At 43.6% G+C, this 144,179-nt stretch overlaps 6 protein-coding genes across 10 annotated transcripts; 3 read left to right on the plus strand and 3 right to left on the minus strand.

Annotated features, from left to right (window-relative positions):
* Positions 1-1,120: 1,120 nt before the first annotated feature.
* Positions 1,121-31,370, minus strand: dcaf11 (ddb1 and cul4 associated factor 11). 2 transcript variants are annotated; one of them, XM_083632273.1, is made up of 15 exons: positions 31,189-31,370; positions 30,357-30,591; positions 27,926-28,053; positions 24,662-24,780; positions 24,351-24,415; positions 24,000-24,100; positions 21,007-21,153; positions 19,222-19,276; positions 18,795-18,863; positions 18,362-18,419; positions 8,122-8,307; positions 7,113-7,266; positions 5,880-6,032; positions 3,235-3,341; positions 1,121-2,172 (listed from the first exon to the last, which is right to left on the minus strand). In XM_083632273.1, exons 2-15 carry the CDS (start codon positions 30,566-30,568, stop codon positions 2,044-2,046), a joined length of 1,683 nt encoding a protein of 560 aa, XP_083488399.1. In that variant the 5' UTR covers positions 30,569-30,591; positions 31,189-31,370; the 3' UTR covers positions 1,121-2,043. The 2 variants fall into 2 exon arrangements, with proteins under 2 accessions (XP_083488399.1, XP_083488398.1); XM_083632272.1 differs by having other exon boundaries at positions 31,075-31,370.
* Positions 31,371-37,595: 6,225 nt separating this feature from the next.
* On the minus strand, positions 37,596-40,429 carry thtpa (thiamine triphosphatase). Its single transcript, XM_083654941.1, has 4 exons — positions 40,357-40,429; positions 38,830-38,899; positions 38,074-38,553; positions 37,596-37,824 (listed from the first exon to the last, which is right to left on the minus strand). Exons 2-4 carry the CDS (start codon positions 38,897-38,899, stop codon positions 37,724-37,726), a joined length of 651 nt encoding a protein of 216 aa, XP_083511067.1. The 5' UTR covers positions 40,357-40,429; the 3' UTR covers positions 37,596-37,723.
* Positions 40,430-41,224: 795 nt separating this feature from the next.
* Positions 41,225-54,231, plus strand: zfhx2 (zinc finger homeobox 2). The gene is made up of 5 exons (XM_083659880.1): positions 41,225-41,307; positions 43,502-43,660; positions 45,899-45,956; positions 46,484-50,625; positions 51,129-54,231. Exons 1-5 carry the CDS (start codon positions 41,302-41,304, stop codon positions 51,564-51,566), a joined length of 4,803 nt encoding a protein of 1,600 aa, XP_083516006.1. The 5' UTR covers positions 41,225-41,301; the 3' UTR covers positions 51,567-54,231.
* Positions 54,232-54,645: 414 nt separating this feature from the next.
* On the plus strand, positions 54,646-97,825 carry pabpn1 (poly(A) binding protein, nuclear 1). Of its 3 annotated transcripts, none has more exons than XM_083657587.1 (7): positions 54,646-55,087; positions 72,431-72,539; positions 77,732-77,799; positions 78,326-78,432; positions 84,485-84,572; positions 87,571-87,725; positions 97,181-97,822. In XM_083657587.1, the coding sequence occupies exons 1-7, from the start codon at positions 54,953-54,955 to the stop codon at positions 97,368-97,370; spliced, it is 852 nt and encodes a 283-aa protein (XP_083513713.1). In that variant the 5' UTR covers positions 54,646-54,952; the 3' UTR covers positions 97,371-97,822. The 3 variants fall into 3 exon arrangements, with proteins under 3 accessions (XP_083513713.1, XP_083513714.1, XP_083513715.1); XM_083657588.1 differs by lacking the exon at positions 97,181-97,822 and adding an exon at positions 96,142-96,194; XM_083657589.1 differs by lacking the exon at positions 54,646-55,087 and adding an exon at positions 55,393-55,517 and having other exon boundaries at positions 97,181-97,825.
* A 1,599-nt stretch (positions 97,826-99,424) lies between these two features.
* ngdn (neuroguidin, EIF4E binding protein) lies at positions 99,425-107,492 on the minus strand. 2 transcript variants are annotated; one of them, XM_083659901.1, is made up of 11 exons: positions 107,455-107,492; positions 107,098-107,157; positions 106,851-106,922; positions 105,056-105,193; positions 104,797-104,881; positions 104,545-104,597; positions 102,156-102,273; positions 101,773-101,947; positions 101,260-101,413; positions 100,175-100,238; positions 99,425-99,712 (listed from the first exon to the last, which is right to left on the minus strand). In XM_083659901.1, exons 1-11 carry the CDS (start codon positions 107,473-107,475, stop codon positions 99,693-99,695), a joined length of 960 nt encoding a protein of 319 aa, XP_083516027.1. In that variant the 5' UTR covers positions 107,476-107,492; the 3' UTR covers positions 99,425-99,692. The 2 variants fall into 2 exon arrangements, with proteins under 2 accessions (XP_083516027.1, XP_083516028.1); XM_083659902.1 differs by lacking the exon at positions 106,851-106,922 and having other exon boundaries at positions 107,455-107,476.
* A 1,203-nt stretch (positions 107,493-108,695) lies between these two features.
* Positions 108,696-112,875, plus strand: cebp1 (CCAAT/enhancer binding protein (C/EBP) 1). The gene is made up of 3 exons (XM_083657107.1): positions 108,696-108,759; positions 109,748-110,044; positions 111,217-112,875. The coding sequence occupies exons 1-3, from the start codon at positions 108,742-108,744 to the stop codon at positions 111,535-111,537; spliced, it is 636 nt and encodes a 211-aa protein (XP_083513233.1). The 5' UTR covers positions 108,696-108,741; the 3' UTR covers positions 111,538-112,875.
* The last annotated feature ends 31,304 nt before the right edge of the window (positions 112,876-144,179 follow it).

Genomic DNA, 144,179 nt, shown 5'->3' on the forward strand with positions numbered 1-144,179 from the left:
TTGGGACAAGGAAACTTCATGAAAGGTTGGAAATCACTTTAAAATGCTAATCTTCAGTAAGTTTCATGTGATGTTTTATTCAATTACGCATAGTTATAGGAGATAAGTGCAAAAAGACACTTGTATGTATTTCACTATTTATCCTGTGAAATTATTATAATGTATCAGTGTTAATTTTGACGTCTTTTTTTTATTTGTTTTAGTCATAGACTTTTGACTAAAATACCATTTAGTTTTAGTCATATTTCAGTCATCTAGTTTTAGTTGACTAAATAGCTCTAACAGGCTTAGTTAAAGTGTAATGCATTTTGTTTCTCTAGAATTTCCAAACTCATTGGAAAGATCTATTAATCTTGTTATTATGGAATGGTATTAAGGTTGGAACGTGCAATACAGACAGATTTAACTGTTTAACTTGTTCTCTTCTGATTGGATCTCTTCCCAATTGGTCCCTCCCTAACTTTTTTTTTTCTAATATTTTTTTCCCAGATTTTTTTTATCCCCCACTAGTGCTAATTTTAATTTATTTATCGTGGTTGCTGCTCCACCCTCTGCCGATCTGGGGAGAGCCAAAACTGGCTCCATGCTTCCACCAAGACATGGGCAGTAGCCAGCTGGGGGAAGCTTCACCGGTACGACATAGCACGTGGGAGGATCACGCTATTCCAACAAGTTCCCCTCCCTCCGAACAGGCGCCCCCGAACGACCAGAGGCACCACTTCAGCGAGGGATTCCTATATGAAGGAAACCCCCAGGGGGCACGGGGAGAACATGCAAATTCCACACAGAAAGGCACTTTTGACAAGCCCACCCGGGCGGTGGGCACTCGAGGACATGCGGACGGGCACGCACTCCTTCAGCGCTCACAGCGTCCCAGGTGGGAATCGAACCCAGGACCTTCTAGCTGTGAGGCGACAGCGCTACCACTGCACCACCACTGCGCCACCGTGCCCCCTAACATTTTCATATCGTTTTTATTCAGTGACGAAAATGTCAATAGATTTCCTCGTAGGTTTTGTCATTTAACAAGACTTTATTTAAATTTGGAAAGTCACCCTTACCACCTGGTATTTTTGTATGTGCAGTTGTGGCAAAAATACTCAATGAAATGAAATTTAAAGAAAGGTTTTAATATTACTGTAAAACAACAGTCTGAGAGAGTGAAACATGGGCTTTGATATAAACATACTCGAAAATTGCATACACAGATCAGTGTGTAAGTGTGTATCCACACACACATATTCCCAAATTCTTCACCAAGTCTTGACCTCAACACATCATCGACGCACATTCAATCTTCTGAAAAGATCACGTTTATGTCGGCCAGCACAACTTTATTTTCCTCTTCAAACCCAAGACCTGTATTCACAAAGTTGGAGTACTGAACTAGGATCACTGATAAGACCTCGGACCATGTTATTTGCGATAATAGGAAAGGTCAAAACTGATTCCACATCAGCACACGGACTACTTTGTGAAAACACTCCCTGAACATGTATACCATTAAAATACTGTACATTATTTATACAGAATCATCATCATAATATTCAGAGCTTATTCCTGCAATATCTAACGTTGATTTAAGGTATAACTAACTTACCATTAATTGGGCAAAACTGCTTTTTCCTCAAAGCAACATAAGAACTATCAGTGAGTATAAAGTTGTATTTGATAGCTCATAAGTAAGTGCTTAGGGTTTTGAGCTTCAGTACATCTGGCTTGAAGCGTTCCAGGCCAAATTGAGCCGCTTTGGCCGATTCTTTTCACACAGGAAAGTGAGGCGGATAAAAAACAAAAAAACACAGGCCATCCTCTTAGGTGATTCACCACATATCTGCCCTAATGGCACTTTTGACAATACAAGGTTATAATGCCTTCCAAATTAACACTTCACAACCACACTATAATTATAATTATTAATATCCAGCATTGAAGTCAAAAGATATTAAAGTCTCTCTCACTCTTCGTGAGCTTATAGTCTCCCTCCGGTAGGACCAGCCTCTTCCTGTCTGTGGGGATGTCACGTCCTCTGACATCGGTTCCTCAGGTCTCTCCTCTCTTCTCGCCATTTTGTTCTCCCGTCGCAGCGCTCCGGTCGTCAGCCTTTCTCACTCTGTCTTCCTCTAGAGGATGGATTTGTCTGTGCTCCCACATGCGCACCGCTCCGTCCCACTGCGGAGAAATGAATTGTGGAGGAGGTGGTGGTGAGAGAAGGAGGTGAAAATGGTGATTTTACCCTATTAGTTTGAATGTCAGTGCTTTCTACTGGGTTCACACCATGGGGCCGATTTAAAATTCAAAGACTTCGACATGACTTTAGATCAGTGGTTCTCAACTGGTCTAGCCTCACGACCCACATTTTTCCTTAGTCATTAGTCACGACCCAAATTTGTGAAATAGTTTAGGCCTGAATGCTTTTTAAACCAGTTCAAACTGGTGATGCTCACAGCAGTTAGCATGACATATTTGGTACCAATGGATGTCTTAGGCCTTCTAGTTTCAGAGGATAGCATATCTGGCTTTAAAAATTAGCCTTCTACAGCCTCTGAAAGACAGCAATGTTGGCCATGGACGCCGGCATCCTCAAGGAGTAGAATAACTTTTTTTCATGCACACATCCACGACCCACCCAAAACGGCCCTGCGACCCACTTTTGGGTCCCGACCCACCAGTTGAGAACCACTGCTTTAGATAACTCAGTTGGAGTGCCACCATGACTTTAAACTCAGTTCATGTTGTTTTTCAGCTCAGAAAAGTTCTAATTTAAAATAATAAATGGTAACATTTGACTACTGCTGCTGTGGAGAATAACAGCTGTAATTCACCATATAATGCAATGCAATCAACGAGTGAAACCACTTGCAAAATACCTCCTGGTATAGGCCATTTCAATTTGACAACATAAATATTGAAAATGGACACTAGTTTATTCCCTGCTGCAGTGTTGCTAATACAATAGATGACAGGAAATAATAGGGTCCAAACTGTTCCCTAGCAACAGAATTCCAGTGAAACATCTTCTTGTAAAATGACCTTATGACATTGCCTGACTTTCCCTGTCTGGAATAAATTCTCAAAATTCCATGATATTCCATAAATTCCTAGCCTGGAAACCTGACGAAACTGCAATGCAATGCAATGTTAATTGGCCAGGCCATGCCAGGCTAAGAAATTCCATGACCAGTGGGAAACCTGTTTGTACATCCCTTGAAAAGATCTTCAGAAAACACTCACAGAGCTGCTGATGATGTTGTCCTCGTACGGGTGCCAACTGACATCCCTGACACACGCGTCATGGCCCGACAGTCTGGTTACCACAGCGCCTGTTAGCACATCATAAACTGGACGGATGGACACACACACACACACACACACACACACACACACACACACACACACACACACACACACACACACACACACACACACACACACACACACACACACATCAACCAATTAAGCTACTTTTAGGAACTATAGGGCCTAGGCTCGCCCACTGCGCGCATGCAGCTCGACTGCTGCGTGGCCTCGCCTGCTCTATTGGCATGCGCAGCGCACAATTGTTCAACTTCGCATCACTGATGAAATCACTGTCACTGATTATCACAATGCCTATTTATGACATCACTGATGACAGACAAACATTGTCCACTTGCGCCCTTTTATATAAGTAGGGATGTCGCGCGCTCGATTCCTAGGTTTGCCCGCTATGCGGGCTCGCTAGCTCGGCCACTGTGCGCCCTCACCCGTCCTGCACCTCGCCAAGCTGGCCCTGCAGCTCGCATTCACAGCTCGGCCGCTGCCTGCTGTGTCTAATCTAATGCTGTGTCACTAATGATGTCAGATTTATGACATCACTGATGATGTCACAGTGGGATTCATGACATCACTGGGGTTTATGACATCACGGATGATGTCACAGTGGGATTTATGACATCACAGTGGGACAATCACAGTGGGACCAATGAGTGGGACAGAGAAACAGACAGAGCCCCAGCTCCCATTTATATACTGATGATGATGATAGGTAGATAGATAGATACACCGTACATCTGGTCTCTTTGTGTGTGTCTCTCTCGACACAGAAAAATTACTGTTATTTGCCGTGTACATTAGGTGCACAAAGAATTTGACTGGGTTAATTGGTGCTAACAAATTATAAGACAGTCACACAATAAGAGGATTGTGCAGAGAAGACATACTGTATGAGAATTGACTAAACATGAACACGCTTGGCACTTTTGACTGGGTTGAACAGAATCAGAACAAGCCAAGACGACGCTGAGGGCTTTGGCATAGTGCCAAAGATCTACTGATACTAAAGATCAAAAGATGGAAAAGCTGCTTGTTTACATCTGCTTCCACATACTGTAAGCAAGACACACACAGACACTAGGGATGCACCATGATATCTGCACCTCATCACTATTGGCTGATCAAGTATAAATGTATACATTTTGAAAAGCATTGTATTTACAGTATGTGTGCATCTGCCAGTGGACCATCACAATGAGAGTAGGCATAATAATATGTTAATTCTACTACAGGAGAGAATTGATGTTCTCTGAAAGTAGGTGTGTGTGTGTGGGGGGGGGGGAGAGATCGGCCAAAAGAGTTGGAAAATATCGGCATATCAGATGTAATAAAAAAATCCAATATTGTGGACACAACGGCTCCCAACCCTTTTTGTCTTATGTACCCCTTGAGCTGTTTTGCCATGCCAATAGTACCCCCTCACTCATGTCTGTTGATGATTCGCCTACATTTTTCCTATGAACTCATATAAAAGCAGCTACGGGGAACTTTCAACTGGTTATGAAACAGTCTAATTGTAATACTGATGCCTGACATTTTAGCATTTTACCCGAAGAAAGCTGGCGTCGAACAGTGGAGAGAAAAGTGAAAACCCTGAAACAGACCTGGGGCACCATCCAGAAGTTTGCCCAAAACAGACAGGAGTAGAGATCCTTTGTTGCTGCCCTACATGCCAGTAGGCATAAAGGGCAGTAAGTAAGTAACATTTTACCTACATCAGCAAATAAGACCTTTGGCGAGGAAATCGGCGATTTCTATTGTTATAGAATCAGCGTGACGTCACTTGCCACCCAGAAATGTGGAACCCCGCGGAAGTTAATAGTATGAGTTGTGCCAAACAAACGTTAATATCTCAAAAACTATACATCACATTGCTTATATTTTGACATTCTGAGTGAGAGCAGAAGTAGCTCAAGAGTTTGATGTATAATATATGCATGCCGTGTTAAAGTTGTGTGAACTGTCGCAGTTTTTAAAATGTAAACAGAGTTAACTGGCTAGAGTCAGACACTCATGCCTCGCGCCACTTGGGCTCCATATGGTTCCATTGCCACCCAGTGATGCGGTTTGTTTACCAAAATGCTGCTCGGCTGATCCCTCGTATTCTAAATGCCTGTGTGCTGACTGGGCAGCGCATCCGTCATGTGTAACGTCCGTGTAAACTGGTTGTAATTTTTGTGAATGAAGCAGTGATGTCAGTAAAAAAAACAGCGGGGGAGGCTTGCTGACTAAGAGAAGCCCTGCCCGGCATGCCGCAGCTCAGACAGCCTGGTGGAGACATTGGGAGTGTTCAGGAAATGCATTTTTGTTATGGGCGAACACTACCGCTTCTGTCCACAGGCGCCGCTACAATAAACCCTAACAAAACCTAACCCAAGTGAAAGTTCCCTGTAGCTGCTTTAAACTTTTACTTTAATATGCAGACATACAAGTAAATCCATACAAAATATATTTATAACTGAACTCCCGGTGTTTGGGATTGGCCTCTTTTTTACTTTTGTTACCAGTACCCCTGGTTGTGAATCACTTCCTTAACAGACAAGCATGCACATGATGAGACTCACCGATGATCTTGCCGGTGGAGCAGCCGGAGTAGATGAACCTCTGGCCGGTGCTGAACTCTGGCGAGAAGCGGCAGCGGATGAGCGTGTGCAGGACACCGTGACCACGGTAGGTCATGACCGAGGTGTCGCCTGTCAGCTTGTGTCTCTTCAGGGCTGCGAGGGGGCAAAGGGTTCCAGGGTCGGGCATGTAAATGGCACATCACTGTAAGCAGAGATCATCTGCACGGGCATCTGTTGTTTAATGCATCTTCCTTTCTTTTTATTAGTCCCCAATCCCCATACATGTTTTTGCTTGAATGCTTTCCTCAGTATACAAGTACTCAGGCATGATGGAGTACCGGTAAGTCTGCTTTCTGTAATAACAACAATGACCTTTTCTAAGTTATGTAGTGGTAACTGGTAAGCCAAAAAAAGGTGGGTACTCTATCATCATACACCCTACACCAATTTGATACTAGCATTTACTATGACGTATACTACAAATTTACATCCTAAACATTTTTGATCAGCCTAAAACAGGTAAACTCTATTCCACAAATAACCAGGTGGGTAAATTGGGTTTAGGTTTTGCCCTCCACTAAATCTCTGCTAGGTCTCCCATTATTAGTCCTATCCTTAACCTCTCCTCTACTCCTTCACTCATCATACTTGTGATGATAACTCCACCCCCTCCTAGCTTTTAACACTGTTACATCCTCCACTTATCCCCACCACACAGATCACAGTTCTGCTGAGATCCACTGAGAGCTAGTTCTACCCAGAGCCATATAATAGAAGAGTTGCGACATCTCCGTGCACTCCAATGGACCACTTTTTTACCTCACAAAAGTTCCCGGAAGTAAGGTTCTGGATTAAGCAGCGCTGTCGAGTTGCAGCAAATTGGACCGTTTGTGATGTACTTTGAAAGGGCCAGACATTTAAAGAATCAAATTGTACATTATCTGCTTTATTTTATGCATTCAAACGTAGGGCGAGCCTCCTTCCTGGCTATTCATTGGCTACGTCAGGCATTTTGGACCTCCGCTGGCGCCACTCTCTTACTAGATTGCTCTGGTTCTACCTTTCTGTCTTTGCTCCTCCCTCCACTCTTTTCAATTCTATTCTCCTCCTCCTTTTGTCCTTAATGTGCCCGCTCCTCCTCTCACCCTCCATCTCCCTTGCTCCTCTCCTCCCCTCTGATTCATTTACCTCATCCATCCCTCTCTTCCCTCACTCTGTGCATCTTCTCCTCACCTCTTTGGGGAACCTGCTGCCAACGGTAATCCCAGTTTTGTTGGGTGACGGCCAGGCGCGAGGCAGCCAGCCCTTCCTTGGGTGAGAACTTCCTCACATCCCAGAGCTTGATGGACTGGTCCTTCGAGTTGCTGATCAGATAGCGGGCATCGCCCTGACAGAGTCACACCATGAGAGAGGAGACCAGATTTACACAGGAAGACAAAAACACAAAATTGTTATGAATATAACTAATATGTACAATTCGTAACAGGCAAATTGCAGCAGGGTGGTGCAGTGAGTAGGGAGACCCGGAGAACAGAAGAGCCAAGGTCCAAGCATCTGTGTCGGCAAACAGCCGCCCTGCTGAAGTGTCCTTGTGCAAGACACTGAACCTCTACCAGGGCTGCTGTTCTGTAAGCCTAACCTCTGACCTCCCAGTTTTCAGGAGGGGGATGAGACAAAAGAGGTCAATAAAGTATTATATAATTATTTGTAATAGTAGTAGCAGTAGTAATATGTTATGTTCATCACAGCCACATAATGCTGTGTGAAGTGTGAATCTCACTGTAATCAACATACATAAGTGATGGATTTTAGTATGTGTTCTACAAAGGTTGGATGATTTTTATTTTTTATTATTTTTTTATATATTCGAAAATTTAGAGTGCTCAATAATCATATTACTTACACACAGTGTAATTAGGATTTTGGTATATCCCTCTAAAACAGATATGCAATGCAGCACCAGAGAGGTCAGAACACAAGTTCAGCGACTTCAGAGCGCTTAGAGTAGGCAGGGGGTCAGTGTCTTGCATCAGGCCATTCTAATGTGACATTTTGTTTGGACCCTAGATAAGGGACATATTAATCTGCTTTATTATTACTACTCTTTGGTTTCAAAGGAAAGTTTTTGTCTAAAAATATCCCATAATTGGTCAAACCCTGCTACCTGTCACTGGAGAACTTTCCAGTGACCATTGAGAGATTCATAAACTACCGATGGCGGTTTCCTCTTGCACCCCCCCACCTTGCTGTGGATGAAGGTGACGCCGTCTCGGTGGCCGGCCAGCTGTCCGACAGGCTGCGGTCTGTCCTCCCGCAGCGTCCGTCTGTCCCACACCTTGCACAGCGCGTCGTCACTGCCAGAGAAGAGCAGCTGGGAGGAGCTGTCGGCGAACGCCACCGCGTTCACATCATCCTCGTGGGCATCAATCTGAAGAGGAGAGCCGGAGGAGAGACACAGTGAGTGTGTGTGTAGGTCAATGTATGCATGAGTGAGTGAATGGGTATGAGTGTGTGAATATGTGCAATATGCTTGTGTGAAAATGTGTTTTTCTGTGTGTATTTGTGCATGCTTGTGTGTATGGGATAGATATACTCTATATACTAGTGAGGGAAGGTAGTGAGATAGCCTTGCAAGGCAGCTGGATTTGTGAGATCCACTATTGTGCAAGAAAGCCATCTTGCCGTGCTCCAAGCTATTGGTTTAACTCTGTCCAAGCAGTGGGCCGGACCAATCAGCATCCAGCTACGGGCGGGACTTTAGGTGTGATGACAGTGAGAAGCGAGCCTGTGATAAGACGGTGATAGACATATGGTTTATCCAATCACCTGCCAGGTATTTGTTTAAACGCACCTGCCCTTCTCTAAACAGTTTTCCAAGGACGAGTTCCAGATGGTTCTGTTTAACAAACCATCTGGCGTCAGGTTAGGCGTAAGATAAGAGATAGTTGAGAAAAGTGTGGGACATGAGTAGGGATTGAAACCAATTCCTGATATTTTCCCTGCTTTTTTAATGGAAAGAAATGTATGGAATCAGATTCAGTATTTAACTGTCTCACTCTCCATTTCCCCTGGCCTGCTGTGTGTGAGAGTGACTGTGAAGCATAGTGAAGCTCAGACAGCAGTGTGTTCAGTTCAGTTGCCTTGTAGCTGAAGTTCATAGCAGCAAAGCGAGCATGGCGACGAAAAAAAAAAAAAAAAAGATCCAGAACAAGATTCAAAATGTTGTTTGTGGTCCTTCTTTGAACATGTGGATTAAAGAGCTGTCTTCGTGTTTAGCGATTGAAAGGCTTACATACAGTATAATCAAACAGAAAAGTCATATTTTTCATAAAATATGGGATTCGTTTATTGCGTTCTTGGAGTCAAATCCTGAAAACCTATCTTTGTAACGATGACATTTACTAAGTGAGACTGCACACTTTCTTTTGGTTTTTGTTTTGTTTTGTGTGTGTGTGTGTGTGTGTTTTCTTTCTTTATTTGTACACTCAAAATGGTCTACAGACATATAGGTATAAGCAATCATACATGTGAATGTATGTGAATGTATGTGGTTACATATACAAATAGTTTATGTTCTACATCTATGTTTTCAGTTTGGAAATTGACACTATTGTTTTTATATGTAATGACGGCTCAGAGTTCAGAGGGCGGCGGGTGGGAAGGAAGGAATGTTGTTATATGTGATGTAACCATTTCATCTTTCTAAGATGATGTACCAAGTTTGCAATTTAAAATCAATAAAAATATGTGAAAAGATTCCAAATGTGGCTGAACATCGATTTAGAGTCTGGTTTGTCCTCTTTTTGTTTTTACGCTGCTCCGAGCTTCAGCAGCAAGACATGTGCCCCCATTCTGTAGAGAGCGGATCTGAGCACACACTCTCCTTACTGCGTCACGTCTCCAGCCCAGTCACACCAAGCGTACAGTACAGCCGTGTGATGTGTGTACAGATTTAGAGGCTGGATTTTGGAGTTAAGGGTATTGCGAGTAACACAGTAACACAATAACATAAGAGGCGCTGCCTAATGTCCCATCATGATACATTAAACATAACAATTATGCTAATAAGGTAATTAATTAATATAATTAATGTATGAATTAGCAATGTCGAAATACTTGTCTTCACGAGTGGTACAGTATTAATATGAAAGCATTAACATGTGACTTCACTGTGCAGGTTAAGATGCTAACATCCTAACATGTTACTGTGCAGGTTAAGATGTTAACATCCTAACATGTTAAACAGATAACATGCTATAGAGTCAAAGCCCATGGCATATGCACCGAGGGTTGCGCCGCGGCTGGCAAGCCTGCCGGCACAGCTGGCGTGCAGCTCCCCGGAAATGTGACTCAACGCAGCGGACACGAACAGCGCAAGTACAGTATAATATAATGTTGATGGGGAGATAACAGGACTAAGCTAAAGCTACTGTATTACCAAGTACTGTATATGCACTAGATTCTCTTCTTGGGCTAACTTCTACTCATTGAAAGCATACAATTTACTAATTTTGCTGAGGATGCCCCTACCATCCCCTCATGTTTTCCACATTACTGTGCAAGTTAAGATGTTAACACTCTAACATCCTAACATGTTACTGTGCAGGTTAAGAGGTTAACATCCTAACATGTCACTGTGCAGGTTAAGAGGTTAACATCCTAACATGTTGCTGTGCAGGTTAAGAGGTTAACATCCTAACATGTTACTGTGCAGGTTAAGAGGTTAACATCCTAACATCCTAACATGTTACTGTGCAGGTTAAGATGTTAACATCCTAACATGTTACTGTGCAGGTTAAGAGGTTAACATCCTAACATGTCACTGTGCAGGTTAAGAGGTTAACATCCTAACATCCTAACATGTTACTGTGCAGGTTAAGAGGTTAACATCCTAACATGTCACTGTGCAGGTTAAGAGGTTAACATCCTAACATGTTGCTGTGCAGGTTAAGAGGTTAACATCCTAACATGTCACTGTGCAGGTTAAGAGGTTAACATCCTAACATGTTGCTGTGCAGGTTAAGAGGTTAACATCCTAACATGTTACTGTGCAGGTTAAGAGGTTAACATCCTAACATCCTAACATGTTACTGTGCAGGTTAAGATGTTAACATCCTAACATGTTACTGTGCAGGTTAAGAGGTTAACATCCTAACATGTCACTGTGCAGGTTAAGAGGTTAACATCCTAACATGTTGCTGTGCAGGTTAAGATGTTAACATCCTAACATGTTACTGTGCAGGTTAAGATGTTAACATCCTAACATGTTGCTGTGCAGGTTAAGAGGTTAACATCCTAACATGTTGCTGTGCAGGTTAAGAGGTCAACATCCTAACATGTTACTGTGCAGGTTAAGAGGTTAACATCCTAACATCCTAACATGTTGCTGTGCAGGTTAAGATGTTAACATCCTAACATGTTGCTGTGCAGGTTAAGATGTTAACATCCTAACATGTTGCTGTGCAGGTTAACATCCTAACATGTTGCTGTGCAGGTTAACATCCTAACATGTTACTGTGCAGGTTAACATCCTAACATGTTGCTGTGCAGGTTAACATCCTAACATGTTGCTGTGCAGGTTAACATCCTAACATGTTGCTGTGCAGGTTAACATCCTAACATGTTACTGTGCAGGTTAACATCCTAACATGTTGCTGTGCAGGTTAACATCCTAACATGTTGCTGTGCAGGTTAAGAGGTCAACATCCTAACATGTTACTGTGCAGGTTAAGAGGTTAACATCCTAACATCCTAACATGTTGCTGTGCAGGTTAAGATGTTAACATCCTAACATGTTGCTGTGCAGGTTAAGATGTTAACATCCTAACATGTTGCTGTGCAGGTTAAGAGGTCAACATCCTAACATGTTGCTGTGCAGGTTAAGAGGTTAACATCCTAACATGTTGCTGTGCAGGTTAAGAGGTTAACATCCTAACATCCTAACATGTTGCTGTGCAGGTTAAGATGTTAACATCCTAACATCCTAACATGTTGCTGTGCAGGTTAAGATGTTAACATCCTAACATGTTGCTGTGCAGGTTAAGATGTTAACATCCTAACATCCTAACATGTTGCTGTGCAGGTTAAGATGTTAACATCCTAACATCCTAACATGTTGCTGTGCAGGTTAAGATGTTAACACTCTAACATCCTAACATGTTGCTGTGCAGGTTAAGATGTTAACATCCTAACATGTTGCTGTGCAGGTTAAGATGTTAACATCCTAACATGTTGCTGTGCAGGTTAAGAGGTTAACATCCTAACATGTTGCTGTGCAGGTTAAGAGGTTAACATCCTAACATCCTAACATGTTACTGTGCAGGTTAAGATGTTAACATCCTAACATCCTAACATGTTGCTGTGCAGGTTAAGAGGTTAACATCCTAACATGTTGCTGTGCAGGTTAAGAGGTCAACATCCTAACATGTTGCTGTGCAGGTTAAGAGGTTAACATCCTAACATCCTAACATGTTGCTGTGCAGGTTAAGAGGTTAACATCCTAACATGTTGCTGTGCAGGTTAAGAGGTCAACATCCTAACATGTTGCTGTGCAGGTTAAGAGGTTAACATCCTAACATGTTGCTGTGCAGGTTAAGATGTTAACATCCTAACATGTTGCTGTGCAGGTTAAGATGTTAACATCCTAACATGTTGCTGTGCAGGTTAAGAGGTCAACATCCTAACATGTTACTGTGCAGGTTAAGAGGTTAACATCCTAACATCCTAACATGTTGCTGTGCAGGTTAAGAGGTTAACATCCTAACATCCTAACATGTTGCTGTGCAGGTTAAGAGGTTAACATCCTAACATGTTACTGTGCAGGTTAAGAGGTTAACATCCTAACATCCTAACATGTTGCTGTGCAGGTTAAGATGTTGCTGTGCAGGTTAAGAGGTTAACATCCTAACATGTTGCTGTGCAGGTTAAGATGTTAACATCCTAACATGTTGCTGTGCAGGTTAAGATGTTAACATCCTAACATGTTACTGTGCAGGTTAAGATGTTAACATCCTAACATGTTGCTGTGCAGGTTAAGATGTTAACATCCTAACATGTTACTGTGCAGGTTAAGATGTTAACATCCTAAACTGTGCAGGTTAAGATGTTAACATCCTAACATGTTGCTGTGCAGGTTAAGATGTTAACATCCTAACATGTTACTGTGCAGGTTAACATCCTAACATCCTAACATGTTGCTGTGCAGGTTAAGAGGTTAACATCCTAACATGTTACTGTGCAGGTTAAGATGTTAACATCCTAACATGTTGCTGTGCAGGTTAAGATGTTAACATCCTAACATGTTACTGTGCAGCTTAAGATGTTAACATCCTAACATGTTACTGTGCAGGTTAAGAGGTTAACATCCTAACATGTTACTGTGCAGGTTAAGAGGTTAACATCCTAACATCCTAACATGTTGCTGTGCAGGTTAAGATGTTAACATCCTAACATCCTAACATGTTGCTGTGCAGGTTAAGAGGTTAACATCCTAACATGTTACTGTGCAGGTTAAGAGGTTAACATCCTAACATGTTGCTGTGCAGGTTAAGAGGTTAACATCCTAACATGTTACTGTGCAGGTTAAGAGGTTAACATCCTAACATGTTACTGTGCAGGTTAGCATCCTAACATGTTACTGTGCAGGTTAAGATGTTAACATTCTAACATCCTAACATGTTGCTGTGCAGGTTAACATCCTAACATGTTGCTGTGCAGGTTCAGAGGTTAACATCGTAACATGTTACTGTGCAGGTTAACATCCTAACATGTTACTGTGCAGGTTAAGATGTTAACATTCTAACATGTTACTGTGCAGGTTAGGAGGTTAACATCCTAACATGTTACTGTGCAGGTTAAGAGGTTAGCTCAGCTTTCAACACCATCTCCCCCCACAAACTATTCTTTAAACTGCAAGACATGAACCTACACCCGGCCATAAACTACTGGATCCTAGACTTCCTCAGCAACAGAATCCAAACAGTCAAAATACACAACCGGATGTCCCACCCCCTGACCCTCAGCACCGGCGCCCCCCAGGGGTTCTAGGGGAAGAACCTTTCCTCCTGATTCTTCTCCCTCTTCACTAATCAACTCACCTCCCTGGACAACTCAGTAAAAATTTACAAATACGCAGACGACACCACCATCCTCGGCCTCATCACAAATAACAATGAATTAGCATACAGACGAGAAGTAGAGAGAGTTGCAACATGGTGCTCCATCAACAACCTCCTGCTCAACACTTCCAAAACCACCGAAATAGCCATAGACTTTAGGACTGCAAAAATGACACCCAAACTCCCACTGACAATATCTGACCAACCCATAACCCTCACAGACTCTTTCAAATTTCTCGGAACACACATCAGCAATAACCTCAAATGGGACCACAACATCACCACCATCACCAAGAAAGCACATCAACGACTCTACTTCCTCAGGCAACTAAAAAGATATAGGATTAAACAACGCCTACTGCTCCGCTTCTACTCCGCCATCATACAAAGCATCATCACCTCATCCATAATTGTCTGGTACGGTTCAGCTGATCAAATATCCAAATCCAAATTACAGCGCATTATTAACACGTTCACTGCCGTTGACGAGATATCTCGTCTTAAAAAAAAAAAAAAAAAATTTGACGGTGGGACGTCGATCAACCCCTTTTACATCTCATATTAAAATATGGGAGGTATTGAATGTGTATAATCTATTTTACCGACCCACTAAGTGGCGACAGTGCTCTCCAGACGAGAGAAAGCCAAGCAAAAACAGCCGCATGAGGAAGCCATTCTCATGAAAATGGATTGGCGAAAACGCTTTCGCTTTCGCGCAGGGAGCTGGCGGTGGGGGATTGCAAATTTGCATAATAGATTACGGGTGGAACACACTTTGAAACATGCAGCATAAATTAGACCAGAATCGCAAAAGCTTCATCAAAGCTCTCAACCGAAACCCCAAGAAACGAGCGAGCCCATCCAGACTCGCCCAAAGAGCAGCCGCCAGCAGCCAGGCAGCACAGACAGGCAGAGCCTCGCTTGTGACAAACGCTGCAAAGCCACCAGAGACACACCCACGGAGGGAGGAGTTTGAAGGAGAGGGGGGTTTCCTGCTGCTATGGAGGAAATTACTGTTCAAAACTATTGTTTAGATGTCTGACGTCTTACGCCAAAAATAAATGGTTAAAGTGACTGTTCTATCGAATTTCACAAAAAGCCGTTTATCTCAGCTTAAATTTTCAGACGCTGAAACCATGCTGTATTCTACTGCTAATGCCTACATAACTACTAACTCTACAAACTAACTCTTTTAGACAGAGAAAGCACACATTCTATTAGTTCTTTTGAGATAATTTGTGTTCACAAAATCTTAGCAGAAAAGAATCCTCGGCTCTTGAAAGATGAGCCAGAATCCTCAAAAAAAGCCCTTGGCAGAACCTACCTACAGTATTGAAAAAACGGCTGGCAGTGAATGTGTTAATAAAGCAGCAAAAATCATTGGTTGTGACCTCCCCACCCTGGACTCCATATACACCTCCCGAACCATCACCCGTGCCTGTAAGATCATTAAGGACCCCTCCCACCCAGCCCACCCCCTGTTCCAGCCCCTCCCCTCAAGGAGACGATACAGATCAATTCCCACCAAAACCACCCGCTTCAAAAACAGTTTCTTTCCCACAGCCATACGGACTCTGAACTCCCTCAGCACCCCTCTCCCTCTCCCCCCTCCCCCTAACTATACGTCTGTTGGTCTTGTATCTTGTATCCTGTATTTATGTATTTATTGTTGGAAGTGGGAACGGTGTAACTGTCTAATTGTCTAAATGTATTAATGTCCTGTTTCCATGTTCTGCCAGAGCTATAACATCATGTACTGAAACTAAATACCACCAACCTGGTTGCGTGGCAATAAAAGTATCTGTATCTGTTAACATCCTAACATGTTACTGTGCAGGTTAAGAGGTTAACATCCTAACATGTTACTGTGCAGGTTAAGAGGTTAACATCCTAACATGTTACTGTGCAGGTTAACATCCTAACATGTTACTGTGCAGGTTAACACCCTAACATGTTACTGTGCAGGTTAAGAGGTTAACATCCTAACATGTTGCTGTGCAGGTTAAGAGGTTAACATCCTAACATGTTACTGTGCAGGTTAAGAGGTTAACATCCTAACATGTTACTGTGCAGGTTAAGAGGTTAACATCCTAACATGTTACTGTGCAGGTTAAGATGTTAACATCCTAACATGTTACTGTGCAGGTTAAGAGGTTAACATCCTAACATGTTACTGTGCAGGTTAAGATGTTAAGGAGTTAGATTAGTTTGAAGAAAATCTGTTTCCCCCCATTGATATACAAATGTATACAGCAAGGAGCTAAACCTGATGACCTGAAACATGACATTCGCCTTTTTCACAGCAGCCAGTTTGTGTCTTAAAGGCAGGAAGTGACACAGGTGCAACCAAAACATTAACGAGGGACCCGGCACAGGAAAACCTAAATGGATTGGAAGTTGGAAACCCCCATCTGATACGAATTTAGCTTTTGTGACCAACCTCCCACTCTCCTGGCCCTGTCTTGCAGGGGCCTGGTGTTGGGGTCGTTAGGCTGATTGAATGCACCTGTGCCGGTGCCCAGTGTACTCCTTGGGCTTAGAAGACTTTCAGACCATTCGGTCTCTCTCCCTTCTCACCGATGCATCTTCTGTTCAGTTCGTTTATGTAGTTTGTGTTGTCTAGTTATTTTCCCTTAGTTTTCGTTTATACGTTATTGCTTTAACTTTTACTTTGGTGTATGACTCCCCTCATTTTTCTCTTCCTTGAGCCGGATTGTAACAAAGGGGAGTCATACCTAATATGACATAGCGGCCAGTCTACTATGCTTTTTGTCATTGTTTTATCTGCAGACTAAGCAGCCATAGGTGTTAGGTAATAGATTCTATAAACCAGTGGTTTTTAAAGTGGGTTCTCTGGGGACCCCCAGGGGTCCTTCAGTTAGGTTCTATAGACCAGCGGTTTTTAAAGTGGGTTCTGGGGACCCCCAGGGGTCCTTCAGTGGCTCCCCAGCAAAAAGGGTAGCATAATAATATATTTTCACTAGAATTCCAACCATAAGTAACAGAATGTAAGACTATTTTGGTCATGGGTTTCATACACTTTCTGTAATAAAACATCTAAAGCCTTAAACGCACTGGGAGCGAAACTTGACGTGCGTCAATTTCTGCCCCTATAGCGCACTGTAAGCCTCAAATCTGAAATGTATACACCACAGAATGACAGAACCATCAGTATTTTGGGGGAAAGGCCACTAATTTATATGTAGGCAGGCAAAAAAAGGTTGTTATACCGTCGTTTTGAGCCCCTGTCATTCAGAGGCTGTTGGATCATCCTACCTATCTGCTGTGCAGAGGGGCAGAAAAAAAGGCAGCGCTGCAGGAGAAAATTATGCAATCATTCTGTCCAAACTTTCAATAATCTAATCTCATCATGACATCCAGGGATAGTTCAGACAGTCTTGCTATAGTGTTTACATGCTTGCTGTATTTAAACTGCCGTGAGATTTGTTTGAGGAGCATAGCGAGACAGACGTGGATGAAAGTGGGCAGAAGGGGGGGGGGGGACGAGCTCAGAGCGCTTTGGTCACTGCTGGAACCTCATTTGATGCTCCAAAATCGAAACAGGTTCGGAGTACGGGCGTCAAGGCAGTTTGACGCGCGTCAGAACGCTGTTGGTGCGCGTTCGGCGGTTTAAAACAATGGGTGGACTTCAAAACGCGAGCGTCTGACGCTCCCAGTGCATTTGGGGCTTAAGTGTGACGACCCTCCCACTCTCCTGGGCCTGTCTTGCAGGAGCCTGGTGTTGGGGTTAAGGCTGATTGGCTGCACCTGTCCCCGGTGCACTCATTGGGCTTAAGAAGACCATTAAAGACTCTCTCCCTCCTCACCGATGCACCTTTTGAGTCATTTTAGGTTTTTCTCATAGACATCGCATACATTTCTAACTCCAGACATGAGGGAATGAAAGAATGGCAAAAACAAAACAAAAAAGGGCAAAAGAAAGAAGTTAGAAAAAAAAAGAAGTAGAGAGCACAGACAGACACGAAACTAAGGGGATGAGAGATAAGGGATGGACAGAACAAGAAAAAGAGTAAGACCGTGATGAAGCAGATGGTAGAGGTCAGTGAGTGACTTTGACACAGAGGGGGTTCAGGGAGGAGGGAGGAGGTGGGGCACACACACCCTCCGCCACAGGGTGGAGCTGGACTCTCTGCTACTACATTACAGTGGACAGGGCGGTGTGAAAGCTAATGTGAGCCCACATGCATTCGGGTCCGCCCAAATCCGGCTGACCTTGAGCTGCAGAGAGGCAGAGGTGAATGTGACTCGGAATCGGGCTGATACAGGCAATTAAGCACGTGAGCAGGTCCGAAAACAAAAATGGCAATTATGTACACAAAATGTGTATGTCCCGAACACACTAACCTTCAGCGTCCTTTTATTCTGCTCGCGATCAAAGACATAGAGGCAGCCGTCGTTCGCGCTGAAAGGAGATGGAGAGAGAGAGAGAGAGAAAAAATTCTCATCCGAGGTTTCAATGTGACTTTGACAGTGCTGGATAGTACACATATCAAGAGGATACTGTTAAGAATGGGATATTATTTGAATATAAACTGCTTTGTCAGTAATGTCTCAAGCAGGGGGGTTCAGTGTACTTTACATTCAACGAGGTGGATTTTCTTCACAATTCAATAATTCAAAAACTTTGCCCACAGCAAGGCCGTCACATCCAACTTTCATCCAGAACAAATGGTTGTCATTAGGGGAAGATTAGCCGTTCACATTTACATGTCGGGGAGCATCTCAGTCCTGGTTTCCACTCTGTCAGTCATGTCTTTCAAACATAAGAGAGACTCACCCTCCCAGGATCTCCTTGCCATCTGTAGATGCAGCCAGCGAGAACACGCAGAACCTCCTCTCGTCTGGACTACAAAACACAACAACGCACACACAACCAGGTCAACAAGTTACCTGAATCACAACTACACCATCTACACCCCATAGCAACACAGCTTCCAGCTTTCATGAGGACTCACATTGCCTCTAAAACAATGCTATTGTTAGGACTGTTATGAGTTCAATGATGTCTTTTGTTGAAATGGTCCATAATGAGCCTTCCAATTAAGAAAACTGCACACACAGTGAGCGGATGGATGGTTGAGGTGACAGCGCTCTGACAGCGTCATTCATCCAGGTGGTAATGAAGGGGGAGGAGGCCTGGCTGGTGGGGAATGATAGATGACTTGCTCCGTAATGCTATAAGTTACTATGAGGGAAACACTAACTTGAGGTCCAGGGCGGTGTGGCTTTCACTGTCTCCATCTACGCTGCACACATGAACTGTAAGGAGGACACAGAGACACAGAACATATGAATAAAACAACATATCACTGTGTACGTGGCAGAACCAGCTATCTAGTGAGAGTCGTGCTGCTGAAAATAGCACAAATCTAATTCCCAATACTTCCTGAAGCAATGTTCAATAAGCTAATCTGCTAGGCAACAAATACAACTCCAGACGGTTTTGGATAATATTGCCCAACAGCAAAGCTTAGATCCAAAAATGTAAGGATTCACTAGGGGCTTGAAATAGTCCCAGATTGCTTAATGTCCCGACATAGTTAAGATGCATGACATAAAGTTTTGCTCTGGATGTATTTTAGGGTGAATTACCCAATTAGCAGGGTAACTAGAAAAACGACTATAAGAAATTATTGACATTTAAGATTATTTAGGCCGTCTTCACACCAAGCATGTTTGGAGTGGTTACTCCTATATTTTGGTTCATTTGGCCAGCTGAAAACCTTACTCAGGTGGCACCAAATAGCTGCACCGAGACGTCTGAGAATGGCACATTTAGCTATTGCTCCAAGCACGCTTAATTAATATGCAGAGCAGAGAGGGTCAATTACAGCAAAGAGTTGAGCCAAGTCCATGCTTAGCTTAAATGACAAGGACTAGAGTCGGATTTATTTGGACTCCCCTCTGCTGAAATCTTTAAGCTGGCAGGATGACAAGATACCAAAACCTGGTCCACCAGACAAGCTATTTGTGATTCCATGCATTTACTCCCTCCCCCTCCAGAGTTTTCTCCCATTTTCACCCCAATTCACCTATTTCACTTCCCACCCAATTAGATTACATTTTGTGTCTAAAATGCAGGAAGTAACACAGGTGCAAACAAAAGACTAATGAGGGTCTCCAACTTCCAATCAATTTAGGTGTTCCAGTGCCGGGGCTCTAAGTAATGTCTTGCTTGCACCTATTACTTCCTGCCTTTTAGACACAAAATGGGTGAATTGGATGGGAAGTGAAATAGGCTAATAGACCCTTTTCACGGGGGCATTTTGTTTCCAACTTCCATGAGTGTAAGTTGGAAACCCTCATTAGTTTTTCTTGCACCTGTGTTTACCCTGCCTTTTTGATACAAAATGGGCCCCGTGAAAAGGGTCTATTGTACTTGGCCAATTCCGCCTGCTGTCCCGGTTGTTGCTCCACCCCTCTGCCGATCTGGAGAGGGCTGTAAACTAGCATGTTTCCTCCGATACATGTACTGCCACCAGCCGCTTCATTCCACCTGACAGCAAGGAGTTTCACGGGCAGGACATAGCACGTGGGACGATCACGCTATTACCCCCTGTTCCCTTCCCCCACGAACAGGCACCCCGACCTACCAGAGGAGGCGCTGTGCTAGTGCAGCGACCTGGACTCATACCCCACCGGCTTCCCTCCCTCAGACACGGCCAATTTTGTCTGTAGGAACATCTGACCAAGCCGGAAGTACCGCTGCCGGGAATTGAAACCAGATCTCCATGGTGGTAGGTGAGTGCTTTTACCTCTACACTACCCAGAAGCCCTCACCTTTTTGGAGGGAGTATGAACCTAATTCAACCAAATACAAAAGTGCAGGTGTTTGAGAGTAATTGCAACCTTAGTGAAATTTAAACTTCGATAGTAGCTCTTAGGCGATGTGTAGCTGTCCGAGCCACGACACCTGTGAGCAGCGCAACATCGTATTGATTTTCATTGTTGACTTGTTGCATTGTATCTTACTGGTCACCGAGCCTTACTGTAGTCAGACCAGCTGGAGTACAGCACATGGTTTGTGTCGGGGGTGAAGCACACATCCAGCACGCTCCAGCCCACGTCCCGGGCCTTCACTGTTCGCCGCAAAGTAAAGCGCCCCCTGGTGGTGTCATACAGCCGGATGTTCTGGTCTGCAGTGAACAAAAAAGAAAATTTACATTATTCCGTTAAATGCTCGCCAAAGAAAGGAATTTCCTAGCCTGTGGTACATTCAACACACCATGACATTGGCAATTTTCAGAGGCGCACTTGAATGCATCACAATGTGATCGTTGAATGACAGTTATTTGTCCAGTTAATTTCTCTGTGTATAATCACCAATACACTTCTTCATGTCTGCTTTTCAAATAGTTGATGCGAGTTGAAGTGTTAAAATTCTTGCTTGTAATAAGTTACCTCCCCTTGAAATGTCACTGGAATCTGCATATCGCGGATCTTTCTCTGAAGCCATTTTCAGACAGTGAACTCCTGAAGAGATCCAGACATTACTCGGATGGGATGTACAGGTATGAACACAATTTTCCATTGTGAGCGCGCAGCCGCACAAACAGATCTTAACCACCCAAGACCCTAGTACTATGTCTGTGTGGCTCGCATAGAGGCTCATGTTTGAAAGTTTACTTTACAGTTACAGTTAAACTGTACTACATTTTAATGCCCAGAGCATGGCTTTGAGATGACTTCTGTTATATTTGTTAAATGGCACTTTTAAAAACCAATAATGTTCCTGTGCAATTTAATTTCATGAATGGATAGTTAACGTGGCAGGATTATTTGGAAGAGAAAAAAACAATTGGTGAGTAAACATGTAAAAGGTGAACGGCTTCTTTTCCAGCCCGGTCTTCCCGTTTGAATTGTGAAAATGCAACAAGAAGATGATAGTGTTGCATTAGGCTAATATATATTTAATTTGAGAGATAACTTTTGTGGGGAGAAATAAATTGAATGAAAAGAAGGGCTCGCGACACCGATTTTCTTCTGCTCCCATGGACAACATTTAATAGACAGACAGTTTCGATCCGATTCGGATCTCAGATTCAGACAACTTTATTTATCCCAGAAGGGCAATTCAGGATCTTCGTCAGGTCATGTGAAGTACCGGTACATACATTTCAGCAAGTGTTTATATAGGTGCCGGTACATACATAGGTGCATAACTCCGCCTAGTGGCTTGGAGGTGGACCCAGGCTCGCTTTATCAAAGAGGAAGTGTTACCAAAGAAAAAATAAACAAACATATGTACATATATCAGAAGACACAGCATTAGAGTAGAGTACACCGAGAGGAAAGACATATCAGGTATTTCTGTCCCTTGCTCAGTAAAATAAAATAGTAAATGTTCTCTGCAACAGGCACTTTTACAACACTATTTTAAAGCATAATAAAACATGTATAAAGCAATGAATTTAGAATGGACTTAAGAATTTTTAATTCTTTTTAAGGGTCTTAATTTTGCCTAAATTGGTTGATCAACTTTTAATACTTTTCAAGACCCCGCGGATACCCTGTATTAATATCCTACCTGAATAAGCTCAAATGATGTTACAGGATTATCAGTCCAAGTTTGAGGCACTTTATCCTGGCCAAGCAGCCGCGTGTGGCCGCAACCCTTATGGAGCGCACGGGCACGTGCCGCCAGAGCAGCAGCAGCGAAGCCCCCAAGCCGAGAGAGGGGCTCTGTTATGGGGATGAGAAGTATCTCACAAACGTAAACATTATTCTTTTCAGAAATCACTTCGATTTGCATAGTTTAGATGAGTTTGCAGCCTAGGAATAGCTAGAAAACATTCTATTTACGTCAGAGGAAGCCAGGATTAAACAAAACGATATCAGAAATACACAGCCCATCTGCCTGTGTCTTTTCCGGGTATAGAGTCCTGCCTGGTGGGAACTTCAGATGGAGGTAGGGGGAGGATCTTCGAGGTTTGAGCGACAGTTTGAGGGCGAATGGTGTTACGAGAATTACTCACAAGATTGGTTGGATGCTTTTCCATTGGTTCAATTTTGTAAACCCCACACAGAGATGTGAAGGGTGACCAGTGGCATTGATTTATGACCCCAAAAAAGTGAAAAAATTTACATTCGAGGTCCCGCCCCGACAGCGACGATATGGATGTTTTTTGTGTGTGGCTTTTTTGCAAGGTATTTGAAAACCCAGTGGATCCATTTCCTCTTACAGCATTATTTGGTGTGCCAGTGTATGAACGCGCTAAAAAAGCGATGTTTATTGAACAAGCTCATATTTTGGTCAACAGGTGAACTGTGCGCAGCCTTTTGGAAATACATGAACGTGAGCATCATTAACACCTGCGGGAGTGAACGGCGCTCTTATCATTCTTGCTCTCTTACCTCTATAATTGCCCATTGTGTTTACATGCGTGTCGTAATTTAATTTACTGATGCATGTAGAGCAAATGGATCAGAGAGGTCATGCAGCACCTCAAGCTAGGATTCAGTATTTTATTAGAGGGACTGCTATGGGATTTTTTTGTGACCACCATCCATCTGTGTGTGCCTTGACCAAGGCACTGGCAATCGAACTGGAGTTGGTCCCCAGGCACTGCACTGTGGCTGCCCACTGCTCCTAGTTCTAGGAAGATTCCTAGTAGAGGATGGGTCAAATGCAGAAGATGAATTTCCCCACGGGGATAATAATGGATAACTTAACCGTAACTTAAGAAAATAAACCAATTCTGGACAATTTTAGTATATAGTATATGAAAATACTTTTTATGATTTGTTTTGTTTAACACAATGCAGTGTGAGTCAATTGAGTCAAAATGGGTCAATTTAGTATACTTTGCGTCTCTGTGACTGATCACTTGCCTAACCCTGGCTGAATTGTCCTGATGTGGTAAAACCCGAAGCATTTGGGAACAAACATTTGGGAACAAACAGTTTAAAGGAAACACTAAGAATCATTTGCAACTACAATTCAGTCCATCAAGGTTCTAATTTTTTACTCTGGATTATTTACCTTGGCAGGCAGAGAGAAACATGCTGCCATCTTCACTGTACACCCCACAGAAGGCTTTCTGCTGGTACGTGTCCTTGTGGGATACGTAGTTTGGCAGGAAACTGTGAAGGAACACAAGTGCTGAATTCCTTGTAATCAGCAAGTCTTCATAGAAACTGTAGAAATCTGTCCCATTCAACAACAATCAACCCTCAATTAAGACTTTTTTAATATACGTGTTGCCTCCCCACAACACGATAGAACTGATTATTTGTAGGACCAAGTTGTGCTCACTTCCTTCTATGTGTCACCTGAGCCTCATAGAAATTCAATGAGACATGGTATGTGGATGTACTGTTTAAACATACTTACTGTGTGCGAATGCGACTGCACTCTCCATGGGAAAAACTAGAACCTCTACACCTGCCTTGTTCCCTCTAAGAGGCACAGAGCAAGAACATTGGTCAATATTCACCATTTACAGAGCATACAAATTAATACCGTAACGTGAAACATTTTGACATACTGTTGAAAACATTGGTAGCAAGTGGTGCTAAAATTTCCTTGTAAAACTGCACAATGGAAACTATTTTTTGTTGGAAGTTGGCCAATGCTGATGATCCATTTTAGTCTCTGATATCACTGTTTCATTGCAGCCTTAGTTTTGATCTCTGTGGTCTGACCTCTGTGAGCATGTGGGTGAAGCCATGTCGGCCTTTCAGGCTGGAGGAGGCAGTGGCCAGCAGGATCTGAGTTCGAATCTCACTGCGGTCCACATCCTGTGTGTCAGGCTGGGTGTCAACTGGCAAGACAACACAACAAAAAAAGTGTTAGAATTCATTATTATTTGACGTCGGACGGCCTTTCAAAACCTATTACATCGATTCTGATACACATTTGCTTTCCTTTTCAGTATCTTAGTATCTTTTATTGAGACAGAGGAGTAAAGGAGACACAGGAGAGAAGGTTCTGGCAGGATTCGATCCTTGGCAAGCAGCAGCAGTATGTATGAGTCCGGAGACGTGAGTCTTAACTAGGGCTGTCACCTTTTCTTCAAAATTCGAAAGTAACTTCAAACGTGTGGGGGGGGGGGGGGGGCATTTGAGCTGTTAATTACCTGTAAAAAAAGAAAGAAAAGCGAGAAAAAAAAAGAAAAAAAAAGGGCCAACTCCACTCAACCGTGACGCATGGGGGATGCGCGGGCGGCAATAAACAAGCTTATGCCCAGTTCTGGGAAGCAGTAGAGAGGAGGATGAGGGGAGGAGGAGCATAAGTCGGTTGTGTTGTTGTGAAAATGTTAAGAGAAAGAAGAAACATCACATTCTTTCCTGTGTTTCTATCTAATGTTAGGTTACAAAACAGTCCAGGCCACACCAATCTAATGTTATCCGTCAGTAATTCTGTCAGTTTTCTGCCAGCTAGTTAAATTCAACACATATGTTGTGGGTCAGGATCTGAATCAATAACATTATTTGTTTTGCACCTTTCAATATTGTTAGTGATAGCCTACTGCTTGTCGCCTACATCTATGCTGTAGTAGTATCAAAGCAGAGCTCAGCGGTCCTGTTGTAAATGTTCATTGCATATGGTATCGCAGCGACTTCATAAATTATAAATGAATCGTCCACATGGGGGGTGGGGTAGGGAGGAATTAACTTTGAATATTGAATATAATCGAACGGATTGCATGTCAATTAAAGATTGTTCAAACTTTATTTTTGAAAAAAGTGACAGCCCTAGTCTTAACCACACTAAACACCAAATTTTATGGTTGAATTAACTGTCCCAAGTCTTATATTGTCTCACTACAACTACAAATTAATTAATATTCTGCAACAATTTTAAGGTCGCATACGCATCACCCGCAGCTCGCCCGCTGTGTGGCCTCGCCTGCTCTATTGGCATGCGCACAATTGCTCAACTTCACATCACTGATGACATCACAATTGCTCAAGTGACCATCACTGATCACATCATGGAGTGCTCGAGTGACGTCACTCAGCGCACAATTGCTCAACTTCAGCCAGAAGTCATTGTCTGTTGTTTGGTCCCAAATTGTGAGATTCTGTTTTATATAAGATGATTCACTCGAGCACTCGATAATGAGCACTCGATGAGGTATCTCGAAACAGAGGTCGTTGTCTAATTCTTCTTCTTCTTTGGTGTTTTACGGCAGTTGGCATCCTTTATGTTGCATTACCGCCTCCCCATACCCCACTGGCTTCCCAACCGCTGACACGGCCAATTGTGTCTGTACAACATCTGGCCAAGCCGGAAGTACCGCTGGCAGGAATTGAACCCTGGTCTCTGCGGTGTTAGGTGAGTGCTTTTACCTCTACACTACCCAGACACCATCCCCTCTGTCGTTGTCTAATGGTTGGCCCTGTCTCTTTTATATAAGATGATTTGGTGAATAATGATGTCACAATGCCTATGACATCATCAGTGATGTTACTCGCTTATATAAGATGAATTTGGTCGATCGTGGAACCAGAGGATGGCTTCCGCCCCTGGGCTTAAATCTCTATTAAAGTAGGACCCCTTCACGAAGGTGAAGGCACGTTGCTCAGGAGGGATGAGAAGCGGAGGAACATGAGACGAGGCGCAACAACCAAGATTGAGGTGTGAGAAACACCGGAAACTTGAAAGAAGAACCAGGTCTAGAGTGAGACCATCCAACTGTGAGAGGCAGCAAATGTACCGCAAGGCATCCACAGTCTGCCGGAAAGCCATTAGAAGAAGAAGAAAATGCCTATTGCATCATCAGTGATGTCACAAGATGATTTTGGTCAATAATGATGTAACTGATGATGTCACAATGCCTATGACATCATCAGTGATGTCACTCACTGATCAACTGATCACATCATCCAATGTGGGACAAAGATTTATACAAACAGAGCCCACTTACTCCCTTATATATACATACACACATATATCAAGTCTCTCTCTTTTAGATTTTACATACTATGAAAAACAGCGTGGCTGTGTTTTGTTACCAGGCGAGTTCTTTCAATATGAAAGGAAATATCTAGCAAAGCAAACTAAACTGACTGTAAAAAAGCATTCACCCTGTTTCAGGTGCAGTGTTGGCTGGAGTTGAATAGCAGAAAAGCCAAACAGCAAAACTATGTCCCAAAACACCAATTAATAGAGAAAGACAGTGTTTCTGCTCCAGTGTACCTTCATAAAGGCTCAACCTCAAAGTAAATCCCTATTCCCTACTACTATATGGGACATGGTTAGAGAAAATTTGTACTTTCAGCATTTATTTAAAAGATGCATGCAGCATAAGTCAAGTCAAGTCAAGTCAAGTTTATTTATATAGCCCTAATTCACAAGCATGTCTCAGAGGGCTTCATAGAGAATATGTCTAGCTAATTCTAGCTGACACAACAGTAGCAAATTACAGAATAAAGATAACACATTGAACAATTGATAGAGAAATATAGAAAATATAGGATAGAGCAGAGGAGAGAGCAGGAGAAGGGAGGAGAGCAGGGGGAATGTGAGAGAGTGATGTGGTGGGGAGGGAATGGGAAATGTTGGAGAGTATAGGAGGTGGGGAAGGAGCAAGAGGAGAGAGCAGGAGAGGGGAAGGGGGGGGGTGTTGGGGAGAAGAGAGCAAGGGGGAGGGAGGAGGTGGGGAGAGAATGGGAAATGTGGGAGAGGAGAGAGCATATGGAAGAGTATGGGAGTATAGAGAGAGTATGGGAGACTATATGGAGAGAACAGGGAAAGGAGGGCTAGCTGACACAACAGTAACAAATTACAGTAGTAATAATAACACATCGAACAATTATATGATAGAGAAATATAGACACACATTTTGCAAACGGACATATGTCGATTTCTTAGCAACCAAACTACTGTATGCTTAATTTAGCATAGCATTTTCTCTCTCTCTGTCTTTGTCTGGATAGTGAGAAGTGTTAATAACAGGTTACCAGGGGGATTATAGCGGTCACCCAGGCGACCCTCCCAGGCTCCATCGCTGTCCTCATCAGAGTCTGAGTATGACTGGACCAGCTGCAGCCCCGTTGCCCCGCTGCCATGGACCAGCCGCACCTGGCCCCTGCACACACAGCACACAGACCAACTCATCAACCAAACAGCCTCATATCACACAACAAATTAATCAAACAACTAATTCAAGATTTCAAGATTCAAGATTTGTATTGTCTCTCCGTAGTACAAGTACGCATGTGTGAAATTCTTATGCTGTGGGCTCCATTAGTTAGAGACAAGGTGCAGTAGGTAGATAGGTACAAAATCACAGCAAACAGCAAATAGAGCACACAATCACAACAACAACAATAGGGCAATATAGTTAAATAGGGCAAACAATGTAAACAGTGTATGTAAGGCAGTTGAGGCAAACAGTAAATTAAGAAGGGTAATAAAGAAGTAATAAGGTATTAAAATAGAATAAGATGGAATAAATATAAAAAGTGTCCACTTGTCAGTGGAAGTGTGCAAATGACAATAATCCAGGTGTTTGTGTTATTTATTGAGGAGTCTTGTAGCCTGTGGAAAGAAACTATCCCACAGATGGTTTGTGTGTGCTTTCAGGACCCTGTATCTTCTCCCTGAGGGCAACAGGGAGAACAGGCTGTTGTGCGGGTGGTTCGTGTCTTTGATGATCTTCCGGGACTTCCTCCTGAGGCACCGCTGGTTGTACAATTCCTGCAGTTTTGGCAGCTCACATCCGGTCACGTGGCCCAGCACGTGACCGGATGTGAGCTGCCAAAACTCACCCTGCGCACCTCACCCTTCTCAACACCTTGTGGTCTATGATGGTACACTTCCCGTACCAGGTAGTGAAACAGCCGGTTTCAGATTAATCAACCACTCAACAGGGATAAGTTAAACACAAACATATAATTGGGCACAATGCACAACCACACTTTTCAACAGAGCAGCTCCACTGCAACAGGAGGGGTCAGTGACTTGCTCCAAGGTACTTCAATGCTAACTCAAGTCAGAGGGGAGAGTGCTACTAATTAATTTCCCTTCTTCCAAATCCTGTTACTTCCTGGTTCGTATTGGTTCCTGGAATATTTAGACATTCCCCAGCTACTTTCATTATTATATAAAAATCTAAATAAAGCCCCTACGAGGAACTTTTAAATGGTTATGAAAGCGTCTACATTTAATAATGATGCCTCTATATTACCTACATCAGCAAAAGAGATCATGAGCAAGAAGATTGACCATTTCTATATTGTTTTTCTAAAAGCTTGTGCGTGACCGTCACACAGAGGGACAGTGGGAGGAGGCTCTGTGTTCAGGCTAGGCAAGGCGACGTTTCACCGAGACCGGCCTCAGTTTTCCTACGGCTCGGTTGGCCCGCTGGTGACAGCAGGAGTAGACTCCATGTTCAGGAAATGCAGTATTCATTCCGGGGGAATCAGAATCCAGGAGGTCCCTTCTTTGGTATCAGTCCCCAGGTTTTGATGCAGACTACCATGGAATAAAAACTAAAGCACTCCGCTTCAAGTGATTTTTTTTTTATCTTCGAGCACAAGGCAAACAAACAGACCAACATGTATTGTTGACTATTGATTCATCTTTTCTTTTGCCCTGCTCCACAGGGAGGTCAGAGGTCAGATTCATTCAGCTACAGAGCAGCAGCCCTGGAGAAGGTAGGGATTCAGTGTCCTGCTCGAGGACACTTCAGTAGGGCTGATGCTTGCCATCATCGGGGCCTAAACCTGGGTCATGGTAATAAGAAATACTCAGCACCAAACAAAAAGCTGGCCACAGGAAAGCAACAAACACCGCAAATCAGTTTTTTTCTGAATGGCCACAGGCTGAGCCATCGACAACAGTTTGTCTCTATGTCTGCCCCACAAAAGTAGACCAATCACAGCTCACGCTGCTACGTGCATGGCTTCATCTGCCTGATGCATCACCGGGCATCAAATAGTACTGAAGTCAAAGGAACCACAAGCGATTCTCAACCTACCAGAATATATGTGCAAATAACCATGCTAAATTTACAAAAACATGTCAATATCTTCGTGTAATGTACTGTAGATGCAAAGGAATGTGTAATTGGCTTGCCACAACACTCATCCCAGAAAAATCGCCACCCACGATGTCTCTCCCCTCCACAGCCCTGGCCGGGAGGGTCAGCGAGGTCCGCTGGGCAAGGGGCGCGCTGTCCCCGGTAAGAGAGCTGATCCACTGGCTACTGCTACTGATATTGTGAATAGCGATTCCTCCAACACACGCAAACAACGAGCCAACCACATATTCCCCTGGCCTGCATCCACAATGCACCCAATAACCGTGTGGAAGCCATGCCGTGATGATTAGACTCTGTCTTGCTTAAAAGTGCTACAGTGTATAAAACTATAAGTCTGCCCAACTCACCTCCTCAGAAGGTAAGCCAGCACTTCGGCTAAATCAACGTCCTCCTCTGATGCTGACTGCCTGTCCCCCTGCTGCCTGTCAGCCGTCCTGCGGCCTCGGCTGCTCCCACTGGTGCTGCTCTGGTTGGGTTCTGCTGGTTCTGACTGGTCTGCTGGGTTGCCACTGGAGGAGCCCCTTCCACCAGACATCCCAGAACTGGACTGAGAGCCCATAGACTGAAGAAACCGAAGAGAGCCTGGCAAGGAGAGCGATTGAAAATGCTATATGTAATTCAATAGGATGTACAGTAGTTTCAGCAAATTATAATATGTTTTGGATTTGCCTGAGAGCAGCCAGGCACACCCAAATGTAGTTTCCTTTCATTCAAGTCAAGTTCATTTATTTATATAGCCCTTCATCCCAAGCATGTCTCAAAGGACCTACAGACCTACCTAATCATCAGTCAACCACATAACCAAATGATGTAACACAGTATGTAACAAAATATTACACACGGAGTGTTATGTGAGAGCGAGAGAGAGAATAGCGAACGTTACCAAATAGCATAGCAAATAGTAAAACAAGACAAGAGTTAGAAGTAACGCTAGTTAAAGGCTGATATTGATAAACAGGAAACAGATCAACTGTACAAACTAAGTTGACATCAAAACCGTTTGATTATTTAACGTTACGCAAACCATGAGATTTCTACTTCTACCTGCTAGCAAACTAAAGTTACCTGTCTCCATGAACAACTCGGCCAGCGTATTGCTGTAACGTTAGCTCTTGAATAAGATGCACTGGCTCATCATTCGATTTAGCTGAAATGCTAACGTTAGCAAATTAGCATTACCGTTTGATTATCAAACGGTCTTCTTGACAGCTCGTCGGTCCAGCGCTTTGTCGGTGTAGCACAAACTTAATAATTTCCCCGGTGTATTGCTACCGTTCGGTTTGATATACAGCGTTTATCGTATGAAAAACGTGCGTCTTTTGCAGCACAGTCTTTCAACAAACGGCTAGCAGACTTGCCAGTCCGTGAATCGCCATGTTGTTTACAAAATGTAAAGCCCCTGAAAGAGCCCCTGCCCTTTCGCTGTCACGTGACCTGCACCGCTGCCTCGACACTAGTCTGGGCACCTTCCACCCCGCTTTTTGTCATGGGGGCGTAAACCCCGGACCCAGAATTAACACCGGATGGCAATGCGCCTAACAACGTCTTTGTTGCCGTTAGCTTGACGCGGTGATGTTACCTAAACTAGAGTCTGATCAAAACAAAGCTAGCGTTACATAAAACAAAACGTTTATGCAATATGGCATCTCCGCCACCACCGCCTGACACACCGGTCAAAACGGTGAAAGAGGATTCTGATACTTGGGTCAAATTGTCAAGTTAACGTGTAAGTTGACGAGCTAGAAACGCTGCCATCCGGTCTAGGGCGGGCTCTAGGCCGGAGCCAGTAGGGTGACAAAATCAATTGTGGGCGGGAGCCAGGCTCTTTCTCGCCGAGAAGAGCCTGGTGACGCGAGGTTACTCGACACCACTGCTCGACACTCAAACAATAAGGCAGTGCGCCAAAAAACGTATTTGTTGCCGTTAGCTTGACGTCTCTTGCCTCGATTAATTGTCTGATGCAAAGCTTTTGTATTGGCTTAAAAGATGTGAGATTGTGAATCCGCAATGTTTCTAAAATAACTTCTTCAAAAACTTCGTTCGGTACGTCCATCTTTTGTTTTGTTGTTTGCCGTTCTGATACTTGGGTCAAATTGTCAAGTTAACGTGAAAGTTGACGAGCTAGAAACGCTGCCCATCCGGTCTAGGGCGGGCTCTAGGCCGGAACCAGGTAGGGTGACAAAATCAATTGTGAGCGGAAGCCAGGCTCTTTCTCGCCGAGAAGAGCCTGGTGACGCGAGGTTACTCAAACAACCTTCTTGTTTTGCTGCTGTGAGCCTGTAACACAACCTACATCATAGTGACAACAGTGAAATTACAATCGCATTTCTAAATATCACGGTATGGCGTGTTTATGTAAAGTGAATGGAAAATGTGTGTTGTGGAAATGCTTTTTACTGTACTTTCCCTCGGGTAGTATCATAGGATCATAACGTTTTACTCACTCTACTTCCCAGTCTAGGCCTATGATGTCAAATTTACCCTTACTGGATGATGTTTTTCCTTTCTCTTGTTGAATTTGTATACTTTTTTTCCCATATTTTATTTTTATTTTAGATTTTTCATAACAATAACAAGATTGAATTTGTATACTTGACTGTCTGTTGACTGATTATTGGTCCACAGAGGGCATGAAAAAGGTATCTCTCTCTCTGCTTGCCAAACGAGCCAAAATCATATGGGTGCAGACCGTGCAGATACCGATGTTCCACCACTGGGTGCCGTGGGTATTTTATCCAATAGGAGGAAGGGGTGGGGGGTGGGTGGCTGTTGCAGTGTATCTGGCACAAGTGCCTCTCTGATTGGGTTTTAGAAGCCTAATTTGATGTTGGGGAAAATGAGCAGTAGCATCACTTTTAAGACCAAGAAATCACAAACTCAGAGCTGTTAGTGCTAAAACAGTAAAATCACATCACTGTCTGCATATCTTGCATTGCTGAAATATGTTTGATTTTGCAGTAAGCATGTAATATGCTATTTTAATCTTCATACAGTTGTACGTTGTACAGTTGTGTGCTGCTATAAGGAAAGCGTTGGATGTAGGCTACTGCAGTACATCCAACGCGTTCCTTATAGCAGCTTTGTTCCATCTAAAAAACAATTATGGTTTTCCTGGTAGGCTATACGAGGGATCAGCCGAGCAGCATTTTGGTAAACAAACCGCGTCACTGGGTGGAAACGGCAATGGGACCCTATGAAGCATGAGCTTGAGTGTCTGACTCTAGCCAGCTGACTGTTTACATTTTAAAAACTGTGACAGTTCACACAACTTTAACACAACATGCATATATTATACATCAAACTCTTGAGCTAATTCTGCTCTCACTCAGAATGTAAAAATATAAGTGATGTGATATATAGTTTTTGAGATATTAACATTTGTTTGGCACAACTCATACTAGTTAACTGCCGTGGGGTTCCGCATTTCTGGGTGGTTGTGATGTGACGTCACGCTGATTCGTCCTATACAATTTGGTGGCAATGTCATTACTTTTTTTTTTTTACAGTATCAACATATAGGCTATCTGCCCACCAAGGCAATAGTATAGTGGTTCTCAAACGTTTTCACACCAAGGACCCCTGTTATAAAGGCTTCGCGTCAATGCCTATAGCCAGAGCAGATTCTGGGCTTCTGGGTCCAGCTAGGTCCCTGGAAACTATATCTGGATGACATTCTGGTGATGGCATCACCACCAGTGATGTCATACTTCCAAACAGGGCCGTAGCTGGGGGGGGGGGGGGGGGGGAGTGTGGACGATTCCAAGGGCCCTTGACTGACAGGGGCCCCAAAATTTTTTTTTTTTTACAGTGCACCTGAACGCAACATACAAGATACCAGCTGAATAAGTGTCCAAATATTCATGTCATTCTGGCCAATACTCTACTTCTGTTATAACATTTCAGTCTGGAATATGGAATATCAATAATCTTTATGACTAAAAGGCTAAAAGTAATCTCATGTGTAAGAAATGACTGTTCTACATTGAAGTAAAAAATTTAAATAATTAACTTGTTGGTTTTGGATTTATTTAGCTTCAAGAGTGCATTTTTGTTCATGTGACCCTCAACACAGGCTTTGAGAATCCCGGGCAACTTACTGATACTTATGCTTAAATTAACCTACTCATATTCTGGTTTATTTCTAGAAAAACATTTTGGCTAGTGGAAATTCTAATTGGCTGGTAACTTCTAGCAGCCATATTGGCAGGTGGCCAAAAAAGCAAATGTCAAGCCCTGCAGGGAGATTGTCACACTCATCGATACATATTTGAGGTTTGTTTATTAATTGGAAAAAGGACCACTGGAACAAACGCCGCGAACATGATCCGGCTACTTTTTCAATCTGACTGGCTACTCAAAAGTTTGGGGAACTCTTTGATTTAAAATGAGATATTCCTCTAAATTGGGCTTCAAATTGGGACCCAAATTGGGACCCAAAATTTTGCGGCGGCATCCGTGGGCCCGATGTGATATCCTTTCATGGGGCCCGAAATCCCTGGCTACGGCCCTGCTTCCAAAGTCATCAAGGATATAAATGAGCACAGAACAGAGTTATAGGTTCTGGTCTATGGCTTCGATATACAGGATTAGGGAAGAGGACAACCAGTATGAATGGAACAGGAATCCAATGCGGGCTTCAGCCCAAGACAACTTAGGAGGTGCTGGTCAAGGAGAGAGAGGGGCCTCCATCACACTCTTGCCAGTGTGCCTGCGAAATTGCGAGCTTCAAGAACTGAGCCAGGCTCAAATTAAGGATAGAACAGATGAGTTCGCTGAACTCACAAACCCCTGAGAGGGAAAGCCTGATCGCCACAGGTGGAGAGGGATTCTACGCTGTGGGATCCGCTGATGGTGGGATCCAAGAAAGCTTGATCACCACAGGTGGAGAAAGGCTCTATTCTGTGGGATCCGCTGATGGTTCCCTGGTTGCCTTTCGACCAACCAGGTCCTGCCGAGCCTCTCACCTTGAATGTGAACAAGAGTCTGGGTCTTTCAAACCTGGAATGAACTCTAGAACAACACCTAAACTGACAAATTAGACCACGGACCCTCATTTGATAAGATTTTGTCCTAGGGTCCCCCATCTGATAAGATTTTAGCTTTTCTGACCAACCTCCCACTCTCCTGGACCTGTCTTGCAGGAGCCTGGTGTTGGGGTTGTTAGGCTGATTGGGTGCACCTGGGCCCGGTGCACTCATTTGGCATAAGAAGACCTTCAGACCAGTGACTCTCCCTCCTCACGATGCACCTTTTGTTCTGTTTGTTTGTTTAATGAGTTTGTGTTGTCTAGTTCTTTTCCCTTAGTTTTTAGTTAATAGATTTTTGGTAACTTTTACTTTGGTGTATTACTCATTTCTTACTTCCTTGAGCCAGGTTGTATAACATATGGGAGGAGTCAGTCATACACCAATGTAAAAAGTTAAAACAGCAGTTCGAACTTCATGGTGAAACCATGCTCTCTTTGAACTCCAACTGATCCTTCAGACTTTAAAGGGATAGTTCGGTTTGTTTGAAGTTGGGTCCTATCAGCTAGTCACATACACTAACGTAATTAGGTACAGTGTTCTGGACGCTGAGCGCAGTGTCTAACGAGATCCGGCACCCAGAGGAGCAGCCTCGCGCAGCCTCACCAGCTTTTTCTCTCTCAGTACTGGGGGTCAACAACTAAAACGTAATTTAGCCACCTAAAACACCTAAAACAACGCCCACCTAAACAAATCGATATCTGTGTACATGCACGCTCTATTTTGACAATTTTCAGCGCTTTACTTTTCCGCAAAACAGCAGTTTCATTCGGCACTGCTTTTTCTCCCAGCCGTACAACCACCGTATTCCTCCGCTAAAGCCAGCACAGAGCACAGAGCCGCGGTTTACAAAACAGGAAGAAGAGAGATAAAACACTGACTTACTTTAGAGACAACAAGTCACCTGGCCTCTCTGGTCTGGGTCGTTTTCCACAATTTATCCTGGGAATGGTGAATAAGGTTTGCAGCCAGGGCACCCAGGCATTTAGACAGCAGGCGCATCTCTCTGCCTGTTCACTCTCTGCAAAAGTTCCTCTTCTGTATTCTCTCTGGTTCATAATTGTATCCTCTTGTCACCAAGGTGAATGGCATATCATCCTCGCTATCAAAATCACTCATATTTTCGTCCGTGTATTCTATTTGTTGTGTCTTCAAACCGGGAGAAATAAAATAGCCTACCCCCAAATAACTGCGGAGTAATCCAGTGCTGCGGCTCTGACCTGGCTTTTAGCGGAGGAACACGGTAGTTGTACGGTTTGGAGAAAAAGCAGTGCCAAATGAAACTGCTGTTTTGCGGAAAAGTAAAGCGCTGAAAATTGTCAAAATAGAGCGTGCATGTACACGGATATCGATTTGTTTAGGTGGGCGTTGTTTTAGGTGGCTAAATTACAGTTATAGTTTTAGTTGTTGACCCCCAGTACTGAGAGAGAAAAAGCTGGTGAGGCTGCGCGAGGCTGCTCCTCTGGGTGCCGGATCTCATTAGACACTGCGCTCAGCGTCCAGAACACTGTACCTAATTACGTTAGTGTATGTGACTAGCTGATAGGACCCAACTTCAAACAAACCGAACTATCCCTTTAAGCTAGACACTCCATTGAAACTTTAAACTATAGTCACCACCACTTTTAGGACTATCACCTCAATTCAGCTTCAGTTCATCTTTTGTACTCTTCAACCTTTATAATGGGACTTTTTACTGAATTCACACATTTAAAAACTGTTCACACAACTTTAACACTACATACAGTGAACTCCTCTTGTAGTGATCAATTTGGGATGGGTCAGCTCAAATTGATCACTATATGCGGATGATCATTATAGTAGCTGATTTTTTTCTCTTTATTTCTCATGCAGATTAGCATCTAATTGACATTTGTATATGTATTACTTGAATACAGTACATATAAAATCATGAAATGGACAGCCTCACTATTTACTGAATGTTATTGACTTATACATATACCATAGTAAGTTAGCCTAGGCCTAAGCATGTATCGCTGCTGTATCTCGTTGGCTCGTTTGTGGCAGTTTATAAGTAAAGAAAAAATAGAATTACTGTAGTTTAAAAAAAAATCCATTGTTCTCAGGTGTGACAAGGCCCAAATGTATCACTGTAAGCGGAGGATTGATCACTATAAGCGCCGGATTCCACTGTATTATACCTCAGACCCTTTAGCTACTTCTGCGATCATTCACAATGTCAAAATATAAGCGATGTGATGTATAGTTTAGTTTTTGATCAATTAAAGTTTGTTTGGCACAGCTTTTCAGCTTTATTTCATAATAGTTTCTGCTGCAGTGGCACCCGGCCGGAAGTACTTTGTTGCCAATTGTGATCATGTCACGCTGATTTGTCCTATTTGTTTGCTGTGCAACATTCGCATATTGAACAGTCTGTTTCCAGAGCTGTGCTGATTTCAGTGCAATAACTACTGTATTTCTAAATTGATTGGTGTGATGGAGATCCAACCGTTCACAGCATGCACATTTGAAGCCTGTTAAACGTTTATTTTGTTTCAATATTAAGCATCTTCACAAGTACAGCCATGCATGTTTGTTGAACTAAAAAATATTTTCCATTTTAATTAATCAACATGTATTAGGCTATTCCAATAAATAACACTTCTAATTTTACACATGTTAATACGTACATGCCATACAATAATGAGATATCATACATATAATATCCTCTACAAAACATGAGCACTGAGGAGTTTTGCATAGTGCTCTGGACGATACCTTTGAAGGTAAATACTCATTTTCCCTTGAACTCGCTGATCCCCATTCAGACCTGTGAAGAAGCGAGTAAAACATACAAACATACAAAAGAGGATTAGGGAATTATTATGCCAATAGTGTGATAACACTGCTAGGCAAGTCATGTTAAAATGTACAAACACACATATTCATAAAATTTCTAATAACATTTTTCTCTGTAACCGAAGAGTCAAGCAAGTCACAGAGTAGCAGAATATCCATATGAGCCCAGGAGTAACACTGCATTGTATTTCATGTATTAGCCAGGTTGTGTGCTGCTCACCCAGCTTTCGAGCTGTTCTTTCAATCCTCTCCAGGGCAGACTGCACCTCTTCTCCCTCAGGCACCAGGACTTCTATCTCCCCTATATGATATCCAAAGTCAGCTTGGTCCAGGTCTATCTGCACTCCCTCCTCCTCCAGAGTGAAGGAACAACGCTGTGTTGTAAACGCTGCGAAGCACATCAGATTCAGCCTGCTCAGCCAAGACTCATCCTCCTGTGAAGAGCTCTTCGCTTCTTCACAATTGTACTTTACGACTTCTTTCACTCTCTGTTGGATCTCAGATAGATTGGTTATCTCCTTGTAGCGAGTGCACAGCGCTTCCCGTTCGGGTTGCTCTCCACTGGTCTCCTCTGTCATTGTTGGACACTTGAGCTCCCAGCATTCTTTGCGTTTACGCAGCCACATGTCGCTCAAAGTGAGCTGGAAGTCGGGGGTGTCGAAGTACTGGTCGTGAAACTGGCGCTCACCGACACTCACCGCTGGGCAGAAGGAGATGGAGAGAGATAGAGAGATGATGAAAATAGAGCCACATTTGCATCAACATATTCCCTTCAATCCCAGCTAATGAGGCTGATACAGAGAATGAGTTTTTGCTTTATTATGAACAAGATGGCCAGTGTCCGTTTCAGTGTATAACCACAGCTATTAGTGTCACTACATGTTGGAACAGCCTTTCAGTGACCATTTGGAAGCAGAGGCGGATCACAGCATCAGCTAAATGCATCAATTCTAAGACACTGTATGAACACACATACCTCCAATCTCCTCCAGTTTTTTCTGAGTGTTAGCATCACATACAAATTTCCTCTCCACCTCCACACTCATCTGAAATGACAGTTTGACCAAAAACATTTACCATAATAGTAAGTTCACCCAAAAATGAAAACTCAGGTCATTATCTACTCACCCCTATGCCGATGGAAGGACAGGTGATGTTTTTTTAGTCCACAAAACATTTGTGGAGTCTCACAGCAAAACACTGTTGCAGAAATCTCCTAAACAATTTAAGTGAATGTGGTCCAACTTTCAAATGTAAAAAAAGAAAAGTTAATTGTAGCAGGCTACAGTTTCCGCACGCCACATTGCAGCACCTAGCTAAAGTGAAAGTTTTAGCTAAAAAACAGGGTGTGCCAAGTTGACTAGGAAAGACATAATTTACAGTGTAAATTATGTCTTTCCTAGTCAACTTGGCATCTCAGGGCTTGTGGAGATGTGGATTACGCCAGGTGAGCAGTATTCGGCCATTTTTTCTGTTTGAAAGTTGGTCACCATCCACTTGAATTGCTTAGGAGATTTCTGTAATGGTGTTTTGCTGTGAAACTCGCATGAGGCTGAGTAGATAATGACTGAATTTTCACCAACCACACCAAGAAAAGTTCCTAGTATGTGAAAACATACCTTGGCAAATAAAATAATTCTGACTCAGATTTTTTTTTTTTACATTTATGCTTGTCTGCCATAACCCAGTAACCAACTCAAGGTCATTTTCTAACCCCACCCCCTTTAATTAGCCTAACTAAACTCACCTAACCTTAATTAATTAATGAATCTAGAGTAACTATTTTCATCTTTTAAATCACTTCCCACATGTGATGCCTTTACAGTCTAATTAGAAAGGAAAAATGAATTATACTTTAATATAGGGATCAGCCGAGCAGCATTTTGGTAAACAAACCGCGTCACTGGGTGGCAACGGTGAGCGTCTGACTCTAGCCGGCTGACCGTGTTTACAATTTAAAAACTGCGACAGTTCACACAACTTTAACACGACATGCATATATTATAGCGTTACATCAAACTCGAGCTAATCCTGCTCTCACTCAAAAAGTCAAAATATAAGCGATGTGATGTATCGTTTTTGAGATATTAACGTTTGTTTGGCACAACTCATACTAGTTAACTGCTGCGGGGTTACGCATATTTGGGTGGCAGTGACGTCACGCTGATTCGGCCTACTTTAGTACCCTGACCCTTTACCATATTGCTTTTATTGTTTTTTTTGTATTCTTACCTTTTATCTTACAGTGTCTTGCTTTTACTTGGTTTGTGATGCTAGTTATTTGGTTGTCACATTGTAGCTACTGTTCTTTTAAAAACGGTTAAAAAATACGTTTATTGTTATTACTAGCGTTAGGCTACTTAATAGGTGTACAGGCATGGTGTGCCGTTGGTAGCTACCATAGCTAGTTGCTGCACCTGCCCGAGTCGAGTAGGCAGCCCAGGCATGGCTGAGAGGTAGAGGCAATATCACAATCAGATCACAATGCAGCACCCACACACACCTTTTAAGTCACGACCAGACGTCCAAATTCATTGACATCAAAGATTGAGTGAGCGATCCAAGCAAGTCCTACACGTCAGCAAAGTTTATTTTGCACAGGCGCAATTAGAGACACCTATGGAGGGTATTCACGCGCATCATTTCCTGTCCCAGTAACGCAGGGGCACACAGACGGTGCAGTTTATCCTCTCTGCTGCATAAATATTTATTCCACACGCTACAGTGTTGATGTGCACCACACCTATAATCAAATATCAAATATGATATCACATGACTCATATGGATAATGTTTACTAAAGCATTTTTGGCCAGATATCGATTGGTTGGTCTTAATTGACCCACTGTGAGATCTTCAGAGATCATCAAGTTGGCAGGTTGGCAGCATGGGTCGTAAATTGTATTCACCTACCTTTTGAGGAAATTGAGGAAGTGTTTTACATTGAAATGGATTGCCGCAATGCAAATATCCGCATACTTTTTTGCAAATCGTCTTTTAATATATAGGCTATATATGTGTATGTATATGTGTGTGTGTGTGTGTGTGTGTGTGTGTGTGTGTGTGTGTGTGTGTGTGTGTGTGTGTGTGTGTGTGTGTGTGTGTGTATATATATATATATATATATATATATATATATATATATATATATATATTATGTTGTCTTGCCCATTTCCCAATAAGTAAGCGGTGTTAAAAAACGCATAAATAATCACTAATATATTTGTTGGTTACATAAGGGATTTGATAGCCGTGTCTGTCCCTTCTGAATGTCACCAATCAGCCTTGGGGGGAGCTGTGGTGTGTTTACTAGAGGGAAGAGGGGAAGGAGAGAGGGATAGGGCGAATGAAGGGAGGGGGAGAACAGGAGAGAGGGAGGGCAGGCAGCAAGAAAACTTTTCACTTCTGAGGAGCCACAGAGGAAGCGTGCTGTGTGCTGGAGCGGCGACCATGCAGGTAAACGCATTAGCTAATTGCTCCCAACTTAATTAAACGTCATTCGCGATCGCTTAATTATGCCGATGTGAGCAGGGAGAGTGGCCTGCGATTGATATAGGATCGAGCAAACGACGGATTATGCCTCATACTAATCCGATCCTTTATAGAAATCCAACATTAAATCCCAAACTTTTTCCTGCCTCGGTCTCCTTTTCGCCTCTTCTCTCCACACCACCCCCATCGCCGACCGCCATGCACGTAGTCCGTTTCAAGTAGCTTAGCGTTTAATTCTTTCGCCAATTATGGCGTGAAGCTGTTCAAAATGATAGTTTATATGGCCATGTGTTGCACCGCAAGTGTTTAAGATATGTATTTGAGCACTAAAACGCGTCAAAAGGGGGTCCGTCGCACGGAAAGGGAGGAGGGGTGCGAGTGTTTTTTAACACATCTGTAAACGGAGCCCACATTCATTAATTAAATGGCTTTAGTCCGGGCTAGGCCTCAATTTGCGCTGTTGAGCAGCAGGCGGCGGGCGGTGTAACACTAGATGCCCGATTGGCAGCCCACAATCAGAGGGGTAAGGAAATAACTCGAGGCCGAGGTTTTTGATGAGCGTACTAAAGCCTAGTGAGTATATTTTCTATCGGGGGGGAACTCAGTCGGTGTATTGAAGCTGCAGATACACCTGGAGCAGGCAGAGTTTTCGGGGAGTGGAGACTGTTGGGGGAGCGATGTTAATTATCTCTGCTTGCTAACAGGCTAGCTAGCGAAGTGCCACGACTGTTATTAACGTTAGCTCACCCTTTTGTGTATTAATTTAATGGCCATCCAGCTTTAGCAAAAAGCCAACAACAACATTGCTGACGTCTGCCATGTCTTTTGCAGTTTTAGAGAGCTGTCTGGCTATCATGCAGGATTATTTTCAGTAAATTAACAGCTAACCAGCATTTCCAGACACACCACTGTAATGCGACGGTAAGGGGGCTTCACAACCTAGCTCGCTAGCTAATTGATTCATCACTCGTCGGCATAGCTAATTAGACTGCTCATTAATTAGCCAACTACATGGCAAAGACACACCAATGTAGTTATATCGTGTCTGTTAACTATGAATTTCGCGATGAGGAGCTTTTGTACATGACATCCAATGCAGATGTAGACTCCAACGTTAGTCGAAATATCTGCTCAGATACCCTGCTAGCTTGCTAATTGGCATGACGAGGAAGTGAGCTGTATTGGTATTCATCATCATGGGCATATTTTCGCGACGAGTAATCCAGGTTTCATGAAGAGCTTTGCACAAATACAGCACAAATACTTATGGTACAATTAACTTAGCTATGTGATGCAATCCTTGCTAGTAGTCGGTGTGATTTTGATTGGGAAACTGCATGGAGGGAACTGTAATTTGATAGTTGATGTCGTGCTAATGCAGCATGGTGACCTCAGATAATCTTTTATATAATGGCCACAGTTTGCTTGTCCGGGGCAATTATCAGGGAGCCACTTTGACATAATTACTACACGTAGAGACAGTATTCCCGTTGTGGTTACAGTCAGACATTATTTGATTGTTTCGAGTGTTAATCTAGTAGGTTATATTCAGCATTCAGGACATTGCATTTACTCGCGTAATATCAGATCAGTTTGTTGAAAGTTTGTTTGAATAGAAAGGTTGGCATGAGATAACAAAAAATTTAAACTCTTATTATGTAGAACCTATTTGGAGCATAAGCTGAATACTTCTTAAAATTACTGTACACGAGTGTCATTGAAATAACTACAATATGGTGTAATTTGATCCATCGCTACAGACAAAACATTGGGGAAACTCCCTATAAAATGTGGTTATGGTTGAAAAGAATTTTCAAAGGCTTAATGAGTACCGATCTAGGATCAGATTTTCTGTGCTAGAAAGGATAAACATCCCTATTGAAGTGGCTATGGTACCTGGCTTCTCTTTGTGGGCCCACATTGTTAAACATGGAAAAGCGTGAGGTGTGCTGGTCACCTGGCTGAGATGTGTACAGTATCTTACAGTATTTTATCTTTGAGGTTTCCAGCTTGGCTCTTGACCTTTGTTGAATGCAATCCTTTGCCGTCCTTTTCTCCCATCTTTCCTGTCTTTCTACACTGATAAATTGTACCTGTCCCACAAATATTCTCAGTAAGGTAGGGCTCTCTAACAGCCATTTGTACTTGTTAATGTTAGGAGGAGTCTGGAGAGACTGTGTGCAGTGACAGCAACAGGGTGGCAGAGTGGCTGTGCCCCCTGTGCCAACAAGGGCAAGCAGACAGATCCTCCCTGTCTCGACATCTCACTGAACAACACAACGTACTTCCATCCTGTGTCGACAAACTGCTGGACATTGTAAGTATAGCTGGGCACTGTAGGCAATCTGGCCAAAATATATTTCAATATTATTATTATTTTTCCTTCCCTGATTGTTCTCTGAGGAATAAATCTGTCCAAATCTGCCCCCCCCCCCCCAGACACACATAGAATGCACACAAAATGTTATATTTTAAGGTACGATAATACGATAATAGTAGAGATGCATCGATCGATCGGCACGTGACCGATCGATTTTCAGCTGATCGGCCGTGACCGGTGACCTGCGCCGGTCAGCCTACATCGCCGATTCTGTGTGCCGGTTGGCTCCCCCCCTTTTTCATGTGATGTGCATGCACCTCAAAGCACAGAGACAGGCAGCCACCACACCACACACGCCAGCATACCTTCCTCTTTGTGGAATTTCTTCACCTTCAGTGAAGAAGACAAAGCTCGCAGTTTGTCACACATGCAAGTTGAAAATAAGCCGTGGAGACAGAGGTGCGGCCCAGTCCCGCTCTGGAGTCCAGTCTGAGCGGCTCGCTTCATCTCACTGGCCCCTCTCTCTCTGCTCTCTCTCTCCCCGGGAAGCGGAGCTGCAGCAACCCGCCACCGTGCACAGCCGGCTTGGCGAGGTGAACGTGAGCATTGTGTCCAGTATGATAACCATTCCCCGACCTGCCTTCTCCCATTCCACATCAGCACTGCTGCCTCAGCCTGTCAGTCATGTTGTAACGTGGATACAGGAGAGACTATTTGTTTCGTATTGCAAATAGAATGACAGACATAATAATAAAAATGCATCGGACTCAAGTGTGCAAGGTTTTCTGTGCGTGACAATCTTTTTTCGGATGGCAATTTAAAAAAAAACGCATACGAATTTTCGGACTGTGTGTAAACTCCGCCTGATATTCAGACTGAAGATCGTTACTGTAACTCATAAACTAATTTCCCCTTCTACTCAAGAGGACTGGTCTGGAGCCAGGCTATAAACTCCTTGTCCATGGATCACATTTTGATGTTCTGTTGCACCCGTTTTCTTTTGGAAAAGTAAATGCATGATAGCTGTGGGATATAGGCTATTGGATTTTATTAAATTTTGTATTCATTGTATTTGCACAAAGAAGCTCTGTCCAGTAACCTGGAACACTTAATTTGAGATGTGTTTGAGTGAGATGGTCCTACTTCATGCAAATGACAAGAATTGTTATATGAATCTTAATTTTCAAACAAAGTTAAAAAAAAATGTGTGTAAGCTGTCAATTATTGTTCTTAGAAAGAGAATCGGCAAAAATCGGTATCGGCAAGTCGGACTATTCAAAAATCCGAAATCGGAACCGGCCAACAAAATTGCAATCAGTGCACCCCTAGATAATAGATTCACATCAAGGCCTTCACTGGGCAGTCTTATGCAAAACAAAACAAACCTATGTTTATGTAAATCCAAATGTAATTTTTTTTTATCTCTTCTGTGCTCAGCTGTTCAGTGTCTTATTCCAGCTCTCGCTTGTTTCCAATAACGGTACAATATTTATCCAAACATAAATTATGTGATAAACATGACCTACTTTGGATGTTTTTATCCAAAGCAGGGCATCATAAATGAATACTCCTTGAATGGGATGGGTGGAGAAGTTACCATAGACTGCCAGTGACAACAACTCAAACCTACTTCAATCATCTAAATTGATTGTGTTAACCCAATGTGAATGAAGAGGAAAACTGTTATGTACTGATGCATTACCTGTTGATGTATTTAGAGTAGTTTTGACTGCAAATTAGATGGTGCATGGTTTCTTTGACTGTGTTTGCATGTGTTTTGCAAATCCACTTTGGCCAATGGTACAGATACTAAAGTAATCTAGATGCAGTGTTTGGATGAAACAGCTATTTCTGTGCGTTGTGAGTTAAGTACGCTTATTTGCTTACTAGATTTCTATAGAACTTATTTGTTATTTGTTAATATATTTGGAGTTCATAGGTCTGCAACAATTTATTACATGAAGTTCATGTGTTTATGGATGGAATTTTACAGGTTGATAAAATGATGGCACACAACTTTATTCCTGCCTAAGTGGCAACTTAGAGGTTAGTCGGGCTTGCTACAGTATGTGTAATATAACTACACATTAATGAGCCACACCCAGTTTGGCACCATGATGTCCTAGTGCTAGATGGCATTCACCTCATGTGAAAGGAGGAGTTGCACATTACATTTTGCCTTGTGACTTTTGCTGACTAAATGTGTTGAGTTTTTGGTTCTTCTTTCTTTAACAGGCTGCTCCAAAACAGTGTGCCAGTGGGGAAGAGGACAAAGGTGCTCAGGAAGCCTCAGGTGAGTGTGACGGGTTCTACTGGACAGAAGTGTAACGTTCTTTTTATTTGTTCTGGTAATAAACACTCTTCATATGTGTAATTGCTATCTTGATACATAAATTGTTGACTCAAATTTCATGGGGAATTGGGTCAAAAAAGGCCATGCAAAATGTATGAAATATGAAACATTTGTTTTTCACAAACACAAGCAAAGTGATTTTTTTTTAAACATTGCAGCAATTAAATTGTGTGTGTGCGGAGGGGGAGATCAAATTCATTAAAGGCAAAATTGGTTGTTTTGAAGGCAAAATATGAACTTCCCAGGGAAGTTTTGAAGATGAATCATAGAAATTGGAGAGGAACATTGCCTGTGATGTGGGTTGGGTGAGTGCAGATACTTAGAATAAATAGGCTGGCATGCATGAGTACAAATTACGTATATGCAAACGTGCTGTTTCAGTTCAAGCGGGTGCCCCATTTACTAGAACATAATAGTTGAACTTAATAAATATATGTATATATATATTTTTTTTTTCATTCTATCAGATCCTGCCTCTGTACAACAACTGAAGTATGGTGAAGACTCCAGTTCAGAACCCTGCCAATCCAAGGAGAGTTCATACGTTGCCCAGCTGCCTGGAGACAAAGTGATGGATTTAGAGAAGACGATGGACCAGGAGGGATATAAAGCTCAGCTACATTCAGAACGGGAGCAACCCACGGGAGCAAAACGGCAAAATACAGAAATGCCAGACAGTAATGAAAAGTCAACAGGTAAAAATGGTGGGGCAGCTGAAAATAATACCCGGTTATTCAGATGCAATGCCTGCCTGGAAACCTTTCCCACCAAGACGGCTTTGAGCGTTCATTACACCTCCACGTCCCACATTCAGAGGATGACAACAGGCTCAGCAAAAAGGGGTGGGGAACATGAGCCCCAAACTCCCCTTGTTCCTGTCCTGTCTCGGCCATATGTATCAAACAAACCCTATCAGTGTGCTGTGTGTCGAGTCTCTTACAATCATGCCATCACCCTTGAGAGCCATATGAAATCTGTCTTACACCAGACCCGCAGCAGAAATGCTGGAAATGCTGCCAACAGTGCAATGGTCACTGGTAGTTTGGGAGGTAGCAGCAGCAGTGTTCCAAACACAGTAGTGAGCACCCCTGGCTGTGGAGCCACCCACTTAGTCACCACTACCAACTGCGCTGCTCCTGGGACCTTGATGGTGACTGCAAAAGATGGGGAGCACATCCAAACTTCGGCAGCAGCTGCCTCCCTCCTCTCCTCCCCTGTGGCCTCCGCTCAGGCAGTCTCTGCTTTTCTCACCCTCCTCACATCTAGCCCCAGTTCCGTCTCGCACTCGCTCCTCCCCTCCCTGTTTGCAGCCAGCGCGGCTTCCAGTGCGGCCGTGCCTCAGCTTGTGCCTCAGCCTCAGATGCTCATGCCCTTGATCCTGAATGGGCCTCAAACCCAACAGCACCCAGAGAACCAGCAAGGCCAGCTCCTGACCCAGTGTGTGCCACTAGGTCTCACTGCAGCCCAGCAAGCCCTCCTAGCCCAAAGACTCAGCAGCTTACAGCTTGCGGGAATCCAGACAAACGCACAACCCTGTCGGGAAGAGCAAAAACAGGGTATTAAGTGTGAGGGAGAACAAGTGAGGCAGGCGGGCAATGAGACACTTGAAGAGAAGGGCTCAGTCCAGATCAAGGACAGAGACAGTTGGTCTATGGAAAGCATTAAAAGAGAGGGAGACAAGGAAGAAGACAGTAAAGACTTAAAACAGGGTCTTAAAACGGAAAGCAAAACGAAGGTTGATAAGGATGAAGACAAGGCACATAGAAATAGCACAACAGATGGAGACAGCTCGATTGATCAGTTGGACCTGGAAGGTGATAAAGCAGCTAGCTTAAATCTCTCCCCGATGGTCACAGAGAAAAGCTTCCGCAATAACAACCTCTCGCCTTCTGCATCTGTGCCCAGCAACTCGAGCCTCAGTCCGGTAAATTTAAACCTTACACTTAGCCCTGATTCTACTCCTCAGAAGTCACAAACAGGCACAAGCCCTTGCGGCTCTCTCGGCACCCCAAAAAACAGCTCCTATACAAATGCCTTAATTTGCCCCGACCAAACTCGCCCCTATTGTAATATGATGGGACGCATTATTTGTCCAGACCTTCCGCTACTGTCAGAGTTCCAGTCGGAGGTTCTCTGGGCGTTCCTTGAGTCACGTAGTGAGGCTGATGCTGCAAGTCCTCCCCATGAGGACTGTGAGGCACTGGGCAGAGAGGTAGGGCTCTCCGAGGATGAGGTACGCAGGTGGCTGAGCCAAGCCCGTCATGCCAAAGGAAGGCAGAGGGCCGCAGGGCTAGAGCACATGCGTGCCTTGGCAGGACTGACGAGGCATGTCCAAGGTTCTGATTATGACTTTGACGAGGAGGAAAGCTCACTGGTAATAGCAGAGGATGATGTCGAAGCTTCGGGTAGTCAGGCGATGGATTTGTCTAGTCCAAGAGGGAAACGAAGACAGAAAGAACTGGCAAGGGGGGGCCTGGGAGACTCCTGTCTGACTTCCGACTCTGAAAATGAAGTCTACACCTCTGTTGTCATGTCTGATGAGGAAAGTCAGAATGGGTCCATGAGGGAGGGGCCCGACAGCCCCGTGAAAGAGGAAGCACCGCGGGAGGCGCTTGGTGATAAGGGCTTGGGTGGAGGAAAGGTGCTTCGCTCAACCACTGTGTTCCTCTCTGACGCAGAAGATGAGTACGAAGAGGAGGAGGGTGGAGCAGGTCAGCGGGCCAAGAGGAAAAAAAGAAAGGTTGAGTTTGATCGTGACGAGGTGGAAGTCAAGAAGGAGAGACAGGACCCGGATGTGGATTTAGAGTTGGAGGCACAAGGGGATCCTCCGAACACTCACACCCACTCCATGGAGCTTCCAAGTGGCATCTTCCACTCCCTCCCTCTGTCTTTGTCCCTTGCTCCCTTTTCTACTCAGTTCCTCAGCCCCTATGTCCTCTCTCTTCCTACTTCGGTGGTTGATGGGAGTAAAATACCCATCTTTTCCAACCCACCGAATATCACACGCTTCTCTGAATCTCTTCTGTCACAGTCTCTCTCCTCCCACAGTCAAACTCACTACCTATCCAACGGCGGTGACTGTGAGTCGGCGCTGGATCTCAGCATGGGGAAAAACAGCAATTCAAAATATGTTTCTTCCTCATCATTATCTCTGGCTGATAAAGCACAGAAGGGACGGTTGCTGGACGGGCTCGGCCTGAGGCCCACATCCAAAGGTCTGGTAGTCGTCCAGGTTAAGCCTGAATCCATGCCTCCCAACAGCAGCACAAGTCTAGTCAACTGCAATAACATGGCAAAGTCTAGTATTTACATGAGGGCGGCAGAGAAGATGAACGCCACAGTATTGGAGAGGGAGCGGGAAAAAGAGAGAGAGAAGGAGAGGGAGCAGCAGAGGAAGAACAAAGGCAAACGGTATCGGGACATGCGGCGTTCAAGGACCATCATCCAAGCCGAGCAACTTGACATACTTTATGGCTGCTATTTCAAAGACGCAAATCCTGGGAAACATGAGTTTGAACAGATTGCTGAATGGGTCCATCTTCCAAAGAAGGTTGTCCAGATTTGGTTTCAGAACATGAGGGCAAGGGAACGGAAGGGTGAAGTCCGATTCATCAGTGATGGGACGTTGGCGGCGGTTGGAAAACCTCTCATCAAATTCACCTGGCCTCTCTCTAAACCCATATTCTCAAACAAGTCTGTTGCAAATGATACTGGGTGCATTACAACTGCCCCGATTGTCCGAACCCTCATGAAGACAGACGGTGTGAAGGAGTTGGGCAAACCAATCTTGGTTAAAAAACCAAACCTAGTTCCTATCAAGCCCAAGGAGATTGTTTCTTCCACTGTAGTGTCTCCTGTGAGCAGCAGTGCTTCTGCAGTGCCAAAGGCCAAACTAGCAACCACCAGCAACGTCACTATGGTCAAAGTTGCACCCAAAGTCACCACCCCCATTCTTTTAACACCACCCAAGGACCCTATCCCCATTGCCCCACGCCCAGCCCAGAAGCGAAAGTTTGACGAGGAGAGTGACGAAGACAAGACTGATGACGATGAGAGAGACAATGAAAATGAGATGGGACCGGGGCACAGACCAGGAGCCATTAATCGCATGGTGCCCAAACTGCCCACAACGCCCATCAACAACAAGCCTCCTGCCATGACAGCGGTGCCACAAAAACAAAACGGGCTTAACTACTGGACCCCTAAAGGCCCCTTTAAGATCAACACGCTATCGAGAGAACAGCTGGCTCTTCCCACGCACACACCACCTCGTCCCATCCCCCCTCCTCCCACCCCCAGCATTGCGCCAGTTAGCCCGAACACCCCCAGCTCTGCCAAAGTGGCCAGCCCAACCACCCCGGCTGTGGCTAAATCAAGCCCGACAGAGAGCAGCTTCCTGCCCCACTCGTCTAGCCGGAGGCCACGCACACACCTGTCCTGCCTGCAGCTGTCCATCCTGCAGTCCTGTTACGAGACCTGTGCCCACCCCAACGCCATGGAGTGCGAGGCCATCGGCTCAGAGCTCAGCCTGCCCCTCAAGGTGGTGCAGATCTGGTTCCAAAACACCAGGGCCAAGGAGAAACGCTGGAGACTGCAGCAAGAGAAAATGGTAAGCTGACAAGACGACCTACACTCAATACTAAATTAGTGTACAAAATCACAATGTACAGCAAGAACGTCGTCCAAATCTTTTTCCTCCAAGAATAAAATGTATCTGAACACAACCTTATATTTATTAATTTAGCTACCGGGGGATCTACAAGGCCTTAATATTTTACTGTTAAGCACTGATAAAGTATTTATTGATTATTCAGAGTACTGATATTGGCTGGCTTGAAGTACTCCATAGCTTTAGGGAACTTGTTCTTACATTTTATAGTCTTAATTAGATTGAACCAACTCAAATTACGATTCAATAATGGATAATAATTTATTAATTGTTTTCATAATGTGGATGTTACGAAAACATTTGAGATTGTAAGAGTGGTTAAGGACTATACAAATAAACTTTGTATATATTTGTTTTCTACATTTTGTCTGGCCCAATGTAAACCTACAAGAAAATTCAACTTTAAAACAACTGACATTAAACCTTCTCTCCCCCATTCCCAGTCTCCTGTGTCGGGTGGGAAGATGGACATGAGCTCGGCAAGCTACCTGCAGTACAATGCTCTGAGAGCCAATCGTCCCATCCTGCCCAAACCTGTCCAGCTGACGGTGATCGAGCCCGCGGCTCCCCCCGTCGCGGGCCAGCCGGTGCCAAAGGAGACCCTGACGGGCCGCTGCGAGGCCTGCAACATCTCCTTTGAATCCCGGGCTGCGGCCAGAACCCACGTCTTCTCCACACGTCACCTGGCAACCCTGAGAACCACTAACTTTGGCCAACCAGCAACACTCGTCAACAAGAACGGAACCGGTAGTAGTGGATCTGTCAGTGTTGTGGTGGGCTCGCAGGTCTCTCTCTCAGCTCCGGTCACAAGTTCTGGTGGCAGTTCTGGGGGGGAGATGGCTGTTGAGTCTCCTCCACCCATGACCACCAGCAACAGCTAAAGACTTGTAAGAGGATTGATCTGAAAACTGACTTTTCCTGGACCCATTTGGGCTCCTCAGATTTTAATAAACACAAATTTGAGCACTAATACTCAAAAGCTAATGTTGGTTAGTTTTTGACATTGGCTCTTCCCACACCCTCTATTCCTTTGCTCAACCCTCACTGACTGGAAACCCGTTACACATTTAATCTATAGAGTTCACCTGGAATCTGATACAACAGACTATTGCCGCACTGCTTCACACTTCATCAGCAGCTATCTGATGAGTGCTAAACATGTCCCAAGACCCCCCACACCCCTCCCCCAAACATTTTTGGTCCTAGGCCTGTGGTTATATATTCCCTTACTTACATGATCCTCCTATAATTTGTAAAGTCAGTCCACTTGCCATGCTTGTACTATCCTACTACCCCGAAGACTGATTGAGCGTTTGTGGCCGTTTGACTTTGGGCCGGCAAACACTTTTTGGGACAATAACATTAAATATTCACATCAATATCTCCCAGTTTGCTCCTTTGGAATTGTTTATTATCCCTACCTTCACTTCTAGGGCAAAGATGGCTTGGATTTAATAAGAATGGATTGAACCAGTGGGAGAGGCAAAACCGCTATTATCATGTTTTTATTTGCTACAGGTTTGTGGTCTGAAAGAGCATTGTGTGTCTACTCACTTGGGATATTAGAGGTACTTTAGCAAGAATAGGGGACAGTTTACCCATCTACATATACTGTATGTTCACCGTTTTCATGACAATCCAAATAGACAGGGCAAAATGAGAGGATGAGGAAGGTAGACTCTTGGCATACCGCACTTTGACGCGATTGATACGATTTTACATTGTATGAAATGTTTTTTTTTTAAAGCATTCTAATGCAGTGTCTTTTTATAAAAAGATACATTAATGCATGTTGGATGCTTTAAATCACATTAATTAAATTGGTGATTTTTGCTAGTCTAATAAAACATGCTTTAGGTGTGACCATACTGTTGTGCAAGAAGCAGACCTGGGTGTAACTGAAGAAAGATTCTGTTCCAAATTGCTATATACCCATTTTGTGGGGAGGAAAAACATTAGCTGGACTTAATAATTCAATTTTTAGAATATAGAGAATCCTGTGTATAAAAGCATCATTCTGTAAGCCAAGGACTTAAGTTACCAACTTTTGTACTTATTGTTGTGCACCCAGTCTCTTTGAAAGAGAAAGATTCTCTCTTCCCCGAAATTATATCTCACTTTGGAATGCGACTCTTCAAATCTGTCTGGAAAATAAATGTTTTCTACTACTGGAGGTGTGCCAGAAACATGACAGCCTTAAAAGGAGGGAACACCACCAGGTAGATAAATTCAAGCCCAAGTGTTCCTCATGTAATGTTAGCAAATTCATTTAATTTTACCCACGTCTGGCAAGGGGGTCATCCAAGTCCCGACTGTTTTTGTTAATTTACTCTTTTCTTTGTTGTGAATACTGTGTGAAGCAGAAAATTAAGTACTCATTTTTATTGATTTTAATGTCTATACAAATGAGTTGATACAAGAAAGTAATATAAACTGGCATAACTTTCTTTGGTCAAAGCCAAACATCTGGAGATATTACGAGAACAGGGCTTGAAATGGTCCGTTTCCCCCACTTTTTCTTTTTTAAGTTTTGAAACATAGTTGCTAATTCTGGTAATGTACGTACTGGGAAATTAGATCCAACCATGTCTGGAAACCAAGACATGGGAGAGATGGGTTTTTTCCAGTAGCCTTATGGGACTATTGGGCACTCAAGTCGAGGAAGCAGATTGGGAAGCATAAAATGTGTAGACTGAGAGCTAATAAGATGGTGCTGTTTTGAAGGACACATGACATACTAAAGATGTTTTCCTTCAAGTTAAGTTGTATATTATTGTTATTAATGCTACTATCAATAGTTTTAACAAAATGCAAAACTAAAACATGAACTTTTGTAAAGAAATATATTAAGAAAAAAATGATATTCCAAAGTAATCCTCCCTTTGCTTTCTGTCATTCAAAAAACCAAAAAGCAATCTTGAGGTCGACAGAGAGCGGGAGAGGTGTTCCTAAATGCAAACTGTAAAGGACGTCCCATGGCTTGACACTTGCACCAGTCCACAATTTTTGCACAAGCTACAGGCGTTTCAGATTAACACAACGGAAGAGTCACTTGATGTGGTTTTAAAAGCTAAGGATGGTAACAAAAACGTCCTTTCATAAGTAATAATTTTTATTGCAGTTAGAAGCTGTATCTTGTGTGTAAAGCAAGGACTAGAGTGCTTGAGCGTCAAGACTGGGATTATACACACACACACAGACACGGTGTTGCACTGTCTAAATTAGATAGGTTTTTATGGAGATCTGCTTTTTATTCTCTTACGTTTCATTGTCACTTTGATTATCACTATTGTTGTAACTGTACTACTACTTATCCTATTATCATTACTACTCATCACTGTTTTGATTATTATTGATCCATAATGGTTTTTGATGCCACCTCTGCTCAAAAAGAGTATGGTATTGCTATGAATATTGAACAGGTGGCAGTGTTGAATTGTTAGAATTTTGATTAAGCTTAATTTTTTCCTCCTCACTTGTACCTGCCTTTTTGTGTTTGGTCTCCATTATGCTTTCTTTGATATACAGAAAAAGAAATAAAATCAGTTGAACAACAAAGCTTATTTGTGTAATTAAGATGTCATTACAATATTTGTTCATTATTCTTGGTCTCACTTGAGGTTTCTATTCTCGACCTGGCCATACAATGCTTTTCTGTTTTCAAATAAAGTTCACCAAGGTCGCACTGGGCATTGGGCAAGACAATTTATATGACGTCTGTAATGTGCTTGAATTAATTTGCTGAACAAATGGGTTAGCGACTAACATAAGTGATTGGCAGAAGTGTAATCGAATTGAAGGCACATATGCGAGTCTGGAACCCGAATGTCATGCGCCATTGTCCAATGGGAACCCAGGAGACACAAATGGGGGTTGTCTAGAATCTTCCACTGACAAATAGGATCGGGAGTTTACGCCCGCAGTGATACATGACTCCGCCCCTGGCTTCCATTTCTGAACTGAAGGGACGCCGTTCTCGCCTTTTATACACAAATTCAAGTAAATAAACTAGGTCCTCCGCCGTAAACCAGGACCATTAACCCGGGACGGCGAGTGAAACTGTAGTCCTTGTGTGCGGGGGAATGCTGTTTGAGTAGCACCTGGGGAGGAAGCTGGCATTTTATTTCACATTTTAACTTTCCTAAGCGGCGTTTTCCGCCGTTTTTTTCTTTCGCCCCACTCACTACCCCTTCCCCCTTGCGTGAGTAGGGGCCTGCAACGTCGGTTCAGCCACGAGGCGCGTCGGTAACACAGAGGGAACAGGGCGATGGCGGAGTTCGGTAACGGACTGGCGGAGGAATCCCTACTAGACTCAGATCCCGGCCATCCCGAGCTAGAAGACCCGGGTGTCGGTGACGAGGAACCAGGATTAGAAGAGGGAGAGGCCGCAATTGAAGACCCGGTAAGTGAAGGGCATTGTTTCAGTTGTGAGAACCGAACGAAAACCTATCACCCTATACGTTACGCTTGGTCGAGCAGCGTTACACGTTCTTGGTGTGCAAAACCCCTGTTTTTGTATTATGCTCGTTTTCTTTTACAAATTCTGTGTCAGTGTCACATGCCGTTATCGCCATGTCGATATTAACCGCCATTGTGGTTCACGCAGTGCAGTAGAAATGGGTGGTGACATGCGTGCTACCGGTAGCCATCTTGGTGCAACAGTGGTGCCAGTTTCTCTGCACCAGAGAGCAGTTCGACCTGGTGGGGGGAAATCCTCGTCGCAAAAATGCGAGACGGAGATGTAGGAGACAGTAAGGGGCGAGGGTAGGACAGGCCGCCGCCATTAGCCGCCGCAGTGCGAGTCTACCTGCTGAGAAGGCGAGCTGCTAACGGTAAACACGCCTTTATTTTCTTCACCATCGACATATGCTGACAGCTGCTGCATTTCAAGCGCCGGTGTGTGCACATAATTGATCAAGCAGCAACGTTAGCACGCTAGCTTAGCTAACGCACTAACGTTAGCATGAAGCGTTGCTGCTAACATGACCCGCAGACCTACTGACCGCGGTTTAAATCGCCACAAGATGAAATGCGGCATTTGTTCTTTTACAGTGGCCAACCACTATTAGCTTGCTAGCTGGATGTTAACCAATATGTTCCATTGGTGATCAAATGGTTCTGACTGGCACGTTGATTAGCAAGTTAGCTGACTTTAACAAAGCCAGGGTGGAGATGGCATTCGTGCACCTGACTGACCATCCTTATGTATTGGACGACGTGCCACAGCAGCTGGGATCAAATATCGTCGGGACATCGGATGCGCTTCTTCTGGTTAGATAGTCGTCGAAGGCGCAGATGGCGTTAGTTGGACTAGCGTTATTTCCCATTTTCATCCCCTTTACATTCGTGCACGGTGCATGCCCCAGTTTTGATTTGGCAGCCTGTCCAGGTGGGTTTTAAGGCTGTAGCACAGTCAATCAGTGAGAGCGGCATATAACGCAGAAGCAGGGGGTTGCGGTATTTGAGGGGCTGGGTTTGCATCCTTCAGTGTTTTGCTGGAGCAAGGAGAATGAGAGAAGGGAGGGGAGTGAAAGAGCTTTTACAGAATATGCGACAAAATGTTAGCCACAATGTGTCAGAGCTGGTCAGCTGCAACATGCTATATACTGATATTAATGGATTGATATCTTCCTCCCTCTTCTTGAAATGCACTAATGAGATCAGTAACTTAGCTGAAGGCATGTTTGAAATATCAGATATAGCGCTTGTCTATATAGGAAGTCTGAGATATGATGGGGCCACATTGGTGTTATCATGTGCTGTGTGTCACTTAATCCAGTGGCCTGGGAGGACTTTTACGTGCCTGGATGGGGTGGTGAAGAGCCGGGGGGCAGCTGTTCCATTACCTGACTTTTGTGAATTGAACATGGTCTCTGACAGCCCACTGCACCCAGCCGTGTGCTGGGATGGGCTTCTCAAAACAAATCCTGTCAGTGTCGGCAGCCCTGGATGGAGCTGGAGTGACTCCCACTGTGCTGCAGTGCACCACTGTCAGACAGGAGACGCGCTCCACTGTGGAACACTCGGCCATCACTGTGTTCTCCAGAGGAATTTTTAGCTTTTGGCAGCAGCGGTTTGAGGATTTAAGTTTTTGTTCCAACCTCAGCCCAATCAGATTCTGTTGCGAGACCCTGTTCCGAAATTGCTTTTATTTTAATGTTTATCCTGTCATACAGTGGCTTTAGTTTTTTGTAGGGATGCATGATATGGATTTTTTTCAGCCGATAGGACAACTGATCAATATCTGCTTTACAATAACAGTTTTTAACCTGTAGTTCATGCACACCTGGGGGTAAGAGGCAGATGTAGTGAGCAAAGATGTCTGATTTAATATTCCATAGCTCTGACTAGGGGTGGGCATTTTAAGTAATCTCAAATTTGAGTACTCTCCTTCTATTATGAACGAGTTCTGGGGGGGGGGGGGGGGGGGGGGTCCGTGTGGAAACGCAAGTGGAACCAAAGTTTGGCTATGTTAAGCAGTTAATTTTGGTAATGACAGCAGGGGTAATCTGCTGTGTCGGGCTGTTAACACATAATGTTAGCGTTTTGGCATGGAGAAGGCACTGCCTGGAATTTGTGAGGAGAGATAAATGGACGGACCTTGAATAAGGTGATCTGACGTTAGCTTAGCAGCTGTTAGCAGCTGTTAGTTGGCTGGTTAGCACTTTGTTTGAGCAGACAATAGTGTTATCGCCATGAAGTTTGAATGAGTTATCAGGCGTGTGTTATGGAGGAGCATGCGTCTGTCTTGTGTGTTAACAGATGCCATCATGGCCAGAGATTTCCAAGCTTGCCATGAAAATGGTGGCTGGAGATAATACTTCCATGAAAACAAGACAGCAGGGGTAATCTGCTGTGTATGGGGCTGTTCACACAACGTTTGCATTTTTGCATGGAAAAAGCACTACCTGTAGCACTTTGTGTGAGGAGAGGGACAATTAGGTTACGTTAGCTGCAGCTGTTGTCCCTACCTCAGATCTCCGGTGGTTGGATGGCGTTGGTTAGCGCTTCGTCCGAGCAGACTTGTGAAACAAGCGAAGAAGGTTAATTTCCAATAGGCCTACATGTCCGGTATAATCCATTCGGCTTTATGATCACTGTTACACTAACGTAAATCCACGGATTACAAGGTCCGGTGTTCTGCCAAAAAGTGAAAACTGACCAGTGACCATACGTTAGCTGCAGCTAACATGAAGCAATAAAGTAATTCTTCTCCACATTTCTTGTGGATAATGTTATGGGACGACGACAGTGTAGTCAGTAAACTAGTGCTACGTTTTCAATGAGTTTTATCAGGGGTGCGTTGTGGAGAAGCGTGCATCTGTCTCGTGTCGTTAACGGGAGCGCATCTCCACCAGTCAATTTTCGTGATGAGCTGGGAAACCTCCTGTTAAAACTTTCAAAATAACATTACTTAAACAAAAGTAAATAGCTTATTGATGCACATTGGATGAGAAAAAGGTATTTCAACGAACAAAGCATCAAACCTTGTATCAAAATACTCGTGATGTTAAGATTACGAGTGAAACGGTGGCTGTAAGCATTACACAAAATTTATATAGAGCTGCACCGATTGCCATTTTCTTGGCCGGTTCCGATTTCCGATTTTTGAATAGTCTGACTTGCCGATTTCTAAGAACAATAATTGACGGGTTATGTTTTGACGTTATTATTATTATTTTTTTAACTTTGCTTTAATAGAAAATTAAGATTCATGTCACATTTCTTATCATTTGCATGAGGTAGGACGATCTCACTCAAAAATATCTCAAAATAAAAGTGTTCCAGGTTACTGGACAGAGCTTTTCTTTTTTGTGTAAATACAATGAATATAAAACAATTATTTCCAGTATATCCCACAGCTATCATGCATTTACTTTTCCAAAAGAAAAAAGGTGGAACAGAACAGGGGCTCCAGATGGAAAGTAGCCTATGGCTAAATCTGTTACAAAGCATCTCTTCCCCTATGGGGTTTAATGTTTTTTTGTATATGTCCCTGCTAAATAAACTACCGTAATAAAATAAAATAAGTAAACATCAAAATGTTATCCATGGACAAGGAGTTTATAGCCTATAGGTCTGGAGCCCAGACCTTCCAATCCATGCCCACTCTACAGTTGTGGATTTGGTTGTTCTTGAATAGATGAGGAAATGAGTTTGAGTTGACTCAGTTTGAATATCGTAGTTTACACACAGGGCTCTATTTTCCCACAGGCCTTAGGCGCAGAAACTGGCCTTAAACGCAAAAAAACGTGCCTTGCGCCTGCCTCGGGAGGATAGCAACATGGCTTTACACCCCGAAATGTGCTTTACGCGAAATAGGTGTGGCGCAGTGGCAGAATAGGCCAGAATGGGCGTTTCAGCCTTAAATACCGGCCTAATGATATCTTCCCTCCTGGCGTTAATTTAATTTAGCGCTTTGCGCTTTTGAAAACCAGGCCTATTCAGTGGGCCGGTTGCGCGGAGCGCTCCTCTGCCTCTCCTCTGTCCCCTTTCTCTCTGTGTCACTCCCTCTCTCTTGCTCATCAGTCTGACAGGCACAATACGACTGCTTGAAAAAAAGTTTGCCGGTTCTCTCTCAGAAAAAATAAGTTGTTAAACCGTACCAGGGCTCGACGTTAACTTTTAAAAGTGGTTGCCGGAGGGGCAACCTGGCAAGAGCTTTTGGTTGCCCGAATAAAAATATGGTTGCCCAATTTTAGTCGCTTTATATTTTGAGTAATTAAGATACTATGCAGTCATAAGCCGGCTTAATAATGACGATGTGACAGAAAAGTAAGTATAATAATCTATAGTATAGTATAATAGGCCTATTCAGTGTGCGCACCGGGTGTAGTAGTAGTAATAATGATAATAATAATAATAATAAATTTGTGTCATTTCGTTTTCTAAACAAATCTTATTTTTTGTTTTTATAATGCATTTGCACTGAAAGGATTTAACTAATATTTGTGAACTTTCATTTTCATATATTTTTCAACAGTTATTGTTCATATTGTGCTTAATTTATTAATTAAAAGCGTTATTGATAATTAAGTAGCCTACCCTCCTCCAGGCCCGGCTCCAGACCCAAGTTACAGAGGGGGCCTGCCCCTAGCTTGGGGGGGCCAAGCTACCCAAGGGGGGTCCGGGGGGATTCTCCCCCGGAAGAAGATTTTGTACATTTTAAAGTAAAATTCGTCAACCTGGTGCATTTGAGAGCAAAATGAAGAGGCTAAATCTGTGAAGAACTACACACATCTCTAATGTGTTGTGACTTTACAAATAATTAGGCCTAAACAATTAATATTAAGTGTATTTACACATTGTGCACAAATTGCATTCATTGTGACAAATTTACAATAGTTAATATCCAGCCAGAATCATTGCAAATGGATGTTCAAAGTAACAGTTAGCAATAGCATTGAGTTAATCAATGCCTAATGACAGCCAGATTCCATGTTAAACTTTAAAACAGAAAAACGTTTTTAGCAACAAAAAAAAAAAAAAAAAAAAAATTGAATGGGGGGGCCAGTTTGTTAAATGGGGGGGCCCGGCCCGGTCAGGCCCTGCCCGGTCAGGCCCGGCCCGGTCAGGCCCGCCCCTAACGCCGGGCCTGCCCTCCTCATGTTCATTCAGGGATACTTTGATGACAGTGGTTTGGGGCCCCCACTCTGATGTTGCATAGGGCCCCAAAAGGCCCAGAAGCGGCCCTGCAATCCCCCTCTCTCTCACCCCGTATGAGAGGCTGACAGGCCAGGGATGCAAATCATTTCTCAGCACATATACGCGGTGGTAAAACGTTTTTGAAGGATGTCCTGGTCGAGGTGTATGTTGTAGGCTACATGCTTTGCAGTATAGCGTTATGCTGGAATTATGCTTGAAGTTTGGGCTGTCGCACGGAAATGAGAGACACTGAATCTTGACGAGGAAACGTGTGGAGCGTTTATACACTGTGTGTGGGTTTCTGCTCGCGGAAGTGAGCTGGAGTCTTGAAAACTCCACTTTGTCCGCCCAGCCGCGTCCACGTAGTTACACAATTCGGGGTGTGCACAGCCAGGCGAAAACCGTCTGCACAGCAGCCTTGTGGAGGGGCGCGTCTGCTGATTTAACTAACTTTTCCGTGTGGACACTCGCCGATGCGGGAAGCATATGAGACCTAAGCGCTTGTTGTAGGCTACATGCTTTGCAGTATAGCATTCGTTTTCCGTCCCGTTCAAAGACGCACGGGTATTTCACCTCAATGACAATTTCCTCGTCCTTTGTTTCTGTGCGGGGCTGCGGGCGGACGAGGTTCTTCTTGCGTCTTGCAGCCGCTGTGATTGTGTGCGAGCAGCCCCACCTGTCCCAGTCAGTACTCGTTAAACATACCGCACGTGCAGCATGCATCACGTAGGTTCCGACTGGTAATTAGTAACATCGTTTCGATTGTAACAGCAATAAAATGTCACATATATGTCACTCACAACAAGTATTAAAACATTTATTTGGTGTATATTTTGCTGTTTGCTGCTGTACATATTTTGTTGCATGTTAAATCGTGGTTGCCCCTGGGGCAACCAAAGACCGAGAAATGGTTGCCCCATGTTTTTTTTGGTTGCCCGGGGCAACCGGGCAGCCGTTAATGTCGAGCCCTGCGTACATAGTATAACAACACAACAGTTTTTTCTAACATGACAGTTTTTAACCCGTGACATTCAGAGGCTGTTGCATCATCCTACCTGTGCAGTGAAGGCGAGAGAAAACGAGATCATTCTGGCCAAACATTCACTGCCTGGCTTCCCTGCAACAGCCACACGTGCAATCTCCCAGCATGCATTGGGCTAATACATTTCGATAATAAATCGCATCCAAATTAGCCTAAATAGATAGAAAGGTACATCGAAATAGATCGAAATAATGTGTAATGTTACCACAACATGCAATTGTAGAACATTTCAATATTGGACAAAATAAAATCGCGAAATCCAAACACAACCCTATGTGAAACATATGTCATCCTGGGCCTCGTAGATTTAAAGTGATTTAGATAAGTGACAGCGTAACGCGGTTCTACTGTCATGTGCTATACTGTGATGTCTGCTCCAATAAATTGGCCCTACTTCACATTTAGTTTTACAATAAAAACACATTTCTGCAATGACTTTACATAACAGGGCTCGACATTAACGGCTGCCCGGTTGCCCCGGGCAACCAAAAAAAACATGGGGCAACCATTTCTTGGTCTTTGGTTGCCCCAGGGGCAACCACGATTTAACATGCAACAAAATATGTACAGCAGCAAACAGCAAAATATACACCAAATAAATGTTTTAATACTTGTTGTGAGTGACATATATGTGACATTTTATTGCTGTTACAATCGGAACGATGTTACTAATTACCAGTCGGAACCTATGTGATGCATGCTGCACGTGCGGTATGTTTAACGAGTACTGACTCGGACAGGTGGGGCTGCTCGCACACAATCACAGCGGCTTCAAGACGCAAGAAGAACCGCGTCCGCCCGCAGCCCCGCACAGAAACAAAGGACAAGGAAATTGTCATTGAGGTGAAATACCCGTGCGTCTTTGAACGGGACGGAAAACGAATGCTATACTGCAAAGCATGTAGCCTACAACAAGCGCTTACGTCTCATTTGCTTCCCGCATCGGCGAGTGTCCGCACGGAAAAGTGTCCAAGGCACCAATGTTGCCTTGGACACATAACAACAAAACAACACGTGGGGCCACCGAGTAGCATAACGTAGCATCAACGTTATGTTTCCAGACTCACCCGGTCTGGTCTGTAGCCTACCCGTGTCAAGTGACTACGTTAGCACGCAACAGCCAGGAAGTTAGGCGCAGTGCCACCTAAAACAGGAAGTTGCCTTCAGAGTAAAAGCATAAATTGTGTCATGAGGAAAAAAATATTTTTTGAGCTGTGCAGGGCAACAAATGGTTAGAGAAGTATAATAGTATTAAAAATTCAAATCGAAAATCTAATTTTGAGAGAAAAAATCTGATATAGCCTATATATTTTCTTTTTGCTGATCCGAAAAATCCGTGATCCGTGGCTCAAAATCCGTCACGCGATCCGATCCGTGGGTTTTCTGATCCGTCCCAGCCCTAATCATAGGGATACGCTATTTTTTTTCTAGCCGATGGGTTTAGAACATTCTTTTCACTTTGATCTTGCTATAGTGTAGCGTATTTACATGCTTGCAGTATTTAAACTGCAGTTAGATTGGTTTGAGAAGCATAATAATATGGAATAATAGCCTATATATAGAGACAGACAGGGGGATGAAAGGGAGGGGGGGAGCAGAGCGCTTGGGGATGAAAGGGAGGGGGGGAGCAGAGCGCTTGCCTTTGACCGGACTGGATTGCTCCGTGGAATTGGAGCTTAAAAGGCAAGCTGGGGACTGGTTTACTGCACTTCTCCAATGAGCAGGCTGTGCATAATTTTACGCTTAAAAGGCGTGGTTGTAATGCTTAAGGCTGCGTGTAGCGCCGATACCAAAATATCGAGTGCGCTGGTCCACGCCCACTACTCTGGGCTGCGTCTAGCGTTGGGCGCAGTTCATAGGCCGATGCAACGATAGAGCCCACAGAGTCTGTTTTTTTTAATCCTCCATCCGGAAAAAAATCATCACGCACAGAAAATCTTGCACACTGGTCTGATGCGTTTTATTATGTTCGTCGTTCTATTCGCAATACGAAACAAATAGTCCTCTCCTGTATCCACGTTACAACGTGACTGACAGATAGCAGCAGCAGCTGATCTGCAGCAGGCAGCGGTGATGTGGACTGCAGCTGGTCGGGGAATGTAACCTGGACACAGGGCTCGATAGTAGGCCTACCTTCACTTTGCCAAGGCGGCTGTGTTGCGCTGTGGCCGGGGAGAGAGAGGGGCCGGTGAGGTGAAGCGAGCGACTGGAGTGGATTCCAGCCGAGCGGGACTCTGCAACATACCCTGCCCCTCCGCGGCTTATTATCAACTTGCATGTGTGACAAACTGTAAAATTTCCACAATAGAGAGCCGCAGGGATGACGTATTTTTGTAGGCTGAATGCGGAAGTCCCGAACTTCCTGGTTCTTCACTGTTTCTGTCTATGGGATTTTTGAATGGGTTTTTGGCGCGATGCTTCAAATAATGTCTGTGGGCAACGCAAGTTTAATCAAACGCGAACCAAGGTTCAGCGGGATAATCTTCACACATGAGGACCACTTTCATGAGTTTTGAAGCGTAACTGCGAGCCCTAGAGGTAAAAAGCTCATGCTAAGCTAATCCAGAACTACACACTGTCGCATAGGCTTCCACGTCAGCACGTCAACCTGGACTGTTGTTGATGTGTGCACTGATTACCCCGGGCTGAACGGGGCTGAACCAGGTGAGGGAAAGATAATTTCCGTGTTCGTCCTTGAAATGGTGACGTTATTGACGTATACAGGTGCAGCTCAAAGAATTAGAATATCGTGAAAAAGTGCAATATTTTTTGTCACTCATTTCAGAAAGTGAAACTCTATATTATACAGATTAATTACACATAGAGTGAAATATTTCAAGCCTTTATTTCTTGTAATTTTGATGATTATGGCCTACATATAATGAAAACCCTAAATCAGTGTCTCAGAAAATTAGAATATTACATCAATAAATCAAAAAAATAAAAAGTTCATTTCCATGCACTCAATACTTGGTTGGGCCTCCTTTTGCATGAATGACTGCATCAATGCGGCGTGGCATGGAGGCGATCAGCCTGTGGCACTGCTGAGGTGTGATGGAAGCCCAGGTTGCTTTGATAGCGGCCTTCAGGTCATCTGCATTGTTGGGTCTGGTGTCTTTCATCTTCCTCTTGACAAACCCCATAGATTCTCGATGGGGTTCAGGTCAGGCGAGTTTGCTGGCCAATCAAGCACAGTAATGCCATGGTCATTGAACCAGCTTTTGGTACTTTTGGCAGTGTGGGCAGGTGCCAAGTCCTGCTGGAAAATGAAATCAGCATCTCCATAAAGCTTGTCAGCAGAAGGAAGCATGAAGTGCTCTAAAATGTCCTGGTAGATGGCTGCGTTGACTGTGGACTTCAGAAAACACAGTGGACCAACACCAGCAGATGACATGGCACCCCAAATCGTCACTGACTGTGGAAACTTCACACTGGACTTCAAGCAACGTGGATTGTGTGCCTCTCCACTCTTCCTCCAGACTCTGGGACCTTGATTTCCAAAAAGAAAAGAGGACTTTGGACCACTGAGCAACAGTCCAGTTCTTTTTCTCCTTAGCCCAGGTAAGACGCTTCTGACGTTGTCTCTGGTTCAGGAGTGGCTTGACACGAGGAATGCGACATTCGTAGCCCATGTCCTGGATTGGTCTGTGCGTAGTGGCTCTTGATGCGCTGACTCGAGTCTCAGTCCACTCCTTGTGATGCTCCCCCACATTCTTCAATGGATTTTGCCTGACGATCCTCTCAAGGCTGCGGTTATCCCTGTTACTTGTGCACCTTTTCCTACCACACTTTTTCCTTCCACTCAACTTTCTATGAATATGCTTGGATACAGCACTCTGTGAACAACCAGCTTCTTTAGCAATGACCTTTTGTGGCTTCAATGACTGTCTTCTGGACAACTGTCAAGTCAGCAGTCTTCCCCATGATTGTGTAGCCTACTGGACCAGACTGACCATTTAAAGGGTCAGGAAACCTTTGCAGGTGGTTTGAGTAAATTAGCTGATTAGGGTGTGACACCATGAGTTTCCAATTTTGAACTTTTTCACACTTTTTCACAATATTCTACTTTTCTGAGACACTGATTTAGGGTTTTCATTATATGTAGGCCATAATCATCAAAATTACAAGAAATAAAGGCTTGAAATATTTCACTCTGTGTAATTAATCTGTATAATATATGAGTTTCACTTTCTGAAATGAGTGACAAAAAATATTGCACTTTTTCACGATATTCTAATTCTTTGAGCTGCACCTGTATATCCCCATCGACTCAACAGTGTAGTCCCATTTAGCCGTTTGCTAGCTAGTCGCCCTTTTAACGGCACGTAAAAGCTTCAAAACTCGTAAAAGTGGTCCTCGTGTGTGAAGATGATATTACTAAACACTGGTTCGCGTTTGATTAAGCCAGCATTGCCCAGAGAGATTATTAGAAGCATCGCGCCAACAACCCATTCAAAACTCCCATAGGCGAAAACTGTGAAGAACCAGGGCTGTTAGCATCGATGATTTCCGGACTTGTTACTGCGGCTCTCTATGAGGAGGACATGCTGGCGTGTGTTTCCTTTTGGCTGCTTTGGGTGCGTGCACGTCACGTGAATGCGTGCATCGTGCAGCTGCAGGTAATTGACCAAACAAAAAAGGTAATTATAGTTAGTTTCCCGCTGAATGTGTCATTACTTTATTAATATCTTACCTGGATAAGATCAAATTATGTTGTTTATATTATCAGTCCGACTTGGAAGCACTCTCTCCCGGCCAGTCAGGCGCTGATGGCCGCCTCCCCTCTGGTATGCACATGCACGAGCCGCAAGCTCTGGGCCGCGCACAGCCGTGCAGCAGTGCTCTTCGCCTCTCATGGCCGAGGCGCGAAGGCTTTGCCATGGGGATGACAAATCTGACAACGTAACGTAACGTTACTTTATTCTCATCAGAAACCTCTCCGATTTGCATGTTAAAACAGGTTTGCAGCCTAGGAATAACTGGAAAACATTTTATTAAACAATTTTTTCCCCGATCCGTGAATTACCGTAGTGCCAATATCGGCTACCGATATTGGATCGGATCGGCCCCATCCCTATTTCTCAGCTATTTCTTTGTGTGTGTGTGTGTGTGTGTGAACCTATTATACCGCGTCATGTAACGCTATTGGAAATAACCATACCTAGCCCTTGCTTGTTGCACAGCACTGATAATCAGCCAGGGCTCGACATTAACGGCTGCCCGGTTGCCCCGGGCAACCAAAAAAAACATGGGGCAACCATTTCTTGGTCTTTGGTTGCCCCAGGGGCAACCACGATTTAACATGCAACAAAATATGTACAGCAGCAAACAGCAAAATATACACCAAATAAATGTTTTAATACTTGTTGTGAGTGACATATATGTGACATTTTATTGCTGTTACAATCGGAACGATGTTACTAATTACCAGTCGGAACCTACGTGATGCATGCTGCACGTGCGGTGTGTTTAACGAGTACTGACTCGGACAGGTGGGGCTGCTCGCACACAATCACAGCGGCTGCAAGACGCAAGAAGAACCGCGTCCGCCCGCAGCCCCGCACAGAAACAAAGGACGAGGAAATTGTCATTGAGGTGAAATACACGTGCGTCTTTGAACGGGACGGAAAACGAATGCTATACTGCAAAGCATGTAGCCTACAACAAGCGCTTAGGTCTCATTTGCTTCCCGCATCGGCGAGTGTCCGCACGGAAAAGTGAGTCAAATCAGCAGACTCGCCCCTCCACAAGGCTCCTGTGCAGACGGCTTTCGCCTCGCCGTGCACACCCCGAATTGTGTAACTACGTGGACGCGGCTGAGCGGACAAAGTGGAGTTTTCAAGACTCCCGCTCACTTCCGCGAGCAGAAACCCACACAGTGTATAAAAGCTCCACACGTTTCCTCGTCAAGATTCAGTGTCTCTCATTTCCGTGCGACAGCCCAAACTTCAAGCATAATTCCAGCATAACGCTATACTGCAAAGCATGTAGCCTACAACAAGCCTACAACATACACCTCGACCAGGACATCCTTCAAAAACGTTTTACCACCGCATATATGTGCTGAGGAATGATTTGCATCCCTGGCCTGTCAGCCTGTCATACAGGGTGAGAGAGAGAGGGATTGCAGGGCCGCTTCTGGGCCTTTTGGGGCCCTATGCAACATCAGAGTGGGGGCCCCAAACCACTGTCATCATAGTATCCCTGAATGAACATGAGGAGGGTAGGCTACTTCATTATCAATAACGATTTTAATTAATAAATTAAGCACAATATGAACAATAACTGTTAAAAAATATATGAAAATGAAAGTTCACAAATATTAGTTAAATCCGTTCAGTGCAAATGCATTATAAAAACAAAAAATAAGAGTTGTTTAGAAAACGAAATGACACAAATTTATTATTATTATTATTATTATCATTATTACTACTACTACACCCGGTGCGCACACTGAATAGGCCTATCTATATACTATAGACTATTATACTTACTTTTCTGTCACATCGTCATTATTAAGCCGGCTTATGACTGCATAGTATCTTAATTACTCAAAATATAAGGCGACTAAAATTGGGCAACCATATTTTTATTCGGGCAACCAAAAGCTCTTGCCAGGTTGCCCCTCCGGCAACCACATTTAAAAGTTAACGTCGAGCCCTGTCAGCTGATGTTGAGCTAATGTTAGCCGCCGCTAACGCCAGGTGAGGTTGTGCTTAGTATTTCTCCTCACAACAGGCCACATCAAAAAACACTGCGTGAAAGCAACAACTAGCCGTAATATTTATCAACTAGCCAGCATTACCACTAGTGTTAATTTTGGCAGCAATCTTTGAATTTAGTCTTAGTCTTAGTCCAGTTTCAAAATGTCATAGTCAGTTTTTATCACATTTAGTCAACCTCATTCTGTTTTTATTTAGTCAACTTTAGTCGACTAAAAGTCTGAGCATTTTAGTCTTATCTTAGTCCAAGAAAACAATAACTATCTTAGTCTAGTTTTAGTCAACAAAAACTGTTAACATTTTAGTCGTATCTTAGTCAAACTATTTTAGTCTACCAAAACCAATATTTTATCTTATCCTTCTGATAAAAACATTTTGAATGATTAACACATTCACTGCCAGCCATTTTTTTTTTACTGTAGGTAGCTTCTGCCAAGCCGTTTTTTGAGGATTCTGGCTCATTTTACAAGAGCCGAGGATAATTTTCTGCTTGGACTTTGTGAACACGAAGTTCACAAAAGTACTAATAGAATGTGTGCTTTCTCTGTCTAAAAGAGTTAGTTTGTAGAGTTAGTAGTTATGTAGATATTAGCCGTTGAGTACAGCATGGTTTCAGTGTCTGAGACAGGAAGCTGAGATAATCGCAGTTTTGTGAAATTCAATCAAACAGGCAGAACAGTCACTTTAACCATTTATTTTTGGCATCAGTGAGAGATCAGACATCTGAACAATATAGTTCTGAACACCCTCTCCCTTAAACTCCTCCCTCCGTGGGCGTGTCTGGTGGCGTTTGTCACAAGCCAGTTTCTCCTGCCTGTCTGAGCAGTGAGCAGCCTCCCTCTCTGGCGGGCCCTCGTCGGCGAGTGTGGCGAGTGTGGACTGTGGATAGGACTCAATCGTTTCTTGGATTTTCGGTTGAGAGCTTTGATGAAGCTTTGTGCGATTCTAGGCTTTATGCTGCCCACCCAGTCTATTTTTGGAACCCACCCGCCCGTGTGCAGCAGCGTGAAAGCGTTTTCGCCTACAGTATGAGAATGAGGCTCGTTCGTTTCTGGGTTTTCGGAATGCGTGCGATTCTGGCCTTTCTGCGGGTGTTTCAAAGTGTGTTTCACCCATAATCTATTATGCAAATTTGCAATCCCCCACGCCAGCACCGCTCTCCGCTCTCGGTGTGCTGCTCTGCTGGCGCGGCCGCTCTCGGGCGAGTCTGGTGACTGATGACTGTAAAATCGCCAAGCCATTTCCTTGAGAATGGCTTTCTCCCGCGGCTGTTTTTGGTTGCCTTTCTCTCTGTCGGGAGAGCACTGTCGCCACTTAGTTGGTCGGTAAAATAGATTATACTAATTCAATACTTCCAATATTTTTATAGGAGACGTGGGGGGCATTGATCCACGTAGCACCGTCAAAAAAATATATATATATTTTTTGACGAGTCAACTCGTCATTGGCAGTGAACGGTTGGATTGTGTTTGACGAGTCAACTCGTCATTGGCAGTGAACGTGTTAAGACCACTGGACATGGAAAATGTGATGTGCAGATTTATTTTTGAACCAACATGATTCAACAATCCATGATACTGTAGTGTGTACACACACGCACACATTGCTGTCTAGGTAGGCATGGCATCTGTATAAAAGGTACAATATAGAAAATAATCATGGATGCTGTGAGCCCCTTTTTAGTCCATATATCTAAACTAATAGTTATTTTGTGTGCCATGGACAGTCTGTGTTTTGAATTTTTCCTTTTCAGCCAGGTACTGTACATTTTGTCCACAAGGTTTGTCATTTTCTTTTGGCACTGTGAGCCTTGTATCTATTTTTTGGATCATCATGACAAAATCCTCATCCTCCACTGTCCGTGGAGGGAGGGCTGTGCGACCTATCCACTGAGCTATCGCCTCTTCTTTGGAACGTTGTTCTTGTGAGTCTGGTTTGTAGGTTGTGGGATAGCAAAGCCCCAGCGATAGCTGGCCTCTGCTCTTTCTTGGGTGGCTGGTATACCGGGGGTTTATCTGAAAGCTGGGACAGGAATAAATAAAATGTCAGGACAGGACAGATGCAACATCAAGAAAATCAAGTATTGCACTAAGCATTATACATAAGTAAATCATTGCTGTCTTTTAATTATTCTTCAAATTAAGATGTTTAGAACGGTGTGTGAGAGCGAGGGAGAGAGAAAATGTAGGAGTCTGTAAAATAGTGTTACACACACACACACACACACGCTTTTCTCTCTCCCTCGCTCTCACACAGTTCTAAACATCTTTAGGCAACGGCAACCCCCACCCGATAGAAACACCAACTGCACAGTGTAGCATTGATACAAGTTAAGCTAGCTAACTTTAGCTTGTTAGCTTGCTGGCTGGGCCTTTTGTCACTAAGAAAGCCCGGCCCCGCTGTTGAGAGATGCTAACGCTAGCCCAATACTGAATGCTACGTTGCCTTCGCTGCTCATTTTAAGCTCCTTCACTACGTTAATAGTATAAAACACAGCCTACGTGCAAAACCACCACATTAGTAACGTTAGTTGGCTTACCTCAATCTCTTTGTGGTAACACTTGATGTGTCTCTTCAAGTTTGTAGTGTTTTTCCCTGCTATTTTATGGCCACACGGCTCCCCATGTGATACAGCAACGCATTCGGTTTTTTTCTCTGCGTCATTGTAACGGAAATAAACCCAGATATCCAGCCGTTTCTTCCCCCCAAGCATATCGAGTGCTAAAACAAGTAGGTTAAAATCGAGACCATTAAAAACAAGCTAAAACAGGTGACGAGTCCTCCTCTGTCCTGACTGCGTGCAGCTGTGATGATTGGCAGCAACGTTTCCTTATTGACACTGGTGTGCGCAGCACAGGAAACAGATTAACGATTAACGTTAAAATTTTTCGTCTCCTCCTTTTTCGTCAACGAAAAAAAAGACAGATTTTGGCACAGTTTTTATTTGGTGAACTACATTTTCGTCTCGTCTTTTTTTGTCAACGATATTGGATGTTGATATCGTCACAGTTAGTGTTTAATCACGTGGGTACCGTCTCGTCATCGTCTCGTCTTAGTCATGGGAAAAAAGGGCGTTGACGAGCATATTTCGTCATAGTTTTCGTTAACGAAATTAACACTAATTACCACTAGCCTTAATCTTGATTAGCAATTATATTGATTTAACTACGTTAACTTAACGTTGGTTACCTTGTCTCGGGTTCTGGGTCCACTCCGTTTATGGATGTCTTCTGCTCTGTTAGGCAAGTACGGTCTTTAGGGCTGCCACGATTAGTCGACTAGTCGTGATGACGTCGATGACCAAAATCGTCGCCGACGTATTTGGTCAAACATGCGACGTCATCGCATGTTTGTTTTGTTTGTTTGTTCAAACGTTTGTTTTGTTTCCCCGAAGCTGCTGCCTGCGATGGCCTCACTGGCTGGCCTGGCCTCCAGGCGTCCCCATCCTGTCTTTGATGCACATGCGCAGTACCGATCATCCGGGGAAAACGTGACATCACCGTGACCGGAAAAACAAGCAGCTTGCAGCTTGCTCCCAGTGCTTTCTCCACAGAAAAAATGTCTAGCTGTCCTCATACGTCCAACGTGTGGGAGCATTTCACCCAAAATAATAATGTGAAGTGCAAAATCTGCTAAATAAGCTGAACTCGCTTATCATGGCAGCACGAGTATGATGCACGAGCATCTCAAAGGGAAGCACGTTGTGGCGAATGCGGACGATGATGGAGATAAAGGCTAATTAGCTTGTTAGCTCACTGCCAACCGCAACGTTAAGTTTTAGCTGCTAACGTTAGCTATTGGCTAACGATATTAACGTTAAAGGCCTTGCTGTAATGTCATCATAGCAACGTTAAGCTCGTGTTGCTGACGGGAATACTGGAAACCTCATTTTACTCCGCAGTTTGCACTCTATACTTACTACATTTAAAAATGTGCTCGATTAGTCGACTATCAAAATAATAATTTGTGGCAGCCCTAACGGTCTTACAATAGACACACTCCATGGAGTTTTTGCTTTTCGACAGATTCTGTCGTTTTCTCTGGCCTGTCTTGGCCAGTTTCTTCACTATTTTCTCTTTCTTTCTCCATTTTTGCAGCCGTTTGCAGCATCGCCATCGCCCTCCACAACAGAAGCGTGTTGTGCGACAGTAATAAGCGTCCGTGCGAAACACTCTAAATATACACAGTCTATGGTCTAAATGCCGTGTCGATGCAAATCATTTTTGCCTCGATAATTTTTTCTAATCGAATTATTCGAGTTCCTCGAGGAATCGTTTCAGTCCTAGTATGTATGTAGACTGACAACTGTGTATTGGAATTTGTGTCTGTCCTGCAGGAGCTGGAGGCAATCAAAGCCCGGGTGAGAGAGATGGAGGAAGAAGCAGAGAAGCTGAAGGAGCTACAGAACGAGGTGGAGAAACAGATGAATCTCAGCCCCCCACCAGGTTAGTTTGTCTGTGTGTGGGTCGGTCTGGCTGACCCCACCAGGTTAAGTTTGTTTGTGTGTGGGTCGGTCTGGCTGACCCCACCAGGTAAGTTTGTGTGTGGGTCGGTCTGGCTGACCCCACCAGGTTAGTTTGTGTGTGGGTCGGTCTGGCTGACCCCACCAGGTTAGTTTGTGTGTGGGTCGGTCTGGCTGACCCCACCAGGTTAGTTTGTTTGTGTGTGGGTCGGTCTGGCTGACTCCACCAGGTTAGTTTGTTTGTGTGTGGGTCGGTCTGGCTGACTCCACCAGGTTAGTTTGTTTGTGTGTGGGTCGGTCTGGCTGACCCCACCAGGTTAGTTTGTTTGTGTGTGGGTCGGTCTGGCTGACCCCACCAGGTTAGTTTGTTTGTGTGTGGGTCGGTCTGGCTGACCCCACCAGGTTAGTTTGTTTGTGTGTGGGTCAGTCTGGCTGACCCCACCAGGTTAGTTTGTTTGTGTGTGGGTCGGTCTGGCTGACCCCACCAGGTTAGTTTGTTTGTGTGTGGGTCGGTCTGGCTGACCCCACCAGGTTAGTTTGTTTGTGTGTGGGTCGGTCTGGCTGACCCCACCAGGTTAGTTTGTTTGTGTGTGGGTCAGTCTGGCTGACCCCACCAGGTTAGTTTGTTTGTGTGTTGGTCGGTCTGGCTGACCCCACCAGTAGGGCTGGCACGGATCACGGATAATCCGTGACCCGTACGGATCAGCTCCCACGGTTCGGCACACGGTTCGGAACGTCGTGGTCCGCGGACCCCCCCCCCCCCCTCCCCTTTCGTTTCATTTAACGTTTAACGTTAGTGTATGAGAACGCCCAGCGCAGCCAGACACAGACAGGAATAATCATGGCAAGCACAAGTGAGCTTCCTCAACCCTTGTCGCCGCTGTAAAGTATCTCTGAAGGCTGTGGCTAGTGGCTCCTAAAGACAGCGTGACAACAAACTTATTTCAACACCTCTGAAAAAGCACAGGAATGCGATCAGCGTGTTGCGGGCTGCACAATATAACGAGAGCCACAACACACACACACACACACACACACACACACACACGCGCGCGCACACGTTTCACAAACACATTATCACCGGACGGTGAAATGTTGCCTTAGGACACATAACAACAAAACAATACGTGGGGCCACTGAGTAGCTTAACGTAGCATCAACGTTATATTTCCAGACTGACCTGGTCTGGTCTGTAGGTCTGTACCCGTGTCATGTGACTGGTGCAAGCAACAGCCACGAAGTTAGGCTGGTTTCACACCGGCGACCCAAGCCTTGCCTTGCCTCAACCCACGCCTACGCCGAGCTGGGCGTGAACCTGTTACACGCTTTTGCGATCACACCGCACGCCTTTTGCACGCCGAACCTGGAGCCGAGTCACAAGCGCCTCTCCTCTCTCCCGACTGTATTTTTTCACGTGTTGTCCAGAATTGTCATGGGTAGCCTCTAGGTAAAATAAATCGGATATATTTAATGTTATATTGATGCTGGATATGTATAACCAGGTCTGACTATAGTCGGACATTTTAGAGAGGTGATCTTGCAAGAATATGTGCTGGCAGCCTGGCACAACAACATTGTCCATCTTGCTTCTTCGGTCGCTATTCTCTCTCATGAAGATTTGTTTGCCGACGGGGAGAAAGCCCCACGTGATAGCCACCCGTCAATATCTCTGTCTCTCTGCTCAACATGTTGTAGTAACTCCATTTTATTTTGAAATTCAGTTGACTTTTCCATTTCCGACGGATATTGTGCGTTTTTCTTTCATGGCTTGACAGAAGAAGTCTGCCTGCACGCGCCTTGTCGGCTTCAAAATAGAACTCACGCCTATTCGATAAAATCGGCAAGGCATAGGCAAGGCGTGGGTACACAGGGTGTGAAACCAGCCTAGGCATAGCAGTGCCACCTAAAACAGGAAGTTTTGCCTGCCTTCAGAGTAAAAGCATACATTGTGTCACTTATGAGAAAAAAATATTTTTTGAGCTGTGCAGGGCAACAAATGGTTAGAGAATTATAATAGTATTAAAAAAATCTAATCGAAAATCTAATTTTGAGAGAAAAAATCTGATCTATATATTTTTTTGCTGATCCGAAAAATCCGTGATCCGTGGCTCAAAATCCGTCACGCGATCCGATCCGTGGGTTTTCTGATCCGTGCCAGCCCTACCCACCAGGTTAGTTTGTTTGTGTGTTGGTCGGTCTGGCTGACTCCACCAGGTTAGTTTGTTTGTGTGTTGGTCGGTCTGGCTGAGTCCACCAGGTTAGTTTGTGTGTGGGTCGGTCTGGCTGACTCCACCAGGTTAGTTTGTGTGTGGGTCGGTCTGGCTGACTGTGTTGAAGCAGACTGTAAAGCGAGAGATGCCCTCCCTCTGGGACTAAGTATTGGGCTGGTGCCAGGCTAAAATAGAGTATCACTACTATTATTACTACTAGAAATTGAGCGTGCTTTCTAGCATACCGTCGTCATCTTCGTCCTCGCTCATTTCTGCCATCCGTCGACATACGCAGGGGCAGCACATAGACAGCAGCACTGTTCTGTGTGTGTGTTCCCTCTTTGTTGAACTCGTTGGCTGGTCCTATGTGGAAGCAGCGGCAACATTCAGCGCTATTACAGTTGCGGGGGCTTCCGGTCCAACATTGTCGAGTTTTCCAGTCACAATATTGTCACACGTTGGTTTCCCCGCGAGAGCTCGCCCGCCTTGCGGGCGCAGCGCAGCTCGTGCGCTACACGCTCTTGCCCGGCCTCACCCGCTACGCGGGCTCACATACGCAGCTCAACTGGCCTGTGCTTCGTGCAGGTGCAGTTGCGCAATTCTGCGCCATGCCAACCTCCTCTCTGATTCTGTATAGAGAAATTAACTATGCCTTCTTGTATGCACTATTTTTATCAAGTGCTTCAATACAGAGTCAAAAAGAAATGCATAAAAAATAGGGATGCACACAATTAATCGAAACTCGATTAATTGCTTGTTAAGGATTTACTCAAGCAAAGAAAAATTACTCGATCAAAACAAAACATAAAAAGCAACGCATTAAATGGTGTTTTCAAATCATTTTTCAATGATCCTCCAGAGGGCGCAATGATATCACTGTAACAGACTGTGTTCAGCGTGTATGCGAGGCTCTGTGTTTGTCCCCTCGAGAGTTGCCGTAGTGAGGAAGTGAGAGACTTTGTCGTTGACCAGAGCTGATGTGTGCTAACGCTAGGAGCTAACTCAGAATGAATGGAAACGTGTTATAACGTTACAGCCTGACTCTTGTTTATTGTTTTAACGAAGTATAAGTACCGTAATAGGCGGACCCGGACACTCGGCTACATCACTATAGCCCTTTTCAGACAAGTCATAAGATGCTGTTCAAGTAGAACAGTGTTCATTCGGATAAATTGGCTCGCCTGGAGTATCCTCGCGTCACAATCTGCGTGGGTAAGTGAGCCCCTGCGGGTGTGATGGGGATTCTGGGCAAATGTTGACATGTTTAAAAAGTTATGCCTCCACGTTTTTATGTGTTTCATAGCGTAGGCTATGCTATGCAATGCTGTGAGAAATATACAATACGTTGCTGCTGCATAAATAAACGTTTTATTGAGGAAAAAACGCATTCGGTATGGTTTGGAAAATTTTGTATTTTTAATTACAATTAATCGATTGATTGATTGTTAACGTTAGCAATGATCGAGTTTGGAATTTGCGGAAAATGTGCATCCCTAATAAAAAACAATACAGCCACAAAGTCCCGAATAAATTCTCGTCTTGAATCTGCTGATGTGCTTGCACTAGTAAATGGAGATGCACAATCCACTTTTCTTCAGTTCGGATGAGATTCTGATACCTGAATTTGGATATCTGATTCTGATGCCAGAGCTATTTTTTCTTGAATATATACAGTACACAAGTTGAAGAACAAAGGAAAAAATAAAACTTCCAAAAAGTAGATAAAACAGGCATCATAATTGCATAATTTGACTGATCCCCATTAGGGGTCGACCGATTATCGGCATTTTCGATTATCGGCATCGATATTCAGCATTTTGCCGATTATCCGTATCGGCATTTTCATTGGCTGTTTGACGATATAATAATTAAATTTAAAAATGCGCTAATTTGCGGCTGCTGCAGCTGGAAGAAGCCTCTCCTACAGTAGTTCCCTCTGTGTGATCTGGAGCAATGTCCCGCCCACAGCGCTATCTGATTGGTTACACATCGAGCAATAGCCTATCAGAGGGCTAGAGATGAAATCTTGACACCTCAGTGCTCTCTTAAGCCTGCACAGAGCGAGGCTCGTCGGCTGTCGGAGCTCTGCTGCCTGTAAGTGCAGCGGACTCGACTCGTTGGCTGTTGTGACTGTGACAGTCACACTGTGTTAAGGTAAAGCAGCAGATATTGCCATGCCGAAGTTGTAATAAAGTGAATATACATAATTACCTACGCTGACATTGTAAAAACACCACAATCTTATGAGGGTTTGGGCGATGTAACAAAGGCAAGCGCTCACTTTTTTGGCACATTGCCACCCCACGTTATCGCCTGAATGCGTTGGAATGCATTTAGTGAGTTGTGTAGTGTTACAGTAATGTGTAGTGTTACAGTAGTAGAGTTACAGTGAGACGTGCGTTATGGAGTAGTGGAGAAAAGTGTATTTGACAGAGATCTCATGTTTTGGATGCAGTGTATGGAGACCTGTGCACGCGTTTTGGGTATAGTGCCCAATTCTGCTCTTCAGGCTCTCCTCCCCACCGCCTCCGCGCGCAAAGAATATAGGTATAACCGGAAAATATCCTTCTCTGGCTAGCCGAACATGTTCCACACTTGATGTTTAGAAGTGGCTTATGACGACTTGGGAGTAAGAATGTGTTGGGGCTTTAACTGCTGAATACTGGACAGGGATTGGCTCCAAGATTCGTGATGTCACGAATCTTGCTTGGTGAAAACGGCCTTTTCAGGCAGCTCTGAGAAACTTTCCACTTTCAGAAGATGATTGTGGAAACAGTCTTCTACTGTCAAACTCGGCACAGACATTCTGCACAGTGAAGCTCAGACATCCAGTTGTAGGAACATGAAGGAAAAAATGATTTTTGACTTTAGGGGGTCTTTAAGAGACCAGGGTATTGACTATTTTTGATTTATTATAATGTCGCTCACACAGATATGTGTATTTTGTTTATGTCTCTCATATTAGCCGGCCCCGTCATCATGTCCATTGAAGAAAAGATGGAAGCAGATGGCAGATCTATTTACGTCGGAAATGTAAGCTACTTCCCCGTCTCATAACATTTTTATGAAGTATGTTTTTTTCTTTTTCTTTTTCTTTTCTTGCTCCTTTGTTCTTGTGCCTGTTTACATTCCTGTTTACCACAGACACATAACTAGTTTATCAAGGAGGAGATGTCTCCCCTCTGCCAACCACTGACTGTTCTTGCAATTCCATCCAAAGTTTTAAGCTAACTTTGTTAGTGTTACTTCCATCAGCTTGCTTAATGAATCAATAGCCCTCCTGAACATAGAATATGGCTACATTAGAAAATCCATGCACAAGATAAATTTAACTTTTGCACTATAGCTTTATGTCCATTACATCATTTCTTAATAAAAAATAACTTTCAGAATCCCAATGAGCATGAATACTCTAAATTAAGAACCCGATCCTTTAATTCAGTGCATTATAATTGACATATAGAAATGGATTAAAACCCAGCAATTAGTTATAGAACTATGTACACATGTTGTGTATGTGTGCACTCGTGCCTCTGACTGTTTCCCTCCCTGTGGTCAGGTGGACTACGGAGCCACGGCAGAGGAGCTTGAGGCTCACTTCCACGGCTGCGGGTCCGTCAACAGAGTCACCATCCTGTGTGACAAATTCACAGGGCATCCCAAGGGGTAAAGACAAATTCACAGGGCATACAAAGGGGTAAAGACAAATTCACAGGGCATACAAAGGGGTAAAGACAAATTCACAGGGCATACAAAGGGGTAAAGACAAATTCACAGGGCATCCCAAGGGGTAAAGACAAATTCACAGGGCATCCCAAGGGGTAAAGACAAATTCACAGGGCATACAAAGGGGTAAAGACAAATTCACAGGGCATACAAAGGGGTAAAGACAAATTCACAGGGCATCCCAAGGGGTAAAGACAAATTCACAGGGCATACAAAGGGGTAAAGACAAATTCACAGGGCATCCCAAGGGGTAAAGACAAATTCACAGGGCATCCCAAGGGGTAAAGACAAATTCACAGGGCATACGAAGTAGGGGTGTCAAAAATAATCGATTATAAGATGCATCGCAATGCGATTATTAATTATTATTTTTATTTTTTTATTTTTTTTATAGTCAAATAAAATATAATGGAAGTACATGCAGTTGTTTATTATGCCTCCGCCGGCGATAGCCAGGCCGGAGGCATTATGGATCCGGGTTGTCCGTCCGTCCGTCCGATGTTTGTTAACGCGATATCTGAGGAACGCCTGGACGGAATTTCATCAAATTTGCCTCAAACATCGACTTAGACTCAAGGATGATCTGATTAGATTTTGGTGGTCAAAGGTCAAAGGTCAAGGTCACTGTGACCTCTCGGACGCCATTTTCAAGCTTGTTAACGCGATATCTCAGGAATGCCTTGACGGAATTTAATCAAACTTGTCTCAAACATCGACTTGGACTCAAGGATGATCTGATTAGATTTTGGTGGTCAAAGGTCAAGGTGAGCTCTCGAACGCCATTTTCAAGCTTGTTAACGCGATATCTCAGGAATGCCTTGACGGAATTTAATCAAACTTGTCTCAAACATCGACTTGGACTCAAGGATGAACTGATTACATTTTGGTGGTCAAAGTTCAAGGTCACTGTGACCTCTCACACACCCAATTTCCAAGCTCTGTAACGCAACATCACAGGAGCGCCTTGACGGAATCTCTTCCAATTTGCCTCAAATGGCGATTTGGACTCCAGAATGAACTAATGGCGGAGGCATAAGTCCGCGTTGCGGTCGTTCTAGTTTTAATTATGGATCATAATACAATGTAATTCCAAATGCACTTTTATTTTAAAAGTAGCCACACAGTGAGAAAAAACAAAGTGAGAAAAAATAAATCATGTATTGCGGAAAAAAGTGATACATCGATTTAAGATGCATCGAGATGCATCGATAATCGTAATCGAATCGTAGCCCTCTGAATCGTAATCGAATCGTGAGGCCAGTGAAGATTCACAGCCCTAATACGAAGGGGTAAACACAAATTCACATGGCATACGAAGGGGTAAAGACAAATTCACAGCCCTAATACGAAGGGGTAAAGACAAATTCACAGGGCATACGAAGGGGTAAAGACAAATTCACAGCCCTAATACGAAGGGGTAAAGACAAATTCACATGGCATACGAAGGGGTAAAGACAAATTCACAGCCCTAATACGAAGGGGTAAAGACAAATTCACATGGCATACGAAGGGGTAAAGACAAATTCACAGCCCTAATACGAAGGGGTAAAGACAAATTCACATGGCATACGAAGGGGTAAAGACAAATTCACAGCCCTAATACGAAGGGGTAAAGACAAATTCACATGGCATACGAAGGGGTAAAGACAAATTCACAGCCCTAATACGAAGGGGTAAAGACAAATTCACATGGCATACGAAGGGGTAAAGACAAATTCACAGCCCTAATACGAAGGGGTAAAGACAAATTCACATGGCATACGAAGGGGTAAAGACAAATATAACACCTTGTTCTCCATGCGGTCGGTGGATGGATGGATGGATGGATGGATGGATGGATGGGACCAGCTTGTGTGGCAAACACAGGAGGAATGACAACTTTTTGTTTTGGATACATTCATATGGAGTGTAAATACTGAGTACAGAGCCCTGTTTTTGTGCAATTTCTATGCGAAACACGTTCAATATTAATACATTTGTGTTCAATTTCGTCCTGGCGGTATCAGTCTCAATTTATGACAAATGATGTCACTCAACTGAAAATGTCACGCAATTGCTCAAATGTGGTGTCACTCAGGCAGTTGTGATAACATCAAGGATGACGCTCGAGCAACTGTGATCTTAACTGTGATTATATTAGTATATAATCACAGTTGCTCAAGAAAGATGATCTTATATAATTACTGTTTTTGCACTGCCTTTTTAGAGAGACTGCTGCCTTTTAAATTACATGTTCTATGCGGAAGTAATGTCACTCGAGCAATTGTGATGTCATCAGTGATATAGGGCAAAAGTTGGCGCAGCACACAATTGCTTGATGGCTAAGATAGTGGGCCTCAGTAATATCATCAGTGATGTCACTAAGTGGGTGGGCCTCCAGAGTTCCACCCTAGGAATCGAGCATGCGCAAGATTTCTAGTTCTAACAATGTTCTGAATTTATTCTTTTTTTAAATAATCTATTTTTAAAAAGCAATTATTTAGTAATGAAAAATAACCAATAAAAGTATTGATAAAGAACTGAACCAATAAGGCGTATCGATAAGTGAGGGATGCAAACAAGCCAAATCACACCAGCACCCATGGTAACGTTACATTACTCTGTAGTTACTCTCGTCACATGATAAGTGAACTCTTGACTCCACACCTCTGTGCTGCAACTCTTGACTGCTACTGCTGTTGGAGCAGACAATTTCAGTTTAGAATTGTGTCTGTCATCTGGACGCGGAGTTTCATTTCTGTCGGTGGGCAAGTAATGCAATCGTGTATGCATGACCACCATGTAACACCACCTACCGTGGCAAACCTACATTCCATAAACTATTCCCACCTCATTCTTCAAATGGCCTTGGCGTACTCAACATGCAATAGCTCCCTACGCACACAGAAATTGCGGTGTTGAATGACATCTGGGACACCTTGTTCTTTTGCTCTTCATCTCATCAGCTTTTGTTTGCAGTTGGTGATTAGTCTAAAGGTTCGCAAAAGTTGTAGGAGAACAGGTTTAATTTTACAACCATTGATTATCTGAGTAGGGTGCTGTTCTTGATCATTGTGACATTCAATGAAAGCCATGCAATCAAAATACATGAATTATGTATTATGTTACTATCAGGGATGCAGACACGGCGCATTTCTTTCCACGTGAGGTAGGCTGGCTCATCCCAGACACAGCGTCACTGCTGCACTGCCATCTGTCGTGTCATGCCGAAAAGTAATGGCCGCTGTATCGCTTAAATTATCTCAATTACTTTACTTGCCGCACACTAATGAACAAAACATTTATTTGCCAGTGATGATCTTAACTGCACATTACTCAAGTTTAAACAATCTGTCAGCAATCCTTTTGAATTTGAGGTTCACTTAAAAATAATAATCTTTAGATCAGTGTTTCTCAAACAGTGGTCCGTGGACCACTGGTGGTCCGTGAGCGCCCCCTAGTGGTCCGGGAGTAGATTTATCTTTTTTCCCTTTTTTTATTACCTCCCACTATCCAATCAGAGAAATGTTACATTTTCTGGGAAAGGGAAGGTCAGATCGCGATGCCTATTAAAGTCTTTAAGTCATTAAAGTCGAGCTGAACCCAAAAATGACTTATTTTCTTTTAGTTCAAATACCTGGGTATGCAGTGCACCTATTTAATAATGTATGCCAAAAAGATCACAAAAATCTAATTTCTTTAGTTTTTCACACTTTTTCACATCAAAAGTTCATTTTTCAAGATTTCATTGATAACAGTAATTAACAGTTTGCTGACGTCACCTACTACTATCAAATTTCTACCCCATTTCAACCAATCATATCACGACATGGCGCCACAACATGCTGAATCCCACTCGATTTGGAGGCGGAACATGCCAGGATTGGCCAAAGCCCAATCCAGTCCCCAGAATTGTCAAATAAAATCATCGACATGATACTATGACCCGCCTCTCAACTTGTCATCACGTTTGTTTTGTCAGACAAATTATGTTTTCAGTCTGAAACGGACTCAGACGCACGTGACGAATGGGTTCAGCTCGACTTTAAGGACTATATGTATTTTTTCACCCCGAATCCAACGCCGCCACCCCCTACGAGTTACGGTTGCGGAGATAGGTCCACTCTGCATGCAGGGCTACAGGAGAGAGACAGAGTACAGCGGGGGGTTGGGAGTTCCAAGTTACTGACCAAACACTATTTCAGTGATTGCTGTCAGAATATATAGCCATTTAACACTTATTTGAATACAAAAACATCACTGAATGGAACTTTAAGATGGCAACAGATAGCCTATTTGACTTTGGCAACATTGTGCATTTATTGAACTTGAAAAAACTTTCTTTGAACTTCGAATATATTTGAACTTAAAAGGAGAAATAAATGTAAAAGAAAAAGAAAAAGTAAATGGACTAAAATAAATTGTATATATTTTTTATATCGGTTATCTTGTTTTCATAATTGTGGGAAGCCAGAAATTGTATTAATTGTACAGCCTCAATGCTATTTGTCATTTAATTAGCCTGTTATTTGTAATTTACAGTTGAAGTAGTAGGCCTATTGTTTTTGGGGATGTTTTGGGAGTTAGGTGGTCCTCAAGTTTTTTTATTGGTTAACACGTTCACTGCCGTCGACGAGATATCTCGTCAAAAAAAATCCAACGGTTGACTGCCGTCGACGAGTTATCTCGTCAAAAAAAAAAAAAAAATTGACAGTGGGACGTGGATCAAACCCTTTTACATCTCCTATAAAAATATGGGAGCTATTGAATGTGTATAACCTATTTTATCGACCCACTAAGTGGCGACAGTGCTCTCCAGACTAGAGGAAGCCAAGCAAAAACAGCAGCGTGAGGAAGCCATTCTCATGAAAATGGATTGGCGAAAACGCTTTCGCTTTCGCGCTGGGAGCTGGCGGTAGGGGATTCCAAAAATAGATTCTGGGTGCAACACACTTTGAAACACCAGCAGAAAGCCCAGAATCGCACGCAGCTTCATTCCAGCTGAGCTCACAACCGAAAACCCAGAAACGAACGAGCCCCATCCAGACTCGCCCAAAGAGCGGCAGCCAGGCAGCACAGACAGCAGAAACTCGCTTGTGACACACCCGCTGCAGAGCCACGGAGGGAGGAGGAGAACACACACGGAGGGAGGAGTTTGAAGGAGAGGGGGGTGGGGGTGCTGTTATGGAGGAAATTACTGTTCAGAACTATTGTTTAGATGTCTGATGTCAATACTGATGCCAAAATTAAATGGTTAAAGTGACTGTTCTATCGAATTTCACAAAAAGGCATTTATCTCAACTTTCCTTTTCAGACGCTGAAACCATGCTGTATTCAACTGCTAATGCCTACATAACTACTAACTCTACAAACTAACTCTTTTAGACAGAGAAAGCACACATTCTATTAGTTCTTTTGAGATATTTTGTGTTCACAAATTCCTAGCAGAAAATAATCCTCGGCTCTTGAAAGATGAGCCAGAATCCTCAAAAAAACCCTTGGCTGAAGCTACCTACAGTAAAAAAAAAACTGTTGGCAGTGAATGTGTTAAGTGGTCCTTGGTCTGAAAAAGTTTGAGAAACACTGCTTTAGATTAATCGACTAATCGAAAAAATAGTCGTTAGATTAATCGAGAAGAAAATAATCGTTTGGGACAGCCCTACTTTTGTATTAACGCTTGTATTAACTGAATAAAGTGGTCAAAGAAGTGTTTGCATAGCGTGATCAGGCATTAACGTTACATTTACATGATTATTTATAGGCAATACTATTGTTTTCGATGTTTGTGTTTGCTATCTCTTAATATCCTTGTTTAGGCCTGTATTTGGAAACTAGACTATAATGAACATTATTTACGGATGGGTTTTTATATAAAATTAAGAAAATATTTTGCAAATTAGCCTTAACTGCCTCTATGTAAGGGGGGATTCCTCCCACAATTTGCAAAATGAATTTAGGTCCAGTTTTTATAATTGATTGATAACTGATTACAAGTTACCTTGTGTTTTTCCAGGTTTGCCTATATTGAGTTTGCTGACAAGGAGTCTGTCAGGACGGCCATGGCTTTGGACGAGTCCTTGTTCAGAGGAAGGCAGATAAAGGTAAGAGATTTCAGCAAGTAATTGAATTGTTTCTCTCTCCGTTAAGTAGGGGTGTCAAAATTAATCGTATAATCGATGCATCACGATGCGGAATCGTTGACAGATGAATCGTTTAATTATTTATGTTTAAATTTCAGATTTTAAAGCATTTCAGATTTTAAAGCACTTTCTAAGTAAAGAAGGGACTTGCTACTAAATATCATGTGAAGTAATAATACAGAAAATTGAGGATTTGATACTTGGAGCTGCAATACTTTGAGCTGTATCGAGATGCATCGTGGAATCGAATCGAATCGTTGACAGATGAATCGTAATCGAATCGTGAGGCCAGTGAAGATTCACAGCCCTACCGTTAAGTAGACTATAATGTGCTAGTTCCCTAGTGTTAGCCCCCCAAAATCACATACTTGCCACATTTACCAAATATGGAACCAAAACCAAAAATAATCCCAAGCACTAGGGGTGTCACGGTACACAAAAGTCACGGTTCGGTACGTACCTCGGTTTTGGGGTCACGGTTCGGTACGAATACGGCACGGTACGAAAATGGGGGAAAAAAGCAACAAATCCCATTTTTTTCCCTTTGAATATGTCTGAATTCTGCTTTTTACGCTATTTTTACCATCAGAAATAGTGTCTAATATGTGGGAATGAATAAATGTCCACTATTTAATAAGATCTAGGCAATCCACACAAAAAGGTTTTACTCTAGAGCAGTGATTTTCAAAGTGTGGGGTGCGCCTCCCTCTCAGATGTCTGTATTCCAGCTGTTTGACAGGGCAAAGGCATTTCCCCCCACTTTAAATCTTTATTGTACACAAGTTTGTAAACAGAGCGCATGTGTGGAGTAGCCTAATACTCCCACCAACCCCTCCCCCTGTTGTATTTGTTTTATGTAGCATTTGCGTTTGATGTACCTAAGCACTAATTTGGAATCCTATCTAAAAGCGGCCACTAGGCGGCAGTGTTTCTTTAGTCAACGTCAAAATACCTACATGTTCAGAAGAAGAATAAAACGGCAGAAGAAGAAAAACTTCTTTACCCCTGTTGAAAGATACCCCCACTGTCTGACAGACAACGGGGTGGGTTTCACTTTCCCAGTAAGTACGGGAAAGAACCCTGTCAGCGCCTTAACGTTATTGGATGTGAGTTTTGTTTAGCATAATATGATTACGTTCGGTCATCTAATGGATTATTGGAACATGACAAGGAGTCATCGCCTCTTCCTCACTGCAGCTTGCCTGTCTGCATCCGCAGATGTCTGCTTGACCGTATGTTGCTTGTTTACAAGTTAACAGCCTTGTCAGTGTTATGTAACATTTAGCCGCAACGCGCAACTATAAAGGACTTTGTCGCGGCTACGTAACGTTACATTGGCAAGCTTACCTCGTTGGCTTGATGTTGATAGAATTTGCAAAACAGCTTATCGCCACAAAACGTCCCATTCTGTGAACGCGGATTTCTATGGCCCTTGTGTTGTTTTGGTGTGTCTTCTTCTGTGGCGTTTAATTCAATTCAATTCAATGCCGTTCAAACAGCGTTTAGGTGCTTCTGGATTTGACGTATTCGTCGTGTCGTTTCATGTACCGTGAAACGAGGTACCGTGAGGGTCGTACCGTAAATTCACGGGACGAATACATGTACCGTGACACCCCTAAGCACTACTGCACCATACAATTAGCAGCTCATGTAAATTATGTTTGTTTGTTGTGATTGTCTTTTAGTTATTTTTCCTATTTCTTTATCTCTGAATATTGACATGACCGCTATGTAGGGATGTCACAGTACTATAATTTCTACTCCGATACCCAGGAAAATATCGATACTCTATACCATTTTTGATACCACAGGAAGGGGGGGGGGGGGGGGGGGGTGACGACACAATACATCAAGAGGCATAAATAAAGTTAGACAGATGGACGGACAGACGCACACTTCTCCATAATCTAGGCCTGATAAAACTTTGAATTTAGACAGCAGATTACCCCTGATCTAGCCATCGGAACACTTTTAGCTTGTTGAAGCAACAGATAGGCACCAATGATAGGGAAGGAAACATCAGTGATTTTTCATTCAAAGAAAGCACTGATGGTTGCAAATGAGTATTGTATCGTATTTTTTTTTTAGTACTGATACTTATTGATACTATTGATACCTCTTGCAAATTAGTATTGTATCCGATTCAAATTTTCAGTATTGATACTATCGATACTTTTGGCAACCCTACCACTACACTGCATACTGACACTAAAGCTTAATTTATACTTATTAGAAAGTGTCGCTCAGCATATGGTCGCGGACGAAAAAGAAAGCGTCGCTCATGGTGTGCGCATTTATACTTCCGTGAACGTTCACCTCGGTTCAACGGTCACGTGACACCCGAACGCTATAGTGCAGACAGCCAAGAGAAGAGAGAGAATGGAATGCACAGTGAAACCACCTCGGAGGCAAGATGTAACGTACTTGGCTGCAGCCGCATATAAACGACACACAACCACACAACTCACATCCTCTCTCTCTGGGAAATTGGTCACGATGTTATTTATGATTTTCATGAAGTCATACATCAAGGACAGGCTGATAAAAATAGCGGGGACACGTTCATTCATTTCAATCGAGCGAAAACCAAAACAAGGAAGTTAAGCGCGTGCCGTCTATATAGCCAATCAGACTTGCGCGATACTATGACGTAGTCAGCGACACTAGACATTTCACTAGGTAGCAGACACTGCTCGCCGACACTTGAAAGTGTCGACTCAAGTCCTTATTTCTGTCGGCGACCGTTTCAAAATAGTCGGCAGACAAAGCATAAATTGGGCTTAAGGCAATGGGCATGACGTTTATTTAATACTCGCACTGAAAAATTGTTCAAAGAGAAATCAACCGTAGATCTGTCCCAAGGCCATCAGTTAATCTGTGAACACTAGAAAGAGTAGAGCCACAACCATCTGTTGGCTTGTAATGTATAACTGTCCCTCGCTCCCTCCCTTCTCTTCAGGTGGGCGCGAAGAGAACAAACAGACCAGGCATCAGCACCACAGACCGCGGGTTTCCCCGGGCTCGCTTCCGTTCACGGGGAGGAAACTTCTCATCATCGCGTGCACGCTACTACAGCGGCTACACGCCACCCAGGGGCAGAGGACGGGCCTTCAGGTGAGACGACACCAACACACCTCCCACTTTCTGACACCCTGGGAAGACACTGCACTCAGACTCTTCACCACACACTGCCTGACACCGGGAGGACAGGGCCATCGAGGAAGAAGGAGGAAGAGGCGATGCTGTCATGTCCAATCAGAGCTGGGGGTGATTATTGCCGATCGCATAGACCTCCAGTTCTGACAGACATGATGATATTGTCTGCTCCTTATGCTTTCATAGATGGGACAGGACAAAGCTGGAGCGAGGGAGGAAAAGTAGGAGATGACACTGGACAGTGTTATAAGTGACATGAGTTGTCTGTACTGCACACACTGCACAAGACTTTTGTTTCTAAATCATGCCACAACATTGCACCTGTTGTATTTTGTAGCTCTGAACCTCCATGACAGTCGGGGGCAACACTGTTCTCTCCCCATATGATGCTGAGAAGTCAAAGGAAAACAGGGCTGGGATAATAAAGCAGGAACAACATTAGGAAACTAATTGCCCGGTGGCATTTTTGTTTTTGAAAAAACACATTTACAAGTTTAGTATGATATATTTAGTGTTTGAGTTGTATACTCACATAGTCCTTGCTTTTTACTTCTAAAGAGAAAGGACAATAGGATGGGATAGGACATGCAGACAATGGAGCACAGGGAGGAAGTGCTTGTAGGTCAGAAGCCACACTTAGGATCGGATAGTATGTTTCTTTTGTTCTGAGCAGGTAGAAAGGTGCGAGTGGACATGTGGGGGAAAATATATATTTTGATTGGGTAGGATAGAGAACGTAAGTATGGAAGGGCAGGAGAAGGTGAGTAGGTAAAAGTTGAAAGTGGGGAGAAGGTTGAGAAGAATAATGTGCCACCATGTCCGTGTCAGAGACTGAGTTTGGGCAGTGGAGAGAACACACGTTTACTCCAGTCACGAGGAGGTGTATCAGACACACACAAGCACATGGCCTGTAGCCAGTTATGAATCAATCAGCCACAATCAGTTTGGCGATTGAAAGGCTCGTTGCATGCAGCATCACATAGAAGCAGCATCACATAGAAGCATTTCAGTGGAGGGAAACCCACTCTGTGCACAGCAATGTGTGCTTCCCAGGCTGTACGTACACTCTGTACTCTTTGGCTACGTTCACACAGCCATCCTTAGTGCTTGAATCTAATCTTTTCCCCCCTAAGTGACTCCTATCAGTCTTTTTCATGACTGTGTGAACAGTACAAGTCACATTGAAAGTGACTTTTTTAAAGACGACCTGGGCTACTTTCAAATGTGGAAAAACATCAGATTCGAATCTGATGTTTTGGAATGTGACTCCGGTGTGAACAGACATCTGTCCCATATCTGACTTAATGCTTCAAATGTGACTTTTACGTCATTCCAGAGCGACATTCGTCACTATTCTGCACTGGCGGGAGGAGGGAGGACCAAGCGGGCAGATTGTGATTACAAACATGGAGGACAGCTGCGAGGGAGCTAATCAGTGGAGGGACAGTGAGGTTTTAGACCTTATATGTATTAGCAAGAAGTAGCAGCTATTGCTCCACAAAATGCCATCATTAAAATTTTGTAAATTAAACTGTAAACAACAGATGAAACAACATCGTCAGCTACCGCCATGTTTACTGTGGTCTTCTTCCGGGTTTACGTAGAACAGCAGTGTGCTGCGTGTGACGTTATAGTTGTTGTTCTGTGCATGCGGGTCACTTCATGTCCGTGATCTGTTCACACTGGAGTCGGATATGGGCCACTTTTAAAAAGTCTGTGTGAACAGCCACACAAAAAAATCTGATGTGAGCAACAAGTCAGATTCAAGCACTAAGGATGGCTGTGTGAACGTAGCCTTAGTGATACAAAAAAGGTAATCTGCAAAGCTCAAGTAGCTGCATTTGTGTTTCTTGTTTCTTTTGGAAACATTGCAAGGCCATATAGAATCGGCATGGGGGGAGGTCATTAGGGCTGTCACTGTCAACGGTTACAACATTTTCTAAACGTGTACACGGGACCTTTTGGCACCGTGTAACCTCTTGTTGTTGTTTTTTACCGCATTTCCACTATATAATCGCTAGAGGGCACTGTCACCATTGAAATACCTCATGTATGTCTGTTCCCTCTTTGTTGAACTCGTTGTCTGGTCCAGAGCAGAAGTAGCAGTAACATTCACTCTCATTACAGTTGCGGGTACTTCTGGAACGATGTGAGATGATGTGAGTTTTCAAGTCATAAAATTGTCCCTCGTTGAGGTCTCGCCCGCTTTATTAACGTTACATTGTGACCGCCGCGGTCACATGGGCCATGCGTCCATTACGTGCAAGGTGCAACGTTACTGCACTAATTAGTGTAACGTTAAAAGTTATCATCTGTAGCTTACAGGCAGCATTATCACACTCTAAACCAGGGGTGGCCAACTATTTTTCATGGGGACCACATGAGAAACCCAGATTGTTGCCGCGGGCCGAACAAATAATTTGTCATGCCGTAACCCATGGATGGGCAACTTTGATGATAGAGAGGGCCACAAAAAAATGTCTTCTCTTCCAGATTTTGCTGAGGGCTAAACAGCGCCAGCGCAAAAACCTTTGGGCATTTGAAGTCAGGTTTAGAGTAATAACTCATTTTAAATTAACAGTTGTGATGTCATTATTCAGTCTTAACCACCAATATTTGATCCTTTTCTCACTCACTCCTATGTCACCACCTGCTCTCCCTGCAGGGCTTGAAATTAACTTTTTTCACCACCTGCCAATATGGCTGCTAGATTTTAAAGTTACCAGCCAATTAGAATTTCCACTAGCTGAAATGTTTTTCTTGAAATAAACCAGAATATGAGTGGGTTAATTTAAGTATCAGTAAGTGGCCCGGGATTCTCAAAGCCTGTGTTGAGGGTCACACGAACAAAAATGCACTCTTGAAGCTAAATAAATCCAAAACCAACGAGTTAATTATTTAAATTTCTACTTCAATGTAGAACAGTAATTTCTTACACATGAGATTACTTTTAGCCTTTTAGTCATAAAGATTATTGAAAGATATTCCATATTCCAGACTGAAATGCTATAACAGAAGTGGAGTATTGGCCAGAATGACATGAACATTTGGACACTAATTCAGCGGGTATCTTGCATGTTGCGTTCAGGTGCACTGTAATTTTTTTTTTTTTTTTGCAATCCCATCACATGGGCTGTATTTGGCTCGTGTGCTCTAAACAGTTTGTTTTTGATGAGAAATGAATGATTGTGAGTCCAAAACAAAGTAAAATCATTGTCAAAACTTTATTTGAAAACGTTATTTAAAAGGACAAAAAAAAGACTGGTAGTCGGTTATTGATTTTTCTAAACGGATATGAATTACTATCCCCTTACACGTGTACACGGTGACACCCCTAGACATCATTCATTTAATTAGTATGGCCGAAATGTTTGGGCTGTGCTACTGGCACTACTAGGTTTGATGAAATATGTAAATTTACAGGCATTCACTGTAGTACAGCGTTGTTTTCCAGATGCTCCATCCCATCCATAGAATGTTCAGAGCCTGCTGCAACTGACAGTTTGCTTGTGAATTTGATATATAGAAGCGCACCTGTTGCATACGCCATACACTGATGCACTGTTTATTGGGGATGGTTTGGATCTTCATTCATAGCTAAAACAAGTGCTCTGCACTTAGTGGCAATCACATAACGGCAGTTTTTCCCCAATCAGCACAAAGGCCTGCTCCCTTAGTTTTTGGCAGAGAGCAGAGTGCTGTGCTCTGGGAGTCTGGTGGCTCTCTGGAGTGTCTGTGAAGTGAGACGGGGTCTCTCGTGATTACTTTGGTCAGATTAGTGTGAAATTTCAATAGACTTCACTGTGGCGCTCCGCAATGGGACTCTTAGTAAGTCTTCAATGTAGCACAGTTACTACTGCCGGGTCAAGTGGGGGCTTGTCACGGCCAACTTAACAGCATGTGATCAAAGGCACTATTTGTTCATTTTCAAATGGAGCCCCCACTTGTTTCTGTACAACAAGAGGCAAAAGAATCACAGAGGATGTTGTGGGGGTGGGGGACAAATGAACAACGAAGATCTCATGCAGGCACTGAGAAGGCAAGGCTACAGAGAAGCTCAGACTGGGAACTCCTAGTAAGCTCCATGGTGTAGCTCTGTCTGTGGAGCCACATTCCCTTTCTCTGTGTAGATGTTGAGAGACTGAAAGAGAGGAGGTGTGGTGCCAAGCACAGTGGTCAGCATGTCAGCCTCCTCACACACGCACTGAGCTTTTGAAGTGAAGAGATGATTTTAATCCGCCCAAGACCATGAACTATTGCATACTACTTAATGTTCTAATAAAAATAAAGATTTTTTTTTCTGAAGCAACACAGTTCAGCAGAGCATGAAAGCAGAGGTGCAACTCTGAGTGTTTCCGCACTGAATTCCCATCTGAGCGAGCCTGCACTCTTAATAGCCACCAGAAGAAGAAAAAGTTACATCTATTCATTCCTTTGGGTGTGAAGAGTCTGAGCCTCAAGGTCTGAATCTCTCTAATCACTCTGTGTACTTATCCCAGCTACTCCTACACATAGCAAGAAAACCAAACCCTGCCAATTCACTCACTGGGAATTTGGCCTAGCTCCAGGACAAGGCACCCCTGGTCTTGAGGAGAAGCTGAGAAGTTTTTGATCCAGACCCTGATATTTAATCAAGTCTCCAAGAGCTTTAAAGTGTTTATCAAGGATACTGTGCTGGGCCCTAAAGAAACGAGGACATTTAGCATACCTTGACATTTACCATTTTAGTCCCCCACCCCCCAATACTCGGAACATGGTACTTGAGTTAAAAGTGACAGATTAGCTTGTTAGCTAATACCCATAGCATAGCCAAATGACAGATTTTGAGCTTTGAATTATACGGTTTGTATCAGTTATTGAGTATCAAAAATATGACATCCCATATGGCAAGGCAGTTGGCTACTTAGTTCCTATCTTCTTCTTTATGTTCAACCCCAAATGTTCTTTAAAGTTATGCTACCAGTATGCAACTTTTTTAGGGCGCTTCAAACGTAAACAAACTTTTTCTTGTTTACATTTTAAAGTAGGGATGCACAATATTTATCGGACCGATAAGTTATCGGCCGTTATTTATTATTTCAATAATTACATTTTAGCCGATAAAATAGCCCCCGATAATACGGCGCCAACTTGGCTTTGTTTTGCATTGAAAGTGGAGTATTATTGTCGCGTGCTCATGATGTCACAAGCAGCTGGCGAAACATGGCCGTCTCCAGTGTGGCTGTTGTTTCAAATTATAACAAAACAACACTATTGCAATTTGCAATACATCTCCCGCAAGGTTTCTGAGATTAGGGGAAAATCTGAGCTGGTGTTACGCTAAACCAAACGTACGGAGGAGGCAGCGGATTTGTTTGGCGTTAACGTAAGCTGTTGTGGTGGCTAACGTTAGCTAGCTGGTTGTGGCCTACCTAGTAGTTCAGCAGGCAGCGGTCCGCAAGCCTGTTGTGACCAAACATCCCCGCATTTAAAGCACTTCATGCTCCCAGAGCTGGCGTAAGCCATAGAGAACTTCAGGCATTACCTGAAATGAAACGTGTAGAGTTTGTGTCTCCAAAAGCAACTAACGCTAACGTTACATGTAAGGTAACGTGAAGCTAACGTAGCTAGCTGCGGGGCATCATGATCTACCAATAATAAGGAAAACTAATGCGCACATTTACATAAAAACACACCAGTCAACAACATCACATAGTGTCTTTTCTTTAATCTAGAGGGAGTGTTTTTCAGTAAAAAGTGAAACGACACAGATGGCTTATAGTGAGGCTTTCAATGCCTGCCCCATCACTTCAATAGAACTGGCTCCAATGCAAAATTCAGACAGCCCATTTAGTTGCCAGTAACGTCATGCCAATAAGAGTCTAAATTATATGCCTTTTGTGTTTTATCTGCAGACTAAGCAGCTATAGGCTTTCAGTTCTATAAGAGCTGTTATTTTTTGTATTGACTATTGAGTGATACACTTTACTAAAACAATCATATTATATCAGAAGTGTTGTTTGTGTTCACAATAGTGATGTCAGATTTGTTTAGGTCAGAGCTATGGAACATTAAATCATCCATCTTTGCTCACTACCCTTTCTTCTTTTTTACCCCAGGTGTGCATAAAATACAGGTTAAGAACTTATTTTTTTTATACAAAAATGTGAAATAATTCTCGGTTTATCGTATCGGTTATCGGCCAGGAGAAGCATATATTTATCGGTTATCGTATCGGCTCTAAAAATCCATATCGTGCATCCCTATTTTAAAGTATAGTTTAGCTCTGACAGAGCTCTTGATACAAGGAGGAAGGAAGTTTGTAAGAGCAAACATTTTAGATGTACTTGAAAGCCATAAACTGTTTACATTTGTATTGTTTGTAAACATTGGAGCAAAACAGTCTTGTGTTTTGAGTTATGGTGCAATAGAAAAAAAGTTTTGTTTAGATTTGAAGGGACCTAAAAATTTGCATAGTATACCTTAAAAAAAGCGAAAAAGCAAGAAATCTTAAAGGATCATGAAATATGTTTAACTGAATTTTGTTGAAAAAGTCATTCAAAGTCATTCATACTAAGCTCAGAAAATGTTGGAACTTTTTTCCGTCCTCAGTAATGTGATAGTAATGATCCTACTCATAATCGCACTAAGCACCCTCCCGGGTATTATTGTTATATTTTAGCAAAAGTGTTTGTAACAACATAGCGTATCTGTCCACAATCCAACACCACTGATGAATATGATCAAATCGCCCACTGATAATAGCAGTCAGAGAAACATTCTTCTTAATTAAATAGGCGACCAGAGAGGGCTGCTACACTGGCCTCAACCCCCACATCACCACTGCAGTGCACTTCAGAGAAAAGTGCAGGACAGAATCATGCTCAGATCTGAACCAAATTACTCAGTGGTGCCTTGTCCTGCAGTGGGAGAACAACACACACACAGTTCAAAATCTTTGCGTTGACCCTTCCTGGGCTTGGGAAGATGTCACATGGCTTGGCTTTGATAGTGCGGTGACAGTGGTGGCAGGAAACTCCCTAATGCATCTCAGTGTTGTATTATAAGCAGAGATTGTGATGTAACTAGCCCACAGCAAGTGTTTTCTGTTGAGCTGAAAGCAAAGCCGCCTCATCTGCCCGAATTTGAATGAGCCCTAATGGACAGCGTTGCCAAATAGGGCTGCTGGTCCCGCGCGTTAATGCCTGATTGTAAGAACAAAGAAGAGCTTTGTGTTAACTTGCTTCAAATAATTCTGGCTGTGGCTGCTAAATCATTTTCACTGGTATTGCCTCTATTGACAATTAACATAGCTGTTATCTTCCCAAGCCCATGTAAGGATAGTCTGGACTTTGATTTGAGCCGGCTGCAAGACTGTCACCCACAAAACACACACACACACACACACACACACAGTATTTGTGCAAGAACCGTTCTGGTTCTTCTATGCTTGTGTGGGGATTTACTGTATGTCCCTACATGCATGTGTACACACACACACACACACACACACACACACACACACACACACACACACACACACACACACAGAGACCACCTACAGCGTTCACTCCCAGAAACAAGGGTTCATTCCTGCAGCCTGACCTCAGCATCTAGTGTACCCAACCACTGGTTTCAGCCCCAGTGCCACCTTTTGTATTTGTTACCACTGGATGCTGTGTGTGTGTGTGTGAGTGAGCCAGGGAATGTGTGAAAATGTGTGCTTTGATGCCACCTGGCTCTGCATGTGTCCTGTCCCCCAAATTGTTGTGTGTGTGTGTGTGTGTGTGTGTCTGTGTGTGTGTCTGTGTGTGTGTGTGTGTGTGTGTGTCTGTGTGCCATGTCTTTGCTGGGGGGTATATGTGTGGTGCTGTTTGTCCTCAAGGTCTTTCCCCACAGTGACCCCCAGAGGCGGCTCTCACAGAGAGAGACAGAGAGAGAGAAAGAGGGAGAGAGTGCCTTTACTGTCCCCTCACACCCACACACTAATTGCTATCCTCATATTTGGAAATTAAAGAATTTGTTTTCCCTCTGTTGGCATTCAAAGCTGCTTTCAGCTTCTTTCAGCACTGCAGCCTACTCTTTGAGAATGATTTGAACTGTTGTAACGCAACACCATGTAAGACCAAAGGCACAATACCATTAAGATGGTATGAATGTCTATCTAGTGATTTGTGAACACTTCCTCCTAAACATTTTGTCATGCATTTTGAATTTTGATACTTTCCCCCCTCAGTTTACCTCAAGGACTGAAATTTCAGCAGACCCTTCCTCTGCCCGCAAGCACACACATACACATATCTATCTACTATACTATATCACACCTGGAAATTGGTGTCCGTCTTCTTAAGCCAACCAGAAAAAAACTCACCCTCTTTTTCTCTCTCTTTTCCAGGGGCCGAGGGCGAACAACATCGTGGTATTCCCCTTACTAATACACCCCCCCACCCACCCACCACTCCTTAACTATCAACCCTTTCCCCCCTTTGTTCCCATTAAAAGAATGAAAAAAAAAATGAAAAAGAAACCTCCCCCTCCCCCCCCCCCCAATAAAAGAAGAAACCCCCAGAAGAGAGAGAAAAAAAGACAAAAAAGAAAAAAAATCTCCTGGACGGAGAGAGACTGACTGGCCGCAATGTGCGATTGTGTGTGAGCGTGCGTGTGCGGAGGTTGATGCGGTCACCCCTGGTAAGGTATAAGCTGGCCATTGGGGCGAGAATATGGTGGCATTTCCTTTTTGTTTTTGTTTACAGTTTGTGTTTTTGGGGGTGGGGGTTTGAGAGGGGAGGGGGGGAAGAGAGAGAAGATGGTATCTCAGGCTGCAGATGTGTCTCCTTTGGTCTGGCTGTGACCTCCTGCTTTCACACCATCACCAACACGGCCCACCCACTCCCCCGTCCCCTCTCCGCCAACCACCCAAAAAATGAAATGCAAAAAAAAGGGGGGGGGGGGGGTGCAACAAGAAAGGATGTTAATTTTTTTCTTTTCTTTTCTGATGTACCGTACATATGTGCAACTTCCACTTCCACTAGGCAGATTGTTGTTGATGTCGGTGTGTTTTTAAGTTTGTGTTACTGTAGTATGTCATTGTCCCCCCTCCCTTCCTGCCTCTTTTTGTGCCCGCTGTTTCCTGCTTTGCCCCATCACCTGCTTTCGCCCCATCTTCCTACATCGCTTTTTGTTAGTCTTACTCTCATGACCGACTAGTTCAGTGTCCACTGCAGTTTGGACACTAACAGACTTCTGCATACAAAAAAAATCCACTCCACACCCATGCCTGGCCAGAGCCCCCCACATTAGTTTTCTCTTTCCTCTTGATAGGCCTCAATGTTTTTATTTCCTGCACTTCCTCCTCTGTGCTCCTTGTCCTCCCACCCCCCTCCCTCCTCCACCCCTCCTCTCTCTGTATATTAGACCACTTCTTGTCGTTTCAGGTTTCAGGACCAGTGGAGGCTGACTACCCCTCCCCAGGTGGCGCCGGCCCCCCCCACTGTCTCCGCGGCCTCTCTCTCTCTCTCCGCCCCCGCCATGCACACTCACCCCATCCTATCCGTGTGGGGGGGCGGGGGGCAGGGCGACCACCGGTCCGCCACGGGGGGCATTTACTACAACAACAAACGCTGATTACGCCGCTTTTACTAGTTTTCACACTGCACTCACACAGAAAAAATACATGCAGATATACACACACATACACAGCAGGCCAACACACACTACAATACAGACCGCACTCAACACATAATTTATAGAGAGAGAGAGAGCTGAAGCAGGCAGGCAAGTTGACGTGAGCGAGGAAGGCAGGACCAGAGACCGAGGGTGTTTTCGGGGTGAGCCTCGGGCCTTAGGGTGCCCCCTTTCTCTGACGATGCGCAGTGCAGTCACGGCTTGTCTGGAGGAAGGCCGAGGGGCTAATGGCATTGATTATTAATTGAATAATGGAGTGGGCCGGAGCTTTTATTTGAATGGGAGGGGGGTAAAGGTTAGGGGTGGGGCTTTCTGTGGAGAGGTTTTTTTCTTTTGTTTTTTTCTTTTGAAACGGGGGAGTGGGTTTGAACAAAAAAAAATGTTTTGCTTTTTTTAATTTTTATTTTTAACCCATGAGTCTGTAATTAGAAAAAAAAATAAAGACATTGTGTAAAAATTAGGTTTTGTCTGTGTGAGTCTATCCTGAGCATTGTTCCTGTTGCACATGATGCTCGAGTTTTGTTTTTAAAGAATTGAATCTCTGGTTACATCAGTGTCTGCTTAATGCCAACAATTGCCCATACAATTTGTTTAACCTACTTAAGTGTATGGGGATGTCTGGGGCTTAATGCATTGGGACAAATCAGATGGTGTCAGTCACTGAGCCACTTCTTAACATGCAGTGGAATCCGTATTATAACCTGCTCCTAGCCGGTTGGCCTGCATGTTAAACAATTAGCCGGCCTACGCGCACTCCCGCGAGTCAGTATCTTATTCACCTCGCTCGCCGGTGTAAGATCCGCTTCCACGCAATCGCAGCTGCTGTTTAACAGTGGCAGGTCATTATCCGTCTGAGTGGGCGGGTGTGGCTCTTCGTGACTCACTTCACGTTCACTAGTTTATTAATTAATGAATCGTTCGGGCAATCTCTTATATCAACAAATTAAACAAGCAAACTCACGGTTTCGTCAAGTGCTGCAAACGGCTTTGAATTGTTTGGTAGAGCTAGGCTCATATCCAGTTGTTTCTTAAAGACCCCTCATGTTTAGAAAGGCAAAACCTGAAAATATCCTGCTCTCTCTAGCCTGACATGATCCAGATGTCATGTTTAAAAGGCACTGAGAGTACACTTGGTGTGAAATACTTTACTGGGATTACCACCCTCTTTGCTAAAGCTCTATTCCATCTGGAACCCAAGTAGGCCAAAACCTACCACCCTCTGTGCTAAAGCTCTATTCCATCTGGAGCCAAAACCTAGCACCCTCTGTGCTAAAGCTCTATTCCATCTGGAGCCCAAGTAGGCCAAAACCTACCACCCTCTGTGCTAAAGCTCTATTCCATCTGGAGCCCAAGTAGGCCAAAACTTAATATTTCTTCATATTATTTGGCCAAGACTGCTCCTGACAACTTCTGGCCCCCAGCGGTGCATTTCAGGGTTTTCCAGACTAGACCCCTCACAGTAAACGTCTTACCACCTTAAAGAATACATGTTATGTACACTAATGCTGACTAGTACTACATGTCACACATACTGTAGTACATACTGCTGGCTGTATTTAATGTGGGAAATGGCATAATTACCGTATGTGAATTGGATCAAATTCAGTGGGCGGTGAATCCTGTTGAGTTCCTGCATAGAAATGTTCCCAAACTGAGACAACCAGGCTATTTGAAATGTAGTCATTTTTTGAGACTTTTTTGAGACTTAATTGCCAATGCAAAATTATCTTTTATATTCTAATCTGCACTAAAATAAGTTACGAGTAAGTGCTAATAAGCCCATCTCCTTCAGTCTGAATTGTATCCAGCATGAAGTTTCTATTCGCATCTGGCTGCTCCTGTCGATCTGATGGGACTGTGGGGGTTTGTGGGGCTGCCTGGTACTGACAGGCTGCATCCCAAACCTGCCTGCCGCTGCTCTACTCTCCTTCACAATCACTCCTCTACCAGGGGGAACTCTGATAAAACCAGGATTTGTGAAGAAAGGGAGAACGTCATGTGAAAAGTTTTTTTATTTATCACAATTTACAAATAAGTAATGGGCTGGAAATCTGGCCTCTGACTAGACTTATTGCACAAACTGAATGAAAAACATAAGCTCTAATTTCTGAGGTTTCATTTCTATTGTATAACTGGCTTTTATTCTGCATAATAAAAATCCTAATCCTAAAATAGTGCTGCAATATACACCAACGGCTGTTTGGATGGAAGAACTCTCATGCAGTCACTTGGTCTTCAACAGCCTTGGGCTGTGTTTCAGACCTATCTGTGCTTCTTGAAAGCTGCAGAGAAAAGGGAAATGGGAGTGATCATTAAGAGGAAATGCAAGACATAAAATACAGATAATAACCCGCTGATTTTTTCTGGGTTACTGCTTTCCTGTTTTAAGTAATTAGGGCATAGCTGTGGTACAGTGAGATAGGCCTGTGGATAGACATGTCTGCAAAATGTAAATAGGTTGTTGGCTTCAGCACATTGCAGACCTGAGTCAAATATGTGAACGTGATTATAAAAATGAAGGACAAAGTAATAGTAAGGGAGAATTCAGTTAATACTGGCATGGTTGTTGGGATACAAGAGTTGTTTACTTTAAATATGTAGGTTTGTCTTTTGCCACTACAGTACATTATCCTTATTACATGGCACTTAATTTAAATCAAAGACAACAAACAGGATCATACGCCCATTGTGTGCAGAAGTGGTATGAGGAAATTAATTTGTACTGTATATTGCAATGTCCTCACCTTTCCTTTTGGTTTTCTTCTTCATGAGTTTCTTCTTCTTCTTGGGACGCAGGTTATCCCCATCCTGCAGGAACAAACAGGAACTGTTAGAATGAGCCGCTAGATCAGGGGGTGTGAGCTCTGTTTTAATATGAAAATCTAAATAAACAAGCAACAATGGACCCATTCATGCCGAATAGAAATGGGCCTGTTAGCAATATCCTTATTGTGGCTTTTTATATTGTCTGGTACAAAACCCAAACATAGCAAATTGATTTTCCAAGTAGTTTTACATTAATTTACTTGAATGAAATGCCGACGTCTGCCAGTAGTGGAACAGACTATCAGCATGAGGCAGGCCAGTAATTACTGCAGCTCGCTTAAATATAGCCATTTTTATGACAGCAGACAGTGAAAAGAGATGGGAAGCGGGAGCAGAGTGGGATGGCATGCCAAACCCATGTAGGCACAGTGGTACACAGGACGGCCAGCTCAGTGCCAGACCACTGAGTCACCAAGGTACCCCACAGTCTCAGCAGCCAGCACTACACCATGCTGACAGTCACCACAAGTTAAACCGCTTGTGATCACTTGGCTCCTGAAAAAAAATGCAACAGATTTCAACAAACATGGGAGGGATCTATTTAGCACTGTGTCCTGGTTGCAGCCCAATATTGAGCATAATATTCAATATAAACCTGATTTGACTACAGCCTGAGATTCTAGTGCTACTAGAGCCAAAGCTCCAAATAAAATTCCAGTCCAAAGTACCCAAACTTAGAACTAGAAGGGCAATTGGAGAGCGCAGACCTCCGCCAAGGCCAATTGCTTGTGAGTCGGATCCAGATCTGCGCCGCTCCAAAATGTAAAGGCTTTTTCCTTGGCCCATACTACACGCTTCCACAAAGTTTCATGAAAATCGGGCCAGAAGTTTTCCTGTAATCTTGCTGACAAAACAGACAAACTGCACTGAAAACATAACCTCCTTGGTGGAGGTAAAGACGATATTTTTTGTACGTCTGGACCAAATCAAATCCAAAATTTCAGCAACAACAGGATTTTTCAACCTGTGCCTCGGAGTGATGTCACCTGTTCTGACTCCTCACCTGCCCGCCCTCGCCGCCCGTCAGTGCTGTGATGTCACTGAAGTGGGTGATACCGCTCAGCTGCCCGGACATTCCCATCAGGCCTCTCTTCCTGGCGCTCTTCTGACTCTTTGGCATGTTCAGGCGCACCATCATGGACTCCTCATACTTTTTCCTGTGAATAAAAAAATATAATTATTGCTCAATTACTACAGTCAGAACATGTGAAAAAAAGATGCAATGTCAAACAAAGAAAAATAACAAAAGACAATCTATTATTCACACATGACCCTGTATTTTTTTGTGGCTCCACACCATGCATATACAAACCCAAATAGACTACATGACTTCTGCAAACCTTTCCCATATTCCCATGCCACCTTTTCATATCATCAGATACCCATACAGTGAGAAAAGTGCTGTAATATGATGCATATAATCCTTACATGCAATGAACTGCATCCTTCAATGTTTTTGTTCTAGTGTTTCTGCCCAGTCTTCATTAAACAAAACACATATGAATAAAGCGTGAACCTGTGCAGCTCGTCGCGGCTCTCCCGCTCAGTCTGGAAGTCCCGGCGCTCCCTGACCTCCTCCGGAGCATCGCTGTACTGCTGCCGCAGCTCCTGGATCACAGAGCTACGCAGGGCTGCTCGCCGCTGACGCTCTGCCTGCTCCTTCTTCCTGTCTGCTTCCGTCATGTCGCCATCTGGAGGAAACATGATGACATGACCATTTGTACAGTACAAAATTATAAAATGCTATATTTATTTCTATTTTTATATTTAAGTTCAAAAACAATTATGCTCATAGTATACAAAGAAAATATACAGTTGTTCTATCACTTATATCAGCAGTGATCAACACTTTTATGACAGACAAGAGTGACTAAAACTTATCTAAACAAAAGACTTTACCATAATGCATCGGGGCAATCTTTGGAGGTACATATTTCCTGCCACTAGAGGGAGCTCCCTTCCTCTCAGACGCTGTCTTGTTTCCAGCTTCATCCTCTGACTCCTCTGATTCACTCAGCTGTGGGATTGACAGGAGAAAAAGCAAAATCTGACCATTTGACTGAATGTGGGGGGAAAAAGGCTGTGTAGTATTGTAAGTTTGACTGAATTAATACCAGCAAAATCAGTGGTAGCCTGACCAATGAAATGCCTTGAAACAAATGAACCAATAAATATTACTAGAAACCAGGGATGTTATACATACATACATACATACACATACACACACACACACACACACACACACACACACACACACACACACACACACACACACACACACACACGGGTGTAATGGTAAATACAGAGGTGGGTAAACTATCCAAGTTGAGTAGTTTACCCACCTTGTTTCCCTCATTGATTGATACAGTTGATCTGAAAATAGGTGAGTAAACTATCAGCCTCATTTCAAAGAGGTGTGCTGCATTTACCCTCCACTATGCCCGTGTGTGTGTGTGTGTGTATGTATGTATGTACTGTATGATATATATACTGCCCTGCAAAACTAAAAGGGGGTAACTCAATTTTTGTCAAAAAATGAGTTTTTGTCATTTTTGGAACATTGAAGATCTGCTTTATCATGTGGAAAAATATCTTGAGTCAATTGTGTTGTTTTTTGGAGAAAATAGGGGGTCATATTTACAGTAACTTCCAAAAGCCCTAGAAAAGCCAAGCAAGACTGAGGTAACATCAGTTACAGTTGTTTGGTTTGGTTTGACTGCACTCTGAATGCTCTACCCTGCAACGCAAAAAGGGGGTAACTCACCAGAATGCTCAGGTTGAGTTGAGGTATGAGTTACATTACTGGGCAGGCCTAATGTCATGATTGTGACATCGGACCAATACCACCCCCACCACCCACATTAACTCCCAAGGTTGCCAGCTCATACGGCATTAACCCCCTAACCCTTATACATTAACCCGCGAGGCACCTCATATGACATTAACCCCCGAGGCACCAGCTCATACCACATTAACCCCCGAGGCGCCAGCTCGTACAACATTAACCCCAGAGACGCCAGCTCATATGACATTAACCCCCGAGGCGCCAGCTCATACCACATTAACCAAGATGCGCCAGCTCATACAAATTTAACCCCCGTGGTGCCAGCTCGTACAACATTAACTCCTGAGGCGCCAGCTCATATGACATTAACCCTCGAGGCACCAGCTCATACGACATTAACCCCCGAGGCGCCAGCTCATACCACATTAACCAAGATGCGCCAGCTCATACAAATATAACCCCGTGGTGCCAACTCGTACAACATTAACTCCTGAGGCGCCAGCTCATATGACATTAACCCCCGAGGTGCCAGCTCATACCACATTAACCCCGAGGCACCGTGCATATGAAATTAACCCCGGAGGTGCCAGCTCATACCACATTAACCCCAGAGGCACCGCTCATATGAAATTAACCCCGAGGCGCCAGCTCATACCACATTAACCCCAGAGGCACCGCTCATATGAAATTAACCCCCGGAGGTGCCAGCTCATACAACATTAACCCCAGAGGCGTCGCTCATATGAAATTAACCCCAGAGGTGCCAACTCATATGACATTAACCACTGAGGTACCAGCTCATACAACATTAACCCCCGAGGTGCCGCTCATATAAAATTAACCCCAGAGGTGCCAGCTCATAAGGCATTATCCCCCGAGGTGCCAGCTCATACAACATTAACCCTCCAGGTACCAGCTCATACAACATTAACCCCCGAGGCGCCAACACACAGACACACAACGGGCCAACAAGAGTCCCACCAAACTAGGCTTGAAGGATGTGTAGCGGCCTGATAATCTAGTTATATTATATTTATACGTATATTATATTAAGCGTAATTGTGCCATGGCATGAACATGAGACTTCATGTCTATGTTTATCATTATTATCATATATACTGTTATATATACTGGTTTTATATAGTGATAAGCAACCAAGTGAAGGATCAAATTGAAGTTACTGTCTTTTCACTTGGCATCGCCCCTTATTATTTTGCAGACAATGCAAAGCCAGAGTAAGGTAACTTCCAAATAAGGGTCAAAGGTCAAGTTTGAGCTAAAAAAAATATGTAGATAAATAACTACATTAAATAAACAAATGATTAACACATTTCCAGTTTTCTTCCTACAATACATTTGGCTGGACAACAACAAAACTTTAAAGTCATTTTTCTCAGTTCTACACTCTGGAGAGTTACCCCCTTTTCGCTTTGCAGGGCAGTATATATATATATACATATATATATTCAAAATAAAAAATAAGGTATTAATATGGGGTCTTACTTTGCTGATGAGATTCTCAGGATTAGGACGCAGCTGTAGTGGGTCATTTTGAGCTAAAAGTAAAAAAGAAAAACACAGAGAGAGAGTTCCCCTCTATATTGAAGTGTGTGAACATGGGAAGCAGTAAACGCACTTTCTGATATTCTACCAATGTGACCCAGATCCAATCTTTTCATGCTAAACATGGAAAACCATGGAAACGGAGTAACACAAGGTTGAAAATGAGATGGTCAGACCATCACATCGTCTTACCTAAGCTGCCGGTCACAGCTGTGCGCACCAGTTTATCAATCTGGTACTTCAGTTTGTGGTCTAGGGGCCGCATCTTTTCCAAGACCTTAATCAAGAGACAAACAATAATAATCATCTTTATAGTGATTTTCATTAATTTTCACGTTGCATCCAGAACTGCAGCAGTGTCTGAAGTGCCAAGAAGTTGATTATCAGCCTGGCGACATTATGAGAGGGGTGGAGATCAGAATAAAATATGTTATCATTAGCGGTCCCTCACCGTTCTGATGGTGACGACTCTGTTCAAGGCTTCACTCTCCTTTATTTTGCCTCCTTCTGTTTTGATGCTGATCAGGTGAGTGAGGTCTTGAAGGTAGAAAAGCAGCAGGTGATACCGAAGGTCCAAGAAAGACAATCCCTGAGAGACAGAGAGAGACGGAGAAAGAGAATCAGAATCAGCTTTATTGGCCAGGCAAGTATGTACACATACAAGGAATTGGACTCCGGTTTTGCTCTCATAGTACTCGCATACAAAAAAAGAAAGGTCTAGTTAGTAAAACAGACAGGGCAAAAGGGTACATTTAGACATTAGCAAAATTTACAGTAACTACTACATACATAAGTGTGGTGTAAAGTGTCTGTTTTAAATACGTAGAGAGAGAGGAAGGGACACAGAGGCAGAAAGGAATAGAAAAAGACAGACAGAATTTGGATTTGTATGCTAAAAGTAAATGTGGCATTTTAAGCTGCTCATCTCAGATGGGTCTAAACCAGTGATACTCAACTTGCGGCCCGCAATAGGGTGCAGAGTCCCCCCCCGACGTGAAATAAACTGTGACTGAGCTCCAGCTAAATTGTCAAATAGCACTGTCCAGGTACAAATATGTACTTAACTTAACTTAACCTAACTTAAATTAACCTAACTAACCATCCTGTGTGCACAGAATTGTCAGAGTAAACTCCGGCAATCTGCTACAGAAAATTTTACATTATTAAGGTTTGTTTATTAACTGGCCCCTGGCCTCCTATCATTTTGCAAAAGTGGCCCTCGGGCAAAGCAAGTTGAGTATCCCTGGTCTAAACATAGTTGCATTCATGCTATTACCCCACCCACGTGGTACTCAAAGGGGGCTACAACAAACACAAAGAATCCCTTGCCAAGTTGATTTGACAGTGGGTTGCCAACTTCCTGAAATATAAATAAGGAACGGGGGGGGGGGGGGGGGGGTTGATAAGCTCTGACCACTGTGGACCTATAATAACAAATATATTGGGTCCACCTGCATTACCCTTCAGTACTGTAGCCTATCTGCCTATTTCACTTCCCACCCAATACACCCATCCCATTTTGTGTCTAAAAGGCAGGAAGTAATACAGGTGCAAGCAGAACAATGAGGTTTCCAATTGGAAGTTGGAAATTCCAACTTCCAATCCATTTAGGTGTTCCAGTGCTGGGACCCTAATAAATGTCTTGCTTGCACCGGTTTTACTTCCTGCCTTTTAGACACAAAATGGGTGAACTGGGTGGGAAGTGATTTAGGTCGACCAATTTTGGCAGTGGAACATAATGGAAGCTATTTTTATTGAAGTTCCTCATAGTGATTCCTCTGAATGATTTAAGTTTATTTTTTAACGGTTATGCAGGAGGGAACTGGGTGGGTATGGTTTTATTTTGAAGGCTGCCTGACATGGTGGTATTAAGTGCCATGCCCGTGTTCTTGACTCCTCTCGGCCACAGCGCAGATGGCGTGACCGCAGTGCACATGGGTCCCACGCACACTCCTGTGAATAAATCTGATGGCATCTCGTTATTTTCTACTGAGAGCGCAAAGCCTAAACGCTCGGTTACAATAACATGACAGACAGGAGAGCAGCAGGGTTTCCTTCTGTCTCATACAACAAATCGCCCGGTAATTTCCAAAAATACGGAACAAAATGCGTTCGTTATCAGTTCAATAAGGAACACGTCTTTTAGTTTCCAAATACGGGGCAATTCCTTATTTTAAGCGACGGTTGGCAACCCCAAGATCTGGTCCGACTGATAATACCGTTTTTTTTACCAAGTTCTGACTCACATTTGAAGTCTTGAACGCCCCATCTTGGACTTTGTTTAGCAGCTCACGGACATGACTTGTGACTGAAGCCACCTGAGAAGAGACATAGGCAAGACCACCAAGATTAACGGAACAGGTGCAATTTGAGAGCACTCTGAATAGTCAACATTTGTTTTCTAACACGTCAATTGCCTATTACGTTAAAGTTTTTCTCTCTCCCTACCCCCCCATAACGTTAACGTTTATGTTGAATCATTCACTCATTTACCTGTTCTGTGAGATTATTCAAGAGCTGCACAGCTTTGGGCACATCGCTCTCGATTACATACTGCAATAAAGTGGAATTACATGTGAGAAATGCAATGCTATTAAAGTATAACGTTACGTTAGTCTAGATTAACACAGACGAAGAAATAATAGCACTGAGGACTGGGTGGTAGCTAACTAGTTAGCCTCAGTTACAGTAGCAAGTATTGTTATTGTACTGTAAAAACAAAGCAACTATTGACCGTTTTACGTGTCACTAAACCTTCCAAAATAAATGTTTATATAGTGAAAACGGCCAATGTTGACCGGGGAGTTAAAACAAACGTTTTTAGATAGTTAGCATCTGGGTTTCACTCACGTTGTCAATAGAGGCAGCCATTTTGATGGCATTGTAGTGTACGGGAGCCGCAGAGGGACAGAAAGTTTATTAGACAGTAATTCGATTACAAACGAAGAATTTCGTGCTAGTATGCAATGCAGTGGTCACATCAATAGTAGAAGACGAAGCAATACAGAAAAACAATCAAATTATGAAATGCAAAGTAAAAAGTCCTTAAGTGACATATGATTGGGGGGGTGCGCGTAGGGCAGGATAAAGCCAGCAACAATTTTAGGGTGCGGTTGTTTCAGGTTGTTTTAGGGTTAGTAGGTTTAGGGTCTGGGTTAGGGGGTAGGGCTAGGGTTAAAATTGCTAAACCAGAAGTCAAATTGTGGGAGATTGTTGCTCACTTCAAGGAGATGGTGCTAGTGTCCATGGGATAACGTCCGTTGGGGGACCCCAGTTACTGAACCGGTTGTGCACAGGGGGATAAAGTCCTGATTTGTGGGGGCTTTTGGGTCTCGTTGGAGGCGGATGGCAGTTGGGAAGAAACTGTTGTGACGAGAGGTTCTGGTAGACATCCGTCTTCTGCCGGGGGGGGGGGCTTTAAAGAGTTTATGATGTGGGTGGGAGCATTGAGCTATATTAAAGGCCGTCCTTTTATATATGCCATGGGTGGGAGGGGTCGCGGCCATGATTTTCCAAGGCCGCTTTAGCATCCTGGCAGTGTGTAGGTCCTGAAGGGATGGCAGGCTGCATCCGACCACCTTTTCAGCATGGTGGATGATGCGCTACACTGTAGCGGCTACAGTCTTGGGATGTCCTTGTGGGCAGAACCAGCATACCAGGCGGTGATGGAGGAGGTGAGGATGGACTCGACGGCGAAGATTAGCAATTAGCATTACTACTTCTTATGACTTTCTTGCCATGTCAGAAGTGTCACAGCCATGGCTTTAGCATTTTAATAATGTGGGCCTACTGTGTGTAGTTTATATACGTAGCTATCTAGCTTGATGTGACTATGGGCCTATTATCATCAGCAAAACATCCGTCTCTATCTTAAACTATTATCTATCTCTGTGTCTGTGTGTGTGTGTGTGTGTGTGTGTGTGTGTGTGTGTGTGTGTGTGTGTGTGTGTGTGTGTGTGTGTGTGTGTGTGTGTGTGTGTGTGTGTGTGTGTGTGTGTGTGTGGAGAGAGAGAGAGAGAGAGGGGAAGTGATGGTGTGATGATCAGTGGAGTAGCTACCTGTCTCTCCTCAGACCAGTTCCAGTCAGCCACTGGTGAGAGGAAGCTGGAGTTCATTCTCAGAGTCTGTAGGTAGTGCATGGAAACATTAGTCATGGTAAGTGACTTCAAACTTCTTTGTGTGTGGATAAACAGTTGTACAGTAGAGATATACATCAGACATAGATCTAAAATTGATCAGATAATTCAAGCCATTCATGATGCAACTCCCAGTGGAAAGTGATTTGCTATGTGGTTTCAAAGTCCTTTCAAGTTATACTGTAACAGTACTTTGAATTACACTGAAACGAAAAGCATCAACCAGTGATGTGATATAGCCTTAACAGTCTTTTTAAAGTTTATTTTATGGAATCTCTATACTTTATTAGACAACATACAGTGGAAATAGACTACAAAAAGATTGCAACAAGAGAGAGGGAATTAGCCTAAGGTCAAACTTGCAGCATTACAAGCACATAGTACCTACCTGGAAAAAAAATAAAATAGAACTGGAATTAATTCAAGGACATTCTGTGAAAGTCTATGTTGTTGTTGTTGTTGTTTTCTTACCACATAGTCTATATCTGACATCACATGTAGTGTTATATATTATCAATACTGAATATCATAAAAAGTTAAAGGCGCCTTTCAGGTGCTATTTGATTCATAACATTACATTCCAATTTAAATTACCGGTAAAGCAATTTAATTGGAATTTACCATGCATTCATAATTCAATTCATGAATGGCCCAAACACTGATACATAATGTAAATTAAATTAAAAAAATATGCATGTTGAATATACAGTATATCTGTAGAATGTTGTGTATAATCTGCCATGACCGTCCACAGTATGTTTTGCACTAAGCCTGTTTGTGTCTGTCTGTTTGTACTGATAGACATTGTCAGTATTTCTTTGCCCCAGTGCTTAAAAACAATCCTTGCATTTGATACAATTAAATGAACTGAGCCTAATTCCAATTAACAATATTTACCTTAAGTAACATTATATCCTGATGGGGGAAAGGTCTCATCTGTCTTGTATCCAAGTATTCTGTTCATTCATTGCACTTTTAAATCATATTGTGCCTCTGAACCCCGACAGATGTCTGATTCCAGAGCGTCCTCTGTCATCCAGGAGTGGAGCGGCTCGTACCTGGGACCGACCCATCCTCAGAGCCTGAACCAGTCCAGCCCGGCCGTGTCTGCCTGCAGCCAGCTGGCTCAGATGGACATGATAGCATACAGCCAGTCTCAGGGGATGGTCAGGGGGGGCGGGGAGGACAGAGCAGCTGAGCAGATGATGGGAATGTCCTACCTGTCCTACACACCGGGCTGCCTCAGCAACACCATGAGCACAGCCAGCACAAACCACCACCAGAGTCGTGTCACCGCCCAGCAGGTGTGTGTGTGTGTGTGTGTGTGTGTGTGTGTGTGTGTGTGTGTGTCTGTGTGTGTGTGTGTGTGTGTGTGTGTGTGTGTGTGTGTGTGTGTGTGTGTGTGTGTGTGTGTGTGTGTGTGTGTGTGTGTGTGCGCGTGCGTGCGCGTGTGTGTGTGTGTGTGAGAAAGAGAGAGAGAGAGAGAAACTTGATGTGGACAGTAACCTGCAGATGTTGGTATCATCTACTATACACAACATCAACTAGACAGAATCCTTGTATAGGAGATTGTTAAATTAGATGTTTACTTTGTTGTTGTTGTCTTTGATTTGATAGACTTTATTACTCCACTAGGAAGGCACGCTGGATCAGTGGTTAGCACTGTTGCCTCACAGCAAGAAGGTCCTGGGTTCTAACCCCGGTCCGCCCCTGGTCCTTTCTGTGTGGAGTTTGCATGTTCTCCCCGTGTTTGTCTGAGTGACATGTGTATGTTAGGGCTAATACTCCTGTCAGTGCCTCTGACCAAGACAGAAAAAGAACTGGAGTTGGTCAGGCTGAGAGGAGTTGCGCCCCTCAGTCCTCACATTGTAAAGCCTACGGGCTCGTCTGAAGATTACCTAATTGATCAAGAGGGGAATGCCCCGGTTGTGGCGCAGTCACCCATACATTGCTGGTACTGGTAGGTCTCAGTAAACAGTAGACCATGGGGTTTCACATGTTCTCATTTCATGGACCCAAAATCACTCACATTAGGCCACAGACCTCCATTTGAGAAGATTTTCTCCTGGGGAAGATATCGGAAGACTGTTGACTTCAATTGTAGAACTGCTTAGACCGTAAAAGGGAGAAAATAGGCGTAATGAATGTGAAACCTATGATTAGAGAAGTGATTCCTATATACATTCTCTTATTCCTAGTTCTTCTTAATCATTCCTTGTTTGACCCCCTGGAGCATGTTCAAGGAGCTCTTTAAAGGAACAGTTCACCCAAAAATGAAAATTCTGTCATCATCTACTCACCTTCATGCCAGTTGAAACACAGCTGAAGTTTGTCCATATAACACACGGGGAGGTCACCAGCACAACTTGAGAGAAAACCATTCACCAATGACACTAATTTTTGCATGAACTGTTCCTTTAACAACTGCTGTCACCCTGCCGCCACCAGACTAATGTTTTTCTGATTGTGACCACAGGACTTCTCTCCCTTCCTCCTGCCGTCTCCCCCCTTGTCCCTGCGCACGGCAGCCACCAAGAGGACCATCAGCAAGGACAGCCAGGAGTACCGTCAGCGGCGCGAGAGGAACAACATCGCCGTGAGGAAGAGCCGGGACAAGGCCCGCAGACGCATCATGCTGACCCAGCAGAGGGCTGTGCAGCTGCAGGACGAGAACCAGAAGCTGCAGATACGGATAGGACAGCTCACACAGGAGCTGGACACTCTCAAACACATCCTGTCACAGCGCCACCTGCAGGGGACAGAGGATGGAGCGGGAGCAGGGGAGCGCGGCATCTGAACTCAGCTGAGTCTGGAACCACTTCATACCTGGCATTAACATCTCATTACCAAGTCACCTTTGTCCCAAGTTAGTCTTAAGTCTTGAGTCAAGTCCATGTCATTAATGTCAAGTCTTAAGTCTAAATGTAGAGCAAATCAAGTTTCAAACCATATCTAGGACTTTTCAATGAAATATAATGGTTGTAATAGGATAAAAACTTGATAAGAGGATAATGAGTTTGATTTCTATAATCAACTTCAATACTACGATTCAACAATATGATCTTTTGTCAAGACTTAAGAAACACTTTCAAGTCATCAAAGTCAAGTCCCAAGTCACCAGAAGTCAAGTCTTAAAATTGTGAGTTGAGTGACTGGAGTTGTCTTGCATCTGTAATTAGTCCCCACCTCTGCTAATTACAGACACAAGTACATTCATATTTTATAGTTAGGGCTCCAACACACATTTAGACAAAACTCAAAATGCTCTCCAAGAAAGACTGGGAACAGATTTTTCCTATTTACCTCAAAAGTTAACAAGAAAATCCATTTCCAATTATTCTGAAAAAGGCTTGAAAAGTCATTTTTCAAAGTCACATAGAAGTCGATTTGAACAATCTTTTTTGACCATATTTACACCTGTGTAGATCCAAGCCCTCTTATGTTCTAATTGCAGGGATTTAATGCCAGGTATAAACTGGGATCATTGTTGTTATTTTGTGTTTCTGAGCTGTAGAGAGAGAGCATAAAGCACTGGTGACTGAATAAACCCTGGAATCACGTGGACATTTTGAAAGAAGTACCCTGACGTCTCAAATTAGGAGAAGGTGGAGATTTGAATGAAGCTGCTCTTCAGTCATTGTACTTTCCAAATCAAGGTGAAGTGGCGTAGAGACTGGAGAGCACACATCAGTTTTAAATGAGTGGCATTAACTTGAAGTTCAGGGCCTGTGAACACCAGGATTTTGAACAGTAGCAGTGAATGAAGAATGATGGACCACTCTAGATCACAGTCTAGAGTGGGAGGGAAAAAGGCATGAAGTTGGATATTCTTAAATCTTTGTGAATTCCAAATCAACCTAATTATGGTTCTCAAAGGCAGCATCCACACATACATGCCTAATCCATGTAGAGCCTTCAAAAGAGGGGATTACCTTGTGCCTTCACACTTATTTACTACGGGATTGGATTTAATTTACATTGCCTAATCATCTACCTGCTATTTCTTGTCATTGTCAAAGATGATTGTAAATCTTGTTGCCCAATAGGATTACACAACAACCTGTGGTTAGAAGGAGAGTCAATGAAATCTATGTGGCTCTATCTAGAATACTCTATCTCTTGTCACTAAATGAGGGATTACTTGAAATTATTATAATGCAATTTCCCATTTTATGTAAAAATAGCATGTGGTTAAATGTTTTATTGTGTTGTATGTATACCTTTTGAATTATTTTCTTAAAACTATTTGCTGTGCACCTGTATGAACCAAGAGTCTTTTATATCCCCCAATTATTTTTAATAATATGTAAAAAAAATAATGACAGCTGATCCTCAATGAACATTAATATTTCTTTGCATTTTAAAACAGTTTAGTTTTTCCTCATACTGGAAAAGCAACCCAGGTTTTGATTAAGCACTGATACATTGATTTTAAGGCAAAGAAACACTTTTTGAGTGAAAGTGGTGCAGGATAACACAAGTATCTACTTAGTTTTAAGTGTCACTATCCTCATTTACTTCCATTGTATCCCTACCCAGGAGCAGAGGGCTGCCACTACCGCCCCATACACCATAAGTAGTTTACCCACAGAAACGGACATCATGCCATGGACCGTTGTTCACCAGCGGTTTCCCTTTGTGGGATGGGCAGATTTCAACACAGTGTAGGACGGAGATGAAGAGCGCAGACTGAGATAGTATCAGTGTTTTCGGGCTGCCAGCCCAGGGCCTTCCTGTGATGCTAGTGAAGGGACAGAGAGATAGGGGGGGGGGGGGGGGGTGAGATGAGAGGTGAGGTGAGGAGAACAAGGGAGGGGACAGACAGACAAACGTTTGTCTCTAGTCTTTATTGAAAGCAGTATTTTATTGGGTAAACCTTTTTCAATACTCATGCACTTACATTTTCAGCAATCGTACACAACATACTATCATGAAATTTCAGGGGATTTTTGGTGTAGGTTGGAGTAAGCAAGCAAAGTGAGGGATATGCAGTTTACTGAGCAATATCATTTCAGTTCCCATGGTTTTCAAAGAAAATATAAGATATTACTTTCCTGTAATTATATTAGAGTGACATTATGTTATATTGACTTTGTGAAGTGTGAAGCAAGTGGATTCATACACAAACTAGATGTCTTTTTTTGTCCTACACCTTTTACACCATCCTTTGAATAATTTGTTATCCCGATATAATTATTAACTAAAACACATAAAACACAGTAATTACGTATATCCAGCATACTTCTGTAATAGTAATCACACTTATTGTATCTATTTTGCGAAAAGCCAGTTGAGATTACACATTAACATAATTTTACAACTCATTAAACTGAATTGATCTGAATATAATGTTAATTAAACTGCATCTGCATTCTATTATGAAGAATCAAAAGGAACTGAAACTAATCAGATGACCTATGTCCAGGCAATCAGTAATCTGTAATAGGTTAAGCAGCCTTTCCAAACCAGGACATATGAAACCATCATGGGTCAAGTGACAGCTGATTCTAGTGAATTATACTGTATTGGTTATATTCTATTAATTCAGATTGTATGACTGATTTTCCGTCAAATGTTTTGTTAATATGAGATAAAAGCATTCGAAAAATGACTACTCTCACTAACTAAAAACGAAATCAAATGATTCTGCTTTTTAAAAGATACTCGGTTGACAAAATACTTATTCTTTTACAAACTGAAAGTGTCACACAGCACTTATGCCTGCCTTGTGTTGGGTGTCAAATATGGCTCCTTGTGTGACCATCTGTTGAAATGTCCCACAGTGTCATGTGGGGAAATCTGTGGTCCCAGGACTGCAACATCTCCACAGAGTGAAGAAAGACTGTATTTCACCTACCATGTTACTCAACAACAGCAAGCATGTTTGCAGACCCATGAACCCCACTACACCAGCTCCACCGTGGCTGGAGTCAATACTGAGAAGGCAAGTGGCAACCGTCATTGTTCTGCTCTCCAAAGGTTACACACACATTGTCATCCAACAAGACTATATAGTTCTCATCAGCAAAGAAATGCATTAAGATGACTTGTCACAAGTTGGTGACTTTTTTGTATGTAATAAAAACCTGCCCCGAGTCCCTCCACAAATATGTCAGCCCAACCACCAGACTTATCATTGTCTCTGTGTTTGTATGTTCTATAGAATCTTATAAAATGGCTCTCTCAAATCAAGCAATCTGATTGGTTCACAGCCATTGTATAATTCCAGTAACCGAGTTCAATAACCCATGGCCATGGGTTATTGGTTACCATGGCAACTCTCTAACTAAATGGCAGTGCTGCGCTCGAGACAAACAGCTTTCTCCTGATCTGCTGTATGGAGGGTCACTAGTCGTCATTATGGACGCATGATGGCGCAACTCTCTTACTAAAAGTACCTCAAAAACAAAATGGCGGAGACAACTTTCAGATCCTTGTGAATCGATCTTCGCTTATAACTTTACTAATACTTCGCAGAAAATGATGATTTGTACAAGAATAGACGCGGGCTGAACCCCTCTCTCGCGCGCCCTCACTCTTAACCCCGCATTTCTAAATAAGACGTAACGTTACTTGGTCAGCATACGGCTCTGGTGTCGGGCTTTGGAAAAGCTCTGAGCCAAGCGCCAGGATTGGCCAATGTCGACTTCAGTCTCCAGAACGATCCAATCAAATCACCCGCACGTCTATCTTCTTGCTAGAGGTCCCGCCTTACAGTATTGTTTCAACTGACTCTATCAGAATAAAATGCCAGTCGGACTTATAGTATTATTATTATTATATTATTATACTTGGAACCCTTTTATAAAAGCAATATAGCACTCGAGCAGCGTGTGTTGTGAAATATATCACACTGATAAGCTGTTATCCCACTCGGCCTGCGGCCTCGTGGGATAACAGCTTATCAGTGTGATATATTCATCACAACACACTAGCTCTCGTGATATATTGCTTAATTATAAGCTTGTTTTGTGTATGTTTTGTATAATAATACTGTTAACGGTGTGCATAATAATAATAATAATAAATAATAATAAATAATAATAAATAATAATAAATAATAATAAATAATAATAAATAATAAATAATAATAAATAATAAATAATAATAATAAAAGTTAGTGATTTTAAAATTTGTACATTTGTGGATGGATGGATGTAACTTGCCACACCTTGCTACACCTAAGTGTTTAACGATGATTGGATTGATTCAGAACAAACACACTCACATATGTGCGTACGCACATGCACACACACACACGCACGCGCACACACACACACACACACACACACACACACACACACACACACTCACACTCACACACACACACACACACACACACACACCTTTCATTTTGGCATAAAGCGGTCAGAGTGACTGAGTGAGGTGTAGTTGTCTAGCTTCTCTGGGGGGCGGCGTCCTCAGCATGCAGGGTCTTGTCTGGGGGGATTTGTCTATTTCATAGACTTTTATTTGATGATCTTTTTTTTACTATTAGGATTTTCATTATTCTTTTTTATCTATTGGTGCCTTCTTTTATTATTGACTTTTAATTAACCATATTAGTTTACTAAGAACACTACAGCAGTGGCAGAGAGGAGTGGTTGTAGGATGAGTAATTAAGATAGACCTTGTGCCCCACTTGTACATTTTTGGTACGCTTTCAATATTCGGATTACGCTAATGTGTGCATCATTAGTCCAAACAGGCTCTTACAAAAGTATACCTCATACCAAGTTAGAGCCATTTTCTGTCGCCCTGGAGGACAAATAGTCCCTAAAAGTCTATTAGTACCAAAACTGTCACCAGTGACTTCCATTCAAAGTGCTATTTTTGGGCCTCCAGCTATTTTCTATTGGGTCCATGCATTTCTAAAAAATCATGTTCTCATCCTGCACCAAAGACCTTGGAATTGTCTCTCTCTTTTTTTTATATCTTTTATTGAACTTTCTTAGTAAAAACAAGTAAACATAAGACAATAGACCAGGCAGCGTCAGAGGGGAAGGCTATATACTGTATAGGCAGTCACTCAATAAGAGTAAAAAAGTGTCAAGTGTCACACTATCTCATGCCTTTTGGTTCTGCCCTTCACTAACGGGATTCTGGGCCAAAATATTTGATTGGTACTCTAAGGCCTACAAAGTAACCCTGCAGCCGGAGGCAGAACTCGCCATCTTCAGCTGCTCGGAGTCCTCTCTGAACTTCCCTACAGCTGTGCAGCAGTCTCTGACGCAGGGGACAACTGTTGCCAAGAAACTCATCCTGAAGGAATGGAAATCCCTCTCTTCGCCTTCTTTTCAAATGTGGTAAAGCCCCTATCCGTGGCAGGAAAGAAGTCTATGTCAGTGGTTCTCAAGGAGACCCCCAGGAGTCCGTGGCACTTTGCAAGAGGGGTCCGTGAAACGTTTTCAGGAAAATAAAAATAAAAACTTTTTGTTGTTGTTCAAAAGCTTCATAGTTCAACGAAAATATTTTGTGCTTTAAATCTAAAATGGTTCATGGATTACATTCTAATCTAACAAACCTATCAATTTAAAAGTCAAGCACGTTACCGTGGAAACAATTAAGCTTAAGCCCAAAATCACAAATCAGAATGAGGGGTTCCCCGGTATATTTTATATCTTGTAAGGGGTCCTTGGCTGAAAAACATTTGAGAACCTCTGGTCTATGTTACCCCATACTGGTGAGAGAGAGGATAATTGTCTCTCTAGTCCTTCCAACCTTCTTATATCCCACCAGGCTTTAATGGCCATATCTATGATAGTATTACCAATAGAAGTTCTGATCTTCCTTTTTTCTGTAAACAAGATACCTCTTAAGATTTGATTAACCTGAGAGGATTCTAGGTCAAGGCACACCGATTCACTGTCATTCTTAATCCAATCAGAAATGTATCGTAGTTCTGAAGCTAATTGGTAAAGCCTAACATCAGGGACTGATAGACCACCTTTTTCCTGTGGCTTCATAAGTCTAGCCAGACTCATACAAGTTTTTTTTCCATTCCAGATAAAAGTACTAAACCAACTATTTATTAAAAAAAAAAAAAAAATGCAGTTGGTGAAAACTCCATGGCCCTCAATTCCTATGTGTGCATTTCCCATTGGTTATAATGTTAATTTTACACAAAAACAACACTTTTTTGGGGACTTCCAGTCATTTTCTTTTTAAATCATGAATTCCCTGGTATTAAGCATTCATCCTGATATTTGACTATTTCCCCCATTTCAACCAGTTATGGCACAGCAAACAATTTCATGCAGTTTACATGAAATTGATTTCTGTGCCATAACTGGTTGAAATGGTGGAAAACTGAATTTTACAGTGCAGACTACAAATTTGAAGCCTTGACTGCAGGATGGATGCCTAACATCAGGTAATTCGTGATTTCTTTGCCCGAATCCCTTGAAATTCAAAATGGACACTTTTTGACTCTAGTGCAGTAAATAAAATACCTCCAGGGATTTTTGCAAAAAATCACTAATCACCTGATGTTAAGCATTCATCCTGGAGGTAAGGCTTCAAATGACTAGTTTTTATTGTGTTTGATTATTTTGTTTTATATTTTGGCTTGGGGGTCAGCTGGTGGTGAGATATGCAGCCACCAGATAGAACTGAGTCAAACCCAGTGAAAACTACCAATTTGATGCCTTTACTTCAGGATTGATGCCTAAGATCATGTATTTGATGTTTTTGGGGGGGAAATGGCTGGGAGTAAAAAGAAACTGCACTTTTTGCTGTTTTGCATGTAAAAAGGCCATTTACATGCTTTTCAATGGGGAATTCTTCTTCAGTCTAACACTACAAAAAACTGTTCCAGCCAATCTTTGACATATTCCAGGCTATGATAATCACCCCAAGAAAAATCCACTTTGCATTTGTGGAAGGAAAATAATTAATTTTTTGTGTTTTTACTGTACTTTTTACTGTACTGTACTGTACTGTACTGTACTGTACTGTACTGTAAACTGGCTTTTGAGGGGTTAAAATTCTGAATGAAATGTAGGTTCAGCCCTCATGATGACAGGGACCAACAAATACAAAATAAACAAATACAATAAAAATCCACACATTCTACTCTACAGACCGTACAATATGTACTAATAGGTTTTTTTGGTCAGTGTACTTAGCAATGTGGCATTGCACAAGAACTAAAAATATCTCAAATTCAAAGTTGCTCCGAATTAAAAAATCCAGCTCCGTCAGGTCACAGGTGCTCTTTAGTCTTTACACCCCCTGAAAGTTTCAGCCCGATCGTATGTAAAACGGCATAGCCGTGGCCGGCCAAGATCTGCTCACTCACTCACTCACACTCACACTCGCACACGCACACGCACACGCACACGCACACGCACACGCACACGCACACGCACACGCACACGGACACTTCTCTAATTATAATAAGAAGATAGATTATGGTTCTACTGTTTTTCACTTCCACTTCCCAGTGCGAGTTATATACTAGGCATCTCGCGCGCTATGCACGCTCGATTCCGAGGCTCGCCACCGTGCGGGCTTGCTACCTCGGCCGCTGTGCGGCCTCGCCCGTCCTGTGGCTCGCCAAGCCGGCCCTGCAGCTCGCATTCGCAGTTCGCCCGCAGCTCGGCTGCTGTGTGGCCTTGCCTGCCCCGAGAGCTGCAGGAATGAGTCCGGAAAACATCGATGCTACATACACTCCCGGTTCTTCACTGTTTTCGCCTATGGGATTTTTGAATGGGTTTTTGGCGCGATGCTTCAAATAAGGTCTGTGGTTAACGCAAGCTTATTCAAACGTGAACCAGTGTTCAGCAGGATAATCTTCACACATGAGGACCACTTTTTTAAAAGGGCGGCTAGCTAGCAAACGACTAAATGAGACTACACTGTTGAGTCGACGCGGGGATATTATACGTCAATAACGTCATCACTTCAAAGGACGAACACGGAAATTCTCTTTCCCTCACCTGGTTCAGCCCGGGGTAATCAGTGCACAGCATCGCACACATCAACAACACTCCAGGTTGAGTGGTGACGTGACGTGGAAGCCTATGCGACACTGTGTGTAGTTCTGGATTAGCTTAGCACGAGCTTATACTTCTAGGGCTTGCATTTACGCTTCAAAACTCATGAAAGTTGTCCTCATGTGTGAAGATTATCCCGCTGAACACTGGTTCGCATTTGATTAAGCTTGCGTTGCCCAGAGACCTTGTTTGAAGCATCACGCCAAAAACCCATTCAAAAATCCCATAGGGAGAAACAGTGAAGAAGCAGGGAGTGCGTAGTCTCAACGCCAGACCCATGAGAGTTCTTACACTGATACACTACGTTACTGCATGCTGCAGATCTCTCTCTGGGTCTGGGACACTTTCCCTCAGAGGGCTGGTTATGGGAGGGAACCGTTCACTTGGCCAGTCATATGCCAGTGATGGCTTCAGTCCTCGCCAATCAGTAACGACTTTGCGATCAGACAACACGGGAGGCGCAGGCCGTGCAGCCCATTTTTCGAACCGCTCTCTCATTCGGTGCTACGACCTGTCACCAGTAGCGGAGCGTACACCGGGGCAGAGGGTGCGCCCGCCCCGGGGCCCACTCGTCAGGGGGGCCCATAAAAAAAAAAATATATATATATATATTTTTTTTTTATTTGCAGGCCAGGCCAGGCCAGGCCAGGCCAGGCCAGGCCAGGCCAGGCCAGGTTTTTTTTTGGATGGGGCCCCCCTAAGAGCTTCGCCCCCTCTGGGCTGATAGGGTCGCGCCGCCCCTGCCTGTCACTCATTCAATTTCAACCCGCCTTCAAAACCAGCAGTGGCTGTTAACTGGCACAGACTCACTTATGTAGTATGCGGAGCGCAGCGATTCAACGTAATATTTGAGTCTGGGGAGAGATTAGGGAGTCCGGGACTTCCGTGTTCTGACAACAAAAATACGTCATCCCTGCGGCTCTCTATTGGCACGCGTCTCCCTCAATCTCTCTCTCTCTCCCTCACGGCTCGTGCACACCTACAATGGCAAAATCGCTTTTCCGCTGTGTCGCAGCATTTTGTGGCCGTGGAAACCAGCTTCCAGCTTGGAGCTGTAGAAATGTTTTCAGGTCAAGGTACACAGAAGGGTGGGGGGAGGAAATGTGTAGGAAGAGCTGTCATTGGGTAGCTTAACGAAAGGTCCCGCCCTAGTCCCGTCCTTCGAGCGTTAAGCCGCTCAGAGACAAGCCGCCTCTAGTCTGCGACAGCGAAACGCTGTGCGGTTCCTGCGGCAGGGGGCGTGAGGTTGAAATGGACCAATCAGACGCGGAAATGGAGCAAGACAGCCTATCAAGATGCAGGTTCAAATTTCAAGAATCGATTCGATGCCGATTCACAAGGTTGCGAATCGATTCATTTCGATTAGATTCGATTCGATTCGATTCGATTCCGATTCGATCAATTTCAATATTGATTTGGTTAGTGATACCAAAACGTGTTTTTTGAGCTGTACCCTGAATTACATGACTGTCCAGTTATGTAACACAGGGGTTCCCAACCAGCCAAGTAGATACATGGGGAAAAAAAGTTGCAGACCTGTTGTCGTCGCTGTAGTTATAGTTACACATATATTTACTCACCAGGTGGTGACAAAGGGTAAATAACAGCCTTTTCATCTGTCAATAAAGACACTTTCACAATTATGCACAGTGATTTGATTTCAGCCTATATAATTTCTAAAAGTAGATATTAATGATCAAACATTTCCATTCATGTAGCCTACAGTATTTATGTTTTTGTTTCAACAAACATAAATAAACGTCAACTTGAAACTATGTTTCAACTACCACACACAGCATAATATTTTAGCCTGTTTATTAAAAAAAAAAAAAAAAAACGATCTCTGGACATATGAATCGATAATCGAGGATTAAAATAAAAATCGATTAAAAATCGGAGAATCGATTTTTTGAACCCAGCCCTACCGCCGAGCGTTTCATGGTGTGCATGAGCCGTCAGTCTCTCCCCCTCTCCTCTCTCTCCCTCCCTCTCCTCTCTCTCCCTCTCCATCAGTCTCTCTCAGGAGCCTCCTTAGGCCTTGGCCACACTGATCCTTCAGAAAATGGACAGAACGGATAGACGGATAGATTTATGTCCGTTGCCTGTACAAGTAACCTACTTGTACAGCAGGTGGCGGTAAGCACCTTGAAGGTGTCAGCGACCCGCCTATAAACCGAGAGAAGAAGAAAGCTGGCGTCAGCTAGCTGTTAGCTCTGTGCGCTACGTTACTTATGTGGCAATAAAATGCCACCGAATGACCAGATTAGATGGTGAAATCAGACGGTGACACTGACTATCACGTTGTACAACAGCGGGATGGTGTACACAGCATTAATTATAGCCTCCTTCACCGCCTCGGCCGCCATCTTCTTTGAAAAGTTGAAACAAATCTGGAACGCCTCCTCTCGAGACCTCGACTCTGATTGGCTAAACGGACAGTGACTATCCGACCATCCCATACGTCCATCCAGAAAAAGTTCATCCCTCTTCAACTTTCTGTCCATCAAAACGTATGCAAATTTTCTGGATACGTACGCTTCTGAGTACTCCACGGACAGTTGGACAGCTGTCATTGAAAATGAATGGAAGTGAACAGAGAAATGAACGCACACGGACAGACAACACGGATCAGTGTGGCCAAGGCCTTATAACTCTCAGTCTGATGATATCATCACTGATGACATGTCATCATGATGTATATATATATATATATATATATATATATATATATATATATATATATATATATATATATATACTACTGTGCGAGAAGCTGGAGGGTTTGTCAGGCTACTGGAGGATGCTACTTTCAGCTTCTTCCTGGAACTGTTCCATCACATCATGCCTCATGTGAACATTCTCTACAGCCAGCTCCAGAAGCGGACCATTGACTCAGTCTTTGTCCAGGGCATCATGCAGCAGTTCACAGACAACGTGCAAAAGATCAGGTAAATTAGTACTTATGTTGTGCAGTCTAATACTGTTATTGTATTAAATGTACAGTATATGTTGCTTGAACAACTTAAAGGGGTAAAATTCTGAAAATAAATTAATATTTTGGTGTTTATGTTTAGAACTGAAGTTAATTTAAAAAATATTTTTTATAGCATTTTTAATGTGTACATTTTTGTCCACTAAGCCCCATCCAATACTTTTTTGTGTGTCATTTTTAAGATATTTCATGTGTTGCTGGGTCAAAGTAATAAAAAAAAAGAGCTGTAGCTAAAATCGTGTTATGACATAATGGCCATTGAGTGATACATTGAGTGAACTAATGTAACATGTCTGATTGATTATTTCACCTGGCAACTAAGGCTTATCATTTCTCTTTTGGTTCTGTTCAGAGATTCCATCCTATACTCTCTGTGGAGAACATAGCGCCAGCGTAGCTCAGCAGCAGCCAGCTAAGAAACTACGCACACTGGGCCCAGGGGAACTTCAGAGGCTAGCTACAGAAGTGAGATAGAATCTAAATGTGTGGTGTTGGTCTTGATAAAATAGTTTTTATATATGATATCATTAAATCTGTAAATCTGACTTATATGATATAAGTCAGATTTACAGATATAAAGGTGATGGCTATAAGTTGGATATAAGTTATACCCATCTCCATTATTGTATTAAATTGGTGTATTATTTTTTTGTTATACTGTAGGTTTGTGATACTATCTTGGGCCATGCAAAAGAGAGGTTTTCCTTCACCAAGCACCTGATCAGTGGTACACTGCTGCAGGGAGATCAATTCCAACAGTATGAGAGCCAGTTCCCTGAAGCAGCGCTGAACACCACTGTGGAGGCTTATCCTCTCCTGAACAAGAGCAAGCTGAAAACTGAACTAGCTCTCATCTACAGCAGTGAGGAGTTCAGGAACTGCAGTGGTGCTGTGGCTCTCTACCAGCTCTTCATGTTTAACAATCTTCAGGATACCTTCTCAGAGACTGTGGCTTTGCTAAAGATCCTCATCACAACTCCAATGACGACAGCTGAATCTGAAAGATGCTTTTCAACACTGAAGAGAATCAAGAACTTCCTCAGGAACACAATGACACAGGATCGTCTCAATGCATTGGCTATGCTCTCTATGGAGAAGAAGCTTGTCAAAAGCATCCCCGACTTTAACCATAGAGTCATTGAGCGATTTGCATCTCTCAAGGACAGAAGGGCAACATTTATGTACAAAAAGTAACTGCCCATCTTAGTTTCTGAATTTGAGAGACAGAAATCAAGGCATTGAAAGTTTTTGAAAATAGACCTACATAGACAGTGGGTCATTGAAAGTGTTTGAATTAATATATTTTGAGCAAGAATAGAAATTTAAGTTCTCTCTTCTTTTTTACTTTGTTATCACAGAGAATGCTTTATCAGAATGCATATCTTTTTCTTGAAATAATTAAAGACTGTACTTGTAATATTTTTCTTGTCATATTGTCTTCTTCTAACTAACTGGTCATGTTAATTTCTTCAAGTACAACAGTATTTTGTCTTGTTTGTTAACTGGCTTTCTACTCTCTTAACTGCTTATTATGTTTGTGCCCTGAACTGTCTTCATTACTTTTGTAGCAGTAAGATTAATTCTATGGTGAGATTTTCCCTATATTCTCATGCTAAAATTCACTGCAAATCCACATTTTAAAGCTGATATTTAAAAAAAAATCTTCCTGTGGAGGATGTCCCCGGAGCTCCCTAGGAGGGTCTGAGGTCCCTCTCACTTGGACAGTGACGGCGATAAACCGGGGCAAGGGGGGTCTAAAGCCCCCTCGCAAATTGCTGTAGCCCCAGTTAAGCCCCCTCAGGTGTCATTTGAATAATCTGGAAAATGAATCAGACTGTAAAGCATTATTTTGGAAATAGCTATGAACTTGCTAATCCTCTACATAATAAAATTAAATATAACAATTGTTCTTTGTAGTGTCTGTTTCACATTACAATTTAAAAGCTCATGAACACACCAAACAACATGAACAAGTTTAGAATCTGAAAGGGTAAAATCCGAGGACTGGAGCACTTGAAGTTTCTACCTGAAAGCTGAAAATCCGAGGAGCACTTGAAGGCAACATTAGTCTGCCTGTCAGCTGTCACCGGCAGACAGTGAAACTGAAAGATGCTACCATGCTACGTTTTCTGAAAAGAGTTGAGAAACAAAAAGTAAATCCAGATCCTGTCGCCGTCGAGGACGAGGAGGACAAAGAAAAAGATGGAGATAATGATGATGATTTGGCTTTTATTGAGGAAAAAACGAGAACCTATTGTATAGCCTATCAATGCAACTTCCAGTAGGGACCGTCATATCAAAACGCCAAGTTCTCAATGTTAAGTATCTCTATATATGACCAAATCCGTAGTATTTGTAACTAATTCCGTGGCCTAATGGATAAGAAGCAGGACTGCGAAGCGTGCGCCGCAGGATTGAATCCCCCATGAGGTGCTATCTTTTTTCTTTCGATGTAGCAAAAATCGTTGAATCTGGACACGTTGTGGGGAAGTAGAGGAATTACGTCGCTATATATACCATTTCGGTATATATAATTAGACCCTGACTAGATGTAGTGGTTTGACGTGCAGGAGACGGTCGTTATACGTGAAAATGTTTGCTGGGAAGTCTGTCGAAGTCATGAAACTTGATTATTTTCTTAGCACCCTCACAGATTGGTTTAGCCCCGCTTTAGCACCGGTAGAGAACTCATCCTGGCGCCGTGCCTGCACTTGGAGAAGGGTCTGGCTGCAGACACACTGTAACCTCCACCCTCCGTAACTGACAGGAAGTCACGTGACCTCAGCAGCGGAAGTTTTGCGTTACCTCCAATCAGAGCCTCCAGTTCTCCAATGCCAACCGCCAAAACTCCAGTAGGTGGCGGTAATGCATTTTTATTTATTTTTATTTTATTCAAACAGACAAGTGTACATAAGAACAGACATGTGCTCATAACAAAAAATAAATAAAAATGGACAAGTATGATGGTACAAATTACAGTCGAGAATGGCGGTAATGCACATACATTTGTTTGCCAACCGCCATAAAGCTCAAAAAAGAAGAACTGGGATGTGGAGGCTAAATGACGTCACATCCGTTTTGTTAGCATTCCATTTGCAGAAAAGTTGCTAGCCATTGTTAGCAATAACAGTTGATAACAAGGCATTTCGTGGCATTTTGCGCATACAAACACTGCAGCCTCATGTCCACACAAATATAAGTAGGCAGTGCTGTGTGTACAGCTGATTAAATGAGACACAAACAAGACAGAAGTGCTAAATAGCATTTATACGATTACTACTACTGTTGTTGCTCCAGCTCTAGTGACATCACGTCCCAACTCATGAACTTTGAACCGGTAAGATTACCAGTTATAAAGGGATGACGAGAAGACCGCGCTCTCTTGCTATCGGAAGAAGAAGGAGACCGCGCTCTCTTGCCTTTCTTCGTCAAGACAAAAGGACAATGTGAATGGAGGCAAGAGTAGGGAGAGTATAACGTCGCAACGGTAAGATAACGTAAATAGTCTATTACTTAGCTTTTGAGAAGCAAGGAAACGAGGTAACTTAATCGGCTGTTAACACTAAGACAAGCTGACAAGCTATCGTTAGCTAGCAAGCTAATAGCTAGCAAGCTAACATTAGCTTGCTAGTTAACATAAGCGTGACCGACGCAGATACACTGTATCTGTGTATGCACTCAGTGTATTGTAATAATCCGCTCCCGGGATCATTCAGTGAGGAGGAGAAGAGGCAATACTTGGTACAGGCTTTATTCACGCTTCACACTCATAGCTCCTAGCTATACACACACAGCTCTTAGCTACACACACGTCCTGTCCGCTTCCTCATATTCTCAGAGTCCCTCCCCACCCGAGACCGGAAGTCCCCTATACACTGGCTGGTCCGCTGCCTTCACGTAACGTCGTAATCGCCACCGACATGTCAAACTCTGGGTCGCCACATTACCCCCTCCCTTCCTAGGCCCGCTCCCACGCGGGCACCCACAACCCACACATATCCCCCTGTACCAAAACACACCAACACATCAACACTTTTCCCCAATATGTTTTTTTTTTCATCCACAGATTAAATTCTAATTCCCCACAACAGTCTTTTCTTTTCTTTTTTTCCACACACCATCATCTACATCATTGACATTTTCCCCCTTTCCTTTTACACTCACATTTCAATTATCTCGTTTCTCTTTTCCCATTCATTTAAATTCTACACACATTTCCATCCCCCCTTTTACAGCTTCTGTCCCACCTGAAGCACATTACTCCCTCTCAACCCCCAGTGGGGTTAGTCCTTCGCAGGGTGACTCTTTTTCAGCCCCTCTTCTGTGCTCTACAGTCATCACACGCCCTGCAGTATCTCCGCACGTCCTCCTTTTGTTTGCCCCAGTAGTAACGTCCACGGATGATGCTGAGCATCTCTTCGGGCCCACGATCACCGCATGGGCCCTCGTGCATCATCTTCAGTAACGCTTCTCGCAGGCAACCAGGTACAACCCACTGGGTCCCGCTTTTCCCGTGCCCCTTTCTCTCCAAAACCCCATATTCACCCAGGTGCAGGTCCGAAAACAGGTTCCACAGTCCCTTCGTGGCACCGGAACACGTGTGAATCTCCTCCACAGGGGGCCGGCGTCCGGCCGCCACCCACGCATACACCGGACCGATATCCGCATCCTCCATCTGTAGGCGTCTCTTCTCACGCCCGTCGGCCTCCTGGAAGTCCCTGACGTCGTCCTCCAGGACCACCTCTTTCACTCGGTCGTCCTCCCGTCCCGCTCCCCCAGGGGGCGGCGTGTTGAGGTCAGCGGGGGTACCACAACCGGCCGCGATCTCCACCCCGGCCTCCTTCACAGCAACCGTGGGGGGTGTAGAGCGACTAGGCTCCTCCGGCGTTAGCAACACCCATCCATCTGGACAAGCAGTCCACACTCTCCTGACCTGAATGCCCGGCTCTGCACTGCTCCGCTGCTCCGCCGCTTGTTGCTCAGGCTGCTCCGCTACTCCGCTGCTCCTCTGCCTGTTGCTCCGGCTGCTCCCCCGGCTGTGTGTCTCTTCCAGCTTCACACTCTTAGTACAGTCTCTGGCTAAATGTTCAGGCGACTGGCAAGTCCAACAAAGCCTCACCTGTCCGCCGCCTGCACGTCTCTCCTCTCTCGCTGTCTTCCAGTCCCCGACAGCTTCTTGACACTCTCTAGCTATGTGTCCCGATCCACCGCATGCCCAGCAGGCTCCCTGCTGTCCCCAGTACCTTTGCTCCGCATACCCGGTCCGTCTCCCGGGACCGCTTCGGCACCACCTCGCCACGTGGCCCGGTTCTCCACAGGTCCAACACTCTCTTTGCGGCTCCTCCGTCCGCTTCTCTCCGTGCTGCGCGACCTCCCGTAGCAGCTCCATAAGCCCCTCTGCCCAGGCCGGCGTCGCCTCCAACAGCTGTCTGATCTCCTGCATCAAGCGGGCCTCCATGCCCGCCAGCATCGAGCCGAACGTCAGTATAAGGGGAGCCAGCACAAGCTCCTTCTCCCCGTTCAGCAACGGCCATTCTCCGCCGCGCACCATCGCACGTGGTCTTTCCTAGCAGCTAGCACACGCAGCTAGCCTGCTACCGCTAGGTCGCTCGAGCCGTCAGCCGTCGATTCCAACTTTTCCTCCGCCGTTCCTCCTCACTCTCTCCCCTCTCGACCGAATCAGAGGCGCTACCGCTTCACTTGCTGACACCAATGTAATAATCCGCTCCCGGGATCATTCAGTGAGGAGGAGAAGAGGCAATACTTGGTACAGGCTTTATTCACGCTTCACACTCATAGCTCCTAGCTATACACACACAGCTCTTAGCTACACACACGTCCTGTCCGCTTCCTCATATTCTCAGAGTCCCTCCCCCCCGAGACCGGAAGTCCCCTATACACTGGCTGGTCCGCTGCCTTCACGTAACGTCGTAATCGCCACCGACATGTCAAACTCTGGGTCGCCACAGTATGCACTGTTTTAATATAAAACACAGCCTTGTTTTGTTTGTTCGTCTTCTCTGCATGTGTGTTTCGTGATATGCTGCATTTACAAAGTACGATGGCATCGTCATTGGCGGGGGTGGGGGGAATAATTAATAATTTATGAAGTCGCTGCGGTGCGGTAATGCCATTTATTGCAATGCTTTCATTAACAACTGGACAACTGAGCTCTTCACGGAGACCAGCGGGCTTCGATAGGCTACTATTAGCCTCTGTGCTAACAGCACAGAGCCAGGCGACTGAATGAAGCAGTGGCTCTCACTAGTACCAGCAATTGGAATGGCGCAAATAACAAAAACGTTAACGTTACAGGTCCTCACCAACCACGTGTGTGTGTTGAATTCAACTAGCTGGCAGAAAACTGACTGAATTACTGGCTGATATAACGTTAGATTCACGTGGGCTTTTGAACCTAATGAGAGCGATTTGAGGAGAGGAGAGTTGAGAGAGAAACACAGCTGCTGATAGCCTCAACGCGAGACTGATCAGTGTGTTCAGCGTTGAGGCTGCTGCTGTGAGCGACTTCAACTTTCACTTTGGAAACAGCGAGTTAAATTAACAGTTGAAGACTTGTACTCACTTTGGGTTGAAAACAGGAAAGAACTGAAGGTTCTTCTTTGTCTTAACCATTGATACCAGCGCGCGTTCTCTAGAGTGGCCCTCTAAACCTACTGCACGTTTGTAAACAGCCCCTGTAAACCGGCCTTTTTCGGAGGAGTTGCCAGAGCGGTCGGCGTTCACTAAAACCTTCATATCTCAGGCTCTATAGCACATATAAACATAAAATAAAAAGCATTTGAGAGCTTAACCCTTTGGCTTTTCGTATTATATTTGCCCTAACGTTTATTTTTTATTTTTTATTTTTTTTAACCCCCAAAAATAAAAATAAAGATTCTAACGCATTTTAAGAAATGTTAATCAAGATTACGGCAAATGTAACCCTTCCAAATAAAAAGCCACGGGTTTAAGCTCTCAAATGCTTTTTATTTCATGTTGATAGCTACTATAGAAGCTGAGGAAATCGGTTCTATCAATAATTACATTTTCATCATTGACTCTCTTTGGCTTCAGAGCTTACATGATGATCTGATGAATGGAAGGATGCGTTCCAATAGAATGTAGCCTACCTGTGGGAGAACCCATCTACCTCCTTGAAACTCAAACAGTTCTTGAAGCCAAGGAGTCTACCTTTTAGTGACAAACGGGTAAATAGAAATGTAATTTTGTCATATGTACATAACAATAAGTAAAATTTTGATAATGCTTACTATTCTTTCAAATAGACCTTTGAGCTGTTGAAGCTGATCGAGGAGGTGACTGGCGTAGGAGGAAGAATCAAGAGAGGGGAGCTCACACTGATGTCCTTTGTCTTCGGTGTCATGCTCCCAGAGGTAAGATAGCAAATGTTGGTGGAACACCTCATGCTAAACCTGGATGAGCATACTTTCATTGTGCTTTCATGGTTTGAAGATTACTTTAGAAGGGGCGGGGAATGGGGGATGCATATCACACAATACTATTACTCTGAAGTGTGATGTAATTATAGGGGTAGTGTGCTCAATCTTTTATTCCTCTGGAAAACAACAAAGGCAAAACAAAAGGCAAAAAAGTTTTAACTTTGTACCCAGGGCCAGGGATATGCCGCACCCGTTATGCTGTCCAGTATTGTCTTTGTGTTGTAACATGTCGTGATTGGATCATTTCTTAACTGTTTCTCAGATAAACATCAAAATCCTCAAGGAAGGGAAATCCCGGCTACAGGCAGAGGTCATCCTGGCCAGTGGGAGAGTGTTTTAATTTTTTGTTTGTCTTTTTGTGTTTGTTATGCGTGTTTACCTCACAGTAATGAGATGCACAGTTCTCATTTTTGCCTGCAAGTTTTTCTTGCCAAGTCAGTTCTCTCAGGTGCACAGTGAGGAGGATGAAGAGAGGGAGATGAAGGCGAGAGTGTTAAAGATTGAACATGTTTTGATGTTGGTTGCCTGAATAAATAAGTAAAGTTTGTATTTGTGTGTAGTGGTGTTTCTTTTAACCCCCTGCCCCCATTGACTAACTGCCATGTATTCTTTATTGATGTTCTGAAATGTGAACTTTTTTAAACACTTAACTGTGGTTTTTGTAAGTGTCAGTCACCCCAAAAATTCTGACAAGAGGAGCAATAGGTGTCAGTGTGTGTGTGTGTGTGTATATCTATATATAGATACCAGTATTTAAATTGATTAAAGGTGCTATGGGTAACATGTATGTAAAGGTGTGAGAGTATATTTTCCTATTGGATATGTGTGATTGTGATTTAGTAATCTTCATTGGATACTATCATTTTTTTATTGAGTAATTTAATTTTTTTTGTGAAGGGTCCAATATGAATGTTCTGTTTACATGTTTTGGACAGGGCTATGTGTAGTTGTGTGCAGAAATGCTATCCATGGCACATTTACTTGTTAACTTCTTAGTTTTATATATGTATAAAGCCTTTTAAATCTGTTACTTCAAAACAAGAAGAACTGCCGATGTCATGTAGGCCACTTCAAGTTGCATTTATATGTTCGTTGTGTCTGTTCAACTTCAATATGTCAATAAAGATTTAAAAAAATATGAACTTCCGCTGCCGAGGTGAGGTATGTCAATAAAGATTTAAAAAAACATGAACTTCCCCTGCGGAGGTCACGTGACTTTAAAAAAGACGAACTTCCACTTCGGAGGTCACGTGACTTTAAAAAAGACGAACTTCTGCTGCCGAGGTGTGTCAATAAAGAAAAAAAAAAGAATGAACTTCCGCTGCAAAGGTCACGTGACTTCCTGTCAGTTGCGGAGGGTGGAGGTTTCTACCATAGATATATATAAAGGCTAGATAGCTTACCCGCGCTGCCGGCCAATGGAGAGCGACGTCGTCGCAGGCGGCCATCTTGCTACAGGGAGCTCAGCTTTATATATCTATGGGTTAAAAAAACGCTAACATTTTATTATTATTTTTGGCTCCATATTACACCAAACTTAAACCGAAGCATCATCATCATGAGATGAATTCACGCACCTAGTTTCATGCAGTTTCATCTATTTTCCTAGGAGTTATGAGCATCTGTTGTTGGGTTAGTATTATCACATCAGATGATCATAACTCCTAGGAACATGGATGAAACTGCATGAAACTTTGTGCCTGAATCCCTCTCATGGCATAGATGCTTCGGTTTAATTTTGGTGTAATTTGGAGCCCATCAAAAAAATAGTGTTTTTAGTGTTGTTGTTTTTTTTTTGGTCTTATCTCGGGAACGTAATATGCTTGTTATAAACCAAACCGTTTGTAAATCCGTCAAGATTTCAGCGAGTTATGAGTATTTTTGTCTGTGCAGGTCACTCACCCTCCAACAGCTACCATAGAAGGTACACTGTAGCAAGATGGCGGCTGTTCAACGACGCTGGTGACTCCGCCTTAAGCCATCTAGCCTTATATATATCTATGGTTTCTACTGTGTCTGCAGCCAGGTACTCTTGCTCACTTGCGCCCCACCAAAATTTTGGTTCAACAGCAACAGCCACTGCTGAGAACTGGTATACTGGTATGGCATGGCATACTCCGGTACAGTAGGCGGCGGTATGCACCTTCAAAGTAAAATATTGCAAACCGAAAAGAAGAAGTAGAAGAAGACAGCAGCAAGGGGCGGGGCAGCAAGCAAGCCAGGTAAAAGTTGAAGAAAGTATTATAGGCTACTGACTCAGTAGCGCTCGCCTTTCTTTTGTCGACAATGGGAGAACATAATCCAGATTTGATCTTTTGCAGAAAACAAGCTGTTGTCGGTAAGTTGTTTTATTTAAGTTCACATGATTGATATCTACAGTTTGCAGCAGCAGCAATCAGTTTCGTTAGCTAACATGCTTGGATTTTGATAACGTTAATAGTGCTAACCCAGACGTGTCTCTGACTCTGAGCCAACATTAGACATTACAAGATTGACTGATGTATTATTTCGCAGAATATTGTGTTGTGTGTGTATGTAATTGTAATAGTGTATTCACTATTCACTATTGTATTCTGAATGTAAGTTACGTAGTTATGCTAATAATAGCTACCATGATACTGACCCGCTCGTTTTATTTTCTCAGCTATCGGGAGACTTTGCGAGAAATGTGAGTAGGCCTATGGTCATCTAAAGTTACTACAACAACCCCATGCTGCTATCACACTATCCCAATTCATTGTTTTTCCACCTTTTGTATGGGAGAGAAACTAGTTACAAACACACGATCTGCTTTTTCTAATAATTATGTCCGATTCACATCTCATTCGTAAGGTCACTCTGACGTCACGCGAGCAAGGGGCAGCACGGTGTCATGCCGAGTTTTGCACCCCCGCCGATAATTGCATCCCCACCTTCCGGGAGCATATTGTAATGATTTATACGGAAACTTAACTGTTTAAAAATGATATAATTGTCTTGGTAGACGTGATCTCCAAGCCAGGGGGTCTGTCCTGGCTCATGGAGACCGACTTTGATGCATTAGATCCACGTGGAAGTGACTTCCATGCTTGGGGCTCTCTTCTGGCTCATGGAAGCCGACTTTGGTGCTTAAAATCCGGGTACAGAGGACCTCGAGACCTGGGGATCTCTCCTGGCTTTATGGAGGGGGGTGCAAATCTCGGCAGTTTGTACCTGCCAAGATTTGCATCCCTGTTTTTAAGTTAAAACAGTCCCAAAATATGGTGGGGGTGCAATTCTCGGCGGGGGTGCAAAACTCGGCATGACAACGGGACCCGGACATGGGGGTAACCCGCCATTCAAAACAATGAGCGCGGATGTGAATTTTGTAAATAAACAAGGCAAGTAGGTTGTCTGAACTTCGGTTTTTACCCCGAATATTGCCAAAGACTCCACTGATTCATAACAGACAGGCGCACTTAGTGACAAGCAACAGTCAAATGGACAGGTTTTTGTATTGGCATCAGTGGGCGTAACCCATAAGAGAGTGAGCCTCGTACCCCCAGCGTTGTGTAGCAACAACACCGGAAGTAACTCCAGAGTGACCTTACGAATATGATGTGATCATCTTTCCTCCACGGTAGACTATCTTGCTGCTAAAACTCTCAAGCAGTCGAAATCGGAGATACGCACGTATTTACAGATACGCTTGATTCACACAGAATCCAGCGCTCTGCATTGGCCCCCTCATGCTCCATTCATAGTCAATGGGGGTAGTGTGTCAGGCTCCGGCAGTAGCTGAGGTAGGGGGCTGCGTGAAAAACATGCAGAGGTCATACGTCGAGAGAGCTCTGGGCGATCCAACTTTGGGCGGATGCAACGCAACATCACACAAACACACATGCCTTAGGCTGGATTCAGAATGCAATCTTTATCCACCGTTTCAGCTGCCACTTTTGACACAGTGCTGCTTTGCGACTTAAGCCCCCGTTCACACAGGACGCCGAAACAACGCTCAACCCAAGCTGTACCTACGCTGTACCCACAAGTTTCATTTAGGCATCCTTGTTAACAGGCGGAGCTGTTCACACCACCCCCGCGCGTGCCATGCTGACGCCTTGCCGAAGCCACGCTCACGCCACACCGAAGCGATCACTCAGGATTGACGCCGATTTTCCAAGCGTGCCGCTGAAGCCGTGAAGCTGTGAGGCATGAAGTCAATGGGAGTTGTGGGCAGGTTCAAGGCGCGAGAGTAGGCACTGAGAGGAAAAGAGAAGGCGTCTTGTGTGAACAGTAAGGCATACGTTCAGCTTGTGCCTGCTTCAAGCTTCAGTTCTGCTTACGTTCGGCGTCCTGTGTGAACGAGGGCTAAGACAAGCATGTCATTATAGACACACACCTTCAGCCCTGTTACCTTTAGCCCCTCCAGCCAAGCCGTGCAAGGCCAGCTTTTTGTATGGAAAAAGGCCATTAGGCGATTTAGTTGGATCCTAGACCTCGCTCCATCCTGACAGTGAGTATAGGTCAGGAAACCTCACCCCATTGAAAGAGTTAGTTCATTTGTGTAAGCTAACCTGTCTGTTTAGGGGTGGGACGAAATATCGATATATCGTGATATTTCCTCTTGCGATACACTGGCACCTGTATCGTGATACCATATTGTGATGCCATATCCAGACATTTTATCCTGAAATGTCTTTTTTGCATGAATTTTGTCTGTAAACTTAATTTACACAGATTGAAAACATTTTAGTGAGACATTTTGTATCCTTCCTTAAACATTTTGACTTCACACGTGGATTCGTGGACAAGTTGCAGTCAGTGTGTGTTAAAGAGGCAATATGCAGTCTGCACTTTGTTGTACATTGTTTCATGTCAATTTTATGAATAAATACATGATTGCTGCTGTTTGCCTTTTTAGGGGTATTTTTTCCTCTTCAGTTACGCAAATATCGTGATGTATCGCAGATTAAATTTCTTGCAATGTACCGATTATTGCAGAATCGCTGTATCCTGATACCATCGTTATCGAAAGCCAAGTATCGTGACTGTATCGTGTCGTGAGTTACTCTGCGATTCCCACTGCTACGTCTGTTGCTGGCAAACCTTTAAAATATGTGGAGAAGGTGTCCGGATCTTCCATATTCCTATGACAGCTCAATCGCTAGCTGTCTTCCCATAAAATACGTAATCACTGTTTGCAAAACATGCAACAAGTGGTCTATTACTTGATCTATACTGTAGCTCAGGGGTGGCCAATTATTTTTCCTGGGGGGCCACATGAGAAACTCAGATTGTTGCCAGGGGCCAATTTTTTTCTTTGTCATGCTGTACATAACCTCTAATTTTATCACTCGATTAACTTATAGAAAATATACCGTGCACTTATTCAGGAAGAAGTACACTCACGACACACAAGTTTAAAGGAATCCTTTCATTGTGATTTTTGTTTTTGCTTGCTTGCATACTGCGGATAGCCTGTTTAAAGTGATCACAACTAATCAATAGGCTACTGATTAGAAATTACGCACGCTCTGTTTAGCGTGCCTCGCGCACTCGCAATTGTGCGTCACACGCAGAACCCTCCATCTTATTATAGTAGTGAGATACTGTATTCTAATATATAAAGGAGTGATGATAATACAATACATGCTTTGAATTCCTTAGGCTATAGCTATGCAGTGTTCTAAGCAGACCGAATGGAATGCAGCAGATGATAAACCACTCATTACAACAAAGAGACTTGACTTGGACTTGGACCTAGTTGTGCATCTCTGATAATCACTGCATTAAATTTTTTATTGATATTGAACATAGTCTTTGGTAGGGATGCACGATATATCGGCAATCATATCGGTATCGGCCGATGTTAGTAATTTTTTAACATATCGGTATCGGTCAGATGTTGCAATGTTAATATCGGTTATCATTATCAGCCAAATTCTTCACATTGATATGAAATAATGCAGTAAATCTATGATTTATGGGCTTTTTCAAAGGCTTTGCAAATAAAGAAATGCATAACTTTTTCAAATTCAGTGTTAACATGTGTTTTTCAGTATGTACAAAATGTGATGATCATAAAAATGTGGTTTTATACAGATTATATCGACATCGGTAAATATCGGTTATCGGCCATAACAGCAATGTTAATATCGGTTATCGGCATCGGCCAAAATTTTCATATCGGTGCATCCCTAGTCTTTGGATAGTGTGCACAGAGCAAGTCCCATCTGTGAGAGTCAGCATTTCACTCCTGCCCGCTTCTGAAAGTCTTGGTCCTGTCTCATCATGCTCTTCTGAATCTCTCAATTTTTTGCTTTGTATAACACAGTTTTGAGCTGGATTCACAAACAGACACCCAGTGACCAATCTGGCCTGTTTTGCTACATTTAGCACCCCTCAAACTCAATATTTAAATTGATATTAAAAAAATATTTTCGGGGCAACTTTTACCCCCACTGTCTAAAAACTGGGGGCAGTTACACAATTTTGGGGGCACTTGTTTTTTTTTAAATTAGTGCATTATATTGCTAAAGCATAGGGTGAACAACAGCACTGTTTGTGTGAGTGTGTTCTTCTTCATCTTCTTCTGGCAACCAGCTTGCAGGTGCTGAGTGTGTTAGAGGTAGCCTGGCTCCAGACCTTCAAAGCCACGCCCACTCTACAGTTGTGGATTTGGCTGTTCTCGTGCGTTCCTTTATCGCAAAACAACTGGGATGTGGAGGCTAAATGACATCACATCCGTTTTGTTAGCGTTCCATTTGCAGACAACTTGAGCTGGGAAGTTCACTGTTCATTGGTCAGATCCAGTCGCTAGCCAGGCTAGCCATTGTTAGCAATAACAATTGACAACATGGCATTTCGCAGCATTTTGCGCATGCAAACACTGCAGCCTCATGTCCACACAGATATAAGTTAGGCAGTGCTGTGTGTACCGCTGATTTAGTGAGACACAAACAAAACAGAAGTGCTAAACAATATTACTCCGATTACTACTACTGTTGTTGCGCGGCGCAGCCATCTTGGATTTTTGAGGTTGGGGCTGCTGAGGCTCCTACGAGTTTGGAATGGGAAATACCAGCTCTGATGACGTCACCGCCCAGCTCATGACCTTTGAAGTCGTAAGATTACCAGTCCCCAGTTATAAAGGAATGCACGATTAATCTGGCATCGTCATGTGCAAAAGCTTTTGCTCTGGTTGAAAATCCAATCACGGGTGCTGATTGGCTAACGCTGTTGTCAGTCATGCATAACAGAAACATACACAGCTGTGGCCAAAGCAGATAGCCATTAGGCTGTTTAGCTGTTTAAAACATGTCGCTGGGTTTTTTTTCTAACAAGGTTACAAAAACAAACCCAACAAAAACCATCGTGTTGTTGACAAACAGCTAACATAGCTAGCATTAGCTTGTGCGTGTGACTAGTAGGTGGGCCATAGGAGTTGTATGAAACACGTCTCCTAGCAAAGGCTACACGGAGTCCGTGTCACGGACCAAACAAAAATGAGGACTTGGAGAAGTCAGCAAGTAAGTTGGACTAATGTTACAAGTTCTGAAAATGTGTGCCTTCGTTACTTATTCCAGCTAAACTGTATCGGTTGTTCATATTGTCTATGAAAGGCAGCTGTGATAGGCTAACGTTAGCATTAGCAAGCGCTAACATTAGCGCTTAACAACTGCAGTACAACCAATGCTGGAATGAGACACATATTTTCAGAACTTACCACTTCAGTCCTACATCCTCACTCACTTCCAAGTCATCTCATCTTTTATTGCGATCCTGAATCTGTTATTCCATGAGACTGGTGTGTTAGCCAGGGAGCCCAGAGAGATTCAGCTCCAGGAGGCATCGCAGGCAGCGATCTAGCAAGACTGCAGTTGCCCTGCTGGTTGCCATGGACACCTTGGTCTCTAGTGATTGGTTAGGGAAGACCAAAGCCCGCCCCCTCATAGAAATGCTCTGAAGTGACTGCAATCTCAGATTAGAAGAGGAAATGAGTTTATGAGTTGACGATTCAGTCTGAATATCAGGCTGTTAGAGGTGGAAATCGAAATGGAAACCCTAAATTAATTGAATGAAAAGAAAATTATTGAAGACTTGGGCTCAATTTTTACCCCTGAATCATAGAGACACTGCGGAGCACATCATCATTCAGAAACCACGCCCAAAATGGGCGGATACAAAACCCCCCCCCCCCCCAATCCTGGCATGTTGCACACAAAGATCATACAGTATATACGGAAGATGAACACTCCAGCTTACTTCTTTGACAGCTAGATCCACATTTTTCTTCTTGCCAATTCTTAATGGCTTCCTTGTTTTGCTCGGGCATACAAAAAAACTTTATTGGCGATTTTTTACAATTGTTGTCTACACAACCCACCACACAACAGCTTTTAGCTATGTTTAATTCAAGGAAAATGACGCTGGTGTATGGAGGTGAATGGAGAGCTTTCCCCTGTGATGGGCGTGGCCTATTTCATGCAGTGTCTTTATGCTTTTGGTGGGCATTATGTGGTTTCTTGGGCCATTTTGTCCCTGACTAAATTCCTACACTGGCAAATATTGTCCACGTCCCGCTCACAGGATTAATAGTAGAATTGACTTGTTAAAAGCTGTAATCTGTAATGCAAATCTGATGCCCCCTTTTTGGCAAATTTATATTTTAAAATGAATTATTTGCTTTGCGTGAAGTCCTTGAAAATGAAAGAAAAAATGTGTACTGTACATGGAAGTGAATTTCATTTTGTAATGTTTGTATGAACCTTGCTACTACTGTAGACATTGAAATAGACCACAAAGAGGCTGTCACAACAAGAACAAATTATTTTCTTTTTCCTGGTTCCACTTTACACGTTTTGCACATTATAATTTTTGCTTCCTCCTCATTCATCCCTCCCTCCCAGGCGATGGAAAGTGTGCCTGCTACAACACTAAGGGCCACAAGCACAAGATGGAGAAGCTCGGACTGGGACTGGATGACGAGAGCAGCAACGCTGCAGCCGTGGCCACCCAGAGCCCCAGAGACTCCCCTGGAGCCAACAACAACAGAGCAACTGGCCCCAGTACCCTTACATCTGTGGGGACGCAGTCTCCCACCCCGCAGACATCCACTGTGTGGATGCAGCCTCCCACCCCGCAGACATCCACCCAGGGCAACATGTCTGCGCTCCCTCAGCAACAGGGGGTTGGGATGGGGGGAATGGGGACTCTAGGACAACAACAGCAGCTCCAGCAACAAGGCGGTGCCATGCCTCCTCAACACCACCTCCATCACCAGTTTCAGCCAATTGGTGGAGGAGCAGGAGAGGGGATGATGAAGTCTCCACAACAACAGATGGTGCCTCAGATGCTGCAGCAGCCTCCCCACGATCAGCAGCACCCTGGTGGTTTGCCTCCATACACCCTCAAACCACCAGGAGCCTCTCCTCTCCACCAGTCTCTGGGCAAACCAGGACCGGGCCCAGCCACCCCACCCCAACAGCAGCAACAACCCAACCAGGGCCAGGGGGCCATGCCTGTGCAGGGCCACCAGCAAAGGCACTCACTGGCTGCGGTGGAGACTGCAATGATGGCAGTCGGGTCAGGACATCTTCACCAGGCGGCGATACAAGAACTCATGCGAACCCTGCGCTCCCCAAGCTCCCCCTCCAAAAGCAGCAAGTCCGCAGCATCCTGCATTCAAACCCTCGCCTTGTGGTTGCTATCAACAAGCTCAGAACGGCGGCAGTGGCCAGATATCAAGGAGGTCAGAGAGGTCCTGGTGGCCTGGTAGGTCCTCCGCAGGGGGGCTCTGCAAGTGTGAGGTTCCAGGGTGCCGTAGGACTGCCTGGGGGTAACCAGCTGGCCAACATGGACGGACAGCAGCAGGTCAATGTGAACCAAGCCGCGTCAGGACATCTTCACCAGGCGGCGATACAAGAACTCATGCGAACCCTGCGCTCCCCAAGCTCCCCCCTCCAAAAGCAGCAAGTCCTCAACATCCTGCGTTCAAACCCTCGCCTTGTGGCTGCTGTCAACAAGCTCAGAACAGCGGCAGTGGCCAGATATCAAGGAGGTCAGAGAGGTCCTGGAGGCCCGGTAGGACCTCCGCAGGGGAGCCCTGCAAGTGTGAGGTTCCAGGGTGCCGTAGGAGGGCCTGGGGGTAACCAGCTGGCCAACCTGGACGGACAGCAGCAGGTCAATGTGAACCAAGCTGGCCAGCCAGAGGTAAACATGGCTCAGGGAGTAGCTGGTGAGAGCAGCAATGCGGCAGCCACTGCCACCCAGAGCCCCGGAAACTCTCGCCACCTCAGCATCCAGCGCTGCATCCAGTCCCTGGTGGCAGCCTGCCATTGTGGAAACGCCAACTGCTCTCTGCCGTCCTGCCACTGCCAGAAGTTGAAACGTGCCATTCAGCACATAGAAGGCTGCAAAGGGAACTCCAAAGGCAGCTGCCCCCTATGCAAGTGGCTCATCGCGTTGTGTCGCACTGGCTACCACGCCAAGCACTGTCAGGAGAACAAGTGCCCAGTCCTGTTCTGCCTGCGCACCAAGCTGCTGCAGCTGTTACAGATGTTGGGGAGGAGGATTCAGAGAAACCTGATGCTGGTGAGGAGGTTACGAGCCAGCATGCGGAGAGTGGCCCAGCAGCCTCCTGGAGTAGCTAAAGCAGGTTAACTTTATTAGGTTAACATTCGCTTATTATTTTTGAAAAGATGAGTGTTTTGTTTGCTGCCACACTTTGTTTGCATAGCATGTGAGACAAAAGTGGCAAAGGCTGGAGAACGTGTAGCATACACAGTTTGTGTGCACACCATTAAAGCATGGCTTTACCGATAATCAACCCACTTTGTAATCTCTGTAATATAAGCACATGGGCAGTGATTACCTTCTCTCTCTGTTTTCCTCACGGAGATCTCCCATTTCCTCCTCTGGCAAAGCTCTTTGTTGTGACGCGTTTTACGTCAACGCGTCACAACGGAGCTGCGGAAGTTCTGCTGGAGAGGCAGAATCTGCTCCGAGGGCAGCTGTTATTGTTTATTTTTATTTTTTAAGTATACACACATCCACGAGAATAGACCCTTCTCACGGGGGCCATTTTGTGTCGTAATGGCAGGGTAAACTGATGGGAAAGGATTTTTCGGTGCCTGGTTCAACCTATATAAAACTGCCCACTCCAATCAGAAGGTGTTGACATATGTTAATACCTTTCCAGCATGTCCAATTATTCCAGATATATGAAAAACCAATACAACAAGCAATTCTGATATTTAGAACATTATTTTATATAGAGAATATTGCATATTAGTACAAAGCAGGTCAAGTGATATATTACCCAGAGATCTCCGTGGTGGATTTTCAGTGGTCCTTCCTAACAGCAAATATGTAGCAGGTCAAAAAAAGACCCTTGAAAACCGACCAATTCTAATATTTTGCGTGGGCTTTTAAAGTGCATTTCCTCGGGGGCGTTCTCTTCAGGTATGGGCTGGTCTCTCCCCGAAGGTTCCTCCTCCATCTAGGGACATCCTTCACTGCTGGGCTGTCATTGGTAGTTATACGATCTCTCCTTCTGTCTTTCCTATGGTAGGTGTGTTTTCTCCTCCTCTTGGTCCTCATCACATGACCTGGCTCTTCCACTGGAGGTCACACGCACTAACCCTCACTTGAAATAGTCATCTATTAACTCCCCTGTCTACCAAACAACTGTCAATACATTTGCTAATATTACCAGCTTGATATATTTAAATTCCTTTTTTAACTCCTATAATTTGGGTCAGCTAATTTAGCTATTTTTCTCTATTAGAAATCCTATAGCACTTTATCTATGGTTACTCTTAGACTAGATAAACTAATTATATATCCTGGATAAGATCAAATCCAACTAATCATGGGTTAATCCCAGTCTGAACTAGAAAAAACATCATACAGCCCAGACCACTACCTCTTAGTCTAAAACCACCCTATGAGTGTAAAAAGAGTAAGATGGTAGCTTCTTATGTTAAATTCAACAAACCAGAGAAAACCTCACCCTTCCTTTTTAACCAGGATGAGGAAACTCTTATCAATTACCAATTATCAACTAATTTGACGGCTACCTGCCAATTCGGTCGGCAGATGCAACTTTAATATGACTATCATTTTGACTATATATTTATTTTCCCCACCTAAAGTTGCAGTAGTAATAATAGGCTAATATTTATCTAGATATTATATACACTCTCCCTTATTGTATAGCAAGTAATGCAAATATTCCCAAAGACCAAAAAGCCTATTCGAACCCGGGCCCCTCTTCTCTGCTCTGTGCTGTGTCCTTGAGCATATCCTCTCTTCTCTGGGGGGGAAAGGTCAGCACATCGAGTGTATGGTCTAAACTTTATTTCATATCAGATATCAAAACCACTCAGTCAATCAGTAGGATATATATGAATACAATGTTATGATCCTACTCACAAAGACTTTGCATCCTGCGGGCCCCTTGTGGAATGTCCCCCCCCCCCCTCTATTGATGTTCTGTAGCCATTTGTCTTTAAAGACAACCTATAAACTAGTGATGATCTCCAGACTTGTACCGAAGTGACTGCTCTCTTGTCCAACGCAATCCGAGCAGAGGCATATCTCATTGACCTCTGCTCTCTAAGTTAACTGACCATATCCTAAATGACCGTCTGGAAAAAACCTTTTAGGGAATGTTTTCAGACCTGCAATAAACAGAGGTTAACATAAAAGCTTGGCAAACACAAAGCATTGTTCAACTCCAGCTGAACCATCTGATCATTAATCCCCAAGGCCAGCATGTCTCCTGGCAGAGAAGGAGAGACGTTTATCTTTAAGTTTCCTCAGTCGCAGCTCACCCGATGACCTAGAAGTGTACTTCAGGAACAGAACATGTATAACAGAATAAAAGATACATTTGAATTAACAAATGATAACATCATCTCTTTAATTGCATATTTTCACATCAGCTTGGCCTCCCTGCTGAGGTATCCGCCTCTCCTGCTGAATCCAATCTGGACTTAATGAAGAAATGTTTGGTTACTTATCAAAAAACCAGGGATCTGAGGAGAGAAATCCTATCAAAACACAGGTGCAAGCAACACACTAATGAGGTTTTCCAATTTCCATGATTGGAAGTTGGAAACCCTCATTAGTGTTTTGCCTGCACCTGTGTTTACCCTGCGATTTCGACACAAAATGGCCCCCGTGAGAAGGGTCTATCACATAGAGAGCCTTAACAAGCCTTAATGACTTGCAGCAGGTGGGGGCAGAGTTTCTGCAGGCAGCAGCAGGAGCATTTTTCTCCATGAGGTAAACAGAGAGAGAAAACACTGCCCATGTGCTTACATTACCAAGATTATATGATACAAAGTAGGTTGATTACCGGTAAAGCCATCCTTTAAGCCGAGAATACATACAGCAGAGCCGATTAATTGGCGTTGGACATGTCTGGGCATCTCGCCCGAGTATTTGCAGTGTGTCCCGCGTTGTCGGTGTCTTTTCGACAGCTTTTCCAGCCACTTTATTGTTGCCGGGTTGTCAGTGAGAGAAATCACTCTGATTGGCTGGTCAGCTGGTAGCAAAGCAGTGCAGGAGAAGAGTGGGTATACACACTACACACTCTGCTCATTTTCCTACTTTATTTCATCTGATAATTCCAATACATGCCACAGATACTTTCATGACGATGTGCATTTGGGGAAAGTCCATTGAGCTTGTCATTGCATATCACCCATTTAGTGCGGTTTCTCTTTATTTTTCTACCTCCACCTCTTCCTTTCTTCCACAAGCAAAAGACCAGACAAGGGCTGACATACGCCAGTGCCATTTGCAATTTTTGTTAGACATCTCGATTAGAAGTAGCTATATTATAAAACCATTTAAGTGAGCGAAATGCAGGCAAACACTGCTTTGTTTCATAAATCAGGTCTCACGTAGGTGCTGAATGTATGTCCTACTTGCCTGTCGGCTGTTGTTAGCGAAACAGCAGAGAGCCGCAGGAATGAGTCCGGAAAACATCGATGACTCCCGGTTCTTCACTGTTTCTGCCTAT

Source organism: Poromitra crassiceps, assembly GCF_964638095.1.
Source record: "Poromitra crassiceps genome assembly, chromosome: 2".
In the NCBI taxonomy this organism is placed as follows: Eukaryota; Metazoa; Chordata; class Actinopteri; order Beryciformes; family Melamphaidae; genus Poromitra; species Poromitra crassiceps.

Excerpts from the sequence above, each read along its gene's own strand:
- dcaf11 (XM_083632272.1), bottom strand. Across the intron at positions 18,864-19,221 it reads CACACCGCCCTGGACCTCAA|TCCAGACGAGAGGAGGTTCT; the intron begins GTTAGTGTTTCC and ends TGTGTTTTGTAG. Across the intron at positions 3,342-5,879 it reads CTCCACCGGCAAGATCATCG|TTTATGATGTGCTAACAGGC; the intron begins GTGAGTCTCATC and ends CCATCCGTCCAG.
- thtpa (XM_083654941.1), bottom strand. The coding sequence starts at position 38,899 with ATGAGTGTGGAGGTGGAGAGGAAATTTGTATGTGATGCTAACACTCAG. Across the intron at positions 38,554-38,829 it reads AAAACTGGAGGAGATTGGAG|CGGTGAGTGTCGGTGAGCGC; the intron begins GTATGTGTGTTC and ends CCTTCTGCCCAG. Across the intron at positions 37,825-38,073 it reads AAGAACAGCTCGAAAGCTGG|GTCTGAATGGGGATCAGCGA; the intron begins GTGAGCAGCACA and ends GCTTCTTCACAG.
- zfhx2 (XM_083659880.1), top strand. Across the intron at positions 43,661-45,898 it reads TCGACAAACTGCTGGACATT|GCTGCTCCAAAACAGTGTGC; the intron begins GTAAGTATAGCT and ends TTTCTTTAACAG. Across the intron at positions 45,957-46,483 it reads AGGTGCTCAGGAAGCCTCAG|ATCCTGCCTCTGTACAACAA; the intron begins GTGAGTGTGACG and ends TCATTCTATCAG.
- pabpn1 (XM_083657587.1), top strand. The coding sequence starts at position 54,953 with ATGGCGGAGTTCGGTAACGGACTGGCGGAGGAATCCCTACTAGACTCA. Across the intron at positions 77,800-78,325 it reads GATCTATTTACGTCGGAAAT|GTGGACTACGGAGCCACGGC; the intron begins GTAAGCTACTTC and ends CCCTGTGGTCAG. Across the intron at positions 87,726-97,180 it reads GGCAGAGGACGGGCCTTCAG|GTTTCAGGACCAGTGGAGGC; the intron begins GTGAGACGACAC and ends TTGTCGTTTCAG.
- ngdn (XM_083659901.1), bottom strand. The coding sequence starts at position 107,475 with ATGGCTGCCTCTATTGACAAC. Across the intron at positions 107,158-107,454 it reads TGGCTGCCTCTATTGACAAC|TATGTAATCGAGAGCGATGT; the intron begins GTGAGTGAAACC and ends ACTTTATTGCAG. Across the intron at positions 101,414-101,772 it reads AGCCGCGACGAGCTGCACAG|GAAAAAGTATGAGGAGTCCA; the intron begins GTTCACGCTTTA and ends TTTTATTCACAG.
- cebp1 (XM_083657107.1), top strand. Across the intron at positions 110,045-111,216 it reads GTCGTGTCACCGCCCAGCAG|GACTTCTCTCCCTTCCTCCT; the intron begins GTGTGTGTGTGT and ends TTGTGACCACAG.